Source organism: Mesoplodon mirus, assembly GCF_964341445.2.
Source record: "Mesoplodon mirus genome assembly, chromosome: 6".
NCBI lineage: Eukaryota > Metazoa > Chordata > Mammalia > Artiodactyla > Ziphiidae > Mesoplodon > Mesoplodon mirus.
In genome coordinates, this window is record NC_138982.1 from 57,264,484 (window position 1) to 57,408,662 (window position 144,179).

Here is a 144,179-nt window from a genome sequence, read left to right on the forward strand (position 1 = left end):
GGACTGATGGTCCTCTACACCGCCTTCTCACCCCTGACCACAGGAGCTAATGGCAGCAGTGTTTCTGTTCCCTTTGCCCCACCCATCCCCAGCCACAAATCCCACCACCCACCAGACCAAGCTTGGTGCAGTGAAGACCTCCACTGCATTCTTTTTCCTACCAGAGAGAGGACAGTCCTTCTACACCAAACCTAATCTCTCTTCTCTTTTAAGGGAAAGCCTGCAATGCTCAAGATGTCTCCTCTTGTCTACAAGATACGGCCTTCTTGCTGCTGCCCTTGGCCAGGCTTCTGTCCCCTTCCAAGGTAAGTCCAGCCAAGATTCTTTATGCTAAATGCAAGCCTCTTCCTTCAGTTGCCTTCACTGGAAATGTAGTTATTGAATTCATATGTCAAGGGGACAAAACTGTTTACAGTACAGGATAAATAGATAGATAGAGAAATCAAAATGAGAAGTTCCTTGAAAGAATAAACCATTTAAAAAATTCTTACGTGTCATTCTCAACTCCTAAGATGCTGAATGAACAGTTTTCAACAAAAAATACTAAAGGAATTGAACTAAAGTACTTAGTATATTAAAGTACGTGACATATTTTCATCAAACAATACGATAATTTCTGAGGTGGGGAAATGAAATGTGGAAGATAGAACTACTGAGATTCTTCCTTTGGAGGATCAACTTCCCCACCTCCATCTCTGAATTGAGTGACACGCTGGACCATCTTTCCTGACTCTCATCTTAATACTTGTCCCTCTTCCAGTTTATTCCCTCCTCTTTATTTATAGTTCCTTTCTTTCCTTACGCCCTCCCTTTCCATCTCCATCTTCGTTTTCCATATGTACTCCTTCAGGGCAGCAGAGAATGGGGAGTTAGAAAGTTAGTTTGGGGTTATGGAATATCTTTTTCCACCCTATACCCACCTGCATTCACAAGTATGCACACTGCCCATGCCATCACTCTTCATATCAGAATGAAGAAGATTTCTCACACTTTTGTAGTTTGTTCTAATCTGCTAATAAGAATTAGTATATCTGAAAAGACTATTAAATTTTTGCAATAAATGGGCAATATTTGTTGTGGTGGATTTTGCTTTTATTACCTAAAGTTGTGATGAAATATAATTTCTAGGTTTTACTTTTTATTTTTATTTTTTAAAGGAACATTTCTTTCTCTTTTTTTAAATAAATTTATTTACTTATTTTTGTCTGCATTGGGTCTTCATTGCTGCACACAGGTTTCCTCTTGTTGTGGCGAGTGAGGGCTACTTTTCTTTGCGGTGCATGGGCTTCTCATTGTGGTGGCTTCTCTTGTTGCAGAGCACAGGCTCTACGTGCGTGGGCTTCAGTAGTTGTGGCATATGGGCTCAGTAGTTGTGGCTCACTGGCTCTAGAGCAGAGGCTCAGTAGTTGTGGTGCACAGGCTTAGTTGCTTCGTGGCATGTGGGACCCTCCTGGACCAGGGCTTGAACCCATGTCCCCTGCATGGGCAGGTGGATTCTTAACCACTGCACCACCAAGGAGGGAAGTCCTAGGTTTTATTTTTAAGTATGAAATGTCATCGACCAATAATACCATCTACTTTATAGTAAATTTAACTATTTCATCATAGAATTAAATGTTTTACTGTAACTAAATATTAACATTGTAATGGCACACAGAACTCATGTAATTGTTTTTCTCCTCTGTCACTATCCTTACCACCTCAAAGCATTTGTGAAATACATAGCTATGTATAAAGCCACACTAGGTACAGTTACAAAGATTCAGTCCCTCTAAGAATTTGTCACTTAAGATTTTTGTTTCAAAATCTTTAATGAGTAGCCATGAAATTCTGTACTTTCTTGGAATTATTAACATTTTCCAATTAAAATGTTGTATTTCCAAGTTGGTTATAATATAGCATCTTCTAACCTGTCATCTCTGCCTGTGAAACAAGCTTTAGAAATTATAATCACTGTGAGCCAGAAGAAGCTATTTTACATACCTCAACAGTCAGTAATTAGGATATGACATTGCTTTATTCATATGAATCATTAGGCTGTAAATCACTTGACATAGATTTGCAATACTATACAAATTTACCACTTAAAGTTTCACTTGGACAAATAGAATTACCGTTCCTTGATGGAGCAAGAGGTTTCCAAATATGGTGAGGCCATTTTTCAAATTATGTAATTTGATTAGCAAAATTTTAGATGTGGAAAAAAAAATCTCAGTTCACTAGTCTCATTCTTTATTTTACAAATGAATTTTACCAAGGCCCGCAACATAGAGCTTATATTCCTTTACCAAGGTCAGGTAACTGGTTAATGGAAAAACCAAGATCAAAAATTTTATTTCTATTAATCTATTTTGTCTTTATTAAATTAAAGATACTAATATTTATATTTTACATTAAACTTATAAAAGTACCAATATCTTTATTCATACTGCTTATATATTTTACTTTTGAGGACATTAAGATGCTTTCAGGGACTTCCCTGGCAGTCCAATGCAGGGGGCGTGGATTCCATCCCTGGTTGGGGAACTAAGATCCTGCATGCCACCCGGCATGGCCAAAAATAAAAAAATTTTTAAATTAAAAAAAAAGATGCTTTCAGTCCCATAAGAGCCTTGTTGGTCTTGTTCACCAATGTATCTATCTCCAGTACCTAGCAACAGTTCCTGGCATATAACATGTTCTCAAAAGTTGTTGCATGAATAACATTGTAATTGATCTTCAGAATCCATATTGCCTTCTTCTTATTAATTCTCAAGTTTGCATTTAGAGCGACATTATGCAAATCCAAACTCATCATATCACTACCTCCTTAAAACCCTTCAATACTACTAGGCCTTCATGGCCTGACCTCTACTCATTTCCAGCTTCATCTTACACCATGTTCACTTTCTTTCTCTTGAGTTCTATACCTGCCTTCCTTCTCAAGGATTTTTGCATCTGCTCTTCTCTCTACCAATTCCTTTGATCCCCATTCTTTTAACCTAAGAGACAACTCCTAATCCTTTTAACATTTGCTCACTTACTACTCCTCAGAAGATCTTTGCTAACTACCCATACCATCAGAATCCCCATTATACAGCCCCCAGCACCATGAGTATCTCTTTTGTAGTACTTATCAAAGATGTGATTATTGGATTAATGTCTCTCTCCTCCACTATCTAAGCTACTTGAAAGGGAAAATGTCTTTTTGTTTACCATTCTGACCACAGTGAAGTCAGTCAATGAAATATTTGTTGAAATAACAAGTAAATGAATTAATGATTAAATGAACTTATTTTTATTATAATATCAGTGATGTCCTTTCTAAAGTTATTTTAAAAGTTTTCTTTTTTTTTTTCTGTTTTTGTTTTTTCTGGCTATTCTGTGCAGCTTCTGGGACCTCAGCTCCCCAACCAGGGACTGAATCCGGGCCACAGCAGTGAAAGTCCATAGTCCTAACCACTAGGCCACCAGGGAACTCCCCTAAAAAAGGTTTCTATTATTTTTACTTTTATCTAACCCATTATTTATGACAATTTTTCAGGAAAAATTAAGTGGTATATTTCTAAAATTGATAAAGTTACAAAAAGATAAAATAATTTACATCTTTTATTGACAGTTGAGTAAATTACCCAAGAATTGAATGCTTTTTATACCATGCCTATTCCAGCTATGAGTGGAAGAGAGTTAATGCTAGTAGTACTAAACTGATTGGATAAAACTTGCCAGTGTTTATGAACATAGGCAATTATCCATATCAAAAATTCAGTTTTCCTACAACCTACACTTTCATACATTATACACTGATACTTATAAATGCCTCTTCCACACTGTCAACTGACTTGTAAACATCAAAGTTATCCCAAAGTGATTTTGTCTTCAGTTTAGTTTTGACAGTAACTCCATCTTTGTAGAGTAGTACTGATATTTACTATGACAACAATTTGAATACTTGGATTGTACTTAGCAATATTTTGTTGCTGCTATTCAAATGAATGGAAAAATGGAATTGCTAATGCAATTGAAATAAAAATAGAGCCCAGGTCCTCAAAAAATGGAGGATATTTGACCTCAGTTGGCATGAGGGTTTAGCATAAGCAGATTAACTGTGGGTTTAATAATGAAGGAAAAATTACATGTAAATAGAAATGCATTGGGGAAGGTATTTTAAAGGTGAGATATACTGTTGAAAGTGATATTCAAGTATATAATGCAACTATATATAAATCCTATGCCTAGAAAAAAATTTACATTAGTGAAATACACAAAATGTTCTTAGTGTCTCTATCTTCACCATTGCATTTGCATTATTTCCCCTTCTCCTTTCCTTTTTTGTTTTGGTACTTTTCAAATTTTCTATCATGAGCATTTTAGTGGACAGTTGTTGCTTTCCTGGCTGTTGAAATTTAACCATTCCTTCCTAATAATAGTCTGATTTCCCTTTTGAGAAATCCCTCATTGAATATGGTTTTAGTGCAAGGTAATGTTCATCTGTTACCATAGATCTGAGTGGAGCCACATCCTCTTCCCATGCTTAAAGCTCAGTCATCATCTGCTCTTTCAAAGGATTTTGAATTTTTAGCATGTGCTAAAGATATGGGAAGGGTTAAGGATCATATATTGATACATTCTAATAGCATCAACAGTGTGCAGACCAGCTTCTTTGAGTCCAGTAATCTTTGATGGTATTTCCACTGACTACACCTCTGGAGCTCTCTAGCTCCTCCCAATTCCCAAGGCTGACCCTCATACTGATTCTGTGAATTTGCAGAATAAATTAAATCCTTTTTTCCTTCAAGATAGTTAGAATTGGTTTCTATTGCTTGTGACCAAGAATGCCCAGATGTGTTGCTTTTACAAATCCAAATCTTATTGGCTTTACCTTCAAAATATGTCCGTAATTAAACTAGTTCTTATCCCTCCATTACCCTTTTCTACACTACCATCATCTCTCACCTGCATTATTGCAATAGCCTCCTAACTCATGGCCCCAATTTTACCCATAAATCTTCACCATCTATCCTCAAAGAAGCAACTGGAATATTCCTGTTAAAATATAAGTCAGATCATGTCACTCTGCTCAAAACCTTTATTGGCTTCCAATTTCTTTCATACTAAAGCCAAAGTTCCCACAATAGTCTTCATGGCCCTACATAATCCTCATTGACATCCTCACCCTCTCCCTTTCACACCTTTACTTACCTCTAGCCACACTGGCTTCTTTGCTGCTCCTCAAAGACACGAGGCACACTCCTAACTCAGGCTGATTTCTCTGCTTTTATGTTCTTCCTTCATATGTGCCTGACTTACCCCCTCTTCTCCTTCATTTCTTGCTCAAATTCACCTTATCAGCTAGGTGGCTACCCCTCCAAAAATTGCAGCTCCTCCTCAAGCTCTCCTGGTCCCTTTGCCTTGCCTTTTTAATTTCATAGCCATTATCAGCTACAAGTATATATTTATTTGTTATGTTATTATTTATTGTCTGTCTCTCCATACTAGAATGTGAGCTCCATGAAGGCAGCAGGGTGGTTTTGTCTGTTTGTTCCCTAGTATATTTCCGGTGACTGAGTCAGTACCTGCCACATGATAGGTACTCAGAAATTTTTTGAAAAAAAGAATAAATGAAAGAAGAAAGGAAGGAATGAAAATAAGGAAGAAAGGAAATAAATATTTCTAAATATTACATAATATAATGAAAATTTAGTTAATAGTTTATCCACTGTTTTCAAGCTTTTTGAATATTTCTTCAAATGAAATGTCACAGTGAACTCCAATACATAAAACAGGTAAATGCCAAGCTGAATTGACATAGAAGAGAGGTCATGATTTATCTTCATAGAGACTGCAGGAATTTTAATTCTTCTAGAACATAGAATTTGAAAACCACTGACTACTGACAGAATTTGGAAATGATTGACCACAGTATCTGAAGGGCCAAACCCTTTATTTACAAAACAAGAAGATGAGATTAACTCCTAATAGATATTCACACCCAACCATGAAGTTATCTAGCAAAAAAACAAAAAGTTCTTTTTGAATTTGAATCTAGTTAATCTCTAGATCTGATTTTTTAGGAAATACAGAGAACAGAGAAACATGATAAATTATAGCACAGAGGTACAGTCAGTATGATCTAGCCTTGTAGAAACTCTACAAGAAACCCTGATTTCTTCAACAAATAATTGAAAGGGGAAAATGAGTAGTAAAGGGATAATCAATAGATGAGACTTAAAAGACATAAAACCAAATACAACATGTAGATTTTATTTGGATCATGATTCAAACTTTTAAAAAAATTATGACAACAGGATTTCTGCTTCTCCTATAGCTGAGTAAACTGCTAAACAACCAACTATTTCACAAATAACTATAGATATAGGGGAAAAGTACAAAAAACAATTACCCAAAGGATTTGAACAGTGAACAAAAGCAGGTAGACTCTGCAGAGGAGTAAAAACTTGGACTGACATGGGGTGTTTAAAAATGTTATGACTTTTAGAATAAGAAAACTCTGCAGTTATTGTTATGCAGAGGCCAAAACTAAGAGAAAAGTCAGTCTTTCTGTCATTAGGAGCAGAGGACAGAGTTTGGGGCAACCACAGCTGCTGGAAAGTAAGGGGGTACAGAGGGTCCTCTAGAGAGCCTAAGAGAAGCATGCTAAATTCTGCATATAAAATGAAACGATCTCTAGCTGAATCCTTAACCATGCAAATACAAGGAGGACTGCAAGTAATCCTGTCAAGGAAAAAAGAACAGAATTGAGATTTGAGCTGCTGCTCAAGAGACAGAGTTTTCAGTTTCAGTTCAAACAAGTAATTGCCTGACAATACAAAAATATCAGCATTTTTTTTTGAAGAATAAAACAGAATTCAGAATCTCCAAGATATAACCATCACATCTATGTTCTGTGCCATATCAAAAAAAAAAAAAAGGCATGACACATTCTAAGAAAAATAAACCAATAGAGGCTAACTCTGAGGTAGCCCAGATTTGAAGATTAGGATACAAGGACTTTAAAGCAGTTATTATAACTATGCTGAATGAGATAAAGGAAAGTATTCTTGTAATTAGTGAAAACACAGAAAACTCTCAGCAGAGAAATAGTATTAAAAAGAATCAAATGGAGCACAAAAAGCAAGAATCATAATATAAATTAAGAAAAATTTTATAAATTATATTTCATAAAATTAAAAACTTCTACCCTCCAAAAGTCACTGTTAATAAATGTCAACAGTTAAGAAAGTGAAAAGACAAGACACAGACTGGAAAAAAATTACTTTCAAAATACCTATATGACTAAACATTCATATTCATAATATTTAAAGAACTCTCATGACTTAATAAAACAAGCAACCCACTTTTTTTAAATGGGCAAAGAAAGATTTGACAGATACCCCACCAAAGAGATACTAATGGCAAATATGCACATTATAAGATGCTCAGCATCACTATTCATCAGGGAAATACAGGTTAAAACCACATTCAGGTACTACTACACATCTATTAGAGTGGCTAGAATTTAAAATAAAAATGGTCAGTACCAAGTTCTAGTGAGGATGTGGAGCAACATGACCTCTCATACATTGCTGGTGTGGATGTTTCTTACAAAGTTAAACATAATTGCCAAATGACCCAATAATCCCCTTCCTGTATATGAGAATCATTGTGGAAATTCTATTCATAATTGCTAAAAACTGGAAAGAACCCAACTGTATATCATTAGTGAATGCATAAACAAGTACATCCAAAACATGGGAAACTACTCAGCAGTTTACATGTAACAAAATGGATGACTCTCATAAGCATCATGTTAAGTGAAAGAAAACAGAAACAAAATACCTGTTGTATGATTCCACTGATGTGGCATTCTGTAAAAGACAATGATAAAGGGACAAAAAACAGATAATGGTTGATGGAGGCTAAAGGGTAGGAGTGGAGGCTTACTGCAAAATGGCACAAGAGAACTTTGGGGGATGATGCAAGTATGCATGTCTTGATTGTGGTAGTGGTTAAACAAATGTATATCTCTGCCCAAAGTCATGAATTTACTGTATTGAATAATGTCTTAATAAGCATAATTTTTAAAAAAGAACAAAATGGGAATTCTAGGATGGAAAATAAAATAGCTAAAACAAAAAATTAACTGGATGGACTTAATAGTAGATTATGAGCCTGGCGCACTGCCAACTGTGCTAAGGAGGCAGATGGATGGACCTAACAGAAGAATGAAGAGTCAGTCAGCTGGAACATAGACCAATAAAAATTTTCCAATCATAAGGCCAGAGAGAAAATTTTTGGACAAAAAATGAGAGCTTTAGGAGCCTGTGGGAAAACATCACATATAATTGGAATCCCAGGAGGAGAGAGAGAAAGAGGAAAAAATAATTTTAAGAAATAATGGCCAAAATTTTCTCAAATATGGGAAAAGACATAGCATCTGCCAGAAGAAAAAGTTTCTATTTCCAGAAGCTCAGAAACCCAAATTAGGATAAATACAAAGAATGTCTTTCATATCATAGTCAAATTGCTGAAATCCAAAGATAAAGGCAAAATCTTAGTGGCCATGGGGAAAAAAAAGACACATTACAAATAGGAGAACAACAATTTGCAAATATACTAACTTCTCATTAGAAACTATGGAGACCAGGAGACAGTGGTACAACATCAAACAAATACATAAAACTATTAACCCCAAATTCTATGTCTAGTGAAAATATCCTTTCAGAATGAAAGCAAAATAAAGACATTTTCAAATAAAAGAAAACTAAGAATTAACTGCTAGCACACTAGTATTACAAGAAATGCTAAAGAAAGTTTTTCAGGCTGATGATTCCAGCTAGAAACTTTAATACTCATGAAGAAATGAAGAACTTTAAGAAATGGTAAATAACTGAGTAAGTGTGAAAGATTATTTTTCTATTGATTTCTTTAAAACACATGTAACTGCTTAAAACAAAAATTATAGGCTTTTTCATGGGGTTTATAATGTAAGTAGATGTAATACATATGACAACTACTGCATAAAGCAAGGCAGGAGCTCTAAATGAACCCACATGGTTGCAGAATTTGCACATGTTGTCTTAATCTGTTTAGGCTGCTTTAACAAAAACAACATAGACCGGTTGGTTTATAAACAGCAGTAATTTATTTATTTTTATTTTCTTTTTATTTATCTATTTATTTATTTATTTTTTGACTGTGTTGGGTCTTCTTTGCTGCATGTGGGCTTTCTCTAGTTGCGGCAAGTGGGGGCTACTCTTCATTGCGGTGCGCGGGCTTCTCATTGTGTTGGCTTCTCATGTTGCAGAGCACGGGCTCTAGGTGTGCGGGCTTCAGTAGTTGCAGCACGTGGGCTCAGTAGTTGTGGCTTGCAGGCTCTAGAGTGCAGGCTAGCTAGCGCAGGCTCAGTAGTTGTGCCGCACAGGCTTAGTTGCTCCGTGGCATGTGGGATCTTCCTGGACCAGGGCTCGAACCCATGTCCCCTGCATTGGCAGGCGGATTCTTAATCACCGCGCCACCAGGGAAGCCCCAACAGCAGTAATTTATTGCTCACAGTTCTATAGGCTGAAAGTCCAAAATCAGGGTAACAGGTGGTAAGGTTCTGGTGAAGACCCCCTTTCAGGTTGCAGACTTCCTACTTCTTACTGTGTCCTCACATGGTGGAAGGGGTGAGGGCCCTCTGTGCAGTCTCTTTTAAGACAACAGTAATCCCATTCATGAGGGCTTCAGCCTCATGACATAAGCACCTCCTAGAGGCCCCATATCCTAATATTATCACATTGGGCATTGAGATTTCACCATATGAATTTTGGGGGAATGCAAATATTGAGACCACAGCACATGTTATATGAGGTAGAATATGAAAAGTTGACTGTATACTGTAATCCCTAGAGAAAACACTAAATTAATAATTCAAAGAGGCATAAATAAAAATGCAAAGAGGCAGAGAAAAAAATTAAGTAAAATTCTAAAAACATTTAAATAAACCAGAAGAAGGCAGAAAAAGGGAAAGGAGAGAATAAAAAACTGAGAATCCAAAAAACAAATAATAACTGATAGATCTAAATCCAGAAGGTTTAAACAGACACTTTACAAAAGAATACAAACTAATGGTAATGACCAAGAAGCACATAAAAAGGTGCTCAATGTCATTAGTCATCAGAGATAAGCAAATTAACAGCAAAATGAGATAGCACTATACACTCATTAGAATGTAAAAAGACTGATGATTAAAAAGACTGATAATACCAAATGTTGGTGAGGATGTGAGAAAATCAGAACCTTCATTGTTGGTCAATGTAAAAAGCTACAACCTCTTTGAAAAAAGATCTGAACCATTTCCTGTAAAATAAGTATGCACCTACCCTATGACATTAATGCTTACTCAAGAAAAATCAATACATCTGACCACAAAAAGACTTGTATAAGAACTTTCATAGCAGCTTTATTCATAATACCCCAAAACTGGAAACAGCTCAGATATCCATCAGAGACTATATAAACAAACTGTGGTATATTCACACAAGGGAATATTATTCAGCAGGAAAAAAAGAAATGAATCGCTGATTTCCACAACAATGTGGATGACTGACTCTCAAAAACATTATGCTGAGTGGAAAAAAGCCTCACACAAAAGAGTAAGGCTATTTATATAAGGTTCAAGAACAGTAAAATCTAATCTATTATGGAAAATAATCCGAACAGTGGTTGTCTCTTAGGTAATGAGATAGGGAGTAAATGGGGAGGGGCATGATGGCAATGGCAATATTCTGTATCTTGACAGCAGTTTGAGTTATAGATATATGCATTTATCAAAACTCAATATATACTTAAGATTTGTGCATTTTATTGTTTGGAAATTTTATGACAAAAGAAAAAGTAAACAAATATTTTACTCTAGTTAATGATGTGCATATTGAAGTAGATATTTAAGGGAAATTGTACTGATATCTGTAAGTTACTTTGAAATGTGTAAAAAAAATAGATGAACTAATGGATACACAGAGGGATAGATATATGATAAAACCAGAAATAGAAAAACATTAATGGTATCATCTAGGTGGTCTGAAAATAGGTGTTCACTGTAAAATTATTTCGACTTTGCTGTATGAAAATTTCACAATAAAATGTTGGGGGAAAGATTCAGTAAAAATTTATTTCAAATAAGAGGATATCAAAGAAATGTGAATGCAGACTGGATATTTGATGATATTAAGGAATTATGTTTATTTTTGTGTGTGTGATAATGGTATTGTGGTTATAGTCTTTAAAGTTATCTTTTAGAGATGCATTACAAAAAAAATCACATTTTTGAGACCCTTGCAAGTTTTTCTTTGTTTGTTCCCCAAATTTATACTTTTTATTCATGTAAATTGACCTTATGGGCTTCCCAGTTCTCTGTTTTCCTATGATTGTGATATATTGACCCTGAATGATACCTTTACTAAATTCTGGAGCAGAAATAGAACAAAAGAGTGACTGTTAGCAGGATTCACAACTTATGGGATATGAGTTCAAAGGCACTGGGACTCGAGAAGTTTTAAACCCACGATGACTGAGCTACTAAAATTCTAGCAAGCGTTAGGGATCAAGTAGTATGTAAGATGCTATAGACCAGAGCCACACACAGGAAAAGAAATTCCATACTTTGGACAACAAAGGTGAATCAGAGGAAACCTAAAATTCAGGCAATTGTGTGATTCCAGAAGTTCTTAACCTTTGCCCTATAGCAAATAAGCTAATGGTACCCCATGAAGTGGTCTGTGAGTTTTTGTGCAAATTGTATGAAATGATGTTAGTGCTTAGAATAATGACACATAGAAAGCACTCAATCAATGCTAGATATTATTATTATTATGTATTTGACAAATATTTTTTAGGTACTTATTATATATCAGGCACTGTGCTAGGAACTGGGGATAAAATTATGAAACAAATTGGCGCAGCCTTTGCCACCACAGAGCTCAGAGTTTAGTGAGCTCTATGTAGAAAATCCCCACTCCATCATAGTGCTTTCCTTTTTTTACAACTGGAGTTCACAAGGCCATATAGCATGCTAACTATCCATAACAGGTAATTTTACGTTAATATGTATAAAATAGAAAAATGTTGCCCTAATGCCTACTAACATGAAAGTTGTGATGCTTGATAGAGTCGCAGATGTGAGAAAAAAAAAAAACTAATGCTTTATGTCTCATTATTTTTACCTTCTCTGTCACACACAGTTGAACTTATAGAGGCTGTTAAAATATTAGGCTATTTTCTCCTTCATCAAGCATAATTTCCTTTAATTTTTTATTAACATTTTGCATGCTTCTCTTTTTGAAGATTAAATGGAGCTATTATGTATAATATCATAGAGTTGAGATGTTTATCAATATTTTCAAATTATATTGCTTCATTTTCCTAATTAAAATCCTTTCTTTGTTTTCTTTTTTGCATGAATGTGACTGACCAAGGAATTGGTATATATTAAATCACTGCTCTTGAGAACACCAATGTGAAATTAAAAGCCAATATCTTATCATATAGTAGATACCTTTAGACAGCACTTCTATGTTGATTTTTTTTAATTGTAAACATGGATTACTTATATAATTTAAAACTTGGGAAAACAAAGCAGTCCTAATTATGCCATTTTTTTTATCAAACCTTTGACTTCCTGTTACCAGTAGCATATGTCCAAGCACTTTCCCATGAACATCCAAGGCCTTTTACCAACTCTCTCCCAAGCAGAAAGTACAAATATGTTTCCATGCTTTGAAAATAAGGAACATAAGTTAAAAGACCCATTTCCTGGAAACTCTTGGAATACTTTAAGGTAGAAACCACAATTCATATATTTATCTGAAGTTTTAATAATATCTAATTAGATATTAAATCATCTACCCATAAACTTTACAAGTATAGTGTAAATCTCAAAACAAAACAAAGCTTGAGTTTCTAGTCTATTCATCTATTACATTATCTTGTTAAAATTGTAATGAATATATTTAGTATCTTACTATCTTAGGTTCCTAAAGAAAAACCAAATATGTGTTTGATTATCACAAGATTATCATAGGGAAAAGAATTTTTAGTAAAACAGACTTTGTACTGTCTTAAGCAAGGTCTGGCTTGATTTCTTGAGCATACTTTAGAATTCCTCAAGACAGAAAAAAGTTTTATTATTGTGGCACAATTACTTTTCTTGAACCAGGAGAAGGGGGTTTAAGCATAGGCTTTGTTTCCTAGGCCATAGAAATGAAGGACTGGGTTCTAGTTCACCATCTTTGGTTTATACCACATTACTGGGCTTTACCTCCACCTGCTTCACTTGATGGTCATTTTTTATATCTCCTCTCAAATGTGGACACGTTCTGCCAGGAACCAGGGATCCCACAGTGGTCTCCCTTTTCTATGGGTCCTAAATAGCTCAGGCTGAGTCAGAGTACACTGGGCTCCACTATATTTGTAAAGGATGTGAATCTGCTCCACAATCCTGGATCCAAAAAAACATCATTTTCTTTATTGTTCTAAATTAGATATGCATGCCTAAGCTTTCTACTCAACAGGATTGGTGGGATATTTAATCCATCTTGTTTAGCTGATTATACAGGAGAATGCATATAAGGCAGATGGGCTGCACCCCTCTCTAGTATCATAAACAATCTGGATCATTGTATACAATCCAGAAAATTTGGGGGAAAGGATTCTGGTCTTCAGTCCAGTTTGATCAGTGCTGAGATGTTAATTATTGCTGCCTGCATAAATTATTTACAGGCAGCCACCTCTACTCTTGTCATACCATGCTTGAAGAAGAGTACCATCTGTTCCCCAAATGATGACACTCGCTTCAGTCCCCAGGCATCCCCAAGCTGCCCCTACTCAGCAGCTGCCCCGTTTCTTACTTCTCCTGGGGAGCCGCATGGGAGTAGGTCTGAGATCTTCATCACTCTCAGGACTGCCTCCACCATGTTTCAGGAAAAATGCCACAAAAGTCAGACCAGAATCCATCTTCACCTCAGGGAACTGGTCTCTGTCTTCTCCCTCTCCTTCTTTCCAATCTTCTGAAACACCAAATGGCCTTCTTCCTTGAGGGCAACGGCGGGAGTGCAGATGGGATCTTCAATGTTATGGAGCTTTTCACGGAAAGGAACGCTCACTCCTATATGTACTTTGTTTAATGCTAACTTACTGCACTAACTAAACATGAGTTATTATGAGATACTAAATCAAAACAAATTTAAACATTGATTATTTAATGAAACAAAAGTGTATAATAAAATTTCATATTTATTAATTAAAAATCATGTCTGATATATCAGGTCTTCTTAAATAATATATACACATTTATCAAACTAAAAAACACAGATTATATTGATTAAAAAACTTATTACTACTTTTATACTTTAAGCAATTAAAAAGTATTAATACTATGGATTTAAATTTGTTTTTCATTATTTCTATACTATTCTCATTCTTATTTCTCATTACTCTTAGTGGTTGCCTTCCTAGGGTTACAGAAATATTAATTACCTGGAGGGGTATAGTGCCAAATTAAAAAGCAGAAAACATCAATGCAGGGTAGCCAAGGTTACAGTTTCTGGATTGTCGGTATGTTGGGTCTGGCTGTATCTTTCAAATCTCAGCTGCTGATCTCCAGGCTGTACTTCCTTTTCATAATTATTTTTGTAGCAAAGACTCTAATGTGAAATTTATGATAAGGTATTGTGGGCAAAGCAGAGCCAGAATAAGTAAGAACAGCAGGGAATAAACCATGGAATATTAAAGCTAGAGAACACCTTAAAGTCAGTCTCTGCTCATTTCATTTTTCAAATGAGGAAAAAGAAAAAGAAAAGATGCTGGTGGTAAGGAGACAATTAAGATGGCCTTTTTTTCCCCCCAGAAAATTGTTTTTGTGATACTCTTCTTTTTTTAAAATAAATTTATTTATTTATTTGTTTGTTTGTTTTTGGCTGCGTTGGGTCTTCGTTGCTGCCCGCAGGCTTTCTCTAGCTGCGGTGAGCGGGGGCTACTCTTCGTTGCAGTGTATGGCCTTCTCATCGCGGTGGCTTCTCTTGTTGTGGAGCATGGGCTCTAGGTGCACGGGCTTCAGTAGTTGTGGCATGGGGGCTCAGTAGTTGTGGCTCGCGGGCTCGGTTGCTCCACGGCATGTGGGATCTTCCCAGACCAAGGCTCAAACCCATGTCCCCTGCACTGGCAGGAGGATTCCTAAGCACTGCGCCACCAGGGAAGTCCAAGATGACCTTTTTAATAGCCCAGGAATGGTGATTCTATGGTCTTGAACAAGGATGGCAGCAGTAAAACAGAAGGCAGATGTCAGAGGCAGGGTAAACAAACCTGAAGACTTGCTGCTGACGAAGTTGAAATGCAAGTTTCTGTAATTGGTAACATGCTATGGGGAGTTGATTTTATAACAAAAGTGTAGTATATTTAGGGCTTCCCTGGTGGCGCGCAGTGGTTGAGAGTCCGCCTGCCGATGCAGGGAACGTGGGTTCGTGCCCCGGTCCGGGAGGATCCCACATGCTGCGGAGCGGCTGAGCTCGTGAGCCATGGCCGCTGAGCCTGCGCGTCCGGAGCCTGTGCTCCGCAACGGGAGAGGCCACAACAGTGAGAGGCCTGCGTACTGAAAAAAAAAAAAAAAAAAAGTGTAGTATATTTACAGTAGAGCTTGCCTTGTTTCTCAAAGCAGTAAAATTAGTAGAACCAGCCAGTGAATGAGTGATTGCCATTGAACAGTGTTATATCCCCAAAAGGATTGGTTATCAAATTGGTTTTTCTTCATACTATGCAGTAATTTTAGGTGTTCTAAAACAATGTTACCTAAAGTATGATCTGTAGATCAGAACCAGTCTATAAACAGTTATCAATTCACAGTGAGATAAATACAGAAATTGTGAGTAAGCATTTAGAAACTTCAATATCAATTTAACATTGCTGTGACATTCAACTGGATGATCAGAGTAACTTAAAATATTGGTCTGAAGGATTGGAAAAATCCCTGGTCCTTCACAGTTTGAGAAACTCTGTTTTCAAAGACAAGGGAAGACTGGTGGCGCTGTGGTTAAGAATCCGCCTGCCAATGCAGGGGACACGGGTTCGATACCTGGTCTAGGAAGACCTCACATGCCACAGAGCAACTAAGCCCGTGCGCCACAACTACTGAGCCTGAACTCTGGAGCCCGCGAGCCACAACTACTGAGCCTGCGTGCCACAACTACTGAAGCCCGCACGCCTAGAGCCCATGCTCTGCAACAAGAGAAGCCACCGCAGTGAGAAGCCCGCGCACCTCAACAATGAGTAGCCCCCGCTTGCCTCAACTAGAGAAAGCCCACGTGCAGCAATGAAGACCCAGTACAGCCAAAAATGAATAAATCAATAATAATAATTTTTTTAAAGACAAGGGAAGATACAATATATGAAATTACAAAAGCAGATGACAAAAACTTAATATTGTATGAAACTATTTTTATAAATATATACACTTACCTATAGTAAAAATAGAAATATATTAGTCAAAAAAGAGATTAAATAAAATAATGTATATAAAATACTTAGAACACTGCCTGGTACAGAGAAAGAAATACTCCATAGGTGTTCCTCATGATGATGATGACGATGCTGGGACGGATCTGCAGTTGCCAGTCCTATTCTGGCTGTTCTATAACCATCAAGGATTTTAATTCTACACCATAGCTGCTGCTACTGCCACCATTGTGCTTGCTGGTCCCTCACTATTGGTACAGACCCCACCCCAGGGTCTCTGCCTTATCACTGTGTCATTCCAAACACACATTCATCATTAATCATGGATTGTTCCCTCGGCAGCCAAGTCTCATGGCTCTTTCTCTTTCTGAGTCAGATTCAACAGGAGTTAACAGGATGTTAAGCCTACCAAGAAACGTAACAATACCTTAGGCTGCTTAAAAATCAAAATGCATAGAGTTGCTTGTGAAAGTCAGCTTACATCTTCCTTGTGGTTCTTATCTAGACTTACAAAAGAATACATTTATTTAGAGGGGTATAGCTGAAAGAAACACAAGAGATCACCTAATGAAGGTTAAAGAGTAAAGCTTTGGTAACAATGTATCAAAGTCCATAGTCCAGGTCTGCCATTGCCTAACTGTGTGACTTTGGGCATGTTACTTAACCTCGCATAGCTCCTCTCTTAGCCTGAGATAGTAATATTACTTCTCACTCCTTCAGCAGTGACTAGCAAAATATGTGCTCAATAAATAATAGCTGTTGTTATTAACACAACCCTACCATTTACAGAGGAGGAAGCTAGGTCAAAGAGGCCCAAGATCACATGATTGGTGCATTATTGAACTAGGACTAGATGCCAAAGCTCTTTCTCATACCCCTCACTGCCTTTCACAACTCTGTTCTGAAATTCTATAAATTCTCAGAGATGCCTCAGCATTGTGTTTATTTGTGTCTTGGAAAACAGAGGCAAAAATATAGATATCAGGTTCAGCATATGTTTTTATTTTGTGCATTCATTAATTCTGGAAATATGGTGGTATAGACCTATAGATGGATGTATACAGAGGAGGAGAGGAGAGGAGGAGAAAGAACAAATGCAACTAAGTTGTAATTCCTCTGTATCCTACGGATGTGCCACCACTGGCTAGCCTCTACCTTCAGGAATTCTCATATATTAATGAGCTGGGTTTATAAAATATTAAAAATCATCATAATTGTGAATTTATTCTGTAAACGATTGTATCTGGGCTTTCTGTTATAAACAACAGAACCAACTCAGTCTAGCTAGTTTTAACAGAAAAGGACTGATCATTCTCAGAGGCTAAAGCTTCTTGGAGCAGTACCCAAAGCCATGAGACTGTCCACTGTGCCTCTGGGAACAATGAGGACAGACGGGACCACCAGCCTTCACCTCTGACACCGCTGAGAGCTCTGTGCCTCTCAGCCAGACTCTTCATGATGCTCTTTTGAGTCAAGGGCATTCCATGAGTGCTGCTAATGGCAGAACCTAGGGCACATACTGGGTGTCTGAGATGTGAAAGAGACTGGAGAGGTGACATTTATAGCTTCTAGCTTGCAGACCTGGGATTTACAATGTGGGAAATTACCAACATTTAGAGTGTTCAAAAGATTCTGAGAGGCCACAGATTTACAAAATGCCCACTATGATCCTCATGCAAGTTTTTTTTGGAATCATGTCCCATTCACATGCCCCCAAACATATTTACTATAAGATGTATGAAGAGTCAGATGATTCACCTTTTAACATGGAATAAAATGAATATTTCTGAGGAGTTAAATAGTTAAAATGTTTTCTTTTTGTTCTCTTTCCCTCCAACACTCCCTCTTTATCCCCTACTTGCTTTCCTATTCTCCCTCCTTTTTCTCTTGTCTTTTTTCTGTATCTGTGATTTCTCTAAATACTTAACAATAAGCTGTATAAGTGACAATTGTCATTAAATTTCAAGAAAATATTGAGTGAATTTACCAAGTTTTTTCATACTGTTATGTTTTAAGTATTCAAATCTACATTTCACTAAGATCTCTCTCCTGAGATCCACACCTATACATTGAACTGCCTCCCAGAATCTCCCTTTGGAAGTCTCACAATTACTCAATCTTCAGTTAAGCCCCAAACTGAACTCAATATTATCTTACACAGACCTTCTTCTGCTGTATTTTCTAAGTGAATGGTGCCACCTACCCAATTGTCCATGACTTTAGAAACTTTGGAATCATCTTCCACTCCTCCCTTTTTCCAAGCTGGAATAGCCCAGCAATCCTGTGTACTATGCTCCTCTAAAATCCATCCAGTTATTTCCACCCCTTCTGCTGCTATCTTATTCAGGATATCAGCTGTTTTTACACAGACCTTGGAAGTGATGCTTCCAGGCTAACATCCTGACTTTCATCTTGCCCTACGCACTACAGCAAGCATATGTTATCAGAATTATCTTTTTAAAAATGTTGATCTGATTATGTTATTTACCTTCCATTAGACTATCTCAAACAACTTCCTTAGCCTTCAGGTCAGTATAAAGCTTAAGCTACACCTTGACAATAAGTCCTTCATGATGTATTTACTGTCTCCTTCTCTTGCCAAGGGGTAGGGCTTAACCTGAGTTGTATATTGGAGTCCAAGGGTCCAACTGGGGCAGGGCACTCTGCTTATCTAAGGATGGCATATATGCACACTTTGGACCAAGGACAGCTTTGCGGCATTCCAGGTTACCTTCCTCAAGTTTTTGAAGGGTTGCATTTAGCAAGTGAGCGATATATATTTGTTTAGTATCTGAGACCATACAAGATTGAACATTTGTACTTATGAGATTAAGCTTAATCAGCAGGGATTTTGGTTAGTCTTAAGAGAGATAAGTGTTTTCCTGTTAGTTTGATTAATCCTGAAAGCAAGTTGTCAAATCTCTAGAAGTGTTCAAAACATAATCTTATTTTGAGTAATTAGACATTAATCTAATACCAGCAGACATGTAGTTGTAGGAAAGAATTTTTTTAAAAACAAAACATTTTATTAACAAAGTAATGGATTTAATATACACAAAAATATTATATCTTATCACAAGAAACCATGGTCCACTCTACATACTAAGGGGATAAGACACAAGCTTAAAGTTTTATGAGGAACGTCATCCCCCGAGTCCTGCTGGAGTAGCTCTGTATTCATCCATTTGACCTCATTTGGAAATAATTCAAGGTTCATCTTTGAGGTTGTTTGTTGGTGTGAGTTCAGGGCCAAATGGCCCTCTGCAACAACCCCTCCCTCCAGTTTCTGGTTATGACTTTTATTTTAAAAGAATACTCTTTGTTCAAATAATCAGTACAAATTAACAATGCTAAAATAAATAGCTACACAGTTTCAGGCAATGCTTTCCAGAAGAGTCTCTAAATGTTCACTGATTCATCAAGGGTAGGTTCCCACATCCTCTTTTGAGGGGCTTTAACTTGCTGCAGAAGACCTTGGCAAAGTGATATGTGATGGTTCCCTGCTCTGCCCCTGAGTGTTGGGCTGCAAAAAAGGGCCAGGATCAGGCAAGAGAAACACGGATATTAGAGCTGAGCCCCAGCAGAAACTTTATTTAGAGTTTGTGTCAGTACTCAATATGGGTGTCTACAGGACATTCACTGTTCCCTAGGGAAGGGTTATATCACCTCAGCACTGAGACATGAATGGGGTTTCAGTCAGGCCAGTGGTCACTGTCACAAAACAGCTTTGCCCACTCTGCCAATCATACTGTCATTCTTGTTGACCTAAAACAAATAGACTGCCAGTTATTTCACCAGCAGAAAAGAAGTGAGTTTATTCAGGATCAGCAGAGAATTGCAGTTTGGGTTCTACAACCATGATGAGCCACTGGCAAGTCCTTGCATGGCAAGGGAAGGAGAACTCTTTTACAAAGGGGTAAAGAAAGTTGGGAGGGCTATAGTAAACATGGCTTTTCATTGGTTGAGTCCTTACCAGGAAACCAGTCTTTCTTCTTCCTGTTGGGCTCCGCTATCATTCAGGGTGTGAGAGCTCCCCCTTCTGGCTTCCCAACTCAATTTTTTTGAGGTTTCTGTTCATTAATTTTTTAGTTGTAATAATTGTTATCGTTGGATCAATACCTTCTAATGTATATCACTCTTTACAATTTACAGCATACTGTCACTTGCATACCCTCAGATTGTTCTCCCAACCATCCTATGATGTGGGCGTTATTATACTCTCACGTGTCAAATGAGGAGACTGAGGTTTAGAGAGATTATCTCACAGCTAAATCATTGGCATAGCTGGGATTTGAATTGAGAGTCCACGTTCTGTTTTTTTTTTTTTTTTTTAATCTGGCCGTGTCACGCAGCTTGTGGGATCTTAGTCCCCGGACCAGGGATTGAACCCGCACCTTCAGCAGTGAAAGCAGGGAGTCCTAACCACGTGCGAGAGTCCATGTTCTTAACTGCTCCACTGCAACCACCTCAGCCAGAGCCTCTTCATCCCCAAAGCTGGTGCCAACCAGACTCTATTTGTTGAAATAGTCTGCTTTAGTGACTCAGCAGGCAGTGCAGTGGAGTGAAATGAGCATGGCTGTGCAGTCAGACCCAGGTTCAAATCCCAGCCATCTATCTGAGTAACCTTGGGCAAATGACCATGTCATTCTCAGCCCCAGCTTCCCTTTGAGAAATGAGGCTATTGAAAGTATGCCTCAGGGAATTGTCATGGGTGATGGATGAGGGTGGGCAGGGCAGGCAGGGCAGAATTTCCTACTTCTTTTACCTTTATTGTATCTGTGGCTATGTTGTATGTTGAATGTCACACATATGATCTGGTCCCTAACTTCAAAGAGGGGAGGGCCATATGTAAAGTGGGAAATGAGTTAGAGAATTCAGAATAGGAATTAATTCTGCCAAGGGAGGCTCCGCCCAGAAGAGAGTATGCAAATAAGGCTTTGAGAGAGATGAGGCCACGGGCTGGGTACACTCACGTGTGCACAGGATATGTGGTTGACAAGGAATCTCATACCTGTTATCCAGTTGATCTCCACAGTAATGCTGGGCTGAGAAGGGTCTTTAGCAGATTACACCTTTGCAACTGGGGAAACTGAAGCACACTATGTTCAGTCAAGGTCACAAGTCAGCAGGGAGCTTCCTGCCTGTCTTCTGACTCTAGACCAGTGCCCAATGCCTCTGTTCCTCTCATAATAAAGTGACCCCAGGGTACCCGACTATCCCTGAACGGCTTGACAGAGCTTGTGTGCCCTTGTTTGGTCTCTGGCTGAAGAGACCAGGGTCATTCACATCTCCGTGGATTCCCACAGGGGACAGGCTCCACTTACTTCAGAAGGGAAACGTGCCCAATTTGTGCAGATTCTCCTTCAGTTTCCCGTAGTCCACTTCTGCAGTGTCAGTGGAGGGGGTGGTCATGGAAGTAGATGCTTGTGATGCCCACCTTCCTCCCCTCCCTGAGGCCCAGCCGCCCAGGTTCCTAGACAAGTTCAGGGGCCGAGCATCTCTGCAGGAAGGAGAGGCCCATTTGGTCTCTGCCCCAAGGGAGGCTGAGTTTGGGCTCCTTCCTGCCCCTATTAATGATAAATGTGTCTAATTAAAAATTTGCTACCCCCTGACTTGTCAGCCCTGGGGCAGGCCTGGGCGGGGTGGACTTAGAAAGTCCACATGGACTTAGAAAGAAGAGTGGAAAGGATAACATTTTAAAACAACAAAAGTAAAAGAGTTAGCATAAAAGATAATTTTTAAAAAACTAGGGAGATGCAGTTATTAAGTAGATGATCAAAGAATTTATCAAATTAATGAGACCTTCATTTAATAGAAATAGACCATTATATACAAGAAAAAACTCATTATATATATGTTTTTCAGACTAGCCTGGGAAGTAAGTTTCTTCTTACTTCCTTGCTAGGACGAGAAAGAACACAACTTCCTTTGTTGGATGCTGAGATCTCTACCACTGATTATAGAATTGATCTTGTAATTCAATTCATTAAAGCTCTATTTATAAAGTAATTAGTAATGAGTTAGTCATAAGTATTGCAAAAGCTGAATGGTTCATCTTACCTAAGGAAAGGAAAAATAACTTTAGGCCAGTGAGTCTAGAAGAGCTTAATTATGCTCCATGTTTTTTCCCAATGATAGAATTTCTTGCCAAATATACATTTCTGTGGATTATGATCACCTATTGAACTAATACTGTATTTTAATGATTCCTTATTTTTTCCCACATAAATTACTTTTTTGTGTGATAGTTTTTGTATTTTTCTTATAAAAGTACATTTTTAGAGGCTTAAAGTGCCCTTTGGAATATGATTAACCTGTATTTGCATTCTCATATGACTGGTAGCTCTTGGAGCTAGAAGAAATCTTAGAGATACTAGGTCCAAACTATTATTTTACAGATGAAGAAACTAAGAGTCAAGAATGATGAGTAATTTTCCCTAGGTCATATAGGTAGCCTGTGATAAAGCCAAGTCAATAACTCCCAGCCGGCTTCCTTTCTATTAGGATAGGCTGTTTGAGGCAAATAAATTATAAAGAATTGTTTTATAAATAGAATTTTAAAATTGGATAAACAGATGTAAATAATGTAACTTTCAATGAAAGTCCAGGTTTATCTGGTATAAGATGGTTCCAGTACCAATTTTCTTTGGCATCTTTGTGACTTTTTGTTTCTAAGTTATTTTTAAAACATTATAGAGTAATGAATGAAGAAAATTGAAAATTTCAAAGTAATAAAAAGAAAATAAAAGTATTCAAAGTTCTGTTATACAAACACAAATGCATTTGAGGTTTGGGTGTATTTCTCTCCATTTATTGTATTTGTGTTGTTTTAAACATAATTGTTGCCATAATATATATTCATTCATTTATAACTAAGCAGTTGTTTGTGGTGGTGGTATCCTGTTTTTTAAATTATTTTAAGGAGAAGGTGTTCTACTTACATTTAGATATTTATTTTACCATGTAGAAGAAACTTATTTTAATATGTAGAAGAAACTTATATGTATTTATTTTAAAATAAATATTTTTCTACAAGAAAACATTTATATAGTTTCCAAGGTGTTTTTTAAGAAAATGTAGATAACTAATCTGTACTAAAGAATGTTTTCTACATAAAGATGCATAGCATCATTTATAAAAGGAAACTGGATACTGTCTATTTACCTACCTTCCCCAACATCTGTATGATCTATTCTAACTTTATAATTTTTTGGAGGAAAAACAGGACCCTGGAAATTATTTTACATTCCTTGACTCTTGGAAGGTTAAACATTTTCCTACGTGTCTCTTTACTACCTGTGTTTTCTGCTACATGAATATAAACATTGTTAAAATGTACTTATTTTATCAATGGAGTTTTATATTGATAAAAATTTTAAAATAACAGAAATTTTTAATGTTTAAACAAATGCATCAAAAGTCTACCATATTTTTTACTATGTGTAGCAAATTATCCTACCTAAGTTATAAACTTGAGGGAAAAAAAATCCTAAAACAGAGTTGACATGATACAATGCTGCAATAGTTGAATCACTTTTCAGGAGTCTTGAAATTACAATTTGCCGAATTAATTGTAAAACTCCCCCTTTAATGACATACATGCACAAGCAAAAAATAAAATCCTGCACATTTTAACAATTTTTTCCCTTACCTTTTAATTCTTTGTTTCAAGAGTTTGTTTGTTTGTTTGTAAGGGTGGGGGCACTGATATTAGTATGATGGTTCCATAGATTTCCCTCATTTCTGTCTTCCCTCCCACCCCAGCAACAAAATAGTCAGCATCCATCCATGGGCAGAAGTGCCTTTGAGGGGGCTGTGGGTCCCCACATCATATGTCAAGGGACCCAGGAGGAGTCTTGCCTACCCCTGTGTCAGGTAATAGGCAGACAAACCTTGACTCCAACTGTGGACCTTGCAGTGACCCATAAACTGTTTCCAGCTTTTCTTGGTCAAGATCTGGGAGTCCCTAGAGAACATTGACTTGGACAATCACTCACAAACCAAAGAGCCTTTGTGGAAGTCCATGTTTGCAGAGAAGTTCCCACACTCCACTGGAGAAAAAAAAAGTTGAGACACACTGAACTGAGCATTTAGTAAAGACTAGAGGAAGTGAGAAGACAGCAACACAAAAACTCCAAGGAACATGAAAAATCAAGGACACATGATACCACCAAAAAAATCACAAAAATCTTCTGGTGACTGAACAGAAAGACATGGAGATCTCTGACTTACTGGGCAAAGAATGCAAAATAACTATTTTAAGGAAACTCAGTGAGCTACAAGAAAACACAGAAAGACAATTCAGCAAAATCAGGAAAACGATACATGAACAAAATGAATTTAACAAAAAGATAGAAATCATCAGAAAGAACCAAACAAATTCTGGAGCTGAAGAATACAATGAATGAAATTAAAAATGCAATAGAGAACATAAGAGCAGACTTGATCAAACAGAAGAAAGAATCAGTGACACTGAAGAAAGGAGCTTTGAAATTTTCCAGTCAGAAGAGAACAGAGAAAAAAGAATGGAAAAGAGGACAGAAAGCCTATGCGAGTTATGGGATACCATCAAAAGGATCAGTTTGTGATCATTGCTGTTACAGAAGGAGAAGAAAGCGAGAAGGGGGTAGAAAACTTAATTAGAGAAATAATGCTGAGAAGTTCCCAAATTTGGGGAGAGATTTGGATATCCAAGTTCATGAAGCTCATAGGTGACTAAACAAAATCAAAGAAACCCTTCCAAGACACATTAGAATAAAAGTGTCAAAAATCGGGCTTCCCTGGTGGCGCAGTGGTTGAGAGTCCGCCTGCCAATGCAGGGGATACGGGTTCGTGCCCCGGTCCAGGAGGATCCCACATGCCATGGAGCGGCTGGGCCCGTGAGCCATGGCCGCTGAGCCTGCGCGTCCGGAGCCTGTGCTCCGCAACGGGAGAGGCCACAACAGTGAGAGGCCCGCGTACCGCAAAAAAAAAAAAAAAAAGTGTCAAAAATCAAAGACAAAGAAAATCTTAAAAGCAGAGGGAAAAAGGGAAACCCTCAAAAGGCTATTAGTAGACTTTTCAGCAGGAGCCTTACCAGCCAGAAGAGAGTAAAATGATATATTAAAAGTGCAGAAAGAAAACTGCCAACCAAGAGTACTTTACCTGGCAAAGCTGTCCTTCAGAAATGAAGGAGAGATGAATATTTTCCTAGACAAACAGAAGCTGAGGGAATTCATCACTACTAGACCTTCCTTACAAGAAATGCTGAAAGAAGGTCTTCATGCGGAAATGAAAGGATGATGATTAATAACATGAAACGTATGAAGATATACAACACACTGCTAAAGGTAAGTATGTAGTCAAATTCAGAAAACTCTAATACTGTAATATGGTGGAGTGTTAAACACTTAACTCTAGTATAGAGGTTAGAAGACAAGAGTATTAAAAATAACTATAGCTACAATAATTTGTTAATAAATATACAATATTTTAAAAAGTGAATTGTAACATCAAAAATATAAGAGGGGAGGAGTAAAGGGTAGAGATTTTGTATGCAATCAAAGTTAAGTTGTTACCTGCATAAAATAGACTGTTATGTTTATATTTTATGTAAGCCTCATGGTAACCATGCAGCAAAAACCTAAAGTGAATTCACAAAAGATAAGGAGAAGAGAATAAAAGCATACCAATACAGAAAATCATTAGTTCACAAAGGAAGGCAGCAAGAGCAGAAGAAAGGAACAAGGCAACTGCAAAGCATCCAGGAAACAATTGATAAGATGGCATATGTAAGTTCTTACCTATTAATGATCTCTTTTTCACAGTCAGGCTTTCAGATCTAAATATTAGACTTTACCAGCTATAACATATATTGAACTTCAACTATGTGCCTAGAACTGAGAAGAGACCTGGATATAGGGCTTAGAGAAGGCACCGGAGTAGGTAATAACTTTAATTTGGGTTCAAATTTTTAAAAAGAATAACTTTCTGGGAATATGCTACAGAACTAACAAAAGTAAATGCCCAATAGATCTAATCAATAGTTTATTTTTCCAAGATGAGTATTTAAAAACCACGAGGCAGTAGAGAAACCTAACTGTATACATAACTCACTTGATTTACTTTTAACATATCTAGTTGCTAAAATTAAAATGTCATCTTGACTACTTTGCCAGTAGACATTTTTAATAGCTAGTTATTACAAAACATATTTTTATCAATATAAATCATTTATTCCTGAGAAGTATACACTGATTATGCTATCAATGATTTACATAAATGCAATTAAATCACTGAAATGAATTATGATTTTAAATCACTAACTCGGGTCCCACCAGTAGTTCAGTTAAAAACAGACTTGTTTATATGATTCATAAAATCAACAGAAGTTGCTCCTTGAAAGTGTCATGCTCTTGCACCCAAACCTTTGATTACACAATATGCTTGCATATGCCTTTCTGCCCTTGTCTGTGTACTTCTACTCAGATATTCTTTCTACACCTCTCCTATAGCACTTAGCAAGTTTTCTTCTGTTTATTTATTTTCTTTCCTACTAGACTGAGAACTCCTTCCCTGCAGGGATATTATCCCATTCCCAAGAATGCAACAGTGTTCAATACTTAGTAGGTCACCAGTAAATGTCTACAGATTTTGAAAATAAATGACATCTATGTCCAAAGATAATAAGGGAATTGTAACATATTGTGATATTATATAAGTTTAAATATTATCAATTCCTTTCTACATAGTTTCATGCATAGACCATGAATGCACACATAAAATGGAAGGAGCTACTTTATATCAAGAACTATGAGATCATTTTCTCAGGGTTTAAAGGAATATAAGCCTTAAATGTGTTACCCACAGTCGTTTGCGTCAATCTGAAAATCTGAAAAAAAAAAGGAAAATGGAGAAAAGATACTTAACCAGAACCCAACTAAAAGGCTAGCTTTTAAGCAGGCAAATATTCAATAATCTTTCCGAAACAAGATTCTGAAATCAGAAAATCATGTTAGTATTTCAGAAATATTGAAAATTACTTTAAAACAGGTTTCTTCAGGATACAAATATCCAATAACATAACTTTCTGTCTAACTCATCCCCTTTACCCAGAGGTAGGTCCTTTAAGTTGGCTTTGTGAGAAAGGTAAGAGTCTTAACTGCTAACTGATCAGGTAGCAGTTACAGAAGGTGCTTCTATGACAAGCTTCAAGGTCCAAATGTATTACATGCTTAACATTGTAAGATATTGTCACTCCGAGGAAGTGACATTTAAACAGATACGTAAATAATAAGAATGGGCCAACTAGGATGAAAAGTAGAGGGCAGAGAGTGCCAGGTAGAGGAAAGGCACAGAATGACACAAATAAAGACCCAGAGGCAGAAGAGCCTTCATAGAAGTGACTTACAGAAAAGAAGCCAGTGTGGCGGCAGCATAGAGGACAGGTGAGGAGGGCACTAGGTGAGTTACAGAGTAGGCAGAAGTGGACCAGCCAAGGTTGGTAGGCTTGGGAGGAACTTTGGAATTTATTTGAAGATTATATTCAAATTCACAGGTGACTGACTGGAACCCTGATTTCCAGCTCACCACTTTCCATCAGATGCACCCCAGGACCAACAACCATGCCCAGTCAACTACCTGGGTCACACCTTTTCCAGTGGATAGATCCACCAAGGACACCTTAATAACAATCAGTTCCTTGGAGAGCACAGAAGTTTTTAGATAATGGAATGTGCTTGACTTTACATGAGAAATACCTTTGGTCAAAGATCCCACCTTGTATCTTATTGCTGAGTACCTTTCTCCTTTGGGAGTACCTGAGCTAATGCTGACCAAATGCTGGTTTAAAAAAATGGTCTCATGTTTTCTACTGACCTTATTTACCTTCTGATTTTTAAATTTCTATCTTATTTTAGAAGATGTGTGTGTGTGTGTGTGCGCGCGCGCGCACGTGAACGCGCATGCACGCTGTAGATTCTTTGAGCAGTGCCACGGCCATGTTTCTGCAAACAGCCATCACCACTGGCCATGATCCTCCCCACATATACTCTTCTTCTATCAGCCTGAAATCTGAACCGGACAGTTTTGAGTTAGAAAGCAAAGGAAGTATTACTTCCAAGAGGCCGTCAGTCAATTATAAGGAAAGTTTCTATACATCCCCTACCCTCACCCCACCCCTATTCCCATCAGTCTGAATTAGTTATTAGATTAGGTGTCAATCCAAAGACAAAAGACTGAGCTTCAGAAGATGAGCAAGGGGAACATCACCTGTATAGGAACTGCCCAAACTATCTCAGGAGGCCTGGGAACCACGTGAACAGCCACTGTGGGAGAAGGGGCAGGATGCCCAGCCAATGTGCTTCCATTACTCATCTGACTCTTGGTTACCATACTGGATTGAATAGTGTCACACACCCATCCCAAATTCTCTTCCTTCCCAGTACCTCAGCCTATGACCTCATTTAGAAATAAGGTTGTTGCAGATGTAATTAGTTAAGATGAGGTCACACTGAGATAGAAAGGACCCTTAATCCAATATGACCGATGTCCTTATAAGAAGATGAGACACAAAGACCTGTACACAGGGGGACAGTCATGTGAAGACAAGAAGCAGAGATTGGATGCATCTACAATCCAAGGAACGTTGAGGATTGCCAGCAACCACAGAAGGTAGTATGAGCGAGGCAAGGAAGTATTGTCTCCTAGAGCCTTCAGAGAGACCATGGATGTCTGACACCTTGATTTTAGACTTCTAGACTCCATAACTGTGTGACTATAACTTTCTGTTGTTTTAAGCCACTCAGTTTGTGCTACTTTATTACAACAGCAATAGGAAGCTAATACATTACTGAGGGCAAGATCCAGGAAACTGGGAGATTGGATGTCACTGTGGTCGCTGAGTTGTGTGTTTATGATGGGAAGAGGAGGCAATATGATGCTCCCGATTAAGGAGCATCACGGCTGTTTTTGTGAAGTTGCCATAGGCTGGTCCATGCTGGATTTTTGTGTGTGTGTGTGAAGTCATAGATCTTTGGATGATACCATAATAGGATGGTTGCAAGAAAAAAGAAAAACTTCCTTTTGTTCTTTGAACACAAGGCAAGGTTTTCTGTCTTAAGTGAGTATAATGTCACAATTGGCAAGATCAAGGATGAGCTTCAAACCATAATCAGTAGAGGGATTATGAAAATTAGGCACATACAGTATAAATACAGTAATTCACAAACTAATTTTCTTCAACATATCATGTAGTGGCTTTGACCTTAATCAAATATTTAACACTGAATTTAGATCATATTGATAAGGATGTTGCTGAATATAATTCTTAGTACATCACAGCACTGAACTCATCATCTTACCCTCAAACCTGCTTTGCATTCAATATTTCTTATGTCAGTTGATGACATTACTCAAACCAGAAACTTTGAAGTCATTATTGACTCCATCCTCTCTCTCCCCTTTCAAGAATCCAGTTAGGAAACTCCATAAATTTAATTTCTGAATGATTTTCTCTCACTTTCACTATCCATCATTACTCAGCTGATCAGACAGTCCCCTTTCTGACCACTTCTTCTTGGCCTTTGTTGTCAACTTGTCCTCTTCCTTCTCCTAATCAGTAAATGTCAAGGCCCTCAGGCCTGGCTTTCTTCTTCACCCTTCCCAAGCTCTTAGCTTCTCTCTCTTCCACTGTCAGGGCTTCAGTTATAGGGTGAAGACTCCCACACTTACATCTCTAGCTTAGACCTCTCCATGAGCTCCTGACTTGTTTGTCTAGGAGTCTACTCAATATCTCTTCTTGGATGTTCCACAGAAACCTTAAACCCAAATACTCCCCAGTGAATTTGTCATTTTCCCTCAAATCTTTTACTCTTCCACCATTCTTTATCCAGTTGCTTCAACAAGAAATCTGGGAAATCACCTTTTCCTTCCCTCTCCAAGTCCTTTTGATTCTACCTCTTAGATCTCTTCGGACTCTTCAACCCCATTACCAACACTTCTTACGAGTCTGAACTACAATAGTGTCATCTTTCTTGGACACCTTAGAAACAACACACTGTCAGCAGCTTCCCCTGCTCTCCTCCAGACCGCATACCCTCTCCATTGTCACTAGATCTAATGTAAATCATCCAGTGCCTCCCCACTGCCTAGGGGATAATGTTCAGACTCCTTGGCACAACCCACCAGGCCCTGCATCGCATGACCTCTTTCTAACTCTTCAGGTTAATCTCTCCACCTTCCTGCATTTGATGCCCGAGAAGTACCTGAACTGCTTGCAGCTCATACCACATTTCGGGACTTTTGTGTATGCTCTCCTCTCTGCTTGGGATGATCTTACCTAATATCCACCTGCACACTCCTGTCCAACCTGCCCAGTCTGCTCAGTCATCACCTTTCTTGTAGGTCTTCTTACTCCTCACTCTTCTAGAACAGATCTACTCATGATTTCCTCCTCTCTATAGTTCTGGAATTTGTATATTTCAAATAATAAAAAGTTTATCTGACTTTCTCTCTGACTAGGGTGGACATTGTTTTGTGGGAAAGGGACCATTTTTATCACGACAGCACCTACCACAGTGCTTTGTAGACAGCAGGACTCAGTAAGTGTTTGCTGAACTAAAGTTCTGCTTGTCCTTAGATGAAGAAGCCCACTTCACATGGCGTAGTATATGGCATTTTGGGTAAATTATTTCCAGTAATAAAAGTAAAAATTCTGTTAAGCCATGATATTACTATGTCATATAATTAGGAGATCTTAATAAAAACTAATTTAAGATATTCTGTATAAATAGAAACGTCAATTGCCTAAACATCAAATCACACATTATTTCCTTAGAAGCAGAGTATTTTATTGACTCTTCTCCTTTTATCACCCTTCACCATCTGTGAGTACGTCCTGTCTCCCCTATCTCTAAAATGTATTCTAAATCTGCCCCTTCTCTCTGTCCTACCGTTAACACTGCCCATCCAGGCCACCATCATCTCCGATCTGGATGACTGAAAAAGCCTCCTGTTCTCTACACTGCAGCTGGAGTGCTTCTTTTCAAATACAGATCAAATTCTCTTGCTCCCCTGCTGCAAAGTCTTCAATGGCTTCCCATGCCACCTCCTTATCATGACCCACACAGTCCTAGACGATCCACCCTTCTGCATCCGTGCTACCTCTCTGACTGTGCCTGCTCTCCCGCCCCTTGCACATGACCCCTACCTCTCCAGCGCTGTCTCTGTTCCCTGACCTCATAACACCTCAGGGCCTCTGCACTTGTTCCCCACCCTCTAGATTCCTGCATGGCTGTCTCCTTAGTCATTCAGCTGTCAGCTCAAATGGCATCTCCTTAAAGAAGTCCCCTTCATCACCCAGTTTAAAGCATCCACAAGGTATCACACTACCCTGTTCTTTTTTCTTCCCAATCCTAACCACTTGGCAGCAGAGTTGAGCAGTAAAGCACATGAGCACAAGGGTCAGACTCCATGGGCTCAAGTCCCAGCTGTACTTCCCACTACCTAGGTGACTTGGGGCAAGCACTTCATCTTTCAGTGCTTCTGTTTTCAGAATAAGAAGAGCACATACTTCATAGGAATTGTTGTGAAGACTAAATGAGTTAATACATTCAAAGTGTTAACCACAGAACCTGGCTTGTGGTTAGCATTCCATGCCTGTTAATTGTTATCATTTATCTATTATTTGGCTCTCCTTTCTCTTTCCTTACTCTCACCTCACAACTTTCATCACTACCAAGCACACAAAATAAAAAAGAGCAGAGACCTTACTGCCTTGCCCCCACTCCTTTATTTCCTAGTGTGGACCAGGTATATTTGTGGAATGAATGAAGTATTAGAAACAAGTGATGAAGCTGTTTAAATTTATCTCAGATTGGTTTCATTTTATAAAGACTCTCAGATCTACACAAGAAGCACTGAGAATCATAGTGGTTTCTATCTCTTAGTGCACTGATGAAGGGAAGCTACAAAGCACTGAAAGGCAGGAGAAATGAATATTGGTTCTATCACTTACAAACTAGAAGACTATGAACAAGCTGCTCTGGGCCTCAAAAGACTCATCTATAAACCAAGCTTGTAACTACTGGCTGAAGATGGAAGGATGGGTCAGGTGTGGGGTTGTTGTTGTTTGTTTGTTTTGTCATCAGCTCTGAGATCTATGATTTTATGAATATAATCAAAATCCAGGAAGAAAATATTAAAGTCTACAAGGTAAAGCTTTGAATTATTTTACAGATTACCTGAAAGAAAATTATGTGAATCAATCCAGTTGTCAATTCGGTTGGTAGCTCTGGGATTGTTTGTAATCACCCGTAGAGATTAGCTTCTAACTTTATGCATACATTCACTCACATACATTCACTCACAAACTTATATATCTCTTTCTGTTTAGACTTATATGCTTAACTAGTAACTGCAAAGAAAGATAAAATGATGATCTCAAACTTGAAGGCTTGAAACATCATTGAAGTGTACCCTTCATATAAATGTTTTATTCCAAACTTTGAATAGGAAGCCAACTTTCTCCCAAGAATCTCATTTTCGGTCCCAAATTTATGATTATTTCATTACTTTGGATTAGGTTAAATTTCAATTACTATATTAAGTTGCAAAAGTATATGTACCAGGTGTTTTAAGGCCTCGATCAATAAGTTTGGAGTTATTCTCTAACCACCTCCTTAAAACAGTTCTTCCAGTTTTTTTCTTCTGGATCTCTGGTTGTAATTCTGCTGGTGAAGTTTCTCTCACTCCCCCTCTCTATCTCTCTCTCTCTTTATCTCTCTCATTCTATATCCCCTTCCCTACCCCATCTTTAATAGGAAATCTGGATTCAAATGCCTTTTCTGCTACCACCGACCCACTTGAAAGAATTTTTTTCACGTGGTGTTTCCCTATTTATTTATATTAGTATAGACTCCTAGATATTTATTTTATTCAATGGTTTGTAATCCATTATTATTTATTTTGATGCTAAAATTATCCCAGCTTTAGCCACGGGGAGACCCTTCAAGCTGCCACCTGTGTCCTTTTGACCAGTTCCCATCATTTTTTAGCACTTCTTTATCTTACAGAACAACAGGTTCATCCTGTACTTTACCTGTCCCAGCCCTATAATCAGGCTTTTCTCCATGGTGCCATGGAAAGAGTCATGATTCCTTTTATTGGAGAATGAGATCTGGAAACCAAGATTTGGGTGCTAGATATACTACTGGCTTAGCATTGCTTCAGCTATAAGAATTTGTTACCTTCTCTCACCACATAACAGCTAGAATTTACATTCCATTGCAAATCTGGCTGAAGACAGTGGATTTTTATCATTATCATTTTATTATCTTTCTCACATCGGACTCCATTTTGAGTCAGACTGGCCCACGTAGTTTGGACAGACAGAAACTCATCACACCGAAACTATTCCGGGCGTGTTTCCGTTTGGGAACCTTCAGGAGGGAGCCCTTGGTCACAAGGGTGCAATACACACCTGTGTCCTCCTGAGTGCGCTGTTCTGCGCCCAGCACAGCCCCAGAGCTTTCTCAAACCTGAAGTGTCTGCAACACTTGCAAGGACACAGTGGAGGGGGCACGTCGGCGCTCCGACTTCCTCCCGACGCCGCCTCTGATTGGCTCCTGGACATGTAAGAAACCGGTGAATGAGCGCCTGGCCCTTGCAGAAACTTGCTTGAGGTCTTTGGTGGCATTGCACTTTCCTCCTCGTCAACCCGGCAGGCCAGCCGATCCGGGGGAGGATGAGGTCGTCGTGTGTCCTGCTTACCGCCCTGGTGGCGCTGGCCGCCTATTACATCTACATCCCCCTGCCAAGCTCCGTGTCCGACCCCTGGAAGCTGATGCTGCTGGACGCCACTTTCCGGAGCGCACAGCAAGTGGTGAGACGTAGCCCAGTGATGATTCTCTCTCCCTTCTCTTAAGCAATGTTTAAAGAGGGAAACAGAATTTCCGGACCTTGTCTCACGAGAATACAAATTTTTCTAACGCAATGAGGCGATCGCTTTTTAAGGTGGTTCAGGCTGACGTTTTCAGGGTGTCGCATTCGCCTCTTTGCTAGCAGAGGGTTAGGTCTATGTGTGTCTCTTAGTCTGTGTTGGTAATGGAGAAGGTGAAGTTCTTGAATAGAATTTGACGACTGTTTAATCCTTCGTCTTTCCTAAATGTCCCCCTCTTTCTTGGTTTGCAGCGCCAGAAACGGATCTTCCAGCCTTTTATAAACCACCCCTCCTCCATTTTTGTTCTCCTATAGAGGGCGGCAGAGAGTGAGTTAAATGTTTTAGGAAAGCTCTGGGAAAAACGGGTTCTGGTTCCTGGGAGTGCAGCCACCTTAAAAGCAGACTCGGGCGCGGGTGACCTCCCAGTGTCCCCGACAGTGGAGCCCCCCATTCCCGGGGGCAGCAGGCTGGGCTCCTCCAAGTACTTGGGGAACAGCACAGATCTCGCATTTCATGCGTGGCACTCATCAGCTCAGCCCAAGAAAAGAGTCCAGGCGACCTGGCTGGCTGGAGAGGCAGTGGCAGCCGGTGTTTGCATGATGCATTTCTTTCCTGCCTGCCCTGCAGAATTTAGTTTGTCTTTAACTGCCGCGGAGATAACCTTTGCCTGAGCCAGGATACCCTGGCTTACCCTGGCAGGGTGACAGTTCTCTCTACTGTGTCACGGGTGTGTATTTCTTTAACCCCGTAGACAGGAAAATGTAACTTTCTGGTTTATTCTACATAAGAGGCATTATTTTCAGTGCCAGACAATCTAAAATCTAAACTACAATCTGTAGTCAAGGCTGAGCCCTATGACTGAACAGTATTTCTAAGCATCCTGCTCTATCTAAAATCCTAACCCTCCTCCAAAACCGAGTCTCCTTCCTTCCCCCAACCTTGAGCTTTAATCTCGGATTATTTTGGTAAACTCCTCTCAAGAATGACAACGAGGGAGAAAAAAAAACCCCATGATGTTCCTAGAGGGTCGATGTTCCTTTTCTATGTCCGTTCTAATTGTGTGTAGGATTACACAGTCTCTGAAGCTTTGTCCTATCAAAAAGTCCCTTGGGCTTCCCTGGTGGTGCAGTGGTTGAGAGTCCGCCTGCCCATGCAGGGGACACGGGTTCGTGCCCCGGTCCGGGAAGATCCCACATGCTGCGGAGCGGCTGGGCCTGTGAGCCATGGCCTCTGAGCCTGCGCGTCCGGAGCCTGTGCTCTGCAACGGGAGAGACCACAACAGTGAGAGGCCCGCGTACCGCAAAAAAAAAAAAAAAATGTCCCTTAACTAGGGTATTGTAGCACATTCCTAGGACTTTGCTTTTCTTGAATCCAGCATCGTTCTCCACCCCTAAGTCCCCTATTGTCTCTTAGGTAGGGTCCATTGAGGCTATAGAGCCTCTTCCTTCCCTCCTGCTTACTTACTACAGTGTTGACGTGGTGAAAGAATTACTATTCCCTTCTCTAGCATTGGCTCCAAGAAAGGCACTTTTTGTACAGGAAGCCCTACAATCACTCTCTTCCTCCAGAAATTATGTAGCTGGGGAGTAAAACCCTTTAAAGATTCTCGGGTACAATGGTATTTACCTGGGTGGCTTAAATGACCCTCTACAATAAAAAGAATAATGACTAATAATAAGAAGAAAAATAGAAAAAAAAAAGAGTCAAACTACTATGGTGGCCACAGAAATTATTCTTCCTTTTCTGGTCACCAAGGAAATCTTCCCTATCATAAGTAATTTGGGAAAAGTCAGGTTTGGAAAAAAGCTTTTCTTCCCCAACGAAGCAGCCAACCCATTAAGGACTTTGGATCTTACAGTCCTCTGCAGAGTATGCTCTCAGCTGGTGTTTGGGAATGATAATGTTTGTAATGCCAGGTCACAGAGATAGATAAGGTAACAGAGTGTCCTTACTTGACACTGTGGCCGGAGGTGGGTTAGCACAGAAGTGGCTCTCATCACTTGTCCTCTGAACTGTAAAATATCAGAAAGATCATTCAAACCACAAGGAAGCATATTCTACCCAGGAAAGCAATTTACCAATGTCACTTCAAATTGTCCTGGGGAAAAGGAAACATGGCTTGACACTTGGTAGTAAATAGAATATCACTGTTAAAGTTAAGAGTCCTGCTTCCCTGAATCCCACCTCAGCCAGGCCACTTGCTGGCTCTGAGGCTAGCCCATTTACTAACCTTCTCTGATCCTCAGCTCTCCTTGTAAAATAGGGCTAATAGCTACTTTGTAAGAGTGCTATAATGTATTTAAATGGCTAGAACCGGTTGTAGTTATTCTTCTAAGAGTTGTCCCAAAGGGCCACTATGGGTTGTGGGGAAAATCTGTGGTACTGCCCAACTTTGTTGAAACAATAAAGCAAATGCAAACTGGAAGTAGTTTACCTCCTGGAATGAAACCTGGAATGCTGTCACTAAATTGCATGGCATAACATTTGTTACCCAAATCATTTTAGTTTGAGTTGATTAGCTTAACTACAAAGGCTATCAATACTTCAAACATAAGGCTTGGCCTACTTCCTAACACAGCAGGCACCTGCCTAGCATCAAGAAATGTGACTGCCTTAGGACTTCCCTGGTGGTCCAGTGGTTAAGACTCTGCCCTTCCACTGCAGGGGGTGCGGGTTTGGTCCCTGGTCTGGGAACTAAGATGCCACGCGGCCAAGAAAGTGAATGCTACTCTTATCCTATTGTCATTGGCAAATGATTCACCCCTAGCTGCCCCTTCTAATCTCCTTTATCTTCTGCAGATGAGTCAGATTATTGAGATTATGTTCCTTGTACTTTTTCTTCCTTGGCATCCTCCAGTATTACATAAGAAGAAACTACTTAGGATCTTTCTTAAGCCATCTCAAACACAGATGCTACATTAGAGTCACCTAGGGAGGCTTCAAAAATCCTAAAGCCCAAGTCACACAATATACCAAATTTATTCAGAATCTTTGAGAGATGAGTCCCAGGCAGCAGTATTTTTTTTTTTTTTTTTTTTTTTTTTTGCGGTACACGGGCCTCTCACTGTTGTGGCCTCTCCCGTTGCGGAGCACAGGCTCCAGACACGCAGGCTCAGCAGCCATGGCTCATGGACCCAGCCGCTCCGCGGCATGTGGGATCTTCCTGGACCGGGGCACGAACCCGCGTCCCCTGCATCGGCAGGCAGACTCTCAACCACTGCACCACCAGGGAAGCCCGGCAGCAGTATTTTTAACAGTTCCCAAGGTGATTTCAATGTGCAGCAAAATTGAGAACCACTGCCCTGTAAGTTAAATAAAATGCACTGCTGATGTAGATAATATATTTTTGTTAAACTGCTCGAGTTACATTTCACACATGTGGCTGGAAACGAACCCCTTAACATTAGCATGGATTAGTTTGTCCGATTTGTTGGTTGATACTTTGGCTGTAAGAGTCTAAGGGGATAAAATACTAGCTAGGCAACTTTCAGTGTTATAGCAAAGCCATTGTAAGACTTGAGCAGTGGAAAAGCACAAACAAAAATAGATCTGGGAAGGACAGTGGAGAGAGGTTTAGATGAAGATTGGGCAGCAGGAGACTAGAAGAACAAAAGGAGGGAGTTTGAGGGAGGTTCTGAAGACATTTCAAAATGCTGTGCAAGCAAAGATTTTTTAAAAATGGTAATCCCAGTACAGGGAGAGATATTGAGAAGTATACACTGCTGGAGAAAATGTAAATTTTAACAACTTTTTTGAGGGCAGTTTGGCAATATCCATCAGAAGCTGTAGAAGCATTTATTCTTTGACCCAGAAATCCTTCTGGATGAATTTATTTTAAATAATTATACATATAGTCAAAGCTGTAGCTATAAAGATAGAAACATTTCACAGGTACAGAAATCTTTTTAAACTAGTCCAAAAGCACTGCCATTTATGAGAAATATGAGGGAACATTCAGCAACTTTTCTCTTCTTTTTTTTGCAGTTATTTAAAAGAATTTAAGAACAATAAGAGTTTAAGTAAATATGGTAAACTCATATTTTGGAAACTATGCAGTAAAAAAATTTAAGTTGTAAAAATAAAGTTTAATGGTCTACAAATGATTTGTACTGTGTGTTAAGTGGGAAAATGCTACAAAACAGCATATATGCTGTTATCCCATTTAAAATATCTATTTATCAAAACATACAGTTTTATATATCTATATATAGATGTATAGAAAGAGCTAAAGGATATAATTTAAAATATAGTGTTTTTTTTCTGGGCCATAAGATTATATCTTCAGTTTTCCTATCTGTATAGTCTAGTTTTTCTACAATGAAATGGAATAAGAAATTAATTTAAAACTTTTTTGTAGTAAGTTTTCTACTTCTAAAGCAGAATTAATGTGCAATGCATATCAATGTGATTAATATTTTAGTAATTGTTCTATGAAGAAAATAGATTTCTTTGTGTTTTTTTTTTTTTTTTTCTTTTTTTGGCTGTGCTTGTGGGATCTTAGTTCCCTGACCAGGAACTGAACCCCAGCCAAGGCAGTGAAAGCACCGAGTCCTAACCACTGGACTGCCAGGGAATTCCCAAAAATATTGGGGAAAAGTTCCTTCTGTTTTTAAGTAAAAATAAAAGACACATTTTTCATTTTCACCAAGAACTTTATTGAACAATGTATTCACTGTTTTGTTCCACTACCTTCTGTCATTTTTCAGGCAACTTCATAATTCCATCTTCCCAAAACTTTTAATCTTTATTGAGCAAAGAACTGTTCCAGGTGCCTTTTACAGTCTTCTAGGGAATTTTCCATTAAGAGAATTTTGGGGCTTCCCTGGTGTGGCAGTGGTTAAGAATCCGCCTGCCAATGCAGGGGACATGGGTTCGAGCCCTGGTCCGGGAAGATCCCACATGCTGCAGAGCAACTTAGCCCGTGAGCCACAGCTACTGAGCCTGCGTGCCACAACTACTGAAGCCCAAGCACCTAGAGCCTGTGCTCCGCAACAAGAGAAGCCACCGCAGTGAGAAGCCCACACACCACAATGAAGAATAGCCCCTGCTCGATGCAACTAGAGAAAGCCTGCACGCAGCAACGAAGACCCAATGCAGCCAAAAATAAATAAATAAAAAATAAATTTATTAAAAAAAAGAATTGTGTAAAGACCAAAATAAATGGAAATCCGAAGGTATAATGTCTGGTGAATATGGGGGATGAATCCAAACTTCCCAGCCAAGCTGTAACAGTTTTTGCCTGGTCATAAAAGAAACATACAGTCTTGCTTTATCCTGATGGAAGATTATGTGTTTTCTGTTGACTAATTCTGGATGCTTTTCGTCCAGTGCTGCTTTCAGTTGGTCTAATTGGGAGCAGTACTTGTTGGAATTAATTGTTTGGTTTTCCGTAAGGAGCTCATAATAGAGGACTCCTTTCCAATCCCACCGTATTCACAACATCACCTTCTTTGGATGAAGACCGGCCTTTGATGTGGTTGGTAGTGGTTCATTTCCCTTGCCCCACGATCTCTTCCATCCCACATTATTGTACAGTATCCACTTTTCATCGCCCGTCACAATTTGTTTTAAAAATGGAACGTTTTCATTAGGTTTAAGTAGAGAATTGTATGCAGAAGTATGGTCAAGAAGGTTCTTTTTCACTTAACTTATGTGGAACCCAAACATCAAAGCAATTAAAACCAAGCTGGTGCAAATGATTTTCAGTGCTTGATTTGGATATTTTGAGTATGTCAGCTGTCTCCCATGTGGTATAACATTGATTGTTTTCAATTAATGTCTTGACTTGATTGTTATCAACTTCAACTGGTCTACCTAACCGTGGAGCATCATCCAGTGAGAAATCTCCACCACGAAACTTTGAAAACCACTTTTGACGTGTTTGATCAGTCACAGCACCTTCTCCATACACTGCACAGATCTTTTTTTGTGTTTCAGTTGCATATTTACCTTTCTTGAAATAATAAAGCATAATATGCTGAAAGTGCTGCTTTTCTTCTTCCATCTTCAATATTAAAAGGAAAATTCACCAATTTTGATAAGTTTTTTCAAAATTCACGCTGATATGACAGCTGTCACAATACAGTCTAACAAAATTGTTTCGAGTGAAGTTAAAGACAACTTAGCGCTACTAGAGCCATCTTATGGAAAAGCTGAACAAAAGAACCTTTTGGCCAACCCTATATATACATTTCTTTTAAAAACACATCCTGGATCCTTTGACAGCTATCACGATAGCAGGCTTCACGCTCAGTCACTTAGATGTAACACAGATTGAAAGCTTACTGTTTGAGTCTGACCTACAAGAAATTGCTGCCTAGTACGATGAGAAGCCATGTTAATATACAGCTATTAAAAAGGCAAGGGACTTCCCTGGTAGTCCAGTGGTTAAGAGCCCACCTTCCAATGCAGGGGACTCGGGTTTGATCTCTGGTTGGGGATCTAAGATCCCACATGCTGCGGGGCAACTAAGCTCGTGCGCTGCAACTACTGAGCCCATCCCTCAACTAGAGAGCCTGTGTGCCACAAACTACAGAGCCCATGCGCTCTGGAGCCCTTGCACCACAACTGGAGAGAAGTCCGCGTGCTGCAATGAAAGATCCTGCGTGTTGCATTGAAGATCCCATGTACCACAACTAAGACTCAACACAACCAAAATAAATAAATAAATAAAATAAAATGTAAAAAAAGCAAGAGCTGACAAGTGTTTCAGAAGTTCATAGGAGGGAGTGGTTATGTACAGTTCAGAGGGGTGATAAACATGGTGACTAAAGGTAATAATGGTATCTCAAAAGAATTCAGAGCCAGAGTGTGGCTTGTCTTACCTCGATCATTTCCTAGCTTTCTAGTTCTTACCCTACGTATCTTTTTGATGACATAATATAAAAGACATTATTGAACCTGGCATTTCTGCTGACTTTATTTATTTCTTATAAATGGCAGTGCTTTTGGACTAGTTGAGCAAGGTTTTCCATCCTGTAAAATATCTCCAAACTTGTTGAAATCTAATGTGACCTCACCTGAATTCTCTGTGCATGGGCCTTTGGACTGTGTGGGTATGGTTTAAATGACAGCTCAGCTGGATGCCATGCAGAATTCCAACTTGGTAACCTTTTTTATAACCATTCATGAATTGGAATGTTTACTATTGTCACGTAAATTTAACTTTAAAACATTAGTAAATAATAACTTTTGCTTACTGCCTTCTATATTTGCCTTGATACATATTTCTTCATGTAAATTAGAGGTTTCACTAAACACAATTTTTAGCTGATTTAATGGGATTTTCTTTAAACATCTGGCAGCAGAATGGCTTTAAGAATAGCTTAAGGGCACAGTATTTAATCAGCATTAGTTCTGACAGGTGCTCAGTATGAGTTGGTCTCGGTAGACAGTACCTGCTGGTGAATCCAATCAAATATCAAGGTCAGATTGAATCAGCTACAAGCGTGTAAGACAATACCTAATTTATAATTCTCCTTTTTATTTTTCCCAGAACTCTACAAATATGGCCCTGAGCACAGAAATGCCATCATTATTACTTTATTTTAATGGGACATCCTATTTCTAACATGTGGCTTGAGCTTGATATGAAAACATTTCTGTGAGGTGTGAAAGTGTAATAATTGTTCTTAAACATTCTATTAATGCACAATTACTTCTTTTAAATTAGTGAGCATATTTTTACTTTTACTGCCAAGTGAAACTATATGGGAACTATCACTTATTTTCTTCTTCATTTATATTTATAAAGAATTAAGACATATAATTAAATTTCCAAGTGGCAAACCTAGCTATATTCCCTACCTAATCTGTCTTATTATGAAATTTTAACAATCTATCTTTCAGTGTTTCCAAAATGAAATTAAAATCCTACTTTAATATCCTATCCTTAACAAAATTAAAATTCAGAAGTCATCATTAATTCAATGAATATTAACTGAACCCTAATGCTAGGAGTTGGTGAAACAGAGTAAGACACACACCTAATCTGGAGAAGTTTATAGTCCAATGAAGGGAGATAAACCTACTGACAGTTACAGATTGTGCACTGGACTGATAGAGGAAGAGTTATGATGGAGGCATTTGGGGGTTGCTATAGGAGCTTTAAAAAGGACATCTAATGTTGACCTGGGCATTAGGAACAGATGTCTCCCTTTCACATTGATATCTACTGTGAATTATCAAGGTTGAGCATTTATGGTAAAAATAACATCTATTAAGGATATAACTCAGCATTTACTCTGTGCCAGATACTGTGCTATGTGCTTTACATGCAATTCATTTAATCTATGCTATAATTCTATGAGATGGACATTCTTATTTTCCTTATCTTACAAGGGAGGGAAATGAACTGTAAAGAAAAGTAACTTGCTCATGATAACAAAGCTTATAAGAGGTGGAGTCACAATACAACTCGAGCCTGTCTTACTGTGAGTTCAAGAGTTCAACCATTGTGCTAGGTTGACTTTCCGTAAGATCTAGCTGAGTGGAAGAGGTGGGGAAGAGAAGAGGGAGAGAAAGGAGGGTGAAAAAGGCAGTCTAACCAAAGGGATTGTTCCAATGGGAGAGGATGGTACAAGCTAAGTCTCTAAAAGTGGTTCAGAGTGGCTGGAGCATAAAACTCAGAAGTCAGAGAGATAAGGTAGGAAGGAAGCACCAGCCAGGTAATGAAGGGCTCTGTGGGCCAAGAAAGGAGCCACTGAAAAAGATTTTTAGTAGGGAAATCACATGCTCAGATCTGTGTTTGAGAACAGTCTTTCTCAGTGGCAGTATAGAGACTAGAGTTTAAGAAACCAAATGAGGGCAAAAGACCACTTGGAAGCAATTATCCAGGTAAGAGGGGAGGGCATGAACTAATAAAATGGGACTGGTTTGGAGTGAGGCTGACCAGAGTTGCTGATGGAGGGAGTGTGGGAGGCTAATATGGAGTGAAGGAGAGAAAGGAGTCAAAGATGACTCTTGGGACAGACTCTGGAGTAACTGGGTGAATGGTGATGATGACCCTGATTAGGAAAAGGAGCATATCTGAGGGTGAAGGTAATAGAGTTTGGCACCTTGCTTTGAAGTGTCCATGGGACTGGTTTAAGGATAGCTGTTCATAAATAGTTTGCATATAAAGACCAGAGCTTGGGAGTGAGAGAGAGAGAGAGACAGCTGGGCTCGAGACATGGATTTGGCAGAGGTCAGTGAACGGGTGGTGGTGGGAGTGGTGGGAATGAATGTGTGTGGAGTGCGAGGAGGATTGATCCTACCAAGGAAACCCCACAGGCTCACGGGTAAGAGGAGGAGGAGGCTAACCCTAATAGAAATGAGACCCTAAAGAACATAATTTTTTCTTATACCTTATATGTATATAGCACTCCAGGTTTTACAAAGGGTTTCCCTTACATAATCTCATTTTATTTTTACAATGAATAACTGGCTGGCATTCGTTATTTCCATTTGTCAAGTGAGGAAACAGGTTCAGGAAGGGTCAATGATATCCCCAAGGTCAAATGATTAGCTATAGTGGCAAAACAGAACTAGAATAAAAATTCTTGGACTCTTTTTTTTTTTTTTTTTGCGGTACGCGGGCCTCTCACTGTTGTGGCCTCTCCCGCTGCGGAGCACAGGCTCCAGACGCGCAGGCTCAGTGGCCATGGCTCATGGGCCCAGCCGCTCCGCGGCATGTGGGATCCTCCCAGGCCGGGGCACGAACCTGTGTCCCCGGCATCGGCAGGCGAACTCTCAACCACTACACCACCAGGGAATCCCAAAAATTCTTAGACTCTTAATTTCATGTTCTCACTGCTGGACCAGGGTGACCTGAAAACAAAGTCCTCCATGATGGATTTGCCCATTTTTGTCCCTGGTGCTTGTTCTCTGACAGGCCCCTCATAGCTGTGGCCATGCACTTGGGAATGCTCATGATAACTTTACCACAACTGCACTGTATCTTGACTTTTTTTTGAGCTCCTACCATTAAATTAATCTACACTGGTGTTTCCCAATCTTTTTTCCTGTCAGAGACTTGATGACTTTTGTATGCCAGGAAAAAGTGGAGGAAATACCAGGGGAATCTATAAGGGCTTGAATGACAGAATTCACAAGATTCAGAAAGAAAATTATACAAATGGCTCTCAAAGAGAATGCCAACTCTGATAAATTTTGAAGTTATAAAAAATGGTTTTAAGTTTTTACCTTTGTGAAACACCTAACCATCAATATCTTATAGCCCACCTGTAACCCATTAGCAGCCTACCTGTTAGGAAGTTCTCTTCCTTACAGTTTGTAACTATTTAAATACACGTTTATTACTACTGCTATTAAACACAAAGATATAGTCCCCGAGTTGCATATACCTAGGTAGCCACATAATTTATTGTCCAAACCATGACATTTTTGAGAGTGATAGGGGCTGCTGTTAGTAATCATGCCAGGACAACCGTTTTAAACCAGAACTATTCCCAGACAAATCTGGACATACGCTCAGCCTGCATTTATGTGACTTGCATTGATCAGCATAATCAGCGCAAAGTTATGGAGTGATTCCTGTGCTCCCTGTTCTGCCCAGATTTGACTGTTAACCCTCCAGGGAACCAGCTCCCATCCATCACCCCCAGGCGGAATTCCTGCCCTAGGATAGTGGCCGAATAAAAGTGCTAAGTTCCTTAGCTGGCACTTAGGGTCTGCTCCAACCTGGTACCATGCTGCTGAATCTAGCCTCACAGTGTTCCCATGATAATCCTGACAGTTTTCCTCCTGTTGTCACCTCTGCCTCACATGCCCTCCCACCCTCTTACTTTAGCCAACATCCCACATGTCCTTCAACACCTACTCAAAAATCATTTCTTTTGGAAACTTCCTCTTTTTCCCCAGTCAACCCTAATTTCTCTCTCCGTTATACTCTGCTAGCATTTCGTTTTTCTTTTATGGCCCTTGTATGTTTCTTTCCTAATGTTGATATTTCTTTACGTACAAGCTCCCCACCAAATCATAAGCTTTCTCACCTATGTTAGACATAATTTTTCTCTTACTATTTTAGGGCTTTTGTTTTTTGGGTTTTTGAGAGGGGAGGCTTGAAGATCATTCATGATAGAGGAAATAGGAATTCATAGTTCTGCTTTCTTTCAATCCTCTGTGTTACTCCATTTGTGCCAAAGGGCAGACCTGGTGCTTTCTTGTGCTTCTGACTCTGAATTTATCCCCAAATGGCTTTTTGTTGTCCTTTGCAACTTTTTTTTTTTTGCAAGCCTTGCTGTTTTCTGGGTTTCTAACTTCCTCATAATATTTTTGTAGATTTATGGTTGTTTTTGAATTTGTAATGAATCAAGTGTTTCTAGCTAAACATTAGTTATCATTACAGGCCATCTCCTTAAAAGATCACTAGCCAATTCCCACATTCATTTGGTATCATTCTACTTTTCTCTTTTCCTCCAGAATGGATAATTGAAGATTGCCCCCTGAGAAATTAATTTGACCAACACTCTTCTGTGCTTCCTGTCCCATAATATTTTCTCTGCCCTAGGACACAAATTACCTTTTCCTTGACCATTCTAAAGTCTACTTTTCTAAAATGCAAGATGTTTATTTCACTATTCCTACTTTATGCCATTTCATGGCGTAGTTCTTCCCTGTTAGAAGCAAGTCCAGAGCAGCAATAATCCCTGCTTCCTTGACTTTCTTAGCAAGACAAATCAATTTTGCTTTTAAAAGATGATCTGCTTTTAATAGAATAAGATTACTGGCAGATATCTGCATAATAATGGATCCATTTATTGAATAATAAACACAGCCACCTTGTGAAATAGCAGTTAATGTCCTCACTTAACGAGAAGGGAAACAGAAGCTCAGCAAGGTTGGGTAACTGGTTCACAAACACATGACTGACTGCCTGGGAGGCTGGCCGTGAACCAGGTCTGCTGGACTCCACAGCCCTTTCAACTGTACTCCACAGCTTCCTGTTATGACTGTTCAGTCTCCCTTCCTCTCCTTGTCACTTGCGCACTCCATTCTAAAATCTTTTGTGTAATCCACATTGAACAAGCATCACGAAGGCAAGGAGTGTGTTATGTACTACTTACAAATTTTAGTCCTGGAGGGTTTTAGTATATGTTACACATTGAAAAGTGTTCCATGATTAAATAAGACTAGGAAATGCTGAGTTAAAGAAATCAGGATTTCTTTTTTAACTGTGAAACATTTCAGAATTCCTACCATACTAACATGTATTTTGAATTTTAAAGAGAGAATATTTAGTGAGTCCCATATTTAATTGACTATAGATCCTTATTTGAACCTCATGATACTGATGGTATATTTGCTAAATTTGGGGGTCCAGTTTCATAGTGTTTAAGAGCATGGATTTTGGGGTTAAGAAGACCTGTGCTCAAATCCAGGCTTGAGCTATACTAGCTGTATGACCTTGAAGAGTATATTTAACCTATGCGTGTTTCCTGATCTAGTAAGTGGTCACGATACTTAGCCCATAAAGTTATGGTGAAGATTGCATGTGATAATGTGTACAGAGTTTTATCGTTTGTCATCATCATCACACAGTAGTTAATACATAAAACACTTGGAACGGTACCTGTCACATAAGAAATATATTTGGTCCAAGTCTGATTTTTGGCAATTGTCTACAGTATACTCCAATAGTAATATGCAGTTTTTTTATTGTTAATTTTCACCATCATTCTTGTCAATCAGCCACTGCTCTCAGGTTTGTGGATTTCTATACAGCTGTAGATCTTTTTCACCTGGACTGCTGTTGGCTATGGCTACTGGGCTTAAATCGTGACTTGAGCACTTACTAGTCGTGAGACTAATTGGGCAAGTTACTTAAACTCTCTAAGCTTTAGTTTCCTTATCTATAAAAGTGGGATAATGACAGTGCCTCCCTCAAGGCTTGTTATATGGATTAAATGTAATTGTGTATATAAAATTCTTAGCACAGTGACTGGTATACAGCAAGAACTAAAAACCTCTTCCTGCAGTTAAAAGTTTGGAGTCCATGGGCTTAGTTTGCTGATGTTCTAACTGGATAGATGAGTCATCGTCATCATAGCTAACTCATACGGTCTAACCATTTCACATATATATTAATTCAATCTTTATAACAACCCTGTGAGGTAAGTACTATTATTCCTATATTAGGAATGAAGAAACTGAGGCACAGAGGGGTTAAGTAACTTGCCCAGATCATACTCCCGGAGCTAGAACGCTAATTCAAGCAGTCTGGCCGTGAAGTTAGTGCTCTAAAAGCTAAAGAAATTGAATGTCTTTTAGACTATCATTGTCTTATGTCAAAGATCTTCATCAGACTCTGCCAAGGTATCAATTCATTTTAGAATAATATGTGTCACCTGAAAAGAGTTCTTTAGACTTTAGGTACCTAAGGTACAGTTGATGACATGACATTTTGTTATATAAATTAAAGTGCTTTACTTGAATTCTGCCCTGATGGTGAGCCGTATGCCACAATGTGAAGGTAGTAAAGAAGCACTTTACTTAAGGGTTAATACTTTCCTAAACAAAGGGCTTTGGATTTGCTCAAATGATTGCCATCTGTTGGGCCCAGAGATCTGGCCTATAACCTTAGAAAATATGACATTGACCTCTAAGAATACTAAAGGCAGGTGTCTTCAGCTGACCACCATAATAGAAAAAATTCACCATGGCCTCTATCACCTGTTTAATTGAGCAATCATTAGGTGCTGGGCACTGGGGTTATAGCAATTCACACAACAAATAGCACTTGGCCTTCCTGGAGCTACAACACTGAGCCAAAAATATGTGGCAAATAATTATATAATGGAAAGTCCAGGAAATATGGAGAAATTTGTTGGCAGGTCACTGGTAACTGAAATCCCCTAAAGACATGAAAGTCCCCTAAGGAAACAGTGTTGAATAAGTTTTAGAGTTGAGGAGAAGAGGCAGAGCCAGCAGAGGAAATGGAGCAATCAGAGAACAAAGGAAAACTGGGGAAACAAGAGTGTCAAAGAAACCAAAAACCACTGAAGAGCTCCCCTAGGAGCGGGTTGTCATCTGTGTCAAATTCTCATGAGAAATGAGGAATCTGAGGGTGGAATCAAGCCCATCCGCTCTGCTTCCTGACCTCTCAGTGGATCAGCCACAAAATGTGCTTCCAGGCAACAGTGGCTTTTACATTTCAGTGTCTCAACCTGTAGCCTCTTCATTGGAATGACTTCAAGGATGTCTGCCAAAACTAATGTTTGCCTTAGGCAATGTTGTTATTGAGCTATCACTTATGACAGGAGATAGCCAGAATATCCTTTATAACTTGCGATTAAAAAACCTGAGATGGAAGTTACTGATAGATATTACTGAGGTACTAAATAGGTTTATCTATAAATATAAATGATAATTATAAATATATAACTACTTAGTACATTAAAGAAGTAAATATATATTAAAAAATAAAAATGTATATTTAAAAAATAAAAAACAAGGGGAAAGAAAAAGTCAAGGAACACCCCGTCCCCAAATAACTATGTCTAAATTTGTGTTGTTGGTTCATCTATGTGGAAACATATTTTAAAATCTAGACTCTTACAGGCTAAGTAGCTTTTCCTGTCTGCTTCCCAATGAGGTTCACATCAGATGAATATTAAACTTGCTTCCTTGCAGGTTGATGCCTATTAATCCTGTAGTTAGCAGTGTACCATTTAAATGCATGTGCTATACTTTTGTCAAGGATAGTGGGCCAGTATTTTATGGGACACACGGTGTGCCAGATTCAGGGCTTACTGGCCCCCTACTGACCAAAACCAATAACTTCTCAGTCTTATTGCCTCACATAGCTAATCCAAATGGCACCATCCTGCAACTTAAATGAAGATATATCTTGGATGAAACGAAGAACATTGTTATTGGTGATGTCTACAGAAGGAACCTGTTTGGAAGTGATTTTCAGTTACTCTAAAAAGAGTAACATGATTTCCTGACTCCATAAAAGCATATTTTGGGGCAAACCATAGAATTTAAACTTCTTAAAAAGTTGGACTTTCATTTAGGTGTTGTCAGTGGTTAAATGTCTTCTGCCGTTATCTCCCCCACCCTCCTTTTTTGTTTTTGTTTTGTTTCATTTCCATTTTCAGATTTCAGAGAGTGGCAAGCAACCATGGGTAGCATTTTTTAAGTTCTATACACCTGTGATCCTTAAAGTTGCTGCACTACAGATTGATTCCTGTGGTTTTTAGTGCATGTGGGAGAGCCAGGTTTCCTTACGGTCTTTTTGTAACTATTGAAATTATGCTTAATGTATAGTGTAAGGCTGTTTCACCTCTTTCTTTTTCTGTTCATGGAAGAAAATGGTGCATTGTTCATTCTCTAAAGTGCCAATATACTTTCAGCAATTTATTGAAAGGTGTCAGACACTGCAGAGACATTGAGGTGCTCACATTCTAGTTTGGAAAAACCGAGGAGACACGTCCAACAAAACCTAGTAAGTGCTGTGGTTCGTGGTACCTAGTGGGTGCTGTGGGAACCCAGCAGAAGAAGCTTCTGTGTGTCTGGGGAACTCAGGTAGAGGATCCCAGAGGAAGTGCTGGCTCAGCTGAGTCTGGAAGGATGAGAAGAAACACATCACACAGGTGTAGAAGGAAGGGCATTGCAGGAAGAGAAGAACAGCAGGTGCATATCCCTGAGGTGGAACAGCATGACACATACAGGGAGTTATTTCTGTTGCATTTCTGAAAGGTATAAAATGTTTGAAGGAGACCTTTGCATAACTGGGCCATGGGTGGAACTAGTCTCAGTCTTGTGTTGTTAAGATACATTTCACTGTTTTAATTATGGTAACTTTAAGTAAGCTAATATGATTATGAAAACACACAACCAATATATGATTCTTCAAGAATAAGTACTACTTGATGAAATAAGCTTTAATCTACATATTAAAAATATTCTCTGTTATAAACCAGTAGAATAGCATTAAATTCTGGTGCCCAAATACATTTTTTTAAATTAATTTATTTTTGGCTGTGTTGGGTCTTCGTTGCTGTGCACGAGCTTTCTTTAGTTGCAGCGAGTGAGGGCTACTCTTGGTTGCGGTCCGAGGGCTTCTCATTGTGGTGGCTTCTCTTGTTGCAGAGCAAGGGCTCTAGGCGCGCGGGCTTCAGTAGTTGTGGCGTGTGGGCTCAGTAGTTGTGGCACGTGGGCTCTAGAGCTCAGGCTCAGTAGTTGTGGCGCACGGGCTTAGTTGCTCTGTGGCCTGTGGGATCTTCCCAGGCCAGGGCTCGAACCTGTATCCCTTGCATTGGCAGGCAGATTCTTAACCACTGCGCCACCAGGGAGCCCCCAAATACATAATTTGATTGGAAGTAAATTATCTTTCTACTGTTGTTTGGTTTTAGTAGCTTTTTGTCTTAGACTGACTTAACAAAATTGTTTTTCTTGTTGTGTTTCTACTGTGCTGCTTCAGAAAGTCTTTCTTTGTTTAAAGTTTGAAATAGACACTGCAGTTGTTGGCAGCTATGGTGCCTTAATTGAGACAAAAACTTCTTGCGTGTTCATCAAAGGAGTTAGGTGTCTGGTTAGAGATCTCTTGTTTTAACCACCCAGTCTAGTTTCTGTCTCACCCCTATTTTCCTCTCTCACTCTACCCTGACTTTTCCCTCCATGGAACATACCACTATTGGTGATTGTTTCTTTAATTACTCCTAAGTAATTTGTCTCTCTAAGTAATCCTGTCTCCCCTGCTAGGTTGGAAGCTCTGTGAGGGGAAGGAGCAGGTCTGTGGGCTTCGTTGCTGTGTACCCAGCTCCTAAAAGTACCTGGCAGAAAGTAAATGCTCCCATAATTGCTGAGTAAATCGATGATGAGTGATTCAAAATCCCTGGACAGCTTCCATAATAAAGAGGGTTGGTGATAACAACCGGCCAGGAAGTTTTCCCTGTACATCCTACTTCTCAAATAAGGCATCATCATCAGTAGGACCAAACAGCAAAATGTGTTTGCTTTTACCCTGGATTCCTGTTTCCTTTCCTTGAAGAGCCCAAGTAAGAAATGATAAGGGGTAAGCTGCCTGCTTTTTCAGAAAGCAGGAACTTAGAAGCAACAGTGAAAGAAAGCATAGTCAGCAATATAAGCCATTCATTCAGCAATTATACTGAGCACTAATTATGTACCAGGCAGTGTGATAGACCAAGGAGGACAAAGGTGAAGGAGATAGCTCTACAAATTCATAATGACAATACAGCAAGTATCAAAAAATAGAAACTTGAACCAAGTCCTAGAGAGCACTGAGGCAGGAGCAACTGTCTGAGGAGTGAGTTGGACAGGGTGTCACAGAGGAGGGTGCATTTGAGATGGACACTGAAGGAGGAACTGGAATTTGGTCAAGCGGGAGAAATTCCATTAGCAAATGGAGCCCTGCAGTTCAGCCTTCTGTTATCTTTGAGGAAAGTAAATACTTCATGGGCAAGAAGACAAGGTTTATAGGCAAAGGTGTGTACAGGGAAGTAGTGTGTAGGAATATGAGTAGGTATAGGGTGTGTTTGAGCAGTAGGTGGATGTCAGAGAGTGGAGAGTGTTCTTTAAGTTCTGTAATCTCTGGCTATCACAGCCACTTAAAAATTTTTTCCCATAGAAGCATATTTCCTTTAGTAAATTAGAGGACTGGATTATTTTATATACTATAACAGGTACATAATTATGCTATAGAAAATTTAGAAAATAGAAAAATTCACCTACTCTAACACAACCACCATCTGCTCTTTGTTTTATTTCCTCTCAGTCTCTCTTTTTGTGTATATGTTGTCTTTTGGTAGATGCTGTCGTATTATACAACTTAATTGTTAAGTTGTGTATTGTGTATGCACAACTTGATTTACTTGTCATTATACCAGAAGGATATACCACATTATTACTGCATGGCATTCCTTTCTCTTTGTAATGGACGTATCAAAGAGCAGGTGCCATTTTTAATATAACTATTTTCCTATTACCAGAAACTTAGACTGTTTAGTTTCTTGCTACTATAAGTAATGTTACAGTGAACATATTTGTGTCTATAATCTTTTTTGCTTTTAGGATTTTTCCTCAAGAGATTCCCCCAAATTAGAACTACTAGATCAAAGAGTATAAATATTTTTGCAGGTCCTCCTTCTTATTTCCAAGTTATTTTCCTATTTATATGATTAATAGCAATGTGAGAAAATGCCAGTTGTGCTATATTCTTTCCAGCGTGAACTGTTGTAATTGATTTTTTAAAAAACTTGTTAATTTAATAGCTTGCATGGATACCTTGTTTAATTGTAATTTCTTTTTTTTAATTTTTTTTATTTTTGCGGTATGCGGGCCTCTCACTGTTGTGGCCTCTCCCGTTGCGGAGCACAGGCTCCGGATGCGCAGGCCCAGCGGCCATGGCTCACGGGCCCAGCCGCTCCGCGGCATATGGGATCCTCCCAGACCGGGGCACGAACCCGTATCCCCTGCATGGGCAGGCGGACTCTCAACCACTGCGCCACCAGGGAGGCCCTAATTGTAATTTCTTTGAAAACAGTTGACATTAGAGTTTTTGTTCATTCCTTCAATGACTATTTATTGCATATGTATTTTGTATCAGCTCTACTCTGGGGAAAAAGTGGTAAACAAGTGTAATTCCTGCTCTCACACTATATATTCTTACATTTAAAGAAACTTTCATTTAAAAAAATACTTGAGAGGTAATAGTTTTTAAAAACTCATACAGCTGGTAAGCGACTAAGAAGGCATTTTAACCTAGTCTCTTATTTCAATTCCTTGGTCTTTCCAATCTGCTACACTACCCTTCAAAGGGAAATATAGTGACTTGTTAGTAGAGTGCCTATTCCTCCAGGTATCTTCCTCTAAGCTTTAATTCAATGATGATGCCATCGCTAATACTCAGAACTTGTCTAAAATATATATTTTTAAAAATTTTATTTTTATTTATTTATTTTTGGCTGTGTTGGGTCTTTGTTGCTTCGTGTGGGCTTTCTCTAGTTGCAGCGAGTGGGGGCTACTCTTCGTTGCAGTGCGGGGGCTTCTCATTGTGGTGGCTTCTCTTGTGGAGCACGGGCTCTAGGCGCGCGGGCTCTAGAGTGCAGGCTCAGTAGTTGTGGCACACAGGCTTAGTTGCTCTGCGACATGTGGGATCATCCCGGACCAGGGCTCAAACCCGTGTCCCCTGCTTTGGCAGGTGGATTCTCAACCACTGTGCCACCAGGGAAGCCCTAAAATATTTTTTAAGAAATTTCATTCCAAGCCATTTCATGTGGTGCATGTCAACGTCATTCTCATTACTTTATAGTCTCATCTTGTTTATGAACGAAATGTGATCCTCAGCTTCATCACACACCTTGTTATCGAGAGGAACTTTGGCTTTTCCAGAAATCAAATCCAACTTCAGGGAAAGAGGGTTTGTCCCCATTAAGGGTATACAGAGGAGTGAACCAAGGTCTCTGAAAGCAGTTCTAAAAAAATACTTTAGTCAGTATTCTTAGTCAGTTGGATCACACATGTGAACTCCCTACTACTTTGCAAGGGTCAACATTTACATGCTATAGAAGCTGCTTTGGTTTTTGGTTTGTGTGCGGACTGTCAGCTTCTACTCCTGCTGGAGTTACAGGGCCCTGCGTGTCCAGAGCACCTGTGGGTTATCACCAAGTGTTTAACATGTCTGTCAACTTCAAGGAAAAGGGCCAGTGACTCTTAGCACAGTACTGGGCACCTATCATTGTAACACCCAGTTTTAAAGAGCCCACTTCCTGGCATCCTTGGGGTGGAGGAGAGAAGAAGGAGGTAGCAGTTAGGCAGCTTGGACCTCCTTTCATACTCATATCATATGTCATATCATATTATAGTCTCTTTAACATATTTTCCTTTTATCTTCTTACTCTAACCCAGCTAATTGTCTCAGAAAAATTAGCCTCTACCCCCCATTTCTTTTGTGTTCTCTCAAGAATGACCATAATTACCTCTAACAAGACCATAATCAAATCAAGGAAAAGGAAATCTGTGTGGTTTTAAAGGAAAATATTTTTTTTATTAAAGTATAGTTGATTTACAACACTGTATTAGTTTCAGGTGTACAGCAAAGTGATTCAGTTATATATCTACTATATATATATTTTCAGATTATTTTCCATTATAAGTTATTACAAGAAATTGAATATAGTTCCTTGTATTATATAGTAAATCCTTGTTGCTTATCTATTTTACATATAGTAGTTTGTATCTGTTATTCCCATATTCCTATTTTATCCTTCCCCCCGCCCTTTCCCCTTTGGTAACCATAAGTTTGTTTGCTATGTCTGTGAGTCTGTTTCTGTTTTGTATATACCTTCATTTGTGTTATTTTTTGGATTCCGTATATAAGGGATATCATATATTTGTCCAACTTACTTCACTTAGTATGATAATCTCTACGTCCCTCTATGTTGCTGCAAATGGCAATATTTCATTCTTTTTTATGGCTGAGTAATATTCCATTGTACGTATGTATTACATCTTCTTAAACCAATCATCTGTTGATGGGCACTTGGGTTGTCTCCATGTCTTGGCTATTATAAACAGTGCCGCTATGAACATTGGGGTGCATGTATCCTTTTGAATTAGAGTTTTTATCTTTTCTGGATATATGCCCAGGAGTGGGATTAGTGGGATCTCAATTCCCTGACTGGGGATTGAACCTGGGCTACGGCAGTGAAAGCCCAGAATCCTAACTGCTAGGCCACTAGGGAACTTCCTATTTTCAGTTTTTTAAGGAACCTCCATACTGTTCTCCATAGTGGCTGCACCAATTTACATTCCCACCAACAGTGTAAGAGGATTCCCTTTTCTCCACACCCTCTCCAGCATTTATTATTTGTAGACATTTTGGTGATAGCCATTCTGACTTGTGTGAGGTGATACCTCATTGTGGTTTTGATTTACATTTCTCTAATAATTAATGACGTTGAGCATCTTTTCATGTGCCTGTTGGCAATCTGTATGTCTTCTCTGGAGAAATGTCTATTCAAGTCTTCTGCCTATTTTTTGATTGGGTGGTTTGTTTTTTTTGATATTGAGTTGTATGAATGCTTTGTACATTTTAGATATTAACCCCTTGTTGGTTGCATCATTTGCAAATAAATTTCTCCCATTCTGTAGGTTGTCTTTTTGTTTTGTTGATTGTTTCCTCTGTTGTGCAAAAGTGTGTAAGTTTGATTAGGTCCCATTTGTTTCTTGTTTGCTTTTATTTCTTTTTCCTTGGGAGACTCATCTAAGAAAATATTGCTATGATATATGTCTGAGAATATTTTGTCTATGTTCTCTTCTAGGAGTTTTATGGTGTCATGCCTTATATTCTTGCCTTCTTTGTCATAGATTAACTGACTGTAGGTGTGTGGGTTTATTTCTGGGCTCTCTATTCATTCCATTGATCTATATGTCTGTTTTTGTGCCAATACCATGCTGGTTTTGGTTTTTGTTTTTGTTTTGCGGTATGCGGGCCTCTCACTGTTGTGGCCTCTCCCGTTGCAGAGCACAGGCTCTGGACGCACAGGCTCAGCGGCCATGGCTCACGGGCCCAGCCGCTCCATGGCATGTGGGATCTTCCCGGACCGGGGCATGAACCCGTGTCCCCTGCATCGGCAGGCGGACTCTCAACCACTGCGCCACCAGGGAAGCCCCACCATGCTGTTTTGATTACTGTAGCTTTGTAATATTGTCTGAAGTCTGGGAGGGTTGTGCCTCCAGCTTCGTTCTTTTTCCTCAGGATTGCTTTGGCAATTCTGGGTCTTTTGTCATTCCATATAAATTTTAGGATTATTTGTTCTAGTTCTGTGAAAAATGTCATGGGTATTTTGATAAGGATCACACTTAATCTGTAGGTTGCTTTGGACAATATGGACATTTTAACAACTTTAATTCTTCCAACGTAAGAGCATGAGATAACTTTAAGGGAAAATAATTTTTAAAAAGAAACAAGTGCATCAACCTGTGCAGTCCTTGGGAGGACCCATAACTCCCGTTCAGAGTCTCTATAATCCCCATTGCCATCACCTTCTAATTAAACTGCTTCTGTGCATCACTGTAATTTAAAATGAAAACAAAAAAAGCCAAATATTTCTAATTTTATGCCTTAGTTTTGTTATTATTGTCCAGGTTTGGGGATAGAACATTGTCAATTACACACATTATCTGTCTAAAAAAGTGATCTGACTCTCTCAAACAGCAAGCGTGAGAGCTACAGATTGACATGCAGATATTATTTTTGGTCCACAATGCTTATTAAACATTTAAAAATTCATTGCCAACATCTAAAATTCAAAATATCTCACACAATAATCTGGACTTCCTATTTTTTGAAAAATCAGATCATCTGACAGCACTGGGCCAGACTTTCCACATCACAGAATCACCTGGGGAGCCCCACAGCTTCTCCCTTATTCAGGGCATTGTTTTTCCAGTTTGCCACAAGCCTCCCCACTCCCTGATGTTTACACCTGTTTTACTCATTTGCATGAGCTGCCCTGGCCCCTGAAGGCATGAGTTTACGACCTATGTTCTACAGTTAACACTCATTTAATGTTTCATATAATTAACAAGTATGTTTCATTTTGCACAAGTGTTCCAAAACGTTCCTATGCTTGAATGGTTCAGAATCTGTTTGGGGAAACAAGACATCATTGCATAGCCAATAAAGTCATAACAAGAGCATAAACCTAGAGATGTCAGGACTCAGTAAATACATGGGTAATTTTCAAATGGGCAGTGGAGTCAACAAGGGCTCTAAGCTCCAAGAGTGACTGGAATGACCTTGGGAGTGTTAAGATCAAAACTGTACCTTAGGGTGGGATAGGGAGGGTGGGAGGGAGACACAAAAGGGAGGGGATATGGAAACATATGTATATGTATAACTGATTAAATTTGTTATAAGGCAAAAAATTAAAAAAAAAAAAACTGTACCTTAAAGAGTGGGTCAGAATAGCATTGCAGGGAGGCTAGGGGAAGGGGATGGGGGGAAGAAAAGAATAAAATATGTACAAAAGCAAGTTGGTAAGAATGAGCATTTGGGGGAACTGTAAGCAGGCCTGTGAGTTTAGTTGGATAAAGGAGCTGTTTAGCAGAGTATGGGCTGCCCCTCATCAGTGAATACTATCTGACATCCATCCTTTAATTCTTCCCATCATTATCTATGCACTTTACAGTTGTTCTGGAAATGCCCACACCAAAGGCAGCAAGCAATTTGTGCAAACACTTGGCCCACCACTCTTTATGCAAAGCATGTTATCCACTCTCTTAAAACTCCTTCTTTGTGTTATTGCTTCCTAGCTCTCCCTCCCTCAAGAAAATATGGAGAGGAGACCTTGATTCCTGGCCTAGTAAGGTCTCTAGAATCAACTAGGAAAACTTGGAGAAGATGAAAAGGAAGCACAGAGAGGAAGGAAGGGCAGTTTGACACGCACCAGCAACTTTTTGGAGAGGCCCACGTTCACCTAACTCTTTTACCTAGAGACTAAGGCCCCCATCTGGAGAGTCTTACCCTCAAATTGCCTTCCTGACATTTTGCTCGGGACTTGTTCCTCTAATCCCCTAGAAACCCCTGAGAAAGATCCTTAGGATGTCTTTGCGTGCCTGTGTCCCAGTGTTTATTGTTGCACAGAAGTTGTATAACTGAGGAAACCCAGCACAGTCCTATGTTGAATGGATGTAGGATCAAGCTGAAATAATATGATCAAGCATCCACCCTTCTCATCTCCCCCCACAGGCATACACTACATGAACATTTGTAGTCCATCCCGGGACAAAGGGTTGGATCCTGAGTGTGCTGAAGACCAGAAAGAATTGGATCCAGCAGAGGGGAAATAATACTTAAAGAGTAGGCCCTGGCCTGAGACTCAGAGCTGGATTGGAGCCCTGGCTCTGGCCCCAAAATAGAGTAGGACCCTGGTCAGTCATTCAAATGTAGATTCAGTTTTGATTGTAAAACAAGGGGAGGTGGACTAGGCAAGGCCTTCCCCAATCAGTTTTTTTTTTTTTTTTTTTTTTTTTTTTTTTGCGGTATGCCGGCCTCTCACTGTTGTGGCCTCTCCCGTTGCGGAGCACAGGCTCCGGAAGTGCAGGCTCAGCGGCCATGGCTCACGGGCCCAGCCGCTCCGCGGCATGTGGGATATTCCCGGACCAGGGCACGAACCCGTGTCCTCTGCATCGGCAGGCAGACTCTCAACCAGTGCGCCACCAGGGAAGCCCCCCAATCAGTTTTAAGGGAATTTAATAGGTGGAAAAGATGAATGACTCAGCAGAGTTAAATAAATGTCTCGTTTTCTTTTGGGACTTGTCAGTGTCTTTAAAAACCTGATGTGCACTGTGAATCTCTGAGAAAAGAATTGATATGCAGCATATCCTAAGCTTAGTTGATCACAGGATCACAGAACCCTTCACTCTTTGTCCCCTGTGTAAAATCATCACCTCAAAACTGCTGCTCCATAGAACTCAGTTTGGGGAAACGTGCTCTGTAGTTTTCCTTTCAGATCTCACATGCTAGTATGCTAAGTATGTAAGGAGGCAACAAAAGCCTAGAAAGCCAGAGGTATCAAAGAGAGCTCAAGAATCATGTCTTTGGACAGTTCTGTAAAGATTGCAGATGGTGAGGATTTAGGAGGATGCTGTTGAAACAGGGATGCTCTAGCTGTAGTTCTGGGAGGCAGATGGAATGGTAAAGTGGGAGGGTGGAATTAAAACAACAAAAATAAGTGTAGAGTTAAGCAATTTTACTAAGAAGGGGAAGCAAAAAAAAAAGGTTAGGGTCTCAGAAACTTTGAGGTAAACTGAAACTTTTTTCCGTAGAGATGTAGTGAAAGAACCTGGGACTAGGACTCTGTTGACCTGAGTTGTGGTCCAAACACGTCAGTAACTGGATGATTTGGAACTTGTTACCCCACCTCTCTGTGCATCAGTTTCCTCAGTTTTCAAAGAAGACAGTCTGTATGCATAGGCCCTTTAGATTTTAAAATTATATGACTTTATTGGCATCTAGTTTAAGTTAGTAAGGATTAAGCCCTTCAGAAAGGGATTTGGCGAGAAAGATGTATGAGTAAATGAGAGCAGAGACCTAGATTAGAGAGAATTAGGTCAACAGAGGCCCTTTACAAGTTCCACAGGGATGGATCTTTAATGGTACTCTGTGAAACATTGTGTTCCAAGTACTGGCACTTCTCTGCAGCATTGCACATAGACTAGATGGTATCTGTTCTGTTGGCTTTTTAATGTTAATGTGGTTTAATTTCCCAGCTAAACCCACCAGACGTTTGAACTAGATGAGTTGTCATTAACTCTGCTGAAGAATTGATTTACTTGATTAACTTTCACCCTGATTTATTGAGTTGGTCAAAAAGTTCGTTGGGGTTTTCCATTTGGGAAAAACCCGAACGAACTTTTTGGCCAACCCAGTATGTTTTTTCTGTTAGTAGAGTTTCTGGATAATGACAGGTTAGTTGAGCCATTGCCAATTTTCATTGTTTGTAGTCTTGTGACATTTTCTACATTTGATTTTCTTGGGTGTTTGCTAAGGTAAAGTTAGTTTTAGTAATTTCATAATTATGAGACATGATAATGCATATCTTGGTAAATAGTTTAGATATATGAGAAGTACCAGTGTATTTCTTTTTCAAGCATTAAACACATACTTCTAAGTGTGGTTATGGACACCCATTTGTTCCACAAGTGTTTGTTGCACATGTACTGAATGCCACGCAATGTACTAGAGATGAAGCAGTGCACAAATACATTGTTATTATCCTCACAGCCTGTGTTGGTAGGTATCTAGCTTCAAAGAACTGTTGCCTATGCAAACATTCACTCCCTAATTCATTTTTATTTAATGATTCTATTCATTTTGTGTTATAAAAGAATGATAAAGTGGCAACTTTCAGCCAAGCATTGATGGAAAGAAAATATGCTTGGTCACCTTATTTATCCAATACTCAGTAAGACGGGAAGAACATGTTTGACAATACTAGGTTTTATTAATACCACAGTGGTAAATAACCTTATGTTTATGTTTTTTTAAAATAAGTTTCTGAGTCACTCACAATTCAAAACCCACAAAGAAGCTGAGTCTTTTTTTTTTTTTTTTGCAGTACGCAGGCCTCTCACTGCTGTGGCCTCTCCCGTTGCGGAGCACAGGCTCCAGATGCGCAGGCCCAGCGGCCACGGCTCACGGGCCCAGCTGCTCCGCGGCATGTGGGATCTTCCCGGACCGGGGCATGAACCCGTGTCCCCTGCCATCGGCATGCGGACTCTCAACCACTGTGCCACCAGGGAAGCCCAGAAGCTGAGTCTTTAAGTTAAATGCACTCTTCCTGAAAGTTCTTAGCTGCTGTGTCTGTCCTTGAACAGTAACATTTTATTATCTACCATTCAGTATCTACACAGCAAAATAATGAGGGCACAGCTAATGCAAGCAAACTTAAATCTTTTCTGCTTCTGATCTGGGGGTGTGGGCACACACTTGGATTGGTGGTTTTCCTGGACTCGTTAACAATAATGTCCTGATCTCCATCCAACACAACCTCCTTCGAAACCATCACTGTCTTCTGAAGTGTAAAGCTGATGATCTTTGGGTTACAAAAGACAACATTTTTCTTGGGTTCTGCTTTTTCCGCACTAGGAAATTTCAGGGCTGAAGGCGTTGAAGAATTAAGCATCAAAAACATGTTCAGTTTTGTCTTGGTGTTCCATGTGTAGCATGCTGTTATGATGAATAGGTTTCAAAATGAAAATCTTTACCTTGTACCTACTTGGCAACCTTTATAAGCCTCAATTTCCAGTCCTCCCAGAAGAGATCACGAAAAGGTCATCTCAAGGGTAAATCTTCTCCCACACCTTTGGATATATTTATTGTGTTCAAATGAAAGTCAAATTTAAAACTAAGGGCCTGGCCAGGATCTGACTGCTTCCATTTCATATATTTTAGGAATGTCAGACTGGGTTCACGTTGTATTTTAATGAAAAACCTGGGCGTTTCTTAAGTTCACCAATATTTTTAAATGCTTTAGTGTTTTTTTTTTTCCCTTAGTTTTCTTTCTCCTCTTCAAGCTCTGCCCTTTCTTATTTCTCTGGGTCATCAGACACTTCAGAGTGGGGATCCTGACCATTAAATACACCTCGTTATCACCTTCTTCATCTTCCTCCTCCCACCTCTTCGTCCCCTAGTCCTCAGCCTCTAAGGGTTCATCCCTGTCCCTCCATTTCGCCTGTGGGCTCGTGGATCTTGGCAAATGAGACCTTAGAGATGTCATTGTACTTGTTTCCCAGGGACTGAAATTCCTTCAAATATGGCTTCTATCTGATCTTGGAGCTTCTGCAGCTTTTTGAGGGCAAGGGCTGGGCTTTTCACAGAGCGCATCAAGCTCTCACGGAAGCCATTTTTAGGCCTGGTACATTCTCCTCTGGGGCCTGGGGCTCCTCTTCCAGGTGACCAGTGCAGCCTGAGTCCCCACTGTGCTCCGGCTGTTGTGCCACCGCCTCTTCCACCATCTGGCTCGGCTCCGGGGGTCCCTTGTTCCCTGAGTCTGGGTTGTTAGAGAAGTGGCAAAGGGGAGGGGTGGCATTTGTGAGGGCCCAGCTGCAGGGAGAGAAACTGGGCCGTGCCTGGGAGGGGCTGGAGGAGGTGGGAGGGGGCAGGCCTGTGACCGGAGCTCCTGCACAAAAGGAGGCTGGGGAGTAGAAGCCTCCCCTGTCCGGCAGCTTTGAGGCACATCTAACTCCCCCTCTGTATCCATTCATCTCGGCACACCAGCTGCTTGGATATGCAGATTTCTTCAAATGGGTTCCTACTCTCAAAGAGTTGACGGGAGAGCAGGACACAAACCAACCCTCACACTGAGAAAGGAGAGGTGCGGAAATGGAGATACGTTCAAGCCACATGTTGACACACAGAGTGTGACATATAGAACACAAAGAGATCCGTTCTGTGCCGAGGAGGGTACAGTCAGGGGGTCCTTTACAGAGGAGGTGTCTTGAAGGATAAGGGGGAGTTCAGAGAAGGGATCATTCAAGCCTGAAGGAAGCCAGTGTGGTCATTCAGACGTTCCACTGTGGCTTGTCATTGCAAGCCCCGCCCTTAGCAGCATTGTCCCAGGACTTTGACCCATTGCTGTTGCAAAGAAAATCAGTCACAACAAAAACTGCCTAATGAGAGACTGTTTCACACTCTGAAGAGTATAGGCCAGTGTTTCTCAACTCTAATGTGCAAAAGAACCACCTGGAGAGATTCCTGGGTCCCACTCCCAGAGATTCTAATTCAGCAGGCAGAGGTAGGGCACAAGAATTTGTACTCAGATGCTGCCAGTCTGGGGAACACCCTTTGAATAATCTTGGACTGGACAACTTGCCAGATTGTGTAATGGGGATAATAGAAATAAGAGACAAAAGAACTAGTTCTCAATGACCTTCTCTTAAAAAACAGGTGAAATTTTAAACCGAATAACTTACTAACCTATTGTTTTGCCAAACTCCTTTAGTGTCTTCATTTGGGATTTATATCTTTTAGTGGAACCAGACTTTTGCTTCCCTAGGTTTTGTCCCTGGGATTGAAAGGGAGGGGGGCATGGAGAGGAAGAATAGATGTTCTTAAAAAGTATCATGAAGGGAGATGATTCAAAGTCATATCATAGATATGGACCATTTTCCTTATGATGGGATATCTAACCTATAAGTTCACCTTAGGACAGCAATACAGTCAGTCCTCGGTTTCCACCGTTCCTCATCTGGATAGATATTCTATGCTTCAAGCCCTGGATGTAGAGAGCCTACTGCATTACTCCACTTTATATAAGGGGCTTGAGCATCCACGGCTTTTTGTGTATGCTGGGGGTGGTGGTGCTGGAATCAAGGGACCACTGTATAGTTAGCTCATCTGTTATACAGATATTTTGACTTAATATGTTATGCATTAAACACATTAGATTGTTGTGGATCATGATTAAACGTTTGTGAGCAGTAAATTGTTTCCATTTCCTGAATCTGTTAAATCGAGAAGCCTCTCCTGGGGTAAAAGTAAAACCTCCATCATTGGGGACTCCAGATTCTATCAAAACAGCCCTGCCTTCTGCTTTCCTTCTTGAGCCTGGTGGTCCAGCCTGTCTCCTAATGCCTCAGGCCAAGGAGTGACTGAGCTGTATTAACTTGACACTGCTGGCTGTAGAAATTCTAATTGCTGTAAACACTGGGTTTTGCACTGATGCCAATTTTCTTAGTCATTGTTTACATAGGCAAACTGGTCCTGCAATCCAGCCCAGCAGATCTCCTGGCAAAGAGAGTATGTAGGCGGTAGGGTAAAGTTTGGTATACATTTCATGACCTTCTCCCCCTCTCTACCCTGATTTTACACGTTTTACTCCTAAGTGTTCAAAACCTGTGTGATGGGAGAAACTCAGCTTTAAACAGTGGTTTGGTTGTTGATTTTCTTCTGAGCTCTGAGTAATAACATTCAGAGTGATGGGTCAGTCAGTTGGGCTTTTGGGTACCTGTACTCACTTTGTAACTTGGAGCTTTACGATCCTGGGCAAGGCATTTAACTTCTCTAAGCCTCAAATGAGCAAAAACTGCGTGTTATACCTGTTCTTCCTATTTCACAGGTCCTTGTGAAATTCAAACAAGTGAAGGCTCATATGGTCATAAACTGTAAAGCACTGTACAAAAGAGTAATTATTATAAATATTGTAATTTATTATGTATTTTATATAGTATGTATTAATTTATTATAATCACATTCTGAATGTGCCAAAGGGGTCTTAATTTATTATAATTATCATCTGAATGTGTCTCTTCAGACATGAGTAGATATCTATAAAAATCACTTGCCTTTTATCTTTTGGGTTTATATACCATTTAATAAACAGTTTTTCAAAGAGACATCTAATTTGCTGCTTTCTCCACTTTACATAGAGCAGAAGATTAACTCAGCTCCTGGAGTATCCTGTGTAACACACTTGTGAAGTCAGGCAGAGGGCATGAGTGGGCAAGCACTGAACTGCCATATAGCAGAAGGGAGTTAGGAGGTTTTGTTTAGAAGTTTAATTCTTTTGTGCTGCCTTGATTCAGCTGCTATTTGGAACACTCAGATGAAGACAAATGCTGCTTGTCCTGACAGTGGAGGCTTTTTGCAGCTTCAGTAGCCTCATAAAGGACATTTGTTTATGACCATGTACATGGGACACTGGAAAAAAAATTGGATCTCCAAGCCTCAGACCTTGCCCCAAGTAGCTCACAGTCTAGTTATTGCTATTGTAGGTAACAGAGATGTGAGTACAAAAGAACTCTAATTTTTAAATCAGCTCTCGTGTGTGTGTATGGAAGGTAAAGCGGAGTAAGATAGGAACAGGACTGAGAAAGGTGTTAGCAGAGAAGGCTTGAGAGAGAAATGTGCTGGTGAGGAAGAGCTGGAGGACAGGGGCAGAGGGGAGTGCCTTCTCAGCCCCAAGCAGTCAAGGCTAAGCTGCTGATCCTGGGAGAGTCATGTATCCATTCTGGGCCTCAGTTTCCCTTTGTGTAATATGGGAGACTAAAGGGTCATTCCAGCTGTAAAAATCTTCCAGTTTTCTGAAGTAGGTTTGAGAATCAATTGACTAGTGAATGGCTATAGAGGATGATGGCTGAAGGTTCTGGAGCCAGAGGGGGTTCAAATCCAGCCCACCACTTTATGCCTATGTGACGTTGGGTGATTTACTGGAGCACTCTTGGTCTGAGGCTCCAGACTAAGAACAGTGACTGGCAGAGAGCAAATGTCAGTACATGTGAGCTCTTATCCCCCTTGAACATAGGAGGCTTTTGGAGCTAAGCAAGTACATTGACAATACAGAAACTGTTGTCTGTGTGATAGTAAAAAAAATAAACAAAAATGTTTAGGGACTGGAAAGAGACAAGCCTGTCGTTTTTGTGTTCCCCCAGTTTGAATTGCAGTGAGAGAACAAACCGAAGGCTTTAGGGTGAAGGTGTTAGGGTGTCAGATCCCTTTGAGAGCTCTTGCCTTTCTCTCTTCTAGATTACCTTATTAGTGAGTGGTGGTGAGGTTCTCCTCAGGTTTGCTTTGTAACTTATAATAAAAGCTTCCGTAGAGGACTAAGCAAGTATGAAGTTGTAATAGAGCAATCTCGTCAGAGAGCCCTACTGTTACATAATCATATTTGTGCTTCACAGCTTGGCTTCATAATTCCCTCCAGTGCTTTGCTCTATGGAGAGAGTGCCCTGCACAGAACTCTTTCGGTCCCTGACTATTCTCAGAGTGTGGGCCAAAAGGTTTACTTTACAAAAATAATGCTGACTAAAGGAAATAAGGGAGAAAGGTCAGCTATAGGAAGGGTCCTTAACTGGATGGGGATCTACCAAAGGGCTGAGCAAGAATCCTGCCAATTCTGGGCCTCTGGAGAGAGGGGACAACGATAGATAACATGGATTTACTCCTCACGTGCACTCTTTTTTACTCCTTTATCTGGGAAGCTTGGGCCCAGACAACTGGGGAAGCTTGCCCAGGTCACGTAGCTAATAAATGATGGAGCCAGGACTTGGCCTTGGGCTCTGTCCAAATTCTGTGCTCTTGTCTCTCTATCATATTTTGTTAAGCCTTTCTGCCCTTGCTCAAAGAATCTCAAGGCAGGATAATGAAAAGTGATTCTTCACAACCTTTTCTTCTGAGGAAGCCTTGAAGATGGGGTTTACGTCACTTAAAGGGCTCTGCTACCCAGAAGTCCTTATATAGCTCTCAGTTTAGGAACATGCAGCTGATGACTCAGCCTGGCTCCAAGCTACTGTGAGACTTACTTTGTGAGTTACCAGAGCTGAGCTAAGGTAGCAAGACTTCATTACAGGACAGACTGAAGTGTATGAAGCCCTGACATAAGCAAATAAAAAGAGGTAACATTATGAGAACTTATGTACTAAGTTCTATGCCAGGTATCCTTTACAAATCACTATAAAATATAGGTATTATGATCACCCCAATTTTACAGATGAAGAAACTGAGGCATAGAGAAGTTTGTGACTTGCCCAGAACTACCCAACTAGCAAGTATCAGAGCCAGGATTGAACCTTGGCTGACTGCCTTTATCATCCACACCCTAAAATGCTATGCTATGCTCTGGATGAGTTGGGGATGGGGAAGGATGAAGTAGAGGCAGTGGAGTGCTCTCTGGGGGTGCGGCGTGGGGAAATGCTGATTTGGAGCTATTGCTGATTTCCATGATATAAATACCCACCCTACCCCCATGGTCACTTTCAAGCTACTGACCTGATGTCAACTGACTTGTACATTTAACAGTTGGTTTTCATGACATGGCAAGAGCTGGCTCCAGCACAGAACTGAAGGGTATTGCCAAAGAGAATAGCAGGTACTGAAAAAAATTGCGTTATGCAAGTTATGCCTGGGTACGTTTGACTCTAGAGAACTAGAAAGTACAAGGGGTGGGGTAGTGAGAAATGGAGCTGGAATGTAGAGAGGGACCAGACTGGAATGTCAAGTTCAGATTTTTTTTTTCTGTAGGAAACTGGAAGTCAGTGAAAGTTTTTAAGCAGCCAGGTATTGTGATCAGTCTTTTAGGATAAGAACTCTGACAGCAGTATGGAGCAGGTTATAGAGAAAGAAAGTGCTATCTAGAATTCAAGTTAGTAGGCAAATAATGGAAATAATGAACATCTAATCAAGGCAACTATGGGAGTTGGGGTAGAGTCTTAGGGTAGAACTAGATTCAGAAAATGTTGGCAGGTAGAGTTGACATGAATGATGATTGATTAGATATCATGTGAGAGAAGGAAGAAGCTGAAGAAAATATTAAGATTTCTAGCTTGGAAGCTAGATTTATGGTCAGTTCATTAATTGAGAATTTAATGGAGTGAGTTGCTGAGTCAGGAGTGGAGAAGCAAGAGTGGAACATGTTCGTTTTGAAGAGCATATAGGCTATAATCCTGGAGATGGTTGGAAAAGTGAACCCAGAGTTTAAGAAAGACAGATCATGGATGGGAGATGTGGAAGTCATCAGCATATGGATAGAGATCATAGCCATTTAATTTATCAGGCTGCTAGTAAGCACTTCCTATTTGCCAGGCATTATGGCATGGTGGCACATTGATCTGCTCAGGGAAAGCAGGAATTATGTAGCTGAATAAAATAAAAAATGGAACCTTGGGGGAAACCATCATTTACAGGGCCAAGGGACAGGAAAGGAAGCAACAATCAATTAAAAACCCAAAAGAAAAAAAGGAGGAATGAATTATTAGCATGGCAAGAGACTAGAGAAGTTCAGGAGGAAGAGAGCTTCAAGAAAGAGCAAGTTGGGCTTCCCTGGTGGCACAGTGGTTGATAGTCCGCCTGCCGATGCAGGGGACACGGGTTCATTCCCCGGTCCGGGAAGATCCCACATGCCATGGAGCGGCTAGGCCTGTAAGCCATGGCCGCTGAGCCTGCGCGTCCGGAGCCTGTGCTCCGCAACGGGAGAGGCCACAGCAGTGAGAGGCCCACGTACCGCCAAAAAAAAAAAAAAAAAAAAAGAGCAAGTTATTAAATGCTCGCCAAGTAGGTCATTGTTGTTGGCAGTGGGGGTCATGGTGTCATTGGTGAACCTAATAAGTCCAGTTTCATCAGAGATATGGGGCTGAAAGCCAGACTGTAATGGGTTGCCTTCAAAGAGGGTAGTCTTTGAAAAGTCACTGTCTTCTCTAGGGTAAAGGCAGAACTGACTCAACAGAAATCAAGTTCTATTTAGAGTCAGATCTTCTCTGCTTTCCTCCCTGCTTCCTATACACTCCCCTCTTACAGCTTCCTCCAAGTCTAACCCTTCCTTCTGTTTTCTATATCCTATCTCCCCTTCATCCTCCAGGATCTTAATTCACACATCATTTCTTTTCTCCTCTGTAACCTTTGTTTCTCCTTGTTCACAGGCTCTTTCCCTAGAAGTGTGCTTAAGTGTCTCTCATCTTGGGAAAAGAAAAAAAAAGGTTTTTCTTTACTGTTTCCCTCAGGCTGTTGTCCTATTGCCTTCTTTATCTCTACAGTGAAAGTACTGCCTACATTCACCATATCTATTTCTTCACTCCTATGTACTTTGCAACCCGTTACAATCTGGCTTCCAGGCCCACATCTCTGACTAAACTGTACTTGTTGGGTTCACCAAGGTCCCATGACCCCATTGCCAACACCATTGACCTACTTTTCCTCTCTGCTGGCATTTTTTTTTTTTTTTTTTTTTTTTTGCGGTACGCGGGCCTCTCACTGTTGTGGCCTCTCCCGTTGTGGAGCACAGGCTCTGGACGCACAGGCTCAGTGGCCATGGCTCACAGGCCCAGCCGCTCCACGGCATGTGGGATCTTCCCGGACCGGGGCACGAACCCGTGTCCCCTGCATCGGCAGGCGTTCTCTCAACCACTGCACCACCAGGGAAGCCCATGGCATTTAAAAAATAATAATAAAGTTATTTATTTATTTATTCAGGCTGCATTGGGTCTTCGTTGCTGCGCACGGGCTTTCTCTAGTTGCGGTGAGCGGGGTGGGCTACTCTTTGTTTTGGTGCATGTGCTTCTCATTGCGGTGGCTTCTCTTGTTACAGAGCACGGCCTCTAGGTGCATGGGCTTCAGTAGTTGCATCACGCAGGCTCAGTAGTTGCGGCCAGGAGGCTCTAGGGCGCAGGCTCAGTAGTTGTGGTGCACGGGCTTAGTTGCTCTGCGGCATGTAGGATCTTCCTGGACCAGGGCTCGAACCTGTGTCCCCTGCATTGGCAGGCGGATTCTTAACCACTGCACCACCAGGGAAGTCCCTCTGCTGGCATTTAACAGCTTGCTCTTTCTTGAAACTCTCTGCCCGGCTGAACTTCTCCAGTCTTTTTTTTTTCTTGCCATGATAATAATTACTTCCTCCTCTTTTGAGGGTGGAGGAGAGATCTTTTAATGATCGATTCTTCTCTCCTGCATGCTATCCCTCTAAAGGATGGTGTTCCCTAAGGTTTCATTTTTATTTTATTCAACTTTACGATTCCTCCTTTCCCTGAGCAAATGGACTTTCCCTCTTTAGTGCAATTTACCATGTGGCCTAAAGCCTGCCAGCAGAGCCCCATCCTTTCGTCAGAGTTGAGTTAGATTAGAGATCCAACCCCCAGCAAATAAAGGGATGTTTTTATCCTTGTAATCTGGGTGGGACTAGGAAAGAGGATTTTGATGCCTTCTTATCCTTACTGGATGAGGGTGATACTGAACACTTGCAAAGCAAAGTAAGATTGATGGGCAGAAGACTGAAGTGTAGCCCACATGCCCCACAACCACAGACATCTGTGTGCCTTTGCCCACCCTCCTCTCCTTCACCAGCCTACTGATCGCTCATTAAACTCATTTCAATCAGCTGCTACTATCTCCAGGCGACCAGATGAGGCCGACTCTGTCTCTTCTCTCCTAAGCTGCTTATACTGATACATACCTTTGTACTTTAAGGTACATATCTCTACTTTTTAAGTTTCTACATCATATCATAATCATCTATTGTGTCTAGGATGTTCCCATCTATTATGTCTAGGATGTTTATATGTTCCTCAAAAATAGGCCATTGTGCTTTGTTCATCCTTGTACCCCCAATGCATAGAACAGTCATGACCAAATAGGTACTTAAATGTTGGTCGAATGAATTTGTTGATTTACATAGTGATTCTCAACTTTGCTATGTATGCAAGGAATTCCTCTAGGAATTTACCTAGAGAGCTGAAAACAATACCCATGCCTTAGGTCACATTCCCAGAGATCATTATTTAATAGGTGTGGAATGGGACTCAGGCACTGGTAATTTTTTAAAGTTTCCAGGTGATTCTAATATGCTTCCAGCTTTGAGAACCACTGGCTTAAAGGAATAAAATAAGATACACCAATGCCTGCTATGTGCCAGATGTTTTAATTACATTCTCACAATAACCAAATGAAAGGGGATAAGATTTGATTTTGTTAACACACGGGGAAAAAACTGAGGCTCAAAATGACATAATAACTTTGCATAAACCACAAAGTTGGTAAGAGGCAGGGCTAGGACCTGATTCTGTTACCTTGCATTACCTTTCCAGCTTCCCAGGCAGCTTCCCTCCAGTGGTGAGGAATCCATTCAATCTCTTATCATTTCTCTCAGAGGTGGAGCACTGGCCAGCTGGCTGAATTGTGTAACATTAGAAGAAATGTGTGATTAGCTCTTTTCGGCCTCCAAAAGTGAGGTTGGATTGGAATCAGCCCATGTAAGAACTTGTCTGTGTCACAACTTCATGTCCTTCACATTTGTAGGATAGCTTTGCCTTTTTTTTTCTTTTTGCCCTGGGCTGAGCACTCAGTCTTGCCTGTGGGTCTCTTTCTCTGAAGGATGGCCATTCCAGTAGCTTCTTCTTTTTTTAAATTAATTAATTAATTAATTTATTTTTGGCTGTGTTGGGTCTTCGTTTCTATACGAGGGCTTTCTCTAGTTGTGGCAAGCGGGGGCCACTCTTCATCGCGGTGTGCGGGCCTCTCACTATCGCGGCCTCTCCTGCTGCTGAGCACAGGCTCCAGATGCGCAGGCTCAGCAGCTGTGGCTCACGGGCTCAGCTGCTCCGCGGCATGTGGGATCCTCCCAGAGCAGGGCTCGAACCCACGTCCCCCGCATTAGCAGGCAGACTCTCAACCACTGCGCCACCAGGGAAACCCCCCAGTAGCTTCTTGGTCAACCCTTTACACACCCCCTCTTACCCCTTCCATCTCTGAAATGAGCCTATAAATCTAATTTTTCTTTCCAGGTCACTTGCAATTTCTTTAAGGTTCTGATGCTAACAGTGTTTCTCTTTCTACAAGTTCTATATGATATATATTTATTACAAAGAGAACTAAAAAAATCACTTAGAGTTTTTGGAGAACTTTATAATATCTCAAATTCATTAGAAGATATTCTGGGATCTTACAAGTTAACCATAAATTACAAGTTAACATAAAAATTACTGATGGCCAAAAGCAAGTCAAGTTGTTCTAAACATTTAATTTGTAAATTTTAATAAATTAAGCAAACAATCTCTAAATACTCTAGTTAGTCTTAATTAACAGTAAGTTAGACCTAAATATTGTCAAGTTTGTTCTGTGGGATAAAAACTAAGTAACATTTTCACAATATTAATTATGAGTTGGTAATCATCATCATTAATAGTTACGTAGTGTTTGCTATGTGGCAGGCACTGTTCTAAGTGCTTTCTACATGTTACCTCATTTAATCTTCAGAAAAACTCTGTTAAGTACTATTATTCACATTTTATTTTTATTCTATAGATGAGGAAATTAAGGCATGGGAACATTAACTAAGGCATACAACCAGTATGTAGTAAAAATAAGATTCAAACCTAGGCAGTCAAGCTTCCTAGTCTTTGCTCCTAACCAGTTTTCTAGATTTGCCTAACACAAAGCTTGGGAATTAGACCAGTTTTGCACATGAGTGAGGAAGACTGATATGGTGCTGTAATTCCTGAGTATCACTTAGCCTGGCCTGACACTTTTACCACTTGGCTTGAGCAACCATGAACACGGGAATTCTCTGCAGGTTGGAATGGGAGGCATGAGAAGATCTTGACAAAGCCAGAAGGTTGGTACAGCCATTAAATCTTTAAGGGAGCAGTAGTCGGAATGCAGAGCTAGCAATGACGAGGCTGTTGAAATCATTGGATCATGCCTCCGCAATGTGCCTAAAACTTCTCCTGGCTAGTAGTGATGACTTCCTAATTATGTTAATGGCCATTTTTTTAGTCCTTAGCTCCCTCAAATTGCCAAATAATCAGTCTTTTTAAAAAATTCTTCCAAATTTGACTTTTACTTTCTAATTCACTCTCAGTTTTCCTCTTGCCACTCTCTGGATTTCTCCCTCTAGATTCTTCTTTTCAGCCTGTCAAAGAATGTTTTCCTCCCTGGTCTATTTCTTTGTCACTGTGTTCTGTCTTTTCACTAAATCTCCTGAGTCTTACTACTGTCTGAGTTGTTAACAGTTACCTCTGATCTCTTCCTCCAGGCCTGACCTCCTTGAATCTCTGACCCTGCATTTGCTATCTGTCTTTTGGACCTATCTACCTAGATGTCCCATTGGCTTTAAATGGAATAATTTTAAAATGGAACTTTTCTTACTTTCCCTGACTGTTCTGCCTGTGTTCTCTGTTTCTCATACTTCAAGTGAGGACCCTCCACGATCTTTCATTCCTTTCTCTGTGTCCTACCAGCCTGCCTACCTGATCCCATATACTACTCTGTGAGCAGTTACCAAGGCCTATCAACTCCGTCTCAGTGATCTCTCTTGAATATATTCCCTCCTCTATATTCTCCTGGGGCAGACCTTCATTTCTCTCCTGTGGACAATTGCCAAACTATTATAGCTGTTGCCCTCTAGTCTCTTCTCCCACCAGTCTACTGTGTGCACCTCAGCTGCATAATTTTTCCCAGAATATAGTCTCATTAAAGAGTGTCCACTGTATAGCACAGGGAATTCTGCTCGGTATTCTGTAACAACCTAATTGAGAAAAGAATTTGAAAAAGAATAAATACATTTATATGTATAACTGAATCACTTTGTTGTACATCTGAAACTAACACAACATTGTTAATCAAATATACTCCAATATAAAATAAAAAGTTAAAAAGAATGTCCAAAATCTTTGTTGTTTAACCATTAACAACTAAGAGCATTTCATCTGCCACCACCTTTCCAGCTGCACCTGCAGTAAGACTGGATCATCCTCTACATCAGAAGTTGCAGCTTGTGGCCCTTAGTCCAGATTTGGCCTGCAGGCAAGTTTTGTTTGGTCTGCAACTTAAAAAAAAAATTAATCTGAATCAATGCTTTAAAACCAGAGGATTTCCCTTAAAAGTTAAAGTCTTAGAGAAAGTTCGGAGAACTGTGAAAACTTAAGGACAGATGGAAATTTGCGGGAGTCAGTCAAGATTTAAATTCTTAGCTACTTAAGTTCTCAGTCCATCTTTCACCCATCTTTGTATTCTTGGAACATGTAGCAGAATCTTTACATACAGTAGGTGCCTAATTAACACTTGTTGAATTATAGTTGCTTGACTTTTGATAGTTTCTTGGCACAAACATTGAGGTTGTTTGTAGAACAAAAGTGCTGCCTTAGTGAATCACAGGTGATCTGTACAGTGGTCTTAAGTGAAAGTCATATAATTTGTGCACCAATAGAAAAAAAATAAATCTGCATTTTAAAGTATACTCAAACTTTACAATGTTTAAAAAAATGTGACCATAAATTTTCTTACAGGTAAGTGTTCTATGAAATTCTTTTCCTGTAATAGGCAGGAATAGAGCAGAATCTGGAGGGGAGAATTTAAAAGCTGCTTGACAGAATGAAATGGCCGTCACTGGAAAAGTTGGGAAACCACTGGCATGGAATACAAAACTTTGAATGTGAGAAACGAAGCAGGTAGTGAGTTATAATAGATGCTCTAACTATTTAATGTGGTTGGTTCGTGTTGAAATTTGACCACATGCTAAGTTATTGATGTGTATGGAATATCAGTGTACTATGGCTTTTCCCCACCTCTCCCTCCCACTTTGACATGAGCATACAGATGAACGTTTTAGAAATAACTATTTGACATCGTTTTCACCTGTAGTAATTTCAGAGTTTGGTGATCATTGGGGTCCTAATAACAAATGTACACAATGGGAGAAAATGATAGTCTCAGCTTCCTTGGAAACATCGAGCTATCTGTCCCGGGGCTCCCATTTCTTCATGCAGTGATCTTCCAGATCAGAGGTGTGACAGTAACGATAACCAACTCGTAGAAGGCTTGCTATGTACCAGGCACTGTTCTAGGGGATTTTACTTTTTTAAGCTTCACAACAGTATTTTGAACCAATTAGTATGTCATTTCTGTTTTATAGATGAGAAATTGAGGCACAGAGAAGGTGAGGAACGTGCCCAAGACCCCACTGCTGGAAAGCGGGGGAGCTGGGCTTTTAACCAGGTATTCAGTCTGCAGTCTGTGCTGCTGACTTTGGCTTCCTACCTGCCTCCTAGACTGAGCCTTTTATTGCCGGCTCTCCCTGCCTACACTTGCCTTACTTAGCTTTTCTTCCCATAGGCATTTGAATTATAACACTTGCCCGACACATTGGCATCTTGGATTCCTATCCTTTTCCTTGCTACTCGCACTTCGTCTTCTATTAAGGCACAATTCAGAATAGATGCCTTATCGGATTTCATCCCAGAACGAACAGACACAAGTAATTCCTTCCTTCTCTGGGCTTGTGCAACCCTTTATCTAGGCTTCTCTTACTAAGCTTGTATTGCTTAACTAACATCAGCTATTCATTTACAAGTCTTGGCTCTCCTCTGTTTCCCTGAGCTCCAGAAGATGGTCTTTTTCTCCCCCTTAAGTTTCCCTGCCCATTGAATAGATTTTCTAATTTGTATGGTGAATGAATTAGCAGAGAACAACCCCATTCATAAACTAAAAACGAACATATTTTAATAAGCAGAGTATAGATTCTGCTTGGCTGCCTTTGATATTTGCTTGTCCTCTGACCTTTGGTCATCAGACCTGGGTAGGGAGCCAGTGGCCACCTATTTTGCTGTATCTGGTTCTACTGAGGTGTAATGAGTACCCTTCATCCCTTCCACCTCCTCAGGTAGAATTCCCTTCTAGAGCCTGAAATGGTTATGGGGCAGGTTTTAAGACCTCTAGTACTGCCCTGGAGTACTTCCTCTAGCCAAGACTGGGTCATTTCACAACCTGCGAAATTCTTAACACTTGGCTTGCTTCTTTGTGCTACTGGAGTTTTCCAGCTACTTCTAAATAGGTTTCAGGAAACTTTGTTAACTAGAGAATGTTTCTTGGGTGGATCTGAATCTCATTTCACAAACTCAAGCACGCAATAAATATAACTTGATCTATAATTTGAGCCTTCATTCTTTAGGTAGGACTTAATTCCAGTGAATTTAGGTATTCCCCCATCACTGTTTTCTTTTAGGTTTTGAAGTGTCTCATGTGATGTTGATGAATAATGCATGGGGGGGGCCATCTGGGTACTCATCCTTAGCCCACATTCATGTTCCACCTGGTCCATGGTGTTTGGTTCCTACAACTTGCCCTGGAATATCCTTTGTTCTTATTTATAAGAGCCCTTCAGGTCCATTAGTGCTCTCTTCTATTCCTGTTAGACCCTTGAGAACATGTAGTGGGCCACGGATAATGGAGAAGTTGTCTCAGACCCATCTGCAAGACACTCATGTAGCCTTCCTATTTTTATGCCTTTTCGGACACATGGAGTCATTCTGCTGCTCCTGCACAAGCTGTAGCCTGAGGGGCTCTCTGAGGCCATTTCAGGCACCACCTTCCTAAACATACCTTGTGGTCAGTCTTCCCTAGGGTCTTGCCTTTTTCCACGGTTCTGTCTGGGCATGGGGCACATGTCTGTTGCTCTCCGATTCCATAGACGTATCTGAGGGTTGCTGTGTCCCAAGGTTCTTTTTTCATTAGATCTCAGATATCAATCCGTTCATTCCTCATTTCATCTCTAATAATTTCTCCTTCCCTCTTCCACCACCTAGCTCGGAGAATCACTTTCTATTCTAGGAGACTTCTTACTCATGTAATCTCCTAAATCAATGTCTTTTTTAATTCTCCAAAGGATATAGGCTTTTGAAAATCAAAAGCAGGAAGACATTTCTGTTTCTTTGCTATTTGTCCTCATATCCCTTCCCTGAAGTAACAACTACATAAAGGCTTGGCTACTGATTTTACCTGTTGGACAGTAAGGATGGGAGGGGAGTAGTGAGAGGAGCTAAGGGAAACAGATGTTAGGGAAAAAAGTTAGATACCATTCACAGTTTTATCATGCCACATGACAGCACATGCACATATGAATGTCATCCTATCCTGGATAGGACTCAGAGCAGCTTCCTGGGCCCACACTGTTCTCAACCAGCATCTCTAGGGTAGTTCTGTATGTCCTGCAGCCCTCTCGTGGTTCCAGGAATCCAGCTTCTATACTGGTTACTTAGTCTCTAAGCTTCTCATCTCCCTTCTTCACAGGGAGGAAAATAACAGAATTGTAGCCAGAATTCAACAACCTCTCCTCATACTGTAGGCACTCAGGCAGTGATAACTATTATTATTAATAATAGTAACGATAGATTGGTTAATGACAGATTACTGCTTGATTCTCTTCATTTTCAAATTTTGAAACAAAGTCAGTATTGTCTGTAGGATAATGATTTTTCATTCTCTAATTTATCAATACAATTCCAAACATTAGCACAACTTTATTTTAACACCCTTCTGGATTCTTCTTTTCCCACCCATCCAGCCTTTCTTACACCCATCTACTTATCTTTTTCTCCTTCATAAACAAACTATCCCTCCTCCAATCAGCACTTCTGCTCCCACACCACCCTGTCAATGTTGTGAACAATGCAGATAGTTGTTCAGAAATTCTATTAATGCAAGTGCTCATCAGCTAATACAGCAGAGGTGCTTCTGGAAAGGTATGGGCAGATTGAGGCAAGTCTGCATGCACTCAGAGCATGCAATACACATAGAGGAAACCAGGGGTGGATTCTGTGAAAATGAATACTCTTCTCTAATCTGCCTTATAAAGACAACTCACTTGTTTTACAGCTTTCCTTTAATTGAAGAAACTCATATGATTTGTCTTATATATTCAATGAAGTCTTCATTGAACTAAAAACAAAAAATGTAGTTCAGAAAGTAACAGAGCCAAGCCTGCCATTTCTTTGTTCATAGTTTATTATTTGATGCCTGTCAAGCTACTTGACCTGTGAGAAATGGAATGGATCTTGCGTGTTCTCTGTTAATTGACAAGGGTTTATTGTGTGAACTCTAGAAATCTTAGTGAATACATTCTCAGCCATGCCCTGGCAGACCTCCATATTCCCCAAGTTAGACTGACGTGCTACCACAAAACTTAAGTGATGATTGTTTTTTCCCAATTTGCCAAAGACCTTAAACCCTTAATTGTGGTTAGATTCCTCTGTATGTGTGTGCGTGCACACACTCACATTTGTTTGTTTCATATCGAGAACGTTAACAGTTGTTTTAACTTTTTCAATAAATTGGTCAATTGTACATAAAGAAATTGAATTATTTTCTTAATATTCATTTGCTTTCCTGTTGCTTATTTTTCCAACAAATGAATATTAATAGAATTATTGGAAAAGCTGTTCATGGTTAGATAAACTGCCTCTTGTTCTTGTTTTTCATGAACACTCGCTAATGGTTTTATAATGCAGTCTTTCCAACTCTTTTCACAGCAGGGCGTATGTATACAATTTTATATGGGACATAGGGGTAAACAGCTCAGGAACTTGGCTGCCCAGGGGCTGAGGGAATCAGTGTCACAGCACATCTGTATCCTCTTCAAGGCATACCAGTGTGCCCCATGCACATGCTGGGAAGCTGTATTGTGGTTTTATTGCAGGCTGCATACAGTTCTCATTTCTATTAGTAACACTGTTTTCTTGATCTTATGAAGGCATTAAATATTTCACTAATCATCAGTGTTCTGTTTCATATTCTACAGAAGGACACTGTTACTCTCCAGCTGCTCCCCTTCAAGGTTTGAGAGCCACTAGGCGATACAGTATCTGAGTTCACGCACCTGTGCCGGGAAGGTTTCTAATCACTCTGTGACACTTCTGGGCCTCTCTGCCTTAACTTGTCACCAGCTTCCAGATGGCTTCTAATTCTCTGACTTTGAAACATGGCCAGTAGGTCTCTCAGGGAGGTCAGTTTTATAAGTGTACTCAATAGGAAGAGCTTGTATAAGAAGTAGAAAGAGGGAATACACTCCACAGGGTCTTTGCTGGGTGGATGGCCTGGGTCTCCTCTCCAACCAGATAACTTCCTGTGAACACTTAATGCAGAGCTCAATGCCTTCAGGGCTCGGAAGGGAAGAGACAACAGCCTGCATGTTCTTTGTACATTTCTGCAAAGCTCCTGCTTGTGTCTGAGCTGGTCTGTCAGGACTGCAGTTCACTCTGTTCCTTCCCTCTCACACACTCATTCCTTTCTCTTACTCTGAAAACAACCAGACACACTTAAATATATAAGCTTAAAAACACTTTAAAAATACTTAAATATAAACCTCTCCTCTCTTCTATTTGTATTCAAATAAAGTATTCTTCCTAGTTCCTAGTATGTTATTGGAACTGTGATGTGCTGATTTAGGGTGGGCAAGGGTCGGGGGAAGGGACTGAATCCTGGAATTCACAGTTTCTAGGTTTGAGTCGCAGAACTGCCATTTATCCAGCAAAATGGGCAAGTTCAGCTAATTTCTAAACCTTGATAAAATAAGACTGATGACACATTTCCCTCTCAGAGACTATCTGAAGATCAAAGGCGATTTACTCTGATATTTTCAGATGAAAATACTCTATCGAAGCTCTGAAAACGAAGGGTAAATATGATTTGTTATTGTATTAAAAGTAGCCAGTGAGGGCTTCCCTGGTGGCGCAGTGGTTGAGAGTCCGCCTGCTGATGCAGGGGACGCGGGTTCTTGCCCCGGTCCGGGAAGATCCCACATGCCGCGGAGCGGCTGGGCCCGTGGGCTGTGGCCGCTGGGCCTGCACGTCCGGAGCCTGTGCTCCGCAGCGAGAGAGGCCACAGCAGTGAGAGGCCCGCGTACTGCAAAAAAAACACAAAAAAACAAAACAAACAAACAAAAAAAGTAGCCAGTGAGTCCTCAAGGGCAGCGGCAATTGCTTGTAAGAATTGGAATACTGAAGGGTTGGTAAGTGTGGCTCAGGTGATAACTCAGCTGACACACACTCTCCCTCATTCCCCCTCATCCTGCAGAGTAACCTGATACACTACCTGGGCCTCAGCCATCATCTGCTCGCGCTGAACTTCATCATCATTTCTTTTGGCAAGAAAAGCGCATGGTCGTCTGCTCAGGTGAAAGTAACAGACACTGACTTTGACGGTGTGGAAGTCAGAGTGTTTGAAGGCTCTGCAAAGCCAGAAGAGCCGCTGAAACGCAGCGTTGTTTACATTCACGGAGGAGGCTGGGCCTTGGCAAGTGCAAGTATGTCCTGGTCGCGTTCAGGTTGTTTGGGGTTGTAGCTGGCCCACAGAGATGTGTGACTGAATTGACTTTCTTCCTGGGTAAGGAGAAGGGGGCCATTGGACCTGGTTCCCCTGGCAGTCCCGTGTATCCCTATTGTCTCAGCAAAATTATTCATAGTGCCCCCACTTTCTGTTCTTGAAAGGGTCCTGGTTTGGATGATTGATTATATAGCTACCCTACATGATTATATAGCTACCTTACATCAAGGGTTTTGCCTGTGTGTTTGTTAATTCAGGCAGACTGTTTTGAAAATATTTCCTGTAACCTAAATCCTAGACTAACTTATTGTGAAGTACTGAAGTTGCTTTCTGCACCACAACAAGGTAAAGTTTCCCTGGGCCAGAATATGAGGCAATTATCTGTAGCTCTGTGCCAACTTGTGTTTTGAAGACACCTTTCTATGAAATAGAACAAGTATTTCTGAATACACGTTAACTCATCAACATTTCATCTGCTTGTGAAAACAAAGATGAAAATATAAAACATATGCCACAGTTAAAAGGAAATGGCCTTGCAAAGTTCAAGAACATTCTCTTTAGTATTGGAAAACTTTCATGAGCAGAACACACATTAAAAATGTCAGGCAGCCAAGGGGAGCAGCCTAGTGAAAAGCATACTAAGGAGGAAATAGGGCCTTAATCTCTGCTTGTAATTATTATGGTGCTACTTCCTCATCTTCAGCCCAGAGCTTTTGGCATCCCCTAAGTTTAAAGGCGATGGCAACTTGTTCTAGTTTGTCTTTTTTTTTTTTTTAATGCAGCAAAGGCCAAAAAGTATAACTTTTTCTAGTAATCTCATTTCATTTAACTCCATATTCATCATGTATTCTTTTATTCATTGATTTGTTCACATTTCCATAAGATGATTACTGAATATGTAGGTCTGCCCAGGACTGAGTAGTTTCCCAGGGTGCAGCACTTTCAGTACAAAAACTCAAAGAGTTGTATGCAAACCTGGACCTCTGGTCACCCTAATGTGTGCTTGGTGATGGGGATACAAAAGAGTAAGACAGAGTCTCTGTCCTAGAAAAGGTTGCTTCTGTAGCACTGGACACTTGCCAGGTGAGATAGTATCAATACATCAGAGACCAGGAAGTATAAGTGCCAGGAATGGTATGGATTATGAGTCAGCCTGGCCTTTTCCACATAATTTTGACTGATCACTTCTGCCAGAGGAAGAGCTGGAAGTAGGTATGCAGGTGTTTATGTAGTTATTGAACTTCTGGTTCTTAGACTGCCTTGGAAAACCTATAAATAAGGTAGTGTTTGGCTTTCTGTTGACGCAATTCAGCTCTTAATATATTATAAAAACATTAATATATTAAAAGAACAGCCTAAGGGATTAAATTTTTACATATTAAAATTGCTTCTGTCACTACAAACCTTTGGATTCTCTTTCTAAGAAATGCTAAGACTTCCTAAAATTCTATTTGTTCTGTGTTGGTTTAAACAGAATACCATATTCTTCAGATTGGTGACTTTTCTGAATCACAGCAAATGATGGTGTTAAGAGAAAAATTTTTTGGTTCTAAGGAGGAAACTGCTTATTTTCTGTGATTTCTGGAAAGGCATACATTTGAAGAACTACAAAATCAGAATGAATCTGATGCACTTCATATAGTCCATTATGAAATAAATTTTTGGTTAGTTAAAAACACATTCAAAGGTAATCTAATATGGATTTCCTGTTATTTTATAGTAATTGCATTTTATGAGAAACCAGATTAATTTTTTACATTTGTACATGTAACTCTGTTAATGAGGTATATGTTCATATTTACTTTTTATTGTTTTTATTATTAATAACTTAAATCCAAGTCTAAAAACAATCCATAGTTAGCAGAATTTAAGAATGGACAGTATTAAATAAACTGCTTTATAGTGAGTATTTGCTCCTTTGTCTCTTTCAGAAATCAGGTATTATGATGAACTGTGTAAAGCAATGGCTGAGGAATTGAATGCTGTCATTGTCTCCATTGAGTAAGTAATAATAGTCATAGAAAAACATTTAAGAAGGAATCCTAGGTAACCATCTAGTTATTTTATTTTACAAGTGCTAGATTGTAAAATGAAAGTCCAGAGAGGTGAAGTAATTTTCCCAAAGTCACAGAAAATGATTTCTGATGTAACTTAGAACTTCTTGAACTAGCTTTATAATGCCTCAAACTATCTTTTTATTTTAGTTTTGGAACCTTCTGGAAACGGAATTAGCTTAAAATGAGAGAAATATAAAATCAGTTATTTATAGTATATAGTTTGATTACTGCCTTTTTTTTTTTTTTACTTTAGTATAGCTCTGTATTATTAGACTATTGACATGTAAGAAAGCCATGCAATGCCTTTCAAGAGGAATTAAAGTATAGCTAACTAACTTTAATAAGTTATAGTTGAGGGCTTCCCTGGTGGCACAGTGGTTGAGAGCCTGCCTGCCAGTGCAGGGGACACGGGTTCGTGCCCTGGTCTGGGAAGATCCCACATGCCGCGGAGCGGCTGGGCCCGTGAGCCATGGCCACTGAGCCTGCGCGTCCGGAGCCTGTGCTCTGCAATGGGAGAGGCCACAACAGTGAGAGGCCCGCGTACCGCAAAAAGAAAAAAAAAAAAAGTTATAGTTGAATCATTAACCTTGTGAACTGCAAGGTCAGACAGTGCTCATGGAATTTCAGGAGAAAAACCGTAAAGGGAAAGATTATTTTGTTATGCTGTTATGTGGAAATAAACTATGATAAGAGAGAAGGGATTTTTTCCATCAGGTTTTTTCTTAGACAGCCAAGTAAAAGCATATTCTAAAAATTACCACTATAAATTTCAACTAATGTTGAAGTTAAAAAAATTCCTGTATAGTGTGACTGTTTTCTGTGTTAATTCTCTCACTTTACCTTCACAAGTGCTGAGAAAGCAAAGGAAGTTTGGACATACCAGATAATTCCTACTATTCCATCAGATCCACTCATTTAAAATTAAGTGTAAATACAGTTAAGTCCCCTACAGTAAGTCTCAGAACGAACAAGTTCTGTTCTGAGAGCGCATTCCTAAGTCCAATTTGTTCGTAAGTCCAACAAAACAATCGTTATCACTTGGTGCTTCTTAGCAGTGTACCAGCTACTTCACCGCTGCTTTTACACTTGCTTCCGGACACCCTGGGCTTGAAATAAAGATACTGTACTACTGTACTCCAGACAGTACTATACATGATTACTGCCTTTTTAAATCTAAAAACCAATCAGCATTTTAAGAGAATCTATCCTACACCAAGAGTTGGAGAAGTTATTCTCCTGGAGTTAGGTTCTATAATTCAGACCTTGTAAATAATAGTGTGTTCAACCAATCTTAGTTAATGTAGCTATTATTATCATTATTAGTATTAATATTAATATCAGTGTTTTGTTTCTACCAGTTCTATATTAGATGTTTTTCTGGGACACTAAGAAGAAAGTGAATAATAATTATAATGATTACAGTGATGGTAATACAAAAATCATGGTACCCATTCCATGGCAGGCATTGTGCAGGTGCTATGTATATATTGTTTCTCCTCCTTCAGATCTTTGTTCAAGTATCATCCTTTCAGCAAGGCCTTCCTTGACACCCCTAAAATTGCAGTCCACTTTTCTTCTGCTTTATTTTTCTCCAAAATTATCATCAACATCTGACAGACCATATATATAACTTATTATGTATTTATTGTACTGAATATAAATAGACAATGTAAGTTTTATGAAGGCAGAGATTTTAGGGATTTTTGTTTGTTTTGTTCATTGCTGATCATTAGTGTCTGGAAACGTCCCTGGCAGATACTGGAAATTTATGATATTGTGATTTGTAAGAAATATATATTTGGTCATTCAGATGACCAAAGTGTATTTTTCACATGTACTTGGTCTTCGTCCAAAGTTCCTGGCTCACAGCTCCCCAAATCCTTCAGATTTCCTAAGTGTTCAGAGAGTTAAAGGAGTCTTTTGTGGGACTTCCCTGGTCATCCAGTGGTTAAGACTTCACCCTTCCACTGCAGGGGGCAAGGGTTCCATCCCTGGTCAGGGAACTGTCCCACCCCTGCCCCCCTTGCATGGCCAAAAAAAAAAGGTGTCTTTTGTTATGTGAATGAGGTGACTTTTGGAAGCACCTAAGGATGGGGGCTGGTTGCCAGGAGAACCAACCATGTGATTAGAGGGTTGGGACTTTCCCACCCCGCTGGCCTCTGGGGAGGGGAGATGGGCTGGAGGTTTTATCAATCACCAATGGCCAATGATTTAATCAATCATAACTAGGTAATGAAGCCTCCATAAAAACCCAAAGGACAGAGTTCAGAAAGCTTCCAGTTGGTGAACACACATAGATTTGGGGAGAGTAGTGCACCTCCAGAAGGCAAGGAAGCTCTGCACCCCTTCCCACCTACCCTGACTTTCGCATCTTTCCATCTCGCTGTTCCTGAGTTGTATTCTTTTTATAATAAATCAGTAATCTAGTAAGTAAAATATTTCTCTGAATTCTTTGAGCCACTCTAGCAAATTAATTGAACCAGAGGAGGAGGTTGTGGGAACCTCTGATTTATAGCCAGGTGTTCAGAAGTACAGTAACAACCATTGGCATCCTGAGTTGGAGGGGATTGTTGGAACCTCCAGTCTATAGCTTGGGGAAAAGCATAGGTGACAACCTGGGTTTGCATCTGGTGTCTGAGGTTGGGGGTGATCCTACAGTTTTGCAGGACTGAACCCTTAATCTGTGGAATCTGCTGCTATCTCCATGTAGATATTGTCAGAATTGAGTTGAACTGTAGGACACCCAGCTGGTGTCCAGAGCATTGCTTGTTGGAGGTGCGGGGCAACTCCCCCATCACATACACATGTTGAAAATTAGTCACAGAACACCAAAAGAGCATTTAATACGTATTTATGGAATGAATGAATAAAGAGTCTTGCTTAACTTTCGTATAAGTCATCCAAAGTAAGTATTTTGATATTTTCCTCATAGATGAGGAAATGGAGGTCCAAAAAGTTAAGTAACCTGCAAGAGGTCACATAGCTACTTAGTCACATATGTGGAGTGGGGAATTGAGCCAGGTGGAATCACTCCCCAGGCTCCTATGCTTCTTTGACCCAGTAACAAACTAATACTGAAGGAAGCTGATGATGCTGAGTGACAGGGTTATGGCAACATCAGCCACTTTCCATGCCCTGAGCTTATGTAGCTCTCCCCTTCCCTCTGCCTCTCTCTGCCAGCTGCACTCCCATTCATAACTCATCTCCTTCTTGCCCCTACTCCAGATCGCAGACCTAAGAGAATCCTTGCTTCTCCAGTTCCTTGGAAGGGTTGGTCTCCTAAGTCATTTAGGCAGCTCTGACCCTGTGAATGGGAGCCTTAGAATCAGAGTGATGCTGTGGCTTCCTCCTCTGCAAATGTGGCACTGGACAACTCTGGACAGCTCCCCGGCCTCCCTGGATCCTCAGCTGGGCCTCCCAGATCACTCAAGGGCCCTTGATGCAGTTTTATAATACAGGAACCTTCAAGTAAACGATTGTATCATCTGGCCTGGGTAGCTGGGCAGAGAAAGGCAGGGCTGTTTAAGCAGCTGAACCCCATTATGGACAAGGCCCTGCAGCTTGGTGCTGGTGAGCTGGCCTCAGGGCCTCTTCAGTGGTTTCCTGTGTAGCTCCAGCTCCTCAAAGGCCTGAGGAAAGGAGAGAAGGTGGACTTGTTTTACTGGGTACCTTAAGGATTCTCCACACAAGCCTTATCCTCCAGGGCTAATGTAAGCAACTGGCAACATGCCTAAGCTCTTCCTACATGCCCTTCTCCACCTGTTAGCATCTGTCTCCAGTGAAACAGGTGTTCTTTTAAGGCTGTGCTTATCATAAAACAAAGAAGGATGGATAAGGTGGTTTTTTTAAAATAAATTTATTTATTTTTGGCTGCATTGGGTCTTCGTTGTGGCACGCGGGCTTTTCGTTGTGGTGGCTTCTCTTGTTGCGGAGCATGGGCTCTAGGTGCGTGGGCTTCAGTAGTTGTGGCTCGTGGGCTCTAGAGCGTAGGCTCAGTAGTTGTGGCATGGGCTTAGTTGCTCTGCAGCATGTAGGATCTTCCCGGACCAGGGCTTGAACCTGTGTCCCCTGCATTGGCAGGCGGATTCTTAACCACTGCTCCACTGGATAGGGTGTTTTTAAGAAGATTTTTTTTAAAAAAAGAACTAAAATATAGAAGTGCCCTGCTTTCATCTTCACCTTCCACTGTGCCAAATCTATTCAATGTAGCATCCGGTTTATCAGCAGATAAATATCACAGCAGTGGGCAAGTACCATTACTCAAGGCTGTGTAATCGCAGGCAAGTCACTTAACCTCACCTGAAAAATGGGGTTAGGAATCTTTCCTGTGTATGTAGAATGTGAGCTACTGGGAACAAGAATCATGTCCTCTTTCCTTTGGGCCCACCGCACCCAGTACGTGGCTTAAACATGTATGCTAATAAGTAGATACACTTTGAGTTGGGTTAATGATTTCAGAGAGTTGTTATGAGAATCAGTTTGGACATTTGAGGTAAAAGGGCTTCTGATACTCTACATCACTAGACAAGTCTGAAAAGTTAGTGCTCTAGCCCATAGGACAGAAAGGTACAACTTAACTAATTTATTTGTCAATGTGTTTGGAACTCACAGCACTTTTCTTTGCAGAAATAATGAGCTAAGGTGATTAGGATCCATCCAGGCGAGCCAACCCACAAAGAGCTACATAACCTATGCTCTAGTTGAGGTATAGCCAACATCATATGATCGTGATGTTTCTCTTGGAAAGTATGTTCAGAGGTCTAACATGGGACCATATTTCTTCTCACTGCTCACCTCTTTCTTTTATTCCATAAACACCTATTGAATTCCAGTTATGTGCCAGCTACTTTGTTAAATTCTGGTGGCATAACAGTGTGAGTTAGACAGGCATAATTTCTGTCCTCATGGAGTTTACAATCTAGATGAGAAATCAAACCTTGAACAAGTAATATTAAATGTGATAAGTGATGTAAAGTAGTAATGGAGGCATCAAGTAGGTAAGATCTTACCTAGTTTGAAGGGTTTGAATCGAGCTCCTCGGGATGAGCAGAACCTAGTTAGACAGAATGAATTGGTCATGGAAGTCCAAAGTGTTGTAACGAGAGGGCTTGGGAGGACGGGAGGAGGCAGAGAGCATTAAGGGAATGAAATATGAGAGAAGACAGATGAGGGGACTTATGCTTCTGGCAATGACTAAGGAAAATAAGAAATAAGGGTGGATGATCCTGAGAGCCTTCAGAAGGATGATGGACTCTTGGTTCTCTTGGAATTCCTTCTCCTAGCAGGGAGGTGGTCTGGAGACAGCTGCTCCTTATCCTTGAGGCCAACAGGAGTGGGTAGTGGTGTCATGGCTTTACTTCATGTAGGGAGTGGCCTTGTTGAAGGTTAGATATAATCTGAGGAAGCTGGTAGGCAAGGGTTGGGGGCAGCCCTGGTGATGGAATCACTTCACGTGAAGCAACACCAGGAGCTTCTGAGTTTACATCACTGCTATTGGCTCAAGATTCTGGGAACAGATCCAACACCTGAGGTAGACAAAGATCTCAAGGTATAAAAATAGGCCATGACTTCTATTTAGTAGCTTCTACAACACTATGCTATTTTTACACATAATTGCACAGTAAGTATTTGTGAAATAAATGGAAGAGTTCATCTTATCATACCCAAGATACATGGATGTATCCTCATTTACATAATCTGGGAAGGAAGTTTATATTCATAAGCTTATTTTCATAAACTTCATTGCAGTTTAACTATAATATGGTACCTTTTTACCTGTAGTTTATATAATAAAACACAATACTAGAACCATAAGACATCAGGAAAAAGGAAGATTTAACTTTTCTTCTTTGTTTTAAATTAATTAATTTATTTTGATTTTTTTGTCTGTGTCGGGTCTTAGTTGCAGCATGCCAGATCTTCGTTGAGGCATGAGGGATCTTTTGTTGCAGTGTGAGCGCTCTTCGTTGTGGCGCGCAGGTTTTCTCTTCTCTGGTTGTGGCATGTGGGCTCCAGAATGTGTGGGCTCTGTAGTTTGCCGCCCGTGGCCTCTCTAGTTGAGGCCTGTGGGCAAAGTAGTTGCGACGTGCAGGCTTAGTTGCCCTGCAGCATGTGGGATTTTAATTCCCCAACCAGGGATCAAACCCACGTCCCCCTCATTGGAAGGCTGATTCTTTACCACTGGACCACCAGGGAAGTCCCTAATTTCTTTTTATTTATTTATTTATTTTTTGCGGTACACGGGCCTCTCACTGTTGTGGCCTCTCCCGTTGAGGAGCACAGGCTCCGGATGCGCAGGCTCAGCGGCCATGGCTCACGGGCCCAGCCGCTCTGCGGCATGTGGGATCTTCCCAGACCGGGGCACGAACCCGTGTCCCCTGCATCGGCAGGCGGACTCTCAACCACTGCGCCACCAGGGAAGCCCTTTTTTTTTTTTTAACTTATTTATTTTATTTATTTATTTTTGGCTGTGTTGGGTCTTCGTTGCTGCGTGCTGGCTTTCTCTAGTTGAGGCGAGCGGGGACTACTCTTTGTTGCGGTGCTCAGGCTTCTCATTGCGGTGGCTTCTCTTGTTTTGGAGCACGGGCTCTAGGTGCGCGGGATTCAGTAGTTGTGTCACATGGGCTCAGTAGTTGTGGCTCGCGGGCTCTAGAGCGCAGGTTCAGTAGCTGTGGCGCACGGGCTTAGTTGCTCCGTGGCATGTGGGATCTTCCCGAAGCAGGGCTTGAACCCATGTCCCCTGCATTAGCAGGCGGATTCTTCACCACTGCGCCAGCAGGGAAGCCCCCTAATTTCTTTTTTTTAAAGATAAAATGCTAATGTACAGCATGGGGAGTATAGTTAGTAATATTGTAATAACTATGTATGGTGACAAATGGTAACGACTTGTTGTGGCGATCATGTCATAATGTAACATAATGCCACAGATCATGGCACTATGTTGTGCCCCTGAAACTAATATAATATTGTATGGCAATTATACTTCAATTACAAAAAGATAAAATGTGAGATAATAACAAAGTAGGCATGTCAGATATTATTAAATTCTACAAGGCATTTACATTGCTTTTTTTGGTTGTCAAAAACGGTTTCAAGTTGTGTTTTGCTTTTAACTAAGTCTGTACGACACTAAAACTCTCTGTTTCATGTCAGTGGAGACCTGTTCCCATCCACCAAATATCAGGCGGCACTATTCACAGAGAACTTAAAACTTGACAGAGCTGTAAAGAAGAACGTTGCTCACGTAGGCAGAATAGAAGCTGGACTACGTATCTTAGTCTGCTGCTAACAGAATTATAAGCAATGGGACTTTTAAGACTCTGTCCTGCTCATCCATAAAATTAGATGAGTACAAGCTAACAAAATCACAGAGCTTCTAGAGGCACAATACAACACACATCTCGATAAATAGTTGTTCAAACAAGATACTCTGAAAGACACGAGCCACGGTGACCTAGCTGTGACTCTCCCTCTGCTCCTTTTCCCACTCTTCTTCCCAGACCTGCATGCAGAAATCCTCATGCCTCACCCCAACCTGGGCAGCCCTGGGAGATGGGCAGACTGAATTCCTCAGGGTTCCCCTCCAAGAAAGGGAAGATTTGTCCAAAACTTTCCTTTCACTCAGTCCAGGCTACCTTATTAGCAAACCCAAAGGCCAGTGTTACAAATAATTTATTAATGCTACAGAAAGACAATATTGAGGCTTCTTTTAAGAAGTAGGTTGTTTTAGTTCCTTCACTATCATTAACTAATGAATCTCCTTTTTAGACATATTAAGCTAATGTCTTCTTGGCTCTGTTTTCTACTAACATTAAAAAAAAATCCACTGGGGCTCCCCTGGTGGCGCAGTGGTTGGGAGTCTGCCTGCCGATGCAGGGGACACGGGTTCGAGCCCTGGTCTGGGGAGGTCCCTCATGTCGCGGAGCGGCTGGACCCGTGAGCCGTAGCCGCTGGGCCTGCACGTCCAGAGCCTGTGCTCTGCAACGGGAGAGGCCACGACAGTGAGAGGCCCGCGTATGGCAAAAAAAAAAAAAAAAAAAAAAAAAAATCCACTGGTTTCTCTCTTGTGGTTTAGGTCTTTTAGAATTTGGGGAGAGGGGGGCTTGGAGCTGTACAGAAAGCCTGTGCTGAACACTGCAGCGAGGTTGGGAAACCTAGTTCCACCCACACCTGAGCCCAGAGCTCTGTTTAGCTTCTGAAATCACACAGAGAAAGGAGGTCCGAGGGACTTGGCGGGCTTCTGTAGCCACCTGAGGGAATGTTTGGCTCTCTATTCCCCCTTGAGGTTAAAGGCGAAGTTTATATCTGAATTGGGGAGGGGAGGCCTGGGGAGCTCCCTGCCGTATCCATAGAGACGTCTCAGGAAGTCTAAAGTCGTAAACAGCGGCAGAGCATCATATCATTTAAACGGATCACAATTCTAGGTTCAATCACTCCTAGGATTTGGGTGACACATCCTGACATCTGTCAGTTCTTTTGAATGTACTTATTATCCAATCAGCCAAGCCTTTGTTAAGCTCGGCTCTGCCTTGCTGAATGACTGGTAGTCAAAGCTATCTCGAGAGCCAATTTTGAGAGTAGAAACAGAAAGGAAGACCCTTCCTCAATCTTTATGCACAAACCTCATTGCACAAATGGAAAGAGAAACAATTATCCATTCACAGTCTTTCCACTTCTATGTAATTTTATTATATATTCTTTTAATGGAAAGGAAGCTTCTACCTATTAGAGGAATAAATAGATTCTTCCCCTGGAGTTGTCCCCCTCAGATAACACAATATGACTGTAATTGTTGATTTGTTTCAGATAACCCCTACTGATATGGGTTCTTTAAGACTGAGGAGAATGTTAACCTTTTTATGTTCTCAAGATGAATCTACTGAGCTCTTCTTGGGAGACAGTGAAAAAAGAAAAAGAAAAAATAAAAGGTGACCAAAATGGAATGTGATTTTGTCTCACTCCTGAATCAAATAGGAGTATAATTTCATTCTGGAATATCACATGTACCTTTCACCTAACTGGCACTACATGAAGAGAACTCAGTGTCCTTGCCCGCTGCAAAAGACTGTCTCAGTGTTTCCAGGCTAGGTTATTTTGAGGGAGAATGCACTTTACAGCACTCTTAGAACACTAGTATTATTCAGGGCTTCCACATCCATAGTCTTGGAAGCAACTCACATTTCCCTTCAACTCTGGGCTTGTGTATCTGCCTTTGACTTAAGGAAGAATTTGTCAGTCTTTCTGAGCATTGCTCCATCTCCCTGGTCACTAACAAAGTAGGTAATAAAGTAATAGATTGTAGAAATGGTGCTGCTTATTTCAGGTGGGTATACATTGAACTCTAGTACGTAGCTGTGACTTTCCATCTACTCCTAGAGGAAGTTGACATGTCTGTTATGACCTATTGTAAGAGATACTTTGAGGGCTTCAAGAAAGGAGAGTTACTTTTGGCTGGGCTCTTAGAAGATTTCATGGAGGAAGTGGCATTTGAGATGAGACTTAAAGAATGGCAACATTTGATGAGGAATTGCTGGGGGAAGGGCATAGGGGATGGAGAGAAGGACCAATGCATTGGGAACAGGAACAGGGAGTTGTGTTCGGAGGAGAGTGACAGTATGGTTGGATTCAGTAATATTTCTAAACCCTGGCTGCACATTAGAATTACTTGGGGGAATTTTTCTTCAAATATAGATATGCTGGGCCCCACCTCAGATCAAATAAATTGGAATGTTTTGTAGAGGAGCTCAAACCTCAGTGTTTGTTTTATAAAGTTCCCAAGATTATCCTAAGGTGCATATAGAGTTGAGAAACTCTGAGCTATGCAGAGCATACAGGCAGTCCTTGGAGATGTGCCCGAAGAGTAGGTAAGTTAGGAACAATTTCTTTTTTTTAATGTTTTTTAAAGGCATATAGCTTATTACTTTTCCCACCATAATAGTATGTAATAAAATATGACATATTTTATATGTAAAAAGTATAAAATAAATCTCTAAACTTTTGTTTGGGACAAATAAAAATATCTTATTAAAGATGTACCATGTGCCAGGTACTCTGCCAGGTGGTTTGTTTTGAGAATATTGCAAAAACATTGAAATCATGAGAGAAGTTCTGGGATGTCAGAAATCTACAGTTTTGAGAACTTACTGCTTTGGTGAGGTAGTGAGAACACACACACATACATTTAAAGGCTGTGGGTTTGGAAGAATGAGAATATTTTAAAAGGGGGAGGCATGTGGATTTTGAAGTCAGCTGTGAATTCAGATCACAGCTTTGCCACTTACTAGCTGTTGTAGACTAGTTGTGCATCCCCTTGAGCCTCATGTTCTCATCCTCAAACCCACAGGTTTGCTCTGAGATTTGAGTGAAACATCTGTAGAGTACCTGGTGAGGTACCTCACCTAGCAGGAAAAAGATAATTTTTATAGAGTGTACATATTTATTAAATTGAGTAAACCTCATTTCTGAATTTACACCAAATTTTGTTCTTCTAGTGGGAGGCACGTGCAGTAATAGGTAGGTAGAAGCTGACACTGCAGAGTCATGTATCCTGCACTGAGTTGGGCAGATTGAGACTGTATGTGCCACAAATTCATCAGGTGCTTTCACTCAAGATCTACAATTTAAAAAAAAAGGCGGAATCCTCTTTCAGTACTTTGCAGGGACACAGCCTTGAACAAAAGCAGCAGATAAATGTATTTATGCATGCTTTCTTTGACTACACCACTCATAAATCTCCTCCTGACTCTCAGTTTTCTGTGTCTATAATATTACAGAATTTTCGTGATACTTCTCAGGTCAATTTCAAGCTACTTTGAAGGCTCATCTTAAAAATACCTAGGGCTTCCCTGGTGGCGCAGTGGTTGGGAGTCCGCCTGCTGATTCAGGGGACACGGGTTCGTGCCCCGGTCTGAGAAGATCCCACATGCCGCGGGGCGGCTGGGCCCGTGAGCCACGGCCACTGAGCCTGCGCGTCCGGAGCCTGTGCTCCACAACGGGAGAGGCCACAACAGTGAGAGGCCTGCGTGCCGCCAAAAAAAAAAAAAAAAAAAAAAAAAAATCTAGTTTCACTACATCCTTCAGTCCATGAAAATAGTATCCCTTCTTAATGTATAAAACTAGAGAATGTTTCCAGAATGAACAAAGATAAAGGGAGGAGGGCTTCAAGGGCACCAGGAGGACTAGGATGTTTGCTCTGTTATCTGAGCCAGTTATTAATCAACTCATAAGATTTGAAGCAGTAGCATATGTTTTAGATTACCAGTTCCTCTTGATTCAAACTCATTAAGACCTTTTGTGAAACAACATCTGAAAATTTGATTCACGAATGTGTTCTAGCAAAATATTTTCTGCCCTCTTGGGCCACTAGGAAGATAGTCTATCATGCTATCTGGAATCTTCCTGAGACAAAATAGCCTTTATTTTCACACCTTGAGTCATGAAGTGCATTTGTTCTTATTTCATTGAAAGAATTAAGAATTCAGCTTGGTAATATTGAAAGTAACAAATTGAGACCTCATCCCAGAACTGAGGTTAAATAGAATCATATGACTCCACCTATTGGACAAAATGGTGTACTCCTACTCCTTTTACCCATTATTAATGAATGAACTAAAGTAGCAGCAGCTTCACTAAGACATTGTGAAAGTCAGCTGGAGAAAAAATATTTCAGATGATTACTTGATCATCACAGATGGAAAAAAAAAGAAATTAGAAAACTTATTTTATCTGTTATAGGACAACCACTAAGGGAATTTCTTATTGCACTTTGTGTTTTAAAAATGTAGTAATTCCTGAAAGAGTAGATCTACATTCACTGCTTATCAAAGTATTTCACAAATATTTGTCGATTTGATCGTGTCTGCACAGAATGTCAAGATTTTTTCTTTTTTGGCTGCACTGTGCAGCTTTTGGGATCTTAGTTCCCCAACCAGGGATCGAGCCCGTGCCCCCTGCATTGGAAGCATGGCATCCTAACCACCGGACCGCCAGGGAATTCCCAGAATGTGAAGATATTTGATTAACTCTCTGGAATTTAGATGGGGGAAATGAACGACCTTATATAGAGTAGTAGAGAAAAAACTAGTTTCTGAGAATAAATATGCTTATTACAAATTGGAAATCAAAAGACTTGGGTATTAGCTGACTATTATTAGGTTTTAATTAATTAGTTCCTATCCTACCTTATTTTGATTTGTGTTTGGTTTATTTTACAAATCAAGTAGTTTTTCTATGCCTCAGTTTCTTCACTTGCAAAATGAAGGTACGTTAATACTCAGAAAAGTTTTACTAGATGCATGATTATGTGCTCAGCACATTGATAGATATACACTGGAAACACATAGTCCCTGATATTGGAGAACACACTCTTAAGAGGAAATACGGAAAGAAATCATGTTACTATGAGGCAATATGAACAATATACCCCAGCACATAGAAGTATCAAGGAATGGTAGCCAGCTGAGCCCCAGAAGCAAGTGGAGTTGTAGTCAAGGAGAGCTTCCTGGAGAAGGCAAACCCTCAAGTAAAGTTTAAAGGATGAGTGAGAAATAAGGAGCGTGGAGGCTGAGAGGGCACCTCAAGCCAAGACTACCAATGGATTTGTAAGGTGATATTATATATAGGTGGGGCATTTGACAATACCAGGGCTCTTGGGGCTCTTAAGGGAATCTGAATCCTACTAAGTGTACAGAGCAGGATCCCAGAGGGATTCTAATCTTGCAAAGTGGGGCGGTAGGAGAAGCCCCAGAAGTGTCCCAGCAGGCCTGCCATGGGCCATCTGGAAACTTGGTTTCCCTTTTGCTGGTTGACAGCTGACGTTTTAGTTCCAGCCTTCCAGGGAGCAAATACATTGCTTGGGTTTAATGTTGGGCTGGCATGACCTCTTCAATGGAGTACAGTTTTACTATATTTATCAAGTAAATCATGAAGAATGACAAAATCATGACTTTTTAAAAGTAAGTATTTGAATGGCAAGAAACTGGTTTATTTTTATATTTATTATAATTCCTTACCTGTTTGTTTCTGGCTTCAAAAGAACCAGTTTCCCCTTAACCTTTAAATGGCCTCTAAAGACTTGGTGAAGTTCTTAAATGAATATATCTTTTGTCTTCACAGATACAGGCTAGTTCCAAAGGTTTATTTTCCTGAGCAAATTCATGATGTTATACGTGCCACGAAGTACTTCCTGCAGCCAGAAGTCTTACACAAGTATTCAGTTGACCCAGGCAGAATCGGCGTTTCTGGTGACAGTGCTGGTGGGAATTTGGCAGCTGCCCTGGGCCAACAGGTAACAGAGAGCCCTGAGGGGCTGGTGGAAGGAGAGCATGTGGTAATATTCAACAAACCAACAGATCGTCCACTACGCATGGTAAAGGCCTAACTGGGTGGGCTGGTCACTTGGGGGCCAAGTAATTCAGATGACTGCACTTGGCAAGTTCTCAGAGATCTTTTGAAGTAGGAAGAGGGGTCATTGAAAGAATTGTAATCTCTGAGTCCTTGGAAGGGCCCTGATTACAATTAAGGTGAGTAATGTGAGAGGAGGGCTAACATTTTAGAGGGCTCCCTTACTCCTCAGGGATATGCATGGAAATTAAGTATCTTCTGCTCCTTTTCCATGTTGGACTTACAAGATAATTTTGCTTAAATTCCAATTGCTAAGATTGTTTCCTTAAACTCTGAGCCAAATTTAAAAATTTAAAAGTGTTTCCCAAAGGTTTTTTTTTTTAATATAAAAGAAAGAGTTAAATGGTTTATCCACTTTAAATGTTACAAAACAAGTTAGTCTGAGCTTTAGCTGGTTAAATTCTTTGAAAACTGTCTAGCTCTAGTAGCATCCCCAATTTTGGGCAGCTGTGTAGACTCAAAGATAAGTACATTTTCTTCCTTTTCTGAGTTAAATAATTTAAGAATAGCATCTCTGTCTTCTTACCTCCAAATTTCTTTTGGCATTCCCAAATAGCATCTGCCTTTTCATTTTCTTCTCTTTTGCTATAAATAAAGAACTTTGTCCTCCGCTTGGCATTGGTGGGTTTGCTATCCACACATCCAAAGCGGTAAGAAGAAAGTCTTGGTACAGTGGGGAGAGCCTCATGGGCTTTAAAACTGGACACAACCAGGATGGAATCCAGGCCCCGCTGTGAGAGCTGTGGGGCTTTGGCAAGTCCTCTCACCTCTCTGAGCCTCAGGAAAATGAGGCTCATGCCATTTGATTGCAGGGCTGTTGCCAGGATTTAGTGATATGAGGTATATACAGTTCTTGGCACACATTAATAATACTATTAACTGATCATTTCCTCCTGCTTTTACAGAGCAGTTACATCTTTCCTCAGGATGGGTTCTAAAGTGCGGTGTGAAACAAAATTGTATGGCTGACGTTACCTTGAAGATTGTTTAGCTGCTTGTGAAACAGTGACCTAGTTAGCTGCCTTTTAGATGTTATATAAAAAATATATCATTTTAGTCACTAGAATTACACAATGAGGCAATATATTTGCCTTTTGGGGAGGCCAGGGGGAATGGAGTTCTGCGGGGTGGGGTGATTCATTCACATTCCATCTCAACTGCACTCTCAGGCACATGCTCATTGTGTAGAATGGAGGGTGCACTGCCAGCAAGATTTAAATTCTCACCCTCTCACCAGCCATGGGGACTAATGGCTCATGAGAGGAGATACCCTGAGGTCCTATTAAAACACTTTGGAGTCCCATCACCTGTTCATTTAGCTTTTCCTACCCATCTACTCTGGAAGAGTCAGACTAGTTTTTTCTCCCTAGTAAGCCTTTGTCTTTTGGGGCCTTTCAGGGAATACAAAACTAAATAAGATTCACCCATTATCCATCTATAATACCCAGCCAGGTGAGTATTATGCCAAAGGATAGATACAAGTAAAGTGTTGATGGGGGTTTAAGGACCTAAGAGATCATGTACCTTTGAAGTGTTCACTCAGAACTATGAGTTGCAAACATCACACCTTTCTCAGTAAATATCCAGCAGCTTGAAGGGTGGTGGTAGTTGTGGCGATGGGGAAGTATTTATTTTTTAAACTACATTCCTTAATACCATGCCTGGTAGAAATGTAACACTTACACCCCTTTGACTAAGTCAAGGTAAAGCACTGGGCTACTTTAAAAGGTATGGTTTCTGTAAAAGAAGCCACTCAAAATGAAATAATGTGTTCGCTTTTTCTTCTCCAGTTTAATCAAGATGCCAACCTAAAAAACAAGCTCAAAGTGCAAGCTTTAATTTATCCAGTTCTTCAAGCTTTAGATTTTAACACACCCTCTTATCAGCAAAATGTGAACACCCCCATCCTGCCCCGTTATGTCATGGTGAAGTACTGGGTAGACTACTTAAACGGCAATTATGACTTTGTCCAGGCAATGATAGTTAACAATCACACTTCACTTGATGTGGAAGAGGCTGCTGCCCTCAGGGCCCATCTAAACTGGACATCCCTCTTGCCCGCATCCATCACAAAGAACTACAAGCCTGTCATGCAGACCACCGGCAATACCAGGATCGTCCAGGAGATTCCTCAGCTGCTGGATGCCCGCTCAGCCCCACTCATCGCAGACCAGGAAGTCCTGCAGCAACTCCCAAAGACCTATATTCTAACCTGTGAGCATGATGTCCTAAGAGACGATGGAATCATGTATGCAAAGCGTTTGGAGAGCGCAGGTGTGGAGGTGACCCTTGATCACTTTGAGGATGGCTTCCACGGATGCATGATTTTCACCAGCTGGCCTACCAACTTCTCAGTGGGAATTCGGACTAGGAATAGTTACATCAAGTGGCTGGATCAAAACCTGTAAAGGAGTGAAATTTCTAAAAGGCTTGAGCCCCTCTTGATCTCCTGCACCTGCTCTGGAAAGACATTCACTCTTTAGTTGACTAATTTCCCCTCGTTACTTGAGTTATGGAATCTCTATTCCCTGAAGACTTTATGTTAATTTAATTTTAAAAAATGCTTTTGAGTAACATAAGTGCAAAAACATCTGAATCTGGTTCTCTAAGTGAGCCAGTCTCTCTGTTCTGGTTTTAACCAAATTACTACTAACATCCACAGCTGCCGAAAGCAGGGCTAGGAGCTGGAAATAGCTTTGGGTCTTGCCTCGGTCAAGAAGTTCTTTTTAGAAGAAATTCTACCAGCTGCAGATGACCTTCAATGAGTAAAAAGAAAATGTGGGCTCTTCAACTTGCTAGAGTTTACTTTGAGTTAAGAGCAGTGTTAAATGTGTTCACTTCAAGGTCAGTGCTGGCTACCAAGTGCCCTCTGTTCTTTATGGATGGATGGCTTTGTTTCCTGTGGGAATTTTGGCAGAGCTCTTCTAGCAAGGACAAGTTTCTCAAATGACTTTCCTCCTTTAGAGTGTTAATTTTATGTGATAGCTGTCTCTAAGTCCAGTTGGATTATGATAATACTTGAAAGTTACTTTCTACCACTATTATTAGAAAATATGAGGCTGCATGCACTGGATATCTGTACATCGTTAAGTTTTTTGGTTATGCCACCTCCCTGGGGGAGATCTTTTGGGAGCAAATTAATTTAGATTTAGAATAAATTTTCCTTTACAGAACACGTAAAAACAGACAAATGAACCAACCTATTGTTTTCATAATGAATACTTCTCACGTAAATTACCAAGAGTGGTGTGTATATATTTGGCATAGTCAGAAAAGAAGATACATTTAATATTAAAATTATGAAAAATACCTTTAGAGGGTCTAGTTTATTCTTGAAAACTCAACTTTTTCACTTACATGGCTTTAAAATGGGGCTATTTTGGTATATATAATGTACTGTATTGTTTATTTTTTTAAGTTATTTAATGTTAATATATATAGCTAGACAAGATTTTTCAGAATAAAGTCAGTAATGAATATTAAAAATAATGATTTTTTTAAAAACTACCTTAGGGTTTAAAAAAAGCAACTTTAGAATTATATCCACATGTAATTTTATGGGAAGAGGTAAAATACCTATTAATATTACTATATATAAGGCCTAAATATTTTGATGTTTATATGCATATACAAATCACAATAATTAGAAACTATGACTACACCTAGTAAAGTCATCTAAGTTTATAGTTCAATAGCTTAGACAAGACACACATTTGTCATTTCTGCTCTCTGTGGTCGGAGGAACTACTTCATGCTCCTCTGGGTGAGACCCTTCATTATCGCCTTCCAGGTAGGTCTAAAGTTACAATAGACCAGGCTTAATTTCATGTGAAGACTTCACTGCCTGTGGGACATCTTTGGCACAGGAGGAAACTCCAATTCTGATCTGACTCGTGTACCTTCGCCCTCCCTCCTACCACGCTTTGTACTGCTGCAATCTGTGCTCCTTTCAGGGACTGCAGAGAGCAGCTACACAGCTAAGTCATGATACAATAAATTTATCAATGGAAAGAAAGTAGAGCCTTTTCGCTCATTTGAAAGATGGGTATTTCCTACTTATGAGGATGAAATAACAAATGAAAATCTACATGTTTATTTTTCATTTATTATTTAAGTCAGGAGCATTTTACGTACAAGACAGAAGTAAATGCAACAGTGAGTATCTGTCTGTGTGCCTGTGTGTGTGTAAAAATAATCATACAAATTAACATGCTAATGGACTCAGGCAAGTCACTTACTGTCTCCGGGCCTGTTTTCCCTCTCCTCTAAAATCAGAGAATTGAATTACTTAATCTATGAGGTGTCTTCCAACTATAAATTCCAACCATTTTGTCAGACTGGAAAATTGTATTGGCCTCTTCTTCAACAGTGTTGTGTGTGTGTGTGTGTGTGTTTGTTTTTGTAGGTCGTTATTCCATATACACAGACAGGTGGTACCTGATCAATTTTTTCCCCTAAAAACATGGGATTTTAGTTCTTACTCTATGACAGCTACCCTCCTCATTTAATACTATTCTTTTTGATGCTATTTGAAGGAACCAATGTTTTGACCTTATTTTGAGGTTACCCACCTCTAGGAAAGCAAAGAAAATATAATACATGCAGAGAATTCCTTAAAATGGCATTTCACCCCCCCCCAGAATTGTGAGCCAAATCTTGTACTAACTACAGACAATGAATGATTCTAGGTCTGCAAAGGGCTCTCTCAGATGAAAAGAGGGGGTGAAAGAAAAAAGGGGTCAAGCACTGTTTCTGATGAAGCATCTAAGTTTCATTAAAGCTTTTATTGGGAATTCCCTGGTGGCCCAGTGTTTAGGACCCAGCGTTTTCACTGCTGTGGCCTGGGTTCTATCCCTGGTCGGGGAACTAAGATCCCACATGCCGCACAGCATGGCCAAAAATAAATAAATAAATAAATAAATAAAGCTTTTATATATGTGAAAGTGACTTGCACTATATCCCACCTCAGACCTTTCTTGAAGGTCTTCCTTGAAATTTTCCTTGGTATAATAATTGGGAATCATGATACACAAAAACGACTAGATACAAGAGAGGCTAAACCAACCAAAAATCTGAGTGCTAAGAATTCCTCTGGGAAGCATACAGAGTTTATATTGAAGATATTTTGGCTTGGAATCAGTTTATTTTGTTTTAATTTTTGTTCTTATAAAAAATGTTTATGCTCTGCAGATTGATTTTTTTAAAGTGTCATGGCTTTGTTTTGTTTTCCTATTTTAAGAAAAAATGGATAGTCATTTTATAATATCGTTGTTGTTTGTGAAATGTGACCATAAATATATGACGAAAAAATCTTGAAGTGCTACAAAATATAGTGAAGTGTAAATTAGTTACTGTTTTATCATTGATTTGTGAAGAAGTTAAGACTGTTGTATATCTTGGTGGATATAATATTTTATGCATGACCTTTTAACCTTTGACTTTTTGCTTATTTCTCACTGCAAAGGGGAAGGCAGATTTTATGAAGGATTTCAGTTGCCAGTCTATTTTGTAAGATGAAAACCCACTGTAGAGGTAGGAAAGTATAAATCTGTTTTGATTCATGTTTGTAAATAAAATGTCTCCATCTGGAAATGTGCCTCTTTCACTTCCCCTCATCTCATTTTCTGGTTCCCCCCTCTCTTTCTCTTGGTATCTTAGATCCCTAGCCACAATTCAGCCCAAATCTTCTGCCCCCTGGAGTCCTCCAGCTGCCTTTCAATTACTGAGAGGTGACTCAGTGGCCTCTCTGATGACATCCATTTCCTGTCTGGATACAGTATGTGCTGCTCGTACTGGAAACCTGCCTTGGACTGGCTAGAATATTCATAAAAGTTAGGCAGGCCATGAGACAATTTGGGGACTTTCCATACACATATTAGGAAGGGTTGATCACAGTGCAAATGAATTTGGATTTGAACTAGTTCAGGCAAAGAAGTTTTGATACCACTGAAAGCAAGTTTTCACATTGACTCTGTCATTACAAGCAAAGCTAATAATTTCATGCTTGAGTTCATTATACTTAGTTCACTTCAATATCAGGAATTTGCAAAACTTTTTTTTTCAAAGTAAATTGTTTGTGTTGGTTCTAAATGGTCACATATGTGTGGGTAAATTAGATTTTCCTCTTCAATTAGAGTTATTTTCATCTTCTCCAACAAAACCTCTGGTGCGTGGCTATATTTTGCTGAAGGGATGCACTAATGGTTCCAACAATTCTCCTTTAGGGCATTTAAAATGTACTCTATGTGTTTTAATATTGTTTTTTTGTGATTTTCATTCTTTTTTAATCCCCCATTTAAAAAAAAAATAACATCTCATATTTTCCAATGGATCCCCTATTTAAACATCTAGAAGATACTGATATCAGCACCATATTCCCCAAATTTCAGACACTGAAAATGTAAATATGATTTCCAGTAGGCATATATGTACTGTTCAGCCCTGTCACTCAGCATTTTGTGTCATTAGAGAGAGAAGCTGGTGACATTTTGTGTCTTGTTAGAAATGTCCCTACCAGATTTTCTCACCACTGGTATTTCAGATTGAGAGCTCCGTCTTCTCACATAGGCTGCCTACCCAGACTAGCTATTTGTTACTGTTTTTCTGCCGTAAGTATAGAGTGGAGTTTTCCACCTGCTACTTGACATGTGGCGTTGTAGTAGGTGGGCTGTAGAGGCAGATATGAGAATCCAGATGGCTCCTGTTAAGCCAGACATTAAAGAGTTGCAAACATGTAAAACAATGCCACACTTCTCACTCGTTTGTGTTTGGAAAATTTAGTGATTTTTTTTCCCCCATAGAATATAGCTTAAGGTAACATGTAATTAAGTACATGAATAACTATGTTTATAATTTCTCAGTTTTAATTCCCAATACAGTAAACATCAATAAAGTTCATATGAACAGAAGCTATTTGGGGTCCTCAATAATTTTTAAGAATGTAAGGTCCTGAGACCAAAACGGTCAAGAAGTGCTGTTGTACAGCATCATCTATGGCAAGCCCTGTATTCTGTGCTAGGCTATATAGCCAGCCAATGCTGACCTTATCATCATGGAAGACACAAGCCATATTTCTCTTACCTAATACTCTTCCCTCCACCCAGATGCCCTTTCTTTGCCCTTCCTTGTCTTCCTTTGCCAGCCTGCTCCAGGAAGCCTTTCCTAACTCCTCCCTCCTCAGGATATTTAGGCGTCCCTCCTCTGGTCCCACATTGCACTCAACATGTGGCACGTAATTGGCTATGAGTGGGTCTGACTCCCTCACAAGACGGTGGGATCCTTGATGTGGGGTCATGTCAGCATCACTTTTGTGACCCCAGTGCCTGACACAGTGCCTCTCACAGAATAATCGCTCAATAAGTCTTTGCTGAACAAATGTTCTTATGTTGATACAATTAAAGCATAGTGTTCTTTTCAATGGTATGTAAAACTATGCCTGGTGCTATTGTATATATCTGCTTATTTATATTCTTAAGACACAAATCTCTGTTTGTTTTTATTTTTTTCCCCCAGCAGATGTTTTCTTTCTACTCATGCATTAAAGACTTACTTGGTCAACAAATGAAATCCTGGAGCCCACAGAGTATTTTTAAAATTCAAGGCAACTGCCAGCAGAGGGCACTCTTGAAAGTAGATGGCATTAGCCATCCTCCACGCTGCTGCTTATGTTTCACCTGGAATTTAAAAAGAAGATTTCCCAACAGCTTATAAAAGGTAAATAAAAAGGCATGCTATACTTAATCACAGAATAAATTAAACTGAGTATTTTTTTAAATAGACTTTAAAATCCTCATAAGTACCTAGAGAAAAAGACTGCATTTTCAAAACAAAGAAAAACAAAACTAAAAAGCACTCACATTGATTCTTTGTTAAAGCATGACTCACCTCTCTGCCCACCAAAGTGTTTTGTCTTTTTTTTTTTTACATGTTTTTATTCAAGATAGGTATTTGCCATCCATTTGGAAAAAGGCTGACAGAAAAATGGTGTTCTACATTTTTGAAGGACCATTTAGTACAGCGGGAAATATAGGACCTTCATCTTTTGTTGTGCACACTGGCCAAACCCAGCACCCAGCACCAGATGAATCCTTAGTTGGGAAGAAACTACCTTTGAAAACAATAAGTAAGGTAGAACTAGATGGCCTTCAAAAACTAAAGCACATTTTCAATTCAAACAACATTCAGCAGTGACATTTTCAGTATTGCCATACTTTTTAAATTTTTTAAATTTTATTTATTTTTTTATACATCAGTTTCTTATTAGTTATCCATTTTATACATATTAGTGTATATATGTCAATCCCAATCTAGTATTGCCATACTTTTAAAAACAGATATAATGTTCCATGGTTAAGGGAAAAAATCTTGCCACTCAGCTCACATGGAACAGCGTAAATGGCATGAACTAGAATTTAGGAAACCACAATTCCAGTTCCAGCTCTGCCAGAAATTTCTCAGCGAATTTAGGTAAGTCTTTATTGGTACCTTGGTTTCCCCATTTTAAATTTATATTTATCTAAACTTTTTTTTAACCTCTTTATTGGAGTATAATTGCTTTACAATGGTGTGTTAGTTTCTGCTGTATAACAAAGTGAATCAGCTATACGTATACATATATCCCATATCCCCTTCCTCTTGCATCTTCCTCCCACCCTCCCTATCCCACCCCTCTAGGTGGTCACACAGCACCGAGCTGATCTCCCTGTGCGATGCAGCTGCTTGCCACTAGCTATCTATTTTACATTTGGTATCTAAACTTTCTTACTCCATGAAAATACTTGAAGCAGCTTATAATGTAAAAATACAGTGAAATAGAGATATAGAAATAGGAGCTTATAGCCAAGGAAAAGAACAAAAATATGCCAAATAGAAAAATCAGTTGTGGTTAACTTCTGATTTGGCTCTGAGTCCCCTGGCAGTTGAGGAAAAAAATAAAAAACATGATTAGTGATTTGGCATTTCTCTCAGTGTTTCTGAGGCATTCCAGTTTCTTGGGGTTGATGGTCTTTCCCTAAGACTGAATTCTAAAAGAAAATCCCTCCATGTGACTTAATGGAAAATCTCTTCAATTATTTTAAAGCAAATACAATAGGAACTCTTACATAGCTATTTATTTAGTCAATTTCAATGAAAACTGAGGACATGATTTTAAACCTCAGTGTATCCATATGTTCACTCAATGAAAGTTAATAGTGCTTACCTTACTGCCTGCCTCAAAGAACTATTTAAAAAATAAAGCTAAAGAAGGACATTTTTTTTTTAAGTCATGAGTTTGTTAACCTGAAACAAATAGGCTGCCAGATATTTCTCCAGCAATGATGGGTTTATTCGGGATCAGCAGAGAATTGCAGTTCAGAGTCTGCGGCTATGGTGATCCACATGCAAGTCCCAGTATGGCAGGGAAAGGAGAATACTTTTACGGAGAGGAAAAGGAAACTTGGGAGGACTATTTAGTAAACAACGAGTCCAGTGGCTTTTCACTGGTTGAGTCCTTGTGGGGAAGAAAAGGAGGCTGTCTTCTTTTTGGGCTCTACTATCGCCACAGGGCACAAGAGCGCCCCCTTCTGGTCTCCCAACTCTATTTGATTGGGGTTTCTGTTCATTCATTTTTTACAAGTTAAATGTTAGATATTATTAAATGTATCCCTCTAGGTATAGTAATAATAAGATGATCAGCTTTCTGTTCTTTTATTGATGCCAAGAGGGAAAAAATCAGGGGGCATTATAGGTAAGGTATGTAGGAAAATGATCAAAGGTTATACAAGACACTTAACTGGTTACCTCTGGGGAGTGAAGATAAGGGTCCTAGGGGAAGATCTTTTTCTCTACCTTGCTTCCCTCTGAAATTTTTGAATTTTTTATAATGACTATGCATTATTTAATATTTAAAAAGCATAAAAGAAAAGGCAATCTACTCATAAATAATATCTATACAATCTAGGGTATGCAAAATAATGCCAAATATCTATTTATATTTCCTTTTAGTGGTAATTTAGTTCATCTCTTTGCAAGTCATCTCTTGCAAGAAACAGATACTCATTCAAGCTAGCTTAAGTAAAAAAGGGAGGTTTATTATAAGGATACAACCAGAAATCTTCTGTACATCCAAGATAAGAAATGAAAGAAAGCCTGCTCTCATGGAGCTTGGTACAGAAAATTCAAGGAGCCAGTCTTCTTCCTCTGTCTCTCAGTGTATCTAATTTCTGCTTCTTTCTTCTTATCTTTCTAAATAACTAACTTCTCTCAGCAGATAGGCTTTCTTGGCTTGCTTTATGAATCCATCATAACTTTGTATGATCAAAAGTGACCATCAATTCTGGATAGGGTTAAAGCACCCACTACTGACTTTCTAAAATGTTTATGCCTCTTAAGCCAGCACTTGTCAAATGTTAATCTGCATTGGAATCACCTGAGGATCTTGTTACAACACAGATCCTAATTCAGTAGGTCTATGTGGGTCCTGAGAACCCTAGGTGATGCCCTGATGCTGCTGGTAGGCAGACCACACTTTGAGTAGCAAGGCCTACTAAAAATAGCAAGTGCACATTTCTTTTTTTTTTTTTTTTTTGCAGTACGCGGGCCTCTCACTGCTGTGGCCTCTCCCGTTGCGGAGCACAGGCTCCGGATGCACAGGTTCAGCAGCCATGGCTCACGGACCCAGCCGCTCTGCGGCATGTGGGATCTTCCCAGACCGGGGCACGAACCCGTGTCCCCTGCATCGGCAGGCTGACTCTCAACCACTGCGCCACCAGGGAAGCCCACAAGTGCACATTTCTGAGAGAAGGAATCTGATTGGTGGCTAGCCAGCCAATGCTTTGGGTTGGATGCAATCATCTGGCCTGGGATAACTATATGACATGCCCACCTAGCATGAGCTATGGATGGAAGTAGAGCCTCAGAGAAAGTGGGGAGGCACCTCAAAACATAGACATTTTACTCTTGTTTGCATCTAAAGTTGCCACAAACATGACCCAGCTACATACAATAGAAAAATCCTCTCTTCCTGTTCCCAGTAGGTAGCAATCTAAATAAAGTCAGGTCGAAAGGTAACTGGTTTCTTCAGAGCTCACAACTTCATGATGAACATTCTTCCTTCAGGTTTGTTGCTGTCGGTTCCAGCTGTGGTTTCTCACCATTTTGAACTGATGGCATGATCAGTGGTTCCCAAACTTGAGATTCTGATTCAGTGAATCCGGTGTGGGTCCTGGGCATTGGGATTTTGAACAAGCTTCACGGGTCATTCTGTTGCATCATTGCACTCCAGTCTGAGACCACTAAACTGAAAAAAAAAAAAGTCCTTTCCAGTGGAGTGGTGGGTGGGGGAGTGGAGGATAGTGTCCCTAACATTAAAATGTATGGGTAACTATATGTTACATCAGTGGTTTTCAAACTTTAGCATGTATTAGAATCCTTTGGAAGGCTTGTTAAAACACAGACTGTTGCCCAGATTGCTGGCTCCCAAATTTCTGATTCAGTAGGTCTGGGACTAAACCCAATAATTTATATTTTTACAAGGCCCCAGGTGACACGGTTGCTGTTGAGGCTGCACACCTTGTGAGGGTCTCTGTGTTATATGATACCACTACTGATGATCACCTACCTCACAATCCTGTGAGTATAGGATTGGTGGAAAGAATGCATGTAAAAATTTATGGAATAATTTAGAGCTATAAAAATGTCCCTCAGTTGTCAGTGAATAACAGAGGAATGGATAGAAGATGGTTTCTATTCAGCTACTGGCTAATTTTTAAGGACCTAAGATAGAAAGGCCAAACTCACAGATGCATTATATTCTCTCTGCACACGAGGTGTATCAGTCAGAGTCCTGGCACGTGAGAGATAGCACATTTAAATTGGTTCATTTGAGAAGCATTTAACAAAGTGACTCTATACAAAGATGTGGGTAGGGTGTAAGGAAACCAACAAGAGACAGGCAGTACTCTGGGGCTGGTAGCAACAGGGAGCTGTTATCTAGCCCTAGTAACACAAAGGAAGGAAGTAATCCCCCATTCTAAGAGAGGGTGGCTGTGTGAAGAAAGCCTGGCATCCACTGTGTCTTTTTTTTTTTTTTGTGGTACGCGGGCCTCTCACTGTTGTGGCTTCTCCCATTGCGGAGCACAGGCTCCGGACGCGCAGGCTCAGCGGCCATGGCTCACGGGCCCAGCTGCTCCGTGGCATGTGGGATCTTCCTGGACCGGGGCACGAACCTGTGTCCCCTGCATCGGCAGGTGGACTCTCAACCACTGCACCACCAGGGCAGCCGTCCACTGTGTCTTTTGGTGGACCATCAGAGAAGGAACCAGGGGAATAACTTCCCAAAACGTCATTCTTCTTCTGCCCTCCGTTCTCCTGCCTGTGCCTTCCCTGTTCTAAACTGGAAGTGAGGGAGCCCATTCACGCAGTCCATATCGGTCAGACTCTGTGGGCCCCCAGCAGGATAGAGAAGGGTAGAGAATGGATCTGCAAATAGAAGACACCCAACACACAGGTTCTGTAGGCTGAACCCCACATCTAGTGCTTTTGTAGCCCAGGGTTTAGTAGCAGAGATAAAAAGGAGAGGTAGATGTTTTCCATGTCAATTTCACACAGGCAGATTTTAGCTCTTTATGCTCTCTGAAGTAATTATACTTAAAAAAATAGTAGAAGTGATGTTTAATTTAGGATGGCACTTAGCAGAAGTAATAGGTGTAGCTGTATTATGACATCTAGCCCTAGTGGTTACCCTGGCTCAAAATTTGTAAGCACAGTAACTAACAAAAAATACGCTACTAGCCTTTCCTTTTAAGTATGAGTTTTAGGATCAAATGATTTTTCCTGCCTACTTCAGAGAAATAGCTTTGGCTTATAGTAGGCAACAAAAGGACCTCATAAACTGTAATTCCAACATCTATAGGGATGAAGACTTCACTTAAACTGTCAGTTTACTGGTCAGTCAAGAAAGAGAATTGTGCTTCTCTTCTATGGCTAATGAGGACTGTTCAGGCACATAAGGGACACAAGGATGGTACATTCAGCAAAATATTGGGTCTCAAAATACCCTCTTCTCCCGTGGTCTCCCATTGATTCATTCATTCATTTAATAACAGCTGTTGCATCCCTCCTAAATGCCTGGCCCAGTTCCAATCTCTAGGGATCACTGGTAAACAAAGCATCTCCAGGCTTTCGAGGAACTTGCAATCCTGTGACGGAAATGCAAAAGTTAATGATATTCATCTAATTATGAAAATAACTAAATATGTTCATAATAATCCATGGTTTACCAAAGCAGTTTTTTTACAGATGTTATCTTACTTAATCCTCATTCAACTAGGGAAGTAATTTTAATTGTCCTGATTTTACAGGTAAATAACTGAGACTCTGAATAGATGGGTACTGACCAGTGATTGGTGGAGATGGAACTGAATCCCAAGTCGTAGGACATACACCTCTGTGCTGGGCATTGCTCTGTAATTGCCATCTTTGTTTAAAAGCCAAATACACAGGAAGGGTAAAGTATCAAGACAATTCCAAAATATAAGTCAACTTTAAGCGTGACAGGAATAGAACACCTTGAGAGAACACAGCAAAGAAAGTAAGTATGTAATGAAAGTTGGCCTGGAAAAGAGGAAAACAGCATAAAAATAGAAGATGAAGGTCACCAACAAGCAACAGTCTCTGTGTTATAACTTCACTCAGCTCTGGCCCTGTTACCTACACAGTCTCCATGACTGCTGCCCCCAAGATTCATTTCCAGGCTTGAGTCTATAACCAGGTCAATTATAATTAAGCTGAATTATTTGTGTAGCTTTGCTGAGAGGGAGTGGGATACCAGGTTAATGTGATAAACAATGTTTTATCTGTCCTTGTGGTCAGCATTTGTTCTTTTCCTTGGGGCCATAATGAATTTGTGCCCCAAACAGCACATGAAGTTCTATGTAGCCAATTGAAATGCCCTGTAAGTAGTCCCAACAGCATGTTTTGTTTTGTTTTTTTTTTCCAGTTTCCAAATTGGCATGACCTAAAAGGGAAAGAGTTTTGAAAACAAGTGGGAACACTTTGTTGTCCACCAATGGAGACATGCTCTATTTCCTCCTTGGCTTACCTTGCCAAATTTGGTACATCAGACACCCAGTGAAGATTCAGGATGTATCAAAATCAAAGCACATGATAGAGGAACATGGAACATACTAAGTATTAAACATCATGGTCTGGTTTGATTTTCAAGACTTTACTAAAAGTTGTGGATATACTTTGGTGATTTTAAAAGAACACTGAGCATACCTTAAGAAATACTACATTCAAGCTACTCTGATTCATCTTCCATCTACAAACTATTTAATATTTTACCTAAAGTACCAAGTGCAGAATAATTATTTTTTGGAACAATGCTATATAAATCCTGAGGGAAACACTAATGATAATAGATACGATGTGCTGAATGCTTACGTATGTGGTAAGCACATCGCAATATTTTTCCCTAACAATCTGCAATATCTTGGGCTTTGGGGATGAGGAAATTGAGAGGTTAATTAGCTTATCCAAGATCACATAGCTACAAAGTGGCTGAGATCAGGGATTTGAATCCAGATCAATTTAACTCTAAATCTGTGCTTTTTCATCACATCACTGTACCCCAAGGAGGCGAGTTTCTGATCCCAAGCTCCGACTTTAAAGTCTTAAGACCTCCATTGATTGTTTCGGGCAGTGGGGGAGATCCTTTTAGAACAACTCATGATGGTTAATTTTATGTGTCAACTTGACTGGGCCACGAGGTGCCCAGATATTTGGTCCAATATTACTCTGAGTGTGTTTGTGAGGGTGTTCTTGGATGATATTAACATTTGAATTGGTAGACTGAGTAAAGCAGATTGCCTCCCCTAATGCGGGTGGGCCTCATCTAAACAATTGAAGGCCTGAATAGAACCAAAAGGCTGACAGCCTGTGAATAAAAAGGAACTTCCGTCTGCCTGACTGTCTTTGAGCTGGGACATTGGTCTTCTCTGCTTTTGAACTTGAACTTGGACTAGAACTTACTCCATTGGCTTTCCTGGTTCTCAGGCCTTTGAAATTGAACTAGAACTATACCACCAGCTCTCCTGGGTCTCAGCTTGCAGACTGCAGATCTTGGGAGGCCTCAGCATCCATAATGACATGAGCCCATTCCTTATTATAAATATCTGAATATATATATATATATATATATATATATATGTATATGTATATATTCAGTTGACCCTTGAACAACACGAATTTGGACTGTGCAGGTCCACTTATAAGATACGTAGATTTTTTTCAATAAATATAGTGCCTGTATTTTCATTTTACAGATCTTTAACAAAGTGTGGAGGAAAATTTTTGTTCGATTAAAGAGAACAATATATGGAATCAACAGAACTAAGGTTTGAGTCCTGATTTTATTCAAACTGTTTCAGCTTCCTGTCCTTGGGTATCACTGATCAATTCCTTGTTTTTGAGGAAGAGATAGCAGTACACAGATTTTTGATTGGGGGGGCGGGGGTTGGCACTCCTAACTGCCCCGCATTGTTCAAGGGTCAGCTGCATATATGTGTTTGTGTGTGTGTGAGTGTATATATGCATATATATCTCCTATCTCCTATTGGTTTTGTTTCTCTGGAGGACTCAGACTAATACATTACTCTTCTCATCATATATTCTGAGGTCAGCCAGTTGGCCAGCTGTTATTTAAGCTTCATTTGGTCCATCTCCAAGCCTCTGATGCATTCATCTCTGGTAATATTCTAGAAATTCCCACTACACTTCCCTGATGGCAAAATTCACACCCACTTACCCTTGATGTTACTGAGATTTTCAGGAGATAAAAGTGACTCACCATCCAAAAAGAACTAAAACCTTCTATCTTTTAAATTAAAATTTTAAACATAAAATTTATTTTTTAAAAGGTCAAGTTCTTTGGTTCAAAGTAGAAATTTATTTTATATTGAAGGTTGCATATTCAGTTCAACATTCTTTTTTTTTTTGGCTGCGTTGGGTCTTTGTTGCTGTGTGTGGGCTTTCTCTAGTTGCGGCGAGCGGGGGCTACTCTTCGTTGCGGTGCACAGGCTTCTCATTGCAGTGGCTTCTCTTGTTGCGGAGCTTGCGCTCTAGGCACACAGGATTCAGTAGTTGTGGCATGTGGGCTCAGTAGTTGTGGCTTGCAGGCTCTAGAGTGCAGGCTCTGTAGTCTTGGTGCACAGGCTTAGTTGCTCCGCTGCATGTGAGACCTTCCTGGATCAGGTCTCGAACCCATGTCCCCTGCACTGGCAGGTGGATTCTCAACCACTGTGCCACCAGGGAAAGCCCCTCAACATTCGTAATAGATAAAATATACTGCCTAAACTACTTCAAGTATATCTCAAGCCATATGAAACCCATCTTTGGGTCAGAAAGGGGGACATTAAAAACTTGAAATGCATAAAAATCAAAATGGATAATTCACCCAATTTCTAAGACCACATTTTGAATTAGATAGTATAATCAACTGTGCCATACCTAAGAGGGTTTTCCAACCAGTCACCTAAATTGTACTGAGGAGTCTGTGAAACAAACCAGTTGAATAGGATGTTGCCCTGGGCAGGAGCATCCTGACCCACCTGGGAAAATGTTGGCTGCCTATCTGCCACCAAGGGGCCCTGGCCTTGGCTCTCTGACCTGTTTGACATTCAGGGGATTTTCTGTGACTGCCCTATCTCTGTGGCTGTAAGAGTAAATGTGCCCACAAAGGAGAGCAAATTCATTTCCAGGGTATTAAAGAGATCAGACCCAAGGACAAGTGAGAAAGAATCCTATTTTTAAAACCTCAAAAAATTGTTCATGAGTGAAATGCAAGCTGAATCTGCAAGTCACTGGCTACATTCAAATATCCCAACAAGGGGAGGTGTTTCTGTGCATTATGATGTATTCCCCCAAGCTCATTTTGTAAATATATATTTAAAATGCGTACCTATTTGCCTGCTACATCATTAACTCATTTATTTATTATTCATTTATTCAATACACATCCATTAGGTATCTTCCATTTTTTTTTTTTTTTTTTTTTTGCGGTATGCGGGCCCCTCTCTGTTGTGGCCTCTCCCGTTGCGGAGCACAGGCTCCGGATGCGCAGGCCCAGCGGCCATGGCTCACGGGCCCAGCCGCTCCGCGGCATATGGGATCCTCCCAGACCGGGGCACGAACCCGCATCCCCTGCATCGGCAGGCGGACTCTCAACCACTGCGCCACCAGGGAGGCCCGGTATCTTCCATTTTTAAGCCATTATGCTGGGTACTATAAGAGGTTTTAAGATAAATAATAGAAGCGTAGGGGGAAGATAATTAGCCAAATAACTGAAATGCAAAACAGCTTTATATGTATAGGCGTATGAGGGAGAACAAATGGTTATCAGGATTCAAAATAGGCTAAAATTTAAACAGCATACTTCATGAAGTAAATTAAGATATTCTATATGAAAGATGAAGAATGTGATTTTAGCATTGAAGGTTGACAGACACTTCAGCAAAGGGCCACTATGAGCACACATGTGTAAGTGGGAAAGTTCACTGACCAGCACAGTTGGTTGATGGGAAAAGCATGGGCGATTGGAATGGGATGATGGACCCAGCCCTGATCAAAGGAGAAACCAGAGAAGCATATAGGAATTAAAGGTTAAATTCGACCAGAAAGAAATTGCCCTGTGCATACCATGGCCAGTATGAAACAGTTGAGCAGGTGCTGCCAGGTCTGTGAGTCAGAAAATCTCGACTCTGGGCTATTCCTTGTCTTCTGGGGGCTCATTTCCCCTCTTTGGGTCTCAGTGTCAATATATGTGAAATGGGAGTACTACTCTGCCTACTTCACAGAGTCCTTATGAGGATTAGACAATGCAGATGATTATTGATTTCCAGTGTAGAGTGGAAGATCAGTTGGTTAGCACTATGCTATTCAATTTTTGAGAGCTCAGAACACTAATTCATTTTTAATGTACAAACATCCCTCAGAATTCTGCTTGGGGGCTTCCCTGGTGGCACAGTGGTTGAGAATCTGCCTGCGAATGCAGGGACACGGGTTCGGGTCCTGGTCTGGAAGGATCCCACATGCCGCGGAGCAACTAGGCCCATGAGCCACAACTGCTGAGCCTGCACGTCTGTAGCCTGTGCTCCGCAACAAGAGAGGCCGCAATAGTGAGAGGCCCGCGTACCGCGATGAAGAGTGACCCCTGCTTGCCACAACTAGAGAAAGCCCTCGCACAGAAACGAAGACCCAACACAGCAAAAATAAATAAATTAATTAATAAACTCCCATCCCCAACATCTTCTTTAAAAAAAAAAAGTCTGCTTAAACAATATAACTACTAGATGTAGAGCAAAAACAATCTAATCATATTATAGCAATGATGATAAAATTTACTTTGATTTTTTAAATAAGCCTCTTGATATGGATACTATTATCACCCCTAATTCAGAGGAAACTGAAAATTAAAGGGAGTAAATCAGTTGCCTACAGTCAATGGACTAGAAAATGGCAGGGTAGAGTCTACAAACTTAAGCAGTCAGTCATGAGCCCACACCAAGCTATACTACTTTCACATAAAGCAAGAAAGACACAACCTTGCACATGGTTTTAATAAAAGAAAAAGTATATACCTTCAGTGCCTATTGTCCAAATGAGTATTAGCCCAAAGAGACCTAATATTCAATTCTCTCCTTTATTAAAAAAAGTACACAAAAGAACCTTATTTAATGTTAATACTATAACTCAATGAATTGAAATTAAATGAGATACTACTTTAGTTAACATAGCAGATTCTTTAAAAATCATTTGCATATATTTTTCTGATTTTAAATTGACAGGCTCATCATAGAAAATTGAAAAAATATTGAAAAGTATAAAGAAGACCATAAAAATAACACACAATCCCATTATTAACATCTTCTTTTGTTTTTTTTTTTTTTTTTTGGCCGTGCCGCACGGCTTGTGGGATCTTAGTTCCCCGACCAGGGATTGAACCTGAGCCTCTGCAGCAAAAGCGTGGAGTCCTAACCACTGGACCGCCAGGGAATTCCCTAACATTTTGTTAAATGTCTTTTCAGCCTTTTTTAAATCCAAAGATAATATTTTTAGGCTTTTCTGTCCCTAGTGAAATATAGATACTTTGTTACAAATTAAAAATATTTGCATCTGAAGGTCTAGGTTCCTCAGCAACAGAATTTTCACTCACTGCTAGCTTTTTCCTTTATTATATATAGTTATATGTATACGTAAAATATAACATGTATAACATATAAATTACACCTATATGTTTAATTTACACACAAAGTGTATACATCTTAAGAGTCTAGATCAGTTAATTTTTACATACACCCATGTAACCACCACCCATGTCAAAATATAAAACATTTCCAACATTCCAGGAGGCTCACTTTTGTCACCTCCCTGTCAATACTGTCCCCCAACCTGGGATAACTATTGTTCTCATCTCTCAACCTTCCCAGCTTGGCTTGAATGACTATCCTTGATCAACCAATCAAAATTTTACAGTCTGTCTCTTACTTATTATATAACATCTTATAAACATCTGATAATGCAAAGCAACTAGGTGGCAAAATGAAATTGCAGTTCTTGCAAAAGCAGAATTTCATGACATTGATAAAAGTGAAGTTGGAGAACTGTTCCAATCTCATGTACATTCACGTATCAAGAGACTAGGTAAAAACTGAAGAATAAAAGAAGAGAAAATGGGTAAGGATGATGACACAATAAATGATTCCCAAAGGTACTGGCTTAAATACCAAAGAATTTTTAAAAATCTCTTTGGAAGATTGATTAAAACCCTTGATTTTTAAAAATTCTTAATTTTAAATTATTTTGGAGAAATGATCCCCTTTAATAGTGTTGCACAGGGTAACACGAACTAAAGGCTATTGCATTGTGCCATTCTACAATTTTGTCCAAGAAAATGTGTCTTCTCTCTCCATGCCAAATCAGCTCCCTAACATTCTTTGGACTAAGAATTTGTGCATTGTCGCAATTAATCATAAATTCTGTTAACTTTAAGATAATTATTTTTATTATATACTTTGAAATTTGCCCCTTATTATAAGAGAGTTAATTCACTTTGACCCTTTGCTGCTACCATTTATCCTTGGATGACAAGTGTTTCTTGTAACTCTGGTCTCTGTGATGAAGTTTAGAGATGTAATTTATTTATTGCATCCACACTGTCCTCACTTGGCCAACAGAATAGAAGCATAGAGCAGATAAGTGATCTGCAAGGGCCACAGTGATGGTGTTTGCATCCATGTCTGTCTGACTCCAGAGGCTATTCTCTTTAGGTCAGAATTCCTCCCAGGACCTCAAAAGTGGAGGCAGCTGGAAACCCAGAGTGATTCCTTTTACTTTCCAATCCTCAGTCCTTTGAATGAGAAAATGATGTCTGTATTCTTACTCTTATTACTAATACGAATGCTTTATCACTGCAAGGGCAAACCACCTCCATACACATCTCATTTGGTCCTTACTACCACCCAAGAGGTGGCAGAGAAACAGACGAGCAGGAAGCTGAATGACTCGCCCCAGGACCCCCAGCTCACAAGCAGCAGTGCTGTAACTGGAATTAACGCCTTTAGACTTAGAGAAGAGCAGTACTCTTTTCTCTTTACAACTGTCTCCTGGCATGAAAAGAGGTCTGGGGAAGTTAGAAAAGAAGTTCACTGACCAACTTAACATCTAAGTAACATCTCTACCTAATACATGGCCTTCTATTGTGACATTTTCCAGGTGAACAACCATGCTGTCTCGTCCTAAGGGTGGTGTCTGCAACCCCAGCAAGAGGGAGGCTTTGAAGTCACAATTCTTACCTTGGAGGCTCAAGAAGTTTCTAGCATTTGAATTCTGTACCAGTAAGAAAACCAACAAAAGGACCCCTCAGGGTCTCTGTCCCACCCAGTGCACTATCCAGGGGAGCCGACAGAGGGCAGTGACCCAACACAGATCCTGTGAAAATCAACCCCCCGAGTCGTTTTCTTTCAAACAGCTTTAACAGTTTTACTTTCTATTTCTTGAACTAACTTCTCAATTTCCATTCTTGTCAGGGGAAGGCTGAAGACCACAGCAGCAACACACCAGGATTTATAAATCCTGTTTAGCCCTTATTTCCCGTAGAACTCTCGGCTCTTCAGACCTATAAGATTTATTCTAAAAAGCCCTGATCAACGTACACTCCCGCCCCTCTGGATATAACTGGTAATAACATAAAAAGCAACAGGGACGGGGGCTTCCCTGGTGGTGCAGTGGTTGAGAATCTGCCTGCTAATGCAGGGGACACGGGTTCGAGCCCTGGCCTGGGAGGATCCCACATGCCGCGGAGCAACTAGGCCCGTGAGCCACAACTACTGAGGCTGCACATCTGGAGCCTGTGCTCCGCAACAAGAGAGGCCGCAATAGTGAGAGGCCCACGCAGCGCGATGAAGAGTGGCCCCCGCTTGCCACAACTAGGGAAAGCCCTCACACAGAAACGAAGATGCAACACAGCAAAAAATAAATTAATTAATATACTCTTAAAAAAAAAAAAAAAAAAAAGCAACAGGGTCAAATTTGGGGACCCAACATTGCAGGGCGGGGAAAAAGCACAAAACCAACCGTTTGGTACTGCACAGCCTATGAGAGGAAGCAGCAGCTTGAAATAGAAACACATTTTGAAATTAAAAAAACATACACATTCTGAGCTCATCTACATCTAAAGCTAGTTTTAAAAAGTTATTATTCCTTTTTCCTTCTCTATCAAGTTTATCAGGATTTTCTCTCTATCTAGGGAAAAATTTTTTTTCTTTTTTAGATTAGTAAAGCTTTTGCTCAGTTTTCCAGTCGAAAAAGAACATGAACTTTCATATCATCTTGGAGTTCTTATCTAAGAACTCCACCCAGTCCTTGGCAAATTCCAGATTAACTTCCCCTAGTTCTAGTTAATCAGTTAAGCAGTGTGTTAGCTACTCAGGGAAGCAGTTTCTAGATGATTGAACCTGCTTAGCTGAATTCAAATGTCTTCATGTCCGCTGAACTGGCACACACATTCTCCACCTGAGGAGTAAAGTGTAAGGGTCAAAATGAATTAACTCTCTTATAATAAGGAGCAAGTTTCAAAGTACATAATAATTATCTTAAAGTTAACAGAATTTATGATTAATTGCAACAATGCACAAATTCTTAGTCCAAAGAATGTTAGGGAGCTGATTTGGCATGGAGAGAGAAGACACATATTCTTGGACAAAATTGTAGAATGGCACAATGCAATATCCTTTAGTTCATGTTACCCTGTGCAACACTATCAAAGGGGATCATTTCTCCAAAATAATTTAAAATTAAGAATTTGTAAAAATCAAGGGTTTTAATCAATCTTCCAAAGAGATTTTTAAAATTCTTTGGTATTTAAGCCAGTACCTTTTGGAATCATTTATTGTGTCATGATCCTTACCACAAGATAGACAAGACATTTCAACAGCTCTCAGGATATATATGTGCAAACTATATATATTCATTTGATATATATGAATATAGACAATATGCAACATCTATCTGTCTGTTTATCTATCTATCGTCTATATTGGTAGCTAGTTGTTTAAGTAATAATAATTCTTTACCTCTGGAGAACTCAGTGTAATTACAGCTATTATTCTTCTGTCTGCATTGTCTTTGGGAGGGAGGGAGGGAAGGCAGGAACAAGAGAGGGAAAGAGGGAGGGAGAAATCAAAACTGAGATTCCCTTCTCTAGAGCTGCTCAACTTCTAGACCCCCTACGGCTACTCCTGAGAGGAGCACCAATGCGTCCTGAGGACCAGCCAGCCGGCCACGGTATACCCAGTCCGGGAAAGGACAGTTACGCATGGAGCCTCCCTCTGACTAGCTCCCAAGACCAAGGCAGGAGCCTGAGGCCGAGGGAGGCTCCCGCTGTGGTCAGATGCCCAGGACTCAGGGCAGTTGCATCCCCTTAACCACATTTAAAACATCATATTACAAAAAAAAAAAAGTTGAGCAGCTCTGGAGAAGGGACCCTAGGGAGACGGTATATGGTTCCCTGGCTCCTTCCTCCAGGGCTTCTCTAGGCTTTGGTGGCTGCCACGTCCCCATTCACATAATCGGGCTCCCCGCTGTCCTCCTCTGGGCTTCCTACAAGGGAGGAAGGTGCTTCCCTCGGGACTCTCCACGACTCTCACTGTTGGATGTAAGCCGAGTTCTGATAATCCTCAGAGCCCTCGTTCCCTCGGGGAATTTGGCCGAGTTTGAACAAACAGGAACACCTGCCTGTTAGACTTTGACGCTTGTGGGAAAACTTCCAATGCACATACACACTGGTCTTGATTGCCTTAAGTGGCTTAGAGTGGATTTGCCTGGGTTGAGTTCTGGAGTCTCCAGAATTTTAAGGAGAAACAATAAATTATTTCTTGGTCTTTGCTGTGTTTACAACAAAGCCAGCATGACAGTCACATCCTCAGGGACATGTGGAGGAAGCTTTTTTAGGACTCTGAAGCTCTGCTTCTACCCCAGCACACATCACCATACACACATTATGGCTCAGAACTGTGTCTTCAAGGGGCCTAAAATTGCTGGGCAGGAAAGGGAATAAAACAGCCTATCTCTGGCCTCTGGACCTCTGCCACCCTAAACTAGGAGAGGCAAAAGCTTTAAGGAAATTTCATCAGTGGAGATCCCAGTGTTAAAGAAAATCCACTGGGATATTTTGGACTGAACTGACGTTTCCTTTTCTTTCATACAATTGTATGGCTGGAAGTCCAAGAGTCTCAGAGAAGCCTTATCAAAGGTGAGTGAGAGAGAGGCAGCTGGACCCAGGAAAGGTATTGACTAACTCTTCCCTCATCCTATCCTAGCAAATGCAAAAAAACCAAATTAAATCTTCTTTTAACTGAATGCCTCACCTGTCAAGATTTAGCTTATCCTGCTTTTTGAAAGAAAAAAAAGTCACAATAATAAGGATCTGGCATCTTGGCTCTGTGTAAAAGCTGATGTTCTTAAACCCCGAGGGTCTCTCCAAAGAATTATCATTATTTCAAAGAAAAAAAATGCATTGGGGAAAATAAACATACATACTTGTATATTTAATTTGTAAAGAAGAATACGTTTTCCTCCTCTTTTCTTTAGGAAATGACTCCACTGATTTTTTGTAATATTTCTTTTTATAGTAAACACATTAAAGGATATTTTTCTTATGCTCAGACCTAAAGCCTTTTCCTGTGTTATCTTTTTTTCTCTCTTCTTCCTTTCTCTACTCTCTTTTTTCTGATCTCTACTCTCTTTAATTTTCTTCTGTTTCTGAAGATAAAATCAGGAGAAGAAGGAAAAAAGGCAAGACTTCCATACGTATTTGTACTGGAGTAAACAAAGAGATGAGCCTGAGTATACCTAGATTAGCTGACAAAATTTGCCTTAAATATTCTCAGTTCAGTCTGAGAAGGACCAGTGTACTATAGTTCCATATCCCAGAAGTAAATAAATGCCTGTAACACTATCTCATGAATCCACTCAAGCGTTTTTTGAGTTTAAATAAAATAAGGTGCTTTCATGAGATGCTTTTTTCATAGCTTGTATCTGGGTGTTCATGTGGAAGAGTGACTGTAGGTATGTGTTTGAATGTGTAGGTGTTTATTCATGTCAAGTGTTCTTGCCAGATTTTGAGCTGATGCCTTATTTCCTAGAATTAGCCCATTTATAAATATGTTTCTTTTTGCTTAGCTTTCACTTTTGCTTATGCTTACCTCAGATGAACTATAGAGGCTTTTGGTTTCTTAGAAAATAAGCTTGGAGTTTCTCTTCTATTAGCCTCTGTTGATTTACATTTGTTCAGTTCCACAGATCTTGATGAATTACGGTTCTGGAATCAAGAGCTAAATCTGAGGCATTCTGTCATACAGGAACAGGTTCTAGAGCTTCCTCCATTCTGTAAGTTTTCAGCATTCAACCTGGCAGTGGAAAACTATAGCCCTGTAGCCTGGGTTGGAGAAGAACAGTTCACCTTCCCCTTACCCCACATTCCACGTCATGGAATGGTTTTTACAGTGGGTGTAATTGTCATCTTTGTCAATAAAAAGAACCCAAAAAGATGTGTTAGGAGCTGAAGAATCAGACTCTTCCAGGTCTCAATCTTATGTCCAACCACATCCCCCTTTATTTGCTTTCCCTGACTTTAGTTTGGTGCAAAGAATCCAGCTTTTTAACCCTGCAAAGCTCAAGTCTATCCATCATTCAGCCATATTGGATTTATGGTCATAGGCAAAATGTATCTTTCCTAGAAAAGCTGTATTTCCTTCTTCTCTGCCTTTCAGGGAGGCCACACTTGATAGAAGCTTCTCACTTGTATGATTTTACTGAAGTTTTCAGGATGTAGTCAACACATCCTAACATCCTGATATTGTCCCATCAAGCCCCCAAAATCAAGGCTTGGTACCAGGCTGTGCTATGATTTTATTTTAAAAAAACAGGTGGGGAGAAAATATTTGCAAAAGGTATATCTGATAAAAGATTGTTATCCAAATTTTATAAAGAACTCTTAAAACTCAACATAAGAAAACAAACAACCTGTTTGGAAAATGGGCAAAAGACCTGAACAGACACCTCACCAAAGAAGATATATGGATAGCAAATAAGCATATGAAAAGATGTTTAATGTCACATGTCATTAGGAAATTGAAAATTAAAATAACAATGAGATACCACTGCACACTTATTAGAATGACCAAAATCCAAAATACTGAAAGCACCACATGTTGAGGAGGATGTGGAGTGACAGGAACTCTCATTCATTGCTGGCGGGAATGCAAAGTGGTGCAGCCATTTTGGAAGTCAGCTTGGCAATTCCTTACAATACTAAACATACTCTTACCATATGATCCAACAATTCCACTACTTGTTATTTACCCAAGTGAATTGAAAATGTATGTCCACAAAAATCCTGCACACAGATGTTCATAGCAGCTTTATTCATAATTGCCAAAAGTTGAAAGCCACCAAGATGTCCTTCAGTAGGTGAACGAATAAACTGTGGTATATCCAGACAATGGAATATTTCAGCACTAAAAGGAATGAGATATCAAGCCATGAAAAAACATAGAGGAAACTTAAATGCATATTACTAAGTGAAAGAAGTCAATCTGAAAAGGCTACATACAGTATGATTCCAAATATTATGACATTCTGGAAGAGGCAAAGCTACAGAGACAGTTCAGTGGTTGCCAAGGGTTAGAGAGGAGGGAGGGATGAATAGGCAGAGCACAGAGGATTTTTAGGGCAGTGAAAGTACTTTGTTTGATGCTATAATGGTGGGCACACATCATTATACGTTTGTCAAAACCCACACAATGTCCAACACCAAACATTACATATACCCTAATGTAAACTATGGACTTTGAGTGATAAGGATGTGTCAGCGTAGGTTTGTCAATTGTAGCAAATGTACCACTGTAGTGTGGGATATTGATAGTGGTGGAATTTGTGCATGTATGGGAGTAGGGGGTATATGGGAATTCTCTCCACTTTCTTTTTTCGGCCATTGAGTCGTACAGAAACCCAATTTAAACTGGCTTATTCAAAAATGAGAATGTATCATCTATATAACTGAAAAGTGCAGGGATGAGACTGGATTCAGGTTTAACTAAATCCAAGTGGTTAAAAGATACAGTCAGATTCCCCTCACCTCCCCCCCTGCCACTCAGTCCAATGAGGGCTGGCTCTCTCCATGTGGTGGCCATATGGATACCAGCACCTCTGGACTCATGTTACACTGGTTAATCCATAGTTAGAAGAAAGAATGCTCCTTTCTCAGTAAAATTTAAGCTGCTATCTCATTGGAAAGCTACTTGCTGAAACAACTTTAGTCCACTCTTTCCAAAAGTGTGTATGCATGTCACTAGTGCTCTATGAGATGATTCATTGGTAAGCAATCATTTGTCTTAACTTCAAGAATTACATTAATATTCATGTATATAAAAAATAACTAGTTTAAACTGTTCTGTACTTGAAATTGCTTTTCAGAAGAAGGAATAAGTGACCATTTCAAACTTAGGAAGAACAATTTCATTTTAAACAATTCGCCACAGGTTAGATCATTTCAGAACTCCTGGAATCCAGTTGCCTGTCATTACTACAGTTAGTTGAAATTCTCCATAGAGGAGTTTCTACCCTATATTCTGACATAATGGGAGGGACTACAAGGTTACAGACATATCACTTTCTTCCTTTTCCCAATACAAAACATTTATTTGCCTGCAATTAAAAATTTTTGTTATTTTTCAAAAAAAAAAAAAAAATAACTAGTACAACGAAATTTCTTTTATGCTTTGGGTGAAGCTGAAATATTATAGAAAGGAAGGTAGTAAGCCACTTTTCGTGGCTAGGATGAGTGTCAAGTAAGATGTTCAGGCATGTTCATGAACATTTCAAACCGTTGGTAATCTGAATCACTCACCAAGTCTTCATCTTTTTCATGAAGGCAAAGTGTTGCACAGGCAGAAAAATCTAGGCATGTTGTATATTGAGGGGAAAAGTTTAGGATAATTTAAGTCAAGGATTCTGGAAAGATCCTTGTGATTCATGCAATTATTCATCAGGCAACTTTTGAAATGAAGTCAATAGGCCACAAATATTTAGTATTCGATGGTTTCACATTCCATATTACAGTTGATAAATGATTTACTTCTGTGGAATGTCATAATATCATGTATGACCTAGGGGAGTTTGAATTAATGAGGTATGTTGGTCCATAAGTGTACCTTTGAAAATTTTTACCCCACTTGAGAATAGTGTCATTTTAGTGTAAAGCAAAATTAATTATGTGATTGACTCACCCACAGTTAAGTTCCTTATCAACCAACATTACATAACTCGTTTTTGTTCCTTCTGATTTATTTTCATGCAGTTTGATTTCCAAGATAAAGCAAGCTTCCTTCTTAAGTTTAATTTGAATTCTATTCCAGGAACAAACACAAGCTGTTTCTTTTTACATTTTCTTTTAAGGTATCACTTTTGTTTCTCTGTTGTTTCACTATGAGAAGTAACCCAAGGAGGGAGAAGGCTGTTATAATATGTTCGTATTTCTATACGTGAGTGAGTTCTTAAAAATTCCTTCAGGTAAGTAGCATATGTAGTTAAAATGTAATTTTCATGAATTTACAATAATAAAAATTTATAAGGATTCATCCACCACAAAAGTACAAAATAAGCTTTCATTGCTCTATATAAATGATTATTCTACATGATGACCAATATACCAAACCTAAATTGTCTATATCCTTCCTATGATCATTGTTTCTTTTTATTCATTTTGTCACGAAAGAACTCATTGAACACAATCAGGGCAAAACAAAACTGAGGATACATCTAAACAATGGTCAAAACAGAAACAGGAAAGAAGTGAAAATTAAAAAGAAGCACTTGTAAACTAAGGAATGGAAGGAAATAGATATTTACTAAGCACTTTATTACACGTTATTTATATAGTACTCACATGTGGAATATTATTTCTGTATATATACACACACATATATATATACATATTTTTTAAGAAGTTAAATAATTTTCTCCAGTTCATCTGGCTTGTAAGTGGTATTTTGTTTGACTCCAAAGACGTTGCTTTACCATTCAGCCTCAGGAGGAAAATCTCACAGGCAAAATTAATGTAACTATTTAAAACTCTTTGGAATTTCTTTTGTGCATTCTAATATTTCCTGCCACATTAGAAGGTGATTTCTCTAATAAAATAGATTGGAGGCCAGAAAAACCACTATTTGGCTAACCTGCTTCTTGAGCACAGCAAGGGTGAAAGGTCTTGCTCAATAGTAGGAGAGGCAGACACCTGAGAACCCATAAGGATCACTCAAAGCATGGGGGAAGCATCTCAGAAAACTGTAAAGGCCTTGCAAATACCATTATTCATGTACAATTTGCTCTTGCCCAAGTACCCTCTAAGCAACAAGTAGTGAAATCCCACGTTTCCAGTGTGGGGGAGGGGAGGGGACATTCTGAGGCCTTCAGTCTTAAGTGGAGAGTAAAAAGCAACTACCAGCTGAAATTCTACAGTGAAGCCAGGCCCACACAGACAGGCCATAGTAACGAGGAGTAGCCAGTGAACCAGGAAACAAAGAGGGACTGTTTAAAACCTAGGTGTGGCCTTATTGCCAGTCATAGGAGCCACACAGATCTACCACACTCTGCTATTGTGATAATAACAGTAACAGTAATATATTTTTTTAAAATGTACTTATTTTATTTATTTTTATTTTTGGCTGCATTGGGTCTACGTTGCTGTGCACGGGCTTTCTCTAGTTGCGGGGAGCGGCGGCTGCTCTTTGTTGTGTGTGCGGGCTTCTCATTGTGATGGCTTCCCTTGTTGCGGAGCATGGGCTCTAGGCGTGCGCGCTTCAGTAGTTGTGGCCCACGGGCTTAGTTGCTCCGCGGCATGTGGGATCTTCCCGGACCAGGGCTCGGACCCATGTTCCCTGCATTGGCAGGCGGATTCTTAACCACTGCACCACCAGGGAAGTCCCAATAGTAATAGTAATATTAGTAATAATTTATCATAGGTGCTTTAGATATATTATTTCTTATTCTCAAAACAGCACTGCAAGGTTAGCATTAGCATTTTGCTGTGAGGTACAATGAAGTTCAGAAATGCAAACCCACCCAGCAAGGGTGGAGCTGGAACCCTCCCAGGTCCTGGGCTACTTGATTTCTCCAAGTTCCTGCTTGTTACACAGTCATACCAAGCAGAACACATGTGTTAAATGTGTAGGCTTTCACTTAGTACATGCTAGGGCACTTAATAAATTTTAGCTCTCTTCTTCTTGCCTGTTGGAAAGAAACTTCTGGTCTTGTTTCATCTTTGGGTCTGATTGTTGGCTGTCTTTATTAAGCATCCTATTGCTGCTACAAATATAATGTCTTTAAACAACACAAATTTATTATCTTATATTTCTGGAGGTCAGAAGTTCAAAATCAATCTCACTGGCCTAAAATCAAGATGGTGGCAGGACTGGTTCTTTCTTGAGGCTACAGGAGGGAATATGTTGCCTTTTCCAGCAGCCAGAGGCTACCTGCATTCCTTGACTTGTGGCCTCTCATCACATCTCCTTTTCCTCTCTGTGCCTGTCATGACATCTTCACAACTCTCACCCTTTTGCCTCTCTCTTGTTAAACCTATGATTGCAGTGGACCCACCTGGATAATCCAGGAGCATCTCCTTAACTCAAGATCCTTAATTTAATCCCACAGCAAAGTCCCTTTTACCGTGTAAAGCAACATAGTCACAGTTTCTGGGGATTAGGGCGTGAATATCATTGAAGGGCCATTATTCAGGCTATCACACCATGTGGGTGACCACTGGGTGGTCAGGCTGTGCTACAGGATAGAGTGTAACATGAGTGGGGCCCAGGCTAAAGGGCAGACATGTCACCCAGGGAAGAAACCAGTACATGATTTGAGGTCACTGAGAACAAACAACGCACACACCAAGCTCAAGTGGCACAGCATTTATTTATAGCAAGAGGAGAGAAAGCGTGCATAAGATCCAGCTCCTTGCAAAGCGGGGCCCCCAGGGCCAGCTGATCCACTTAACCACCAATTCAGGTAGCGTGGTTGCACATACTCTATTTTGTGCTGCAGTAAAACGACCCAGACTCCAACCCCACACCTGTGGGCTCTGACTTACAGAAAGCCGGGAGTGTGCCTGAGGGCACTGACACATGCACACGGTCCAGTCATGTGCATGCACACGGTCGTGCACAGTCCTAAGCAAAACAAAGGAGCACACGGTGAGTCTGAAACAGGGAAAGCTATTCCCACACAAGACGATAAACCCAGCACAGGTGTGTGGGCTCCCTATCTCTAGGGAAAGCCCATTCTTTTTTTTTTTTTTTTTTGTGGTATGCGGGCCTCTCACTGTTGCGGCCCCTCCCGTTGCAGAGCACAGGCTCCGAACGCGCAGGCTCAGCAGCCATGGCTCACGGGCCCAGCCGCTCCGCGGCATGTGGGATCTTCCCGGACCGGGGCACGAGCCTGCGTCCCCTGCATCGGCAGGCGGACTCTCAACCACTGCGCCACCAGGGAAGCCCAGAAAGCCCATTCTTATGTGGCTGAAAGACTGCATGCTTGAGACTGCCTTTCCCAACACTTCTTTTTTATCCCCTTCACTGGGAGCTGGTTTGGGAACTGCAACCGGGAAGTATACGAAGAGGGGAGGCCAAGATGGCGGGGTAGGAAGACCCTGAGCTCTCCTGCTCCCACGGGAACACCCAAGTCACAACTATTTACAGAGCAACTATGGATGAGAATGACCTGAAGACTAGAAGAAAAGATCTACAACTAAAGATATAAAGGAGCCACAATAAGATGGTAGGAGGAGCAAAGGCACAATGTAGTCAAGACTCACACGCCCAGGTAGGTGACCCGCAAACAGGAGGATAATCACAATTGTAAATGTCCTCCCGAAGGAGCCAGGGGTCCGAGCCCCACATTGGGCTCCCCAGCCCGGGGGTCCTGCACTGGGAAGACGAGCCCGCAGAACACCTGGCTTTGAAGGCCAGGAGGGCGTACTTTCAGGAGGGCCAGGGGGCTGCAGGAAACAGAGACTTCACTCTGAAAAGGAGCTCACACGCTCTGAGACCCAGGGCAGAAGCAGTCATTTAAAAGGAACCTGGTCAGACCCACCTGCTGTTCTTGGAGAGCCTCCTGGAGAGGCAGGGGGCGATTAAAACTCACCCTGGGGACATAGATGCTGGCAGCAGCCTTTTGCGGAGCTCGGAGCTCATTCTACCACAAGGATAGGTGCTGGCTGGCACCATTTTGGAGTCCTTCCTCCAGCTTTTCAGCATCTGGGACCCATCCCCATCCACCAGCTGGTCTGCACCAGTTCTGGGAAGCCCCCAGGCCAAGCAGCCAGCAGGCTGTCAGCTGCCATAGGTCCCTGTGAGCCCACCTAGGGACCCCGCCTTGCCCACCACCGAGCCAACACTAGCCACAGACCAGCCTCACCCACCAGCAGGTGGGCAACAGCCCCAGGACCCACCCGGGGCCCTGCCTACCTGGGGGTGCCATTCACACAGCACACGTTGTAGATCTGTATATTTATTGCATCAGTTTTCCAACATAGAAATACAGTGTCTTGAGAAAAGATTTCTTTTATTAATCTGCACAATGGTGTAGCGCTGGCAAGCACTGGTCCTGTTCTGCCCTGAGAAGAAGAAAAAGCAACTCTGGGGCTGGGGGGAAGGGGAAAGAAAGGCTTATCACAAAGAAGGCTGGTTCTCATGAAGAGTTCCTTAACCACCTGCTCAAGGAACTCAGCTTAAGGATGTTTAAAAGAACAGTTATCACTTGAAGATACCAAGTAGACTAGCAAGTTAAGTCACCCCCTTATTCTGAAATTTGACTTGATGGTCTTAATTTTCATAACATTTTACAATTTGTTTTAGTCTTGGGAGATTTGGAGCAATTCCTATGAAAATCCAGCTGAAGTAATTGCCGGATGAGAAACAGTGACAAGGTAAAGTCCTTTTTTTTTTCTTTTAAATAAATTTAATTAATTAATTAATTAATTATATTTTTGGCTGCATTGTGTCTGTTGCTGCATGCGGGCTTTCTCTAGTTGCAGCGAGTGGGGGCTACTCTTCATTGCGGTACGCGGGCTTCTCATTGCGGTGCCTTCTCTTGTTGTAGAGCACGGGCTCTAGGCGCGTGGGCTTCAGTAGTTGCGGCACACGGGCTCTAGAGCGCAGGCTCAGTAGTTGTGGTGCACGGGCTTAGTTGCTCTGCGGCATATGGGATCTTCCCGGACCATGGCTCGAACATGTTTCCCCTGCATTGGCAGGTGGGTTCTTAACCACTGCGCCACCAGGGAAGCCCCAAGGTAAAGTCTTGCTTGTGTTTTCTGCTTCCTTTCCACCCTCCAGGGCTGACTTAGATGGGCTCAAATCCTGAACCATATTCAGGAAAAAGTTCTGTTATGTACAGGAGGGAAAAAAATGGCTGCCCATCCATTTAACCTCTATATTACTCCGCCTCATGTGTGTTCTGTAAGATCTGTAAAAAGAATGGTGTCCAGCTTGCATCTCTGGAGTAAAACTACTTACTGTGGACATACCCAGTGCACAAATTACACAGGGAACTATACTCAGTATCTTGAAATAATGTATAATGGAAAAGAAGCTGAAAAAGAATACATATGTTCACTTTGTTGTACATTTGAAACTAACACAATATTCTAAATTAACTACACTTCAATAGAAAAAATTTAAAAAGGGAGCCCTACCTATGCTCATCTATGCTGGATGATTATGGTCACCAATATGTGAAATATTTTAAAATTTGGTATAGTTAAACAGAAATACTCTCAAACTGTAGTTTTCCTTCGAAAGATTTTGAAACATCTAAGGAAAATCATGGAATGGAATCATGCCTTTTTTGCCTATATGGATTGATGGTGTGTGTGTGTGTAGTTGGGGGAGATGAAACTTACTACCAAATACTCAAGATCTCATTGAGGACCTCAAGGAAAAAATCTCAGTGGACACCTCCTCAAGTAATTGTAAAATCCTTCTGGAAAGTGGCCCCCAAGACTGTCCTCTGGTCTCCACCCCACCCTACACTTGACAGGAGTATAAGTCTGCTCAGTTAGGCTTCTCTCTTCCGCTGCTCCCCAAGTCCCCTAGATCCTTTCTGTTCTGAATCCTCAGGAGCCTCCCAGTAAACCATCCCCTGAGACTCTGTGATCCCATACATCAGGTTGCGTCAGAATAAGGTTAAGCCTTCAAAGCATTATCTCTAAAATCTTGAAACAGGAAGATCCACTCTGGAAATAATGGACTCAGTATCTGGGACATTTGATCTTCATAGTTGGAAACTGGAAAGAGCCAACGTGAAGTAGCTCTATCCTCAGAGTAAGCCTAGATTGCAAAAGGCAGAGGATAGAGCAATGGCTTGTATCAAAGAATCTGAATCTAGCAAGCAGCATTGATCCTGAGATTTGAATAAGTATAACTGGAAGCAACTTGGCCTCTACATGTGAAGTAATTTTTGTTTTACAGATTTAAAAAATATTTCCACAGGAGCTTAGATATAATATTAACATACCTTATAATTATAAGATATTAAAGGCAGAATTGGTTTGCCCAGCAGGGACTCATGCATTTGAATCTTACACATACCATTCATTTAGTTACTGATGATGAACCAAATGGTGGCTTAAGTGAAATTTATACACAGAACTTTGGCGATTCAGTGGCTGACTTTTTCCCTCCTATCTGTTAAGGGACTTTTGTTTTCCTCTGAAGTAGAACTTAAAATCTTCTAAAACCTGGGAATGGTCACCATAAGAATATGAACAACCTCAAATTGAAAAAGAACAAACAATCGCACATTAGGTAAGTGTTTCTATAACATGTAGAAATGAAGGATCGTGAATGACTGTAGACCAAAATGAGTCGACAATACATCCATAATGAGATGTATTCTAAGGACAAAGACAAGTGAAAGAAAATCTCGAACTTCATCCTATCATCTTATAGTTTGTATTAATGGTGTTACTGTTTTGGAGTTATTTTCTTTTTATTGTTAGGTAAAAACTAATCAGCAATAATATTTATTTTGTTAAAAATCAAGATTTTTTTTTCAGCATAAAAGAAGTGGAGGTACAATTATAGAAAATAATTTAAGTAATAGCACAATAGTGTTAGAACTGAATGAGAAAAATCAATATAAACTCACGTGTTAAGAGGAAAAAAATGTGTCTTTACTAGAACTATCCACTAAAATTGTTTTCTAACAATGGCACCCCAGGTGGAATACAATGACTATGTATGTTTAGTATACATTTTATGGTTTATAATACCATATTTCCACAAAAACAAACCAGGACTCCTTGGAAAAATAGCCAATTCCATGTCTGGATCTAGAAAGGTGTAAGGCAGAAGACAGGAAAACTTTCCAAGAACAATCTGCATAGGTGCTTTAAAAATTTTTTTTTTCATTTTGATAGAATTTCTGTCTTACAGATAAGTTGCAATGTTATTACAAAGAATTCCTGAATGCTCTTCGTTCAGATTTCCCAAATGTTAACATTTTAGTGCATTTGTTTCATTTTTTTCTCCCTCAATATATATTCTGAAATATTTGAAAATAAATTGCAGGCATGCTAGCCATTACCACTAAATACCTTAGTACATTCATTTATATAATCACACAACAGTAATCAAAATCAGGAAATTAACACTGATATAATTCTTATCTAATGCCAGATCTTATTCCAATACAGCAAATTATTCCAATAATGTCTTTTATAACAAGTGAAAATCTTGGATCATGCATTGCATTCAATTATCATGTCTTTTAAGTCTCCATTAATCTGAAATAGTTCCTCAGATCTCCTGTTTTATGACACTAACACTTTTGAAGCACACAGGCCAGCTATTTTGTAGAATGTCTTTCAGTTTGGATTTGTCTGACATTGTCTAACCATTAGATTAGGATTATTTGTCTTTGTCAGGAATATCACTCAAGTGTTGCTGTGTTCTCACTGCCTCACACCAGGAGATACATGATGTTGATTTGTCCCTTTACTAATGATGTTGACTTTGGCCAGTTGCTTAAAGTGGTGTGATAAAGGTTCTTTTCTGTATATTTCTTCTATATGTTTCAGTTTGCTTTGTTGAGGGTTATAAAGGAGACAACTAAGTCATATTTGTTAGCAACTAAAAGTAAAAAAATCAGAAAGTATTTCAGCAGAGATTATATTTGAGAAACTATTATATCAATATACACTGGGAAAGCAGTTAAATGAGTATAAAGGAGTTATTATTTTTAATAATTATTCTACTTTTAACATTTCCCAAGAAAAATGTTATTTAATATGTGAAAGGGTAATCCACTCAGCTTTTTTATCTGGATTTTGTCAAGTAAAGCAATCACATGAAAGTAGTATCAATCCAAAGTCAAATGCCCTAGAACTCTTGATGAAGGATGACTTCTGTGTTTCTCAAAGTCTTATGATCTCAGCTCATTCACCTACACTTGGGTAAATTACCTAGAATCTCTGAGTTTTAATTTCTTCTTTTATAAAAGAGAGGTGGGGGGAGAGAGAGAGATAGAGAGAGAAACCCTTAGTTTCCAGAATAGTTGGGAGGAACATATATAAAGTACAAGGCACTTAGAGTAATGCATAATGCTTGGCAAGTCACTGTGAAAAAGAAGACATATTATTGTGGAAGTTGTCCCTATCCTTATGCCCTGTGGGTCCCCATAAGATAGGTAGGATAAGCATTTGTTATTATCTCCATTTTAGATGTGGTAACTGTCTCCAAGATGACCTAAATCAAACTAGATGTGGGGCTGGTGCCTGCTTTTGGGTTACTATTTTATTGTTGTTTCTTCTACATTATGGCCATGACCTTGTGTTTGTGCTTAAAGAATTTCTTTCACGTTTAATGCATATACAGTTTTGCTTACACTTTTCATAGATTTCATGCAGATCAAAAAGTGATCATGCAGGGAATTCCCTGGCTGTCCAGTGGTTAGGACTTGGTGCTTTCACTGCTGTGGCGCAGGTTCAATCCCTGGTTGGGGAACTAAGATCCCACAAGCTACGCAGTGCGGCCAAAAAAAATGATCATGCAAAAGATAATAATAACCTCAGGGCTTCCCTGGTGGCGCAGTGGTTGAGAGTCCGCCTGCCGATGCAGGGGACGCGGGTTCGTGCCCCAGGTCTGGGAAGGTCCCCCGTGCCGCGGAGCGGCTAAGCTCGTGAGCCATGGCCGCTGAGCCTGCGCGTCCGGAGCCTGGGCTCCGCAACGGGAGAGGCCACAACAGTGAGAGGCCCGCGTACCGAAAAAACAAAACAAAAAAACAAAAAGATAATAATAGCCTCTATTTAATATCAATTAAATCATTTTGTTCACTTATCTCTTGTGTTGAAAAGAAAGTTCTCAATAGAATGAAAGGTGACCCGAGTATGACTGCAAAACCAAGTCATATATCAGTGTTGGAGGCAACAGCTGTAAACATTTCTCTAATCTGAATTCAGGGGCATTCTCACTAATCATGCTGGCAGAAAGCAAAGTAACATTGCTTTTACCCAGAGCAACCTTACATCTGACTAGTAACCATAAAAACATGTGATACATTCTGCTGAAAATATATTACTTTGAAACCTCACCCAGGAAAGACCAATAAGTCTGTTTCTGTGGCATTCAGTTTTCTAATTGCAACTTTGCTTTTATCAAACTGTTTCTCAGATCTAGAACTTTAGCTAATAAATACAGTTGCCAAAATGTGAAGAAAAAATTATTAGTTTTCTTTGGTTGGCCATATTCTTTGGTTTGGTGTTATATAATCCAGAAATGAAAGAGAATCAGAACACTGCTAAATAGTTAAACAACTTCAATTGCTTAATAATTTGAAAAAGGTCCAATTAGTAGGAAAAAATGCTAATAGGAGGCTCCCAAGACAGTGTCTATTCCTGGAACTTTCCCCACCTCAGGGAACCCAGGAGCAGGGTAGCAAATCCACCCAAGCATAACTACCTCATTCCTATCCCCCAGATCATATTCTCCCCCTTACCCACCCACCACCTCTCTCTTTCTCTCTCTCTCTCTCTCTCTCCCTCTCCCTCTCCCTCTCCCTCTCCCTCTCCCTCTCCTTTCTGTTTCCCCACTCATACCTTTTTTGTGAAAACAATCTAACATTAATTTAAAAAGGAAAGGTTGGATGCTGACAATCTTAAAACAAATTTTGCGAGAAAACCTCTTTGGTCTTTTTCTTATATGTAAATGCAGATAATACTGTGATGGTTTTTTTCTTCTTTACCAAATTGTAAAATGGGTAACGTTTTGTTTCATTTCCCCCCTCTCAAAAATATGTTTTCCATTTGTCCTTGATGATTATGGGTATTCAGGTTGTGTAGATGTTTTTAGTCAATTGTGAAAGCACTCAGACAAACCCATTCCAGATCCAGGAAGCCTAGAGAGTTCCAAATAAGATGACTAAGAGGAATCCAAAGAAATCTACACTGAGACACATTATAATTAAATTGTCAAAAGTTAAAGACAAGGAGAGAATCTTAAAAGCAGCAAGAGAAAGACAGCTCGTATGTACAAGGGAATCAAGTTTTTTAGCAGAAACTTTGCAGTCCAGAAGGGAGTGGCACACTATATTCAGAGTGTTGAAAAAAAGAAACTGCCAACCAAGAATACTATAATCAGCAAAATGTTTTTCATGCTTTTTTCAAAAATGCAGAAGAGATAGACTTTCCCAGATAAACAAAAGCTGAGGAAGTTCATCACCATTAGACCTGCCTTACAAGAAATACTAAAGGGAGTTCTTCAAGTTGAAATAAAAAGATGTTAAACAGCAACATGATAGCATAAGAAAGTATAAAATTTTTGATAAAGATAAATATATGGATAAATATAGAATATTGTAATGATTGTGGGTAAGTCACTTCTAATTCAGCAGAAAAGTTAAAAGACAAAAGTATTAAAAATAATTATAACTTAAAGATGTTAATGGGTACCCAGTACAAATAGATATAAATTGTGACATCATAATAAAGTGCATGTGGTAGAGGGAGAAGTAAAAGTGTAGAGTTTTTATATGTGATTGAAAATAAGTTCTCATCAGCTTAAAATAGACTTATAACTATAGGAAAATTTATGTAAGCCCTATGGTAACTACAAAGAAAATACCTATAGAAGTTACACAAGAGAAAAAGAGAAAGAAATCAAAGCATATTAATATAAAAAATAAATGAAACATGAAGACAGCAAGAGAAAAAAAGAGATGAACGAAGTACAATACAAACAGAAAACAGCAAAATGGCGATATTAAATCCTTCCCTAACAATAACTACGTTAAATGTAAGTGAATTAAACTCCCTAATCAAAAGACACAGAGTGGCTGAATGGATTTAAAAAACAAGGTCCAACTCTGTACTATCAACAAGGAATTCAATCTGACTGGTGTCACTATGAGAAGAGAAAATTTAGACACACAGAGACACCAGAGATGTGTATGCACAGAGGAAAGACCATGTGAGGACATAGCAAAAAGGCGGCCATCTGCAAACCCAGGAGAGAAGCCTCAGAAAAAAATCAAACCTGCCAACATCTTGATCTTTGAGTTCTAGTCTCCAGAACTGTGAGAAAATAAATTTCTATTGTTTAAGCCATCCAGTCCATGGTGTTTTGTTAAGGTAGCCCTGGTGGACTAATACAGGAGTCCACTGTTGACCACTGTCTCACCAGCTGACCTTAGCAGGACCCTCCTGCTCTCTGGGCTCTGGATTCCGCATCCGAAAATGACAGTTCAGATTAGATGGTATATGAAGGTCCCATATGTTTTTATCGTCAACCATTCCAGAATTATCATTGATTTTGATCTGACAGATTTTACTGTGAGAGGATAATCACTAGAACAAGTGTGCTTTTGTTTTTTAACTTCCCATTGTTCCTCATCTCTAAAGCCGGGAGGTTATAATTAGCCACAGGTGTCTGAAATTCCTCAGCATCTGTACTAGTTTGCCAGGGCTGCTACAACAGAGTATCACAAAGTAGGTAGCAAAAACAGCAGACATTTTTTGTCTCACAGTTCTGGAGGCTGGGTGTCTGAGGTGTCAGCAGGGTTGGCTCCTTCTGAGAGCTGTGAGATCCCCTAGCTTCTGGTATTTTGCTGGCCATCTTTGGCATTCCTTGGTGTACAGAAACATCATGCCGATCTCTGGTCTCTGCCTTTGTCTTCATATGGCACTCTTCTGTGTGCATGTCTGGGACCAAATGCCCTGAGCACTAGTCATATTGGATTAGGGCCCACTCTAGTGACCTTATATTAACTTAATTACCTCTGTAGAGACCCTGTCTCCAAATAAGGTCACATTCTGAGGTGCTGGGTATTAGGACTCCCCCATAGGAATTTGTGGGGGACACAATTCAACCCATAAATAACAGCATCCCTAAAGGCTCACCTCCCACCTTCCAAAGAAACAATCACAGAAATCTTCCAGGTCAGCCTCCTGTCGTAGTTCGTCTCACACCCACATGCTCATCCTGGGTTCTCTTGCCTGCTGCTTTGTGTCTATTACCTGGTTCTCTCTCTCTGGAAACTCCAGAGCTGACAACAACAATCTGTTTGGTAATCACCTTCACCTTCCATTGGAGGTTACAACAGTATAGGTGTATATTTTCCCAGCCTCCCTTAGATCCATATTCTCAAGCCCATGGACACACCCATTTTCAAAAACCCATGCTGGCCCAAAATCCCCACCTGAGTCAAAACCCTAGATCCCACCCCCCAACCCTACAGTCATCTGAGAGGGGAGTGTGAACAAGAAAACTCACATATCCTGAGATGGTAGATTAAAAATGATCTCTAAAACAATAAGCAAAAGAAGAAAGAGAGCAATAGGGCAAGGAGTACCACCCCAATTTGTAACAACATTTATTTTGCCACAGCCCATCTCCTTCCTAGCAGACTGCTTTCATGTTCTCAGAACTTGGATGTGGAGAGTTCCGCAGGTCAACAGCAACCTCCCTGCTTTCATAAACAGTAAGAAGTGTCACCCAGGACCAGGCAAGAAGACCAATTCACATGCTCTCAACCCTTTGGAAACCCTGGTTTAAGAATTAATTCACTCCACTGGGAAAGCACAATTATCATTTGTCACTTAAGGATGTTGGTACGCTGAAGGAGAGTAATTAAATAACATATGTTAAAAAGATGATTCCTTAAAAAAAATTGATCCCTACAGAAATGTTCCTTGAGCCTCAGCATACAAAACACAATTAGAAATGGCGTTTTCCACAGCCAGCATTGAGGTTGCCATGGTAAGAACAATTTTTTAGAGCTACCTAGGGAAAAAAAAATCAGAAACATGTATAGTTTGTTATGTTCTAAACACTAGCATAGAGATGTTTTTCTAAAAAGGCGAATTTAATGGAAGATAAAACTTTCTATTCTAGAAACTTTCTATTCTATTCTAGACCATGATTCCCCACAAAGCTTCCTATTTCAAGGAGAACTGTAAACATATTTGAATGCTAGCTATTTGAAGCAGCTAGCTTCCTTGAGTATGTCCTGAGGTTCTGGAGAAAACACCACCTCCCTGTCAGGGTTGTTCCAGACACGTGCAGGCATCGGCTATCTCCTTTTCCCTTGGCCCTTGCATCTGTTACGTGTTATCTCTATTTCATGCTGGGCCAAGCTGGTCTCACAGTTTAATGCCTCTCAACTCTTTGAAATTGCTAAAGAGAATCCACTTACACAAAAGTATGTAGACTTTCTGAAAATGTCAAAGGGTAAATGAAGAAGACAGTTTCACATTGCACAACTCCCCTCTCTCCCCATCCCAATTAAAAAAAAAATCTCTATTTGGTATTTTTTTCTCTAATGTTTCTTCTTTGGCTGTTTTAGCCACTAAAAACGGGCTACCTACACACACTGCTCACTGGCCCAGGCTTACCATCCACACTTTCTGTTTCTCCCGAATCCCTCCTCACCATTGTCCCTCCTCCCTTCTATTTTGCTGAAGAATTCAGTCTGTCTTTACTGCTAAATCCAGAGTTGCACAATCCAAACCATTACGAGATTCAGGAAAAGTCCTCTGTTACGTAAGGATAGAAATACCCCGTGTTAGGGACTATGCATACTCCCCAGCCCATGGTAGGCCCTCAAAAGCGTAGGGTTAGTATAACTCTCCTCTTGTCCTTGAAATTCAGCCTCTTCTCCCTTCTTCAGCTGTTTTCCTTCCCTACAATGTGCCCTGCAGCTCCTGGAATGAAAGACTCCTAAAAGCTTAAAGCTGAAAAAGACTTCAGAAGCAAATTTCACGTTCTCACTTGACAGAGAAGATCAGTAAAACCCAGAGAAGGAAGGAGATTTACTTGTCCAGGTCACAGGGGAATGACAGTGACAGAACTGTGATTATAGCCCAGATCTCCAGGTTCCTCACATCTCCCAACACTCTTTCCACAGCATCAGTGACATTCAAAATATTTTTGACCACAACCTGCAGTCACAAATACATTTTATATTAGATCCCTGAGTATCCATATGTGTGTAAATATATATGATGTAAGATGCTTAGCCTTACTACATGTGATGCATGTCGATATTTTCTATTTTATTCTATTGAATCTCACTTTTTACTTTTTTGTCTTTTCTTTTTCTTTTTTTTAATGTCCAGTATAATTGCTTTAAAACAGTGAGTTAGTTTCTGCTGTATCACAAAGTGAATCAGCTATACATATACATATACATATACATATATCCCCATATCCCCTCCCTCTTGCGTCGCCATCCCACCCTCCCTATCCTACCCCTCTAGGTGGTCGCAAAGCACCAAGCTGATCTCCCTGTGCTATGCGGCTGCTTCCCACTAGCTATCTATTTTACATTTGGTAGTGTATATATGTCAATGCTACTCTCTCACTTCGTCCCAGCTTACCCTTCCCCCTCCCCATGTCCTCAAGTCCATTCTCTATGTCTGCATCTTTATTCCTGTCCTCCCCCTACGTTCTTCAGAACCTTTTTTTTTTTTAGATTCCATGTATATGTGTTAGCATACAGTATTTGTTTTTCTCTTTCTGACTTATTTCACTCTGTATTACAGACTCTAGGTCCATCCACCTCACTACAAATAAATCGATTTCATTTCTTTATATGGCTGAGTAATATTCCATTGTATATATGTGCCACATCTTCTTTATCCATTCATCTCCCAATGGACGCTGAGGTTGCTTCCATGGCCTAGTTATTGTAAATAGAGCTGCAATGAACATTGTGGTACATGACCCTTTTGAATTATGCTTTTCTCCAAGCATATGCCCAATAGTGGGATTGCTGGGTCATATGGTAGTTCTATTTTTAGTTTTTTAAGGAAACTCCATACTGTTCTCCATAGTGGCTCTATCAATTTACATTCCCACCAACAGTGCAAGAGGGTTCCCTTTTCTCCACACCCTCTCTGGCATTTATTGTTTGTAGACTTCTTGATGATGGCCATTCTGACTGTTGTGAGGTGATACCTCATTGTAGTTTTGATTTGCATTTCTCTAATGATTAGTGATGTTGAGCATCCTTTCATGTGTTTGTTGGAAATCTGGATATCTTCTTTGGAGAAATGTTTATTTAGGTCTTCTGCCCATTTGGGGGTTGGGTTGTTTGTTTTTTTGATATGGAGCTCCATGAGTTGCTTGTATATTTTGGAGATTAATCCTTTGTCAGTTGCTTCATTTGCAAGTATTTTCTCCCATTCTGAGGGTTGTCTTTTGTCTTGTTTATGGTTTCCTTTGCTGTGCAAAAGCTTTCAAGTTTCATTATGTCCCATTTGTTTATTTTTGTTTTTATTTCCCTTTCTCTAGGAGGTGGGTCAAAAAGGATCTTGCTGTGATTTATGTCATAGAGTGTTCTGCCTATGTTTTCCTCTAAGAGTTTTATAGTGTTTGGCCTTATATTTAGGTCTTTAATCCATTTGGAGTTTATTTTTGTATATGGTGTTAGGGAGTGTTCTAATTTCCTCTTTTACATGTAGCTGTCCAGTTTTCCCAGCACCACTTATTGAAGAGGCTGTCTTTTCTCCATTGTATATTCTTGCCTCCTTTATCAAAAATATGTTGACATATGTGCATGGGTTTATCTCTGGGCTTTCTATCCTGTTCCATTGATCTATATTTCTGTTTTTGTGCCAGTACTATACTGTCTTGATCACTGTAGCTTTGTAGGATAGTTTGAAGCCAGGGAGCCTGATTCCTCCAGCTCCATTTTTCTTTCCCAAGATTACTTTTGCTATTCGGGGTCTTTTGTGTTTCCATACAAATTGTGAAATTTTTTGTTCTAGTTCTGTGAAAAATGCCATTGGTAGTTTGATAGGGATTGCATTGAATCTGTGGATTGCTTTGGGTAGTATAGTCATTTTCACAATGTTGATACTTCCAATCCAAGAACATGGTATATCTATCTTTAGTTTCTTTCATCAGTGTCTTATAGTTTTCTGCATACATGTCTTTTGTCTCCTTAGGTAGGTTTATTCCTAGATATTTTATTCTTTTTGTTGCAGTGGTAAATGGGAGTGTTTCCTTAATTTCTCTTTCAGATTTTTCATCATTAGTGTATAGGAATGCAAGAGATTACTGTGCATTAATTTTGTATCCTGCAACTTTACCAAATTCATTGATTAGGTCTAGTAGTTTTCTGGTGGCATCTTTAGGATTCTCTATGTATAGTGTCATGTCATCTGCAAACAGTTACAGCTTTACTTCATCTTTTCTGATTTGGATTCCTTTTATTTCTTTTTCTTCTCTGATTGCTGTGGCTAAAACTTCCAAAACTATGTTGAATAATAGCGGTGAGAGTCAGCAACCTTGTCTTGTTCCTGATCTTAGTGGAAATGGTTTCAGTTTTTTACCATTGAGAACGATGTTGGCTGTGGGTTTGTCATATATGGCTTTTATTATGTTAAGGTTAAGTTCCCTCTGTGCCTACTTTCTGGAGGGTTTTTATCATAAATGGGTGTTGAATTTTGTTGAAAGATTTATCTGCATCTATTGAGATGATCATATGGTTTTTCTCCTTCAACTTGTTAATATGGTGTATCACATTGAACGATTTGTGCATATTGAAGAATCCTTGCATTCCTGGGATAAACCCCACTTGATCATGGTGTATGATCCTTTTAATGTGCTGTTGGATTCTGTTTGTTAGTATTTTGTTGAGGACTTTTGCATCTATGTTCATCAGTGATATTGGCCTATAGTTTTCTTTTTTTTGTGACATCTTTTTCTGGTTTTGGTATCAGGGTGATGATGGCCTTGTAGAATGAGTTTGGGAGTGTTCCTCTCTCTGCTATATTTTGGAAGAGTTTGAGAAGGATAGGTGTTAGCTCTTCTCTAAATGTTTGATAGAATTCTCCTGTGAAGCCATCTGGTCCTGGGCTTTTGTTTATTGGAAGATATTTAATCACAGTCTCAATTTCAGTGCTTGTGCTTGGTCTGTTTTTATTTTCTTTTTCTTCTTGGTTCAGTCTCAGAAGGTTGTGCTTTTCTAAAAATTTGTCCATTTCTTCCAGGTTGTCCATTTTATTGGCATATAGTTGCTGGTAGTAATCTCTCACGATCCTTTGTATTTCTGCAGTGTCAGTTGCTACTTCTCCTTTTTCATTTCTAATTCTATTGATTTGAGTCTTCTCCCTTTTTTTTCTTGATGAGTCTGGCTAATGGTTTATCAACTTTGTTTATCTTCTCAAAGAACCAACTTTTAGTTTTACTGATGTTTGCTTTCATTTCCTTCATTTCTTTTCATTTATTTCTGACCTGATCTTTATGATTTCTTTCCTTCTGCTAACTTCAGCGGTTTTTTGTTCTTCTTTCTCTAATTGCTTTAGGTGTAAGGTTAGGTTCTTTATTTGAGATTTTTCTTGTTTCTTGAGGTAGGATTGTATTGCTATAAACTTGCCTCTTAGAACTGCTTTTGCTGCATCCCATAGGTTTTTTGTTGTTGTGTTTTCATTGTCATTTGTTTCTAGGTATTTTTTGATTTCCTCCTTGATTTCTTCAGTGATTTCTTGGTTATTTAGAAGCATATTTTTTAGCCTCCATTTGTTTGTATTTTTTACAGATTTTTTTCCTGTAATTGATATCTAGTCTCATAGTGTTGTGGTTGGAAAAGATACTTGATACAATTTTAATTTTCTTAAATTTACCAAGGCTTGATTTGTGTCCCAAGATATGATCTAGCCTGGAGAATGTTCCATGAGCACTTGAGAAGAAAGTGTATTCTGTTGTTTTTGGATGGAATGTCCTATAAATATCAATTAAGTCCATCTTGTTTAATGTATCATTTAAAGCTTGTGTTTCCTTATTTACTTCCATTTTGGATGATCTGTCCACTGGTGAAAGTGGGGTGTTAAAGTCCCTTACTATGATTGTGTTACTGTTGATTTCCCCTTTTATGGCTGTTAGTATATGCCTTATGTATTGAGGTGCTCCTATGTCGGGTGCATAAATATTTACAGTTGTTATACCTTCTTCTTGGATCGATCCCTTTATCATTATGTAGTGTCCTTCTTTGTCTCTTCTAATAGTCTTTATTTTAAAGTCTATTTTGTGTGATATGAGAATTGCTACTCCAGCTTTGTTTTGATTTCCATTTGCATGGAATATCTTTTTCCATCCCCTCACTTTCAGTCTGTATGTGTCCCTAGGTCTGAAGTGGGTCTCTTGTAGACAGCATATGTACGGTCTTGTTTTTGTATCCATTCAGCCAGTCTATGTCTTTTGGTTGGAGAATTTAATCCATTTACATTTAAGGTAATTATTGATATGTATGTTCCTATTACCATTTTCTTAATTGTGTTGGTTTGTTATTGTGGGTCTTTTCCTTCTGTTGTGTTTCCTGCCCAGAGTAGTTCCTTTAGCATTTGTTGTAAAGCTGGTTTGGTGGTGCTGAATTCTCTTAGCTTTTGCTTGTCTTTAAAGGTTTTAATTTCTCCACTGAATGTGAATGAGATCCTTGCTGGGTAGAGTAATCTTGGTTGTAGGTTTTTCCCTTTCATCACTTTAAATATGTCCTGCCACTCCCTTCTGGCTTGCAGAGTTTCTGCTGAGAGATCAGCTGTTAACCTTATGCGGATTCCCTTGTATGTTATTTGTTGCTTTTCCCTTGCTGCTTTTAGTATTTTTTCTTTGTATTTAATTTTTGACAGTTTGATTAATATGTGTCCTTGGATTTATCCTATATGGGACTCTCTGTGCTTCCTGGAGTTGATTGAGTGTTTCCTTTCCTATGTTAGGGAAGTTTTCAACTATAATCTCTTCAAATATTTTCTCAGTCCCTTTCTTTTTCTCTTCTTCTTCTGGGACTCCTATAATTCGAATGTTGGTGCATTTAATGTTGTCCCAGAGGTCTCTGAGACTGTCCTCAATTCTTTTCACTCTTTTTTCTTTATTCTGCTCTGTGGTAGTTATTTCCACTGTTTTATCTTCCATGTCACTTATCCATTCTTCTGCCTCAGTTATTCTGCTATTGATTCCTTCTAGAGAATTTTTAATTCCATTTATTGTGTTGTTCATCCTTGTTTGTTTACTCTTTAATTCTTCTAGGTCTTTGTTAAATGTTTCTTGTGTTTTCTCCATTCTGTTTTCAAGATTTTGCATCATCTTTACTATCATTACTCTGAATTCATTTTCAGTCGACTGCCTACTTCCTCTTCATTTGTTTGGTCTGGTGGGTTTTTACCTTGCTCCTTCATCTGCTGTGTATATTTCTTTCTTCTCATTTTGCTTAAGTTACTGTGTTTGCTGTCTCCTTTTCACAGGCTGCAGGTTTGTAGTTCCCATTGTTTTTGGTGTCTGCCCCCAGTGGGTAAAGTTGGTTGAGTAGGTTGTGTAAGCTTCCTGGTGGAGGAGACTGGTGCCTGTGTTCTGATGGATGAGGCTGGATCTTGTCTTCCTGGGGCAGTTCCACATCCAGTGGTGTGTTTTGTGGTGTCTGTGACCTTATTATGATTTTCGGCAGCCTCTCTGCTAATGGGTGGGGTTGTGTTCCTGTCTTGCTAGTTGTTTGGCATGGGGTATCCAGCACTGTAGCTTGCTGGTCATTGAGTTGAGCTGCGTCTTAGCGTTGAGACAGACATCCCCGGGAGAGCTCTCGCTAATTAATATTACATGGGGCCAGGAGGTCTCTGTCGGACCAATGTCCTGAACTCAGCTCTCCCACCTCAGAGGCTCAGGCCTGACATCCAGTCAGAGCACCGAGACCCTGTCAGCCACACAGCAGATGAGTGGTTTATTACCAAGGATATTAAAGCACAGGAACCAACAGCCAGATGAAGAGATTCATAGCGTGAGGTTGAGAAACTTCAGTCCTCTTGGAGTTTGGAGCCCAGCATGGTGGCATGTGGAGGCATTCTGCTTCACCAACCTGGAAGCTCTCTGAAATCCCTCCTTTTGGATTTTAATGGTCGAATCTCACTTTTTAAAATGTTGATCCTAACTCTCCAACTTGATTTCAGACTCCAGTAGTGGTTGTAACAAAGAGATTGAAAAGTGCTGTACTAAACCCGCGACCAATGTCATTTGAAGTGAGGGAAGTTTCCATAGAAAAGTTAAGGCTTGTGTTGGAACTCAATATATGGACTGAATAAGTCGAGATGAGCGGATGAGATAGAACAAGGATGAGGAAATGTGGTGGCTAAATAGTACGTATGTAAGTATCTCCTTAGATAAAACAATTTGAAGAAATGAAGAGAATAACTTAGGAAGCAGCATGTAGTAAATTCTAGTAACAAGTCTATCAATGACAATTAATAAAAGATGGAGGGACTAGTTAGTTCAAAAATAAAACAATTTTATACTATAGAGAAAATCTTAGTTGTAAAAACTATGTACAACTGTATACAAATGAGATGAGTTACAACCACAGGATTTCATGTAATTCACAAACTTGTCATAGATTTAAAGCATGGAGCACTGCTTTACTGTCTTCACTGACCTTGCCTGCAAAAGCAGCCTCCATCTTCCTCTTTTCCTCCCTATTCTAGACGAAGCCAAGGTTTCTCTCAGCTGCCTGTTTCTCTTCGGATTAGGGTTCTTTAATGACAAGGTCTCAGGAGGATCTTTCTTGGTTCAGAACTCTCTTTCTAGACATGCTTATCCCAGCACATGACTGCTGGACACATCCCACAGAAATGCCCAGCCAAGCCTTACTCTTAGCTCTGCACCCTCAGCCTCTAACTCCTCCTCCTGTACGGAGCCTCCAATCTGCAGCTTCTTTCCTTCCCCAGTCTCTAAATATGTTCCTCTGTTGTTCTCAATGGTTCCCAGTGGGCTGCATACACACCCTACTCCTCTTTTAATCCACTCATTTAACCCCTCTTGACTTTTGAGCTCCCAGAATTCATTAAAGGACTATGTTCCTTCACACCTCACTACTCCATTCTAGATCCCTTGCATCGACTGCTTAGTTCAGCCTCCATTTGGGCCCATCTTCCTACCCCAACCCTCATTAGGAGGCCCCTGGAAGGCCCAAAGCTCACATCTGCAAGCTCAGATTTAAAACTCATTTGACTGCCTCAACCTGTCTTTGGATATTGCAGCATTAATCCTGCCCTTAAAATGGTAGTAGACACTCTACAACTTAACTCTGCCCAAGACCTTTCTCCATCCTGATTAGAATTTAAGCCCCTTATAGAAGCAAGACAGAAGTCCTAAACTAAGGGCTGGGATATGAGGAAGCTCTGGTTTTGATAACTTTTCTCTTTATTGACAGACAAAGTCAATTC

General features: G+C 40.1%; 1 protein-coding gene across 1 annotated transcript; it reads left to right on the top strand.

Annotated features, from left to right (window-relative positions):
- The first annotated feature begins 33,820 nt into the window (after window positions 1-33,820).
- On the top strand, window positions 33,821-100,119 carry NCEH1 (neutral cholesterol ester hydrolase 1). The gene is made up of 5 exons (XM_082624734.1): window positions 33,821-34,327; window positions 79,185-79,413; window positions 81,365-81,434; window positions 94,604-94,775; window positions 96,682-100,119. The coding sequence occupies exons 1-5, from the start codon at window positions 34,190-34,192 to the stop codon at window positions 97,297-97,299; spliced, it is 1,227 nt and encodes a 408-aa protein (XP_082480860.1). The 5' UTR covers window positions 33,821-34,189; the 3' UTR covers window positions 97,300-100,119.
- The last annotated feature ends 44,060 nt before the right edge of the window (window positions 100,120-144,179 follow it).

Coding starts and splice junctions, on each gene's coding strand:
- NCEH1 (XM_082624734.1), top strand. CDS start 34,190: ATGAGGTCGTCGTGTGTCCTGCTTACCGCCCTGGTGGCGCTGGCCGCC. Junction 81,435..94,603: donor GCTGTCATTGTCTCCATTGA/GTAAGTAATAAT, acceptor TTGTCTTCACAG/ATACAGGCTAGTTCCAAAGG. Junction 94,776..96,681: donor CAGCTGCCCTGGGCCAACAG/GTAACAGAGAGC, acceptor TTTCTTCTCCAG/TTTAATCAAGATGCCAACCT.